At 43.4% G+C, this 108,013-nt stretch overlaps 3 protein-coding genes and 2 pseudogenes across 13 annotated transcripts; 3 read left to right on the forward strand and 2 right to left on the reverse strand.

Annotated features, from left to right (window-relative positions):
* The first annotated feature begins 19,306 nt into the window (after positions 1–19,306).
* Positions 19,307–30,438, forward strand: CNBP (CCHC-type zinc finger nucleic acid binding protein). 4 transcript variants are annotated; one of them, XM_081149529.1, is made up of 5 exons: positions 19,307–19,949; positions 28,289–28,426; positions 28,527–28,619; positions 28,790–28,988; positions 29,352–30,438. In XM_081149529.1, the coding sequence occupies exons 2-5, from the start codon at positions 28,303–28,305 to the stop codon at positions 29,467–29,469; spliced, it is 534 nt and encodes a 177-aa protein (XP_081005655.1). In that variant the 5' UTR covers positions 19,307–19,949; positions 28,289–28,302; the 3' UTR covers positions 29,470–30,438. The 4 variants fall into 4 exon arrangements, with proteins under 4 accessions (XP_081005655.1, XP_081005658.1, XP_081005657.1 ...); XM_081149532.1 differs by having other exon boundaries at positions 19,764–19,949; positions 28,527–28,617; positions 28,785–28,988; XM_081149531.1 differs by having other exon boundaries at positions 19,785–19,949; positions 28,289–28,405.
* Positions 30,439–34,132: 3,694 nt separating this feature from the next.
* On the reverse strand, positions 34,133–34,990 carry LOC308563129 (proteasome activator complex subunit 2 pseudogene; annotated as a pseudogene). Its single transcript has one exon. The product of its transcript is annotated as a proteasome activator complex subunit 2 pseudogene (transcript).
* A 2,415-nt stretch (positions 34,991–37,405) lies between these two features.
* ISY1 (ISY1 splicing factor homolog) lies at positions 37,406–56,045 on the forward strand. The gene is made up of 11 exons (XM_081148939.1): positions 37,406–37,700; positions 39,998–40,020; positions 40,606–40,657; positions 42,752–42,817; positions 43,242–43,284; positions 45,691–45,803; positions 47,681–47,798; positions 51,976–52,098; positions 52,903–53,021; positions 54,610–54,696; positions 55,094–56,045. The coding sequence occupies exons 1-11, from the start codon at positions 37,698–37,700 to the stop codon at positions 55,199–55,201; spliced, it is 855 nt and encodes a 284-aa protein (XP_081005065.1). The 5' UTR covers positions 37,406–37,697; the 3' UTR covers positions 55,202–56,045.
* A 7,166-nt stretch (positions 56,046–63,211) lies between these two features.
* Positions 63,212–94,484, forward strand: RAB43 (RAB43, member RAS oncogene family). 6 transcript variants are annotated; one of them, XM_081148945.1, is made up of 3 exons: positions 63,212–63,664; positions 88,453–88,636; positions 90,789–94,484. In XM_081148945.1, the coding sequence occupies exons 1-3, from the start codon at positions 63,467–63,469 to the stop codon at positions 91,037–91,039; spliced, it is 633 nt and encodes a 210-aa protein (XP_081005071.1). In that variant the 5' UTR covers positions 63,212–63,466; the 3' UTR covers positions 91,040–94,484. The 6 variants fall into 6 exon arrangements, with proteins under 6 accessions (XP_081005071.1, XP_081005066.1, XP_081005070.1 ...); XM_081148940.1 differs by having other exon boundaries at positions 63,308–63,664; positions 88,459–88,636; positions 90,789–91,872; XM_081148944.1 differs by having other exon boundaries at positions 63,339–63,650; positions 90,789–91,872.
* Positions 76,572–76,969, reverse strand: LOC308562915 (ribosomal RNA small subunit methyltransferase NEP1 pseudogene; annotated as a pseudogene). Its single transcript has one exon. The product of its transcript is annotated as a ribosomal RNA small subunit methyltransferase NEP1 pseudogene (transcript).
* Positions 94,485–108,013: the final 13,529 nt, after the last annotated feature.

Here is a 108,013-nt window from a genome sequence, read left to right on the forward strand (position 1 = left end):
TAGGTGCCACAGGTATTTTAACACAATGGATTCTTTCCTTTCCTAAAAATGAAGAGGATGGCACAGCCGGGCGTGGCTCAGCGATTGACCATTGACCTAGGATCCAGGAGGTCACCGTCCGATTCCCCGTCAGGGCACCTGCCCGGGTTGCGGGCTCTATCTCCAGTAGGGGGCCTGTAGGAGGCAGCCGATCAATGACTCTCATCATTGATGTTTCTCTCTCTCTCTCCCTCTCCCTTCCTTTCTCTGAAATCAGTAAAGATATATATATAAAAAAACAAAACGAAGAGAATGAAATCCTCCCTCTGACTACTTCCCCTTCCATTTCTCTCTCTCCTAGAAAGTAATATAGACAGCCATACAAATTATATAGACAACTCCTTTAAAAAGCTGCCCTTATTCTTTGCTGCCAGGCTTGCCCCTTCCCCCCCAGCCCCACCCATCTCCGCGGAATCTTCTCTGCCCAAAGTCTCCAGCCTTTGTTCTGTACAACTCTCACTCCGGGGGAATTTTGTTTCAGTTCTCCTCTTGCTTTCAGCTGCATTTGAAACCAATAACCACTCCCTTCACGAAACTCTCAAATAAAATGGTGTATTACTTATCTATTGCTATCTAAAAATCACCCCAAAACTTAGCTGCCTAAAACAATACATGTTTAATGAGATATCACCTCATGTGCTTTGGGACGACCACTATAAAACAACAACAACAAAAACCCCACAGAAAACAAATGTTAGCAAGGATGCAAAGAAATGAAAACTCTTGTGCATTGGTGGGAATATAAAATGGTACAGTCACTGTGGAAAACAGTATGGAGGGTCTTCAAAAAATTAAACATAGAATTACCATTTAATCCATTAATTCCACTGCTGGATTATCAAAAAAAAAAAAAAAAAAAAAGGAAAGCAAGGTCTCAAAGAGGTATTATTTGTATACTCATATTTATAGCAGCATTAGTCACAATAACCAAAAGATGGACACAACCCAAGTGTCGACCAATGGATGAATACATAAACAAAATGTAGTCTATACATACAATGGGCTATTATTCAGCCTTAAAAAGTAAGGAAATTCTGACACATACTACAATGTGGATGAACCTTGAGCACATTATGCTCAGTGAAATAAGCCAGTCACAAAAAGACAAATACTGTCTTTGATTCCACTTCTATAAGGTATCTAAAGTAGTTAAATTCATAGAGTAAGAAATTAGAATGGTTGTTACCAACGTCTGGAGTGAGAGGAAAATGGGAAGTTGCTGTTCAGTGGGTACAGAATTTCGGTTTGCATAATGAAGACATCCTAGAGATCTATTGCATGACAATGAAACAGCTAACACTGCTGAACTGTACACTTAAAAACTGGTTAAGAAGGTTAAGTTAATGGTATGTACTTTTGCAACAATAAAAAACAAAAAACATACATTTATTATCTCACAGTTTTTGTGGGTAGGGATCTGGGCACAACTTAGCTGAGTCCTCTGCTTCGGGGTCCCTCACAAAGCTGCTCAAGGGCTAGGGTCTCATCTGAAGTCTCAACTGGGGAAAGACCCTCTTCTGAAATTGCATGATTGTTATCAGGATTCAGTTCCTCGTGTGCTATTGGCTTGAGGGCCTCTGTCACTCACCGGCTGTTGGCCTGAGGCTGCCCTCAGTGCCTTGCCATGTGGGCCTCTTCAGCGTATCAGCTTACTTCTTCAAAGTGTGCAAGCCACAAAGGCAACAGAGAGTCTGCTAGCAAAATGGAAGTCAGAATTTTTTGTAATCTAATTACTGAAGTGTCATTCTATCACCTTTATCATATCTTACTGGGTAAAATTAAGTAACTGGATCCAGCCCACAATCAAAGAGAGGGGTTTATACAAGGCCATGAACACCAGGATGCAGGGATCATTGGGCCATCTTAGAACTCTCTTAGACAGAGAAAGTATGTCCATTAAGAAATATGCTCCCTCAGCCTGGCCAGTGTGGCTCAGTTGGTTAAGTGTCATCCCGGGCACCAAAAGGTTTCCACTTTGATTCCCAGTCAGGGCACACGCCCAGGTTGCAGGCTGAGCCCCTGGTCGGGTGCATACAGCAGGCAACCAATCGATGTTTCTCTCCCTCTCTTTCTCTCTCTAAAATCAATAAAAACATTTAAAGAAAGAAAGAAAATATGCTCCCTCTCATTTTTTAAGAAATGCTTGACTGTCTTAGTTTATCTTTTATTTTCCCATTTTCAATGGAAACATAAACTTAAGAAATTCTCTCCTTTCTTTTAACTCTACTGAAAGAAAAGCAATTATACAATTGAAATGATGTCATGGGCTGAATATTTGTGTCCCCTGCCAAGATTCATATGTTAAAGCCCTAACCCCCAATGTAATGGTGTAAGGAGGTAATTAGGTTTATATTAGCTTATGAGGGTCAGACCCTCATGATGGGATTTAGAAGAGGCAGAGAGAGGGGTCTCTCTCTCTCTCTCCATGCACATGCATTGAGGAAACACCATGTGAGTCCCCAGCAAGATAGTGGTTGTCTACAAGGCAGGATGCAGACCTCCACCAGGAACTTTGAATCTGCCAACATTTTCATCTTGGACTTCCCAGCCTCCAAAATTGTGAAAAATAAATGTTTTCTGTTTAAGCCAACCAGTCTTTGTACTTTGTTATAGCAGCCCGAGCTGACTAAGACAGATAGTGAATGGCATTTCACAGGCCTCCAACATCAGGGATGAAACAAAGTAGAGGTGGGGACTGAAGCAAATAGGAGATTATACACCTCAGCTAATGAGGCAGTCTTGACTCGCTGTACCTGGCTGTTGGCATGCAGGAGTATGGGCCCAGAGTGGCCAGTCTTCATATTTCCCCACAGAAATAGGAAATAAAGATTTCTAAAGAAATAATCTAATTTTTAAATATGGCAACTAATCAAAGTGTTTAAAAATATTGTGCAGGCCAAGAAAATGAGGACTGAAAAGAGCATACTCCAGCCCAAAAATGCCTGTAGGTATCACATTGTACCCCCTTCTCTTTTCTTCTGGCTTCTGGGCTGTGGTGGGGATGGGGGCAGCATCACAATTGCCCTGGTTTCACATTTACCTTTTCGGCTAATGTTTACATTGTTTGGCTAGATCCTTTCTTCTTAAAACATTAGATGTTGACATTGCTTAAGACTCTGCCATAGGCCTTCTCTTCTCACTCAACGTACTTCCCTGGGTGATCTCAATTACCCTAACTCAATTTACTATGTGCTGACCACTCCTAAATCCAGATTTACTGCCCCAAATGGAGCTTAATACAACACAATAACTGACTTCTCAGTTCCACATTTCCCTAACCCAACTCATCACCCTGTCTCCAGTTTATCTATTGGCTCCCTCTGCAGAGCTCCTCTGCACTATTGATGGCACATAACCCACTTGCATAATCCGGAACTCTGGAGTCATCCTTGACATCTCTCCCTTCATTGTCCACATCCAATCCACCCGCATTCTTCTTTGTGCCTCTAGCAAAGACATAGAGTTCCTCCTTTGGACCAAGAGATATGATTGGCTTCTAGGAATCAGCAACAAACAGGAGAGGCAAGATCTCTGCCCTCCTGATGCCCACAGTCTAGCTGAGGCAACTTTTAAACCAGTTTCTATAGCTGTAAAATTAATTTAAAATAGAACTTACCCAGGAGAATTGGGTAGTGAGGGTTAAATGTGTTAGTATAATATAATGTCCTCAGAACAGTGTCTGGCATATAGTTAATGCTCCACAAATGCTAGTTGTTATTATCAGAGAAAGTAAAAGATTATAAACAAAGAACAAAAAAAAAAAAGGTGCTGTAGAAGAGAGCAAGAGTGGACCTTGTCTCACCGGGACAGGCAGGGAAGGCTTCTCTGAGGAGGCCATGTTTTGGGTGAAAAAGGACCAGCCAGGCAAGCATGAGGGGAGAGAACAACCAGTGCAAAGGCAAAAGGTGATGCTGGTCTGGAACAAGGTAGAGGAGGCAGAGAGAGAGAGAAAAGAGGATCTGTTGTGGTCAGTGGGAACGACACTGGGTGTTAGACTGGCTGGGTCAGACTGGACCTGGGTTCGGCAACCTCCGTACTTGAGTTCTGGCTAGGAAAGAATTCAGAGCCAAGATTCAAACTATAAGAGAATATTTATTTGGGAAATCACAGAGATAGAAGTAATTTGTAGAAGAAATGGGCTAGGAAACAAGTTATAGAGGCAAAGGAAGGACCCTTGGAGTTTGGGAGTGAGGAAGGTAATGGTAACCTGGGGGGTGGGGAGGGGGAGGGAGAAGGGAAAGGGAGCAAGTGTGCTCCTGAGAGGAAAAGCAAGCTGGGTCCTCTGACCCAAGAGTTTTTTAAAGATGTCTGTCATGTGATCATTGGTTCTTCACTGGAACAAGCTTTTTCAAAAATATATTTTTATTGATCTCAGAGAGAGGAAGGGAGAGGGAGAGAGAAACATCAATGAGAGAGAGAGTCATTGATCAGCTGCCTCCTCCTGGGGATCGAGCCCGCAACCTGGGCATGACAGGGAAATTGAACTGCGATTCCCTGGACCATAGGTCAGTGCTCAACCGTTAAGCCATGTAGGCTGGGCACAATATTCTTTTTAAAAAAATTTATTGATTTTAGAGAAAGAGGAAGGAAAGAGAGTCAGGGACAGAGAGGAAGAAAGACATCGATTTGTTGTTCCACTTATTTATGCATTCATTGGTTGATTCTTGTCTGTGCCCTAACTGGGATTGAACCCGCAACCTTAGCATATCAGGACAATGCTCTCACCAAATGAGCAGCTACTGGGCCAGGGCTTATTACAACTTTTTTTTTTTAATGTTTATCCGAGGATATTTTTTCCACTGCTTTTCAGAGACAGTGGAAGGGGGAGGGAGAGAGACAGAGAGAGGAACATCGATGTGAGAGAGACACACTGATTGGTTGCCTCCTGCATGCACCCCAACCTCAGGAATCAAACCTGCAACCGAGGTATGTGCCCTTGGCCGAAATCAAACCTGGAACCCTTCAGTCTGCGGAGCGACATTCTAACCACTGAGCCAAACTGGCTAGGGCTTACTCTTGACTATATCCCCTATGCTGTACTTTACATCCCTGTGAATTTTTTAAAATATGTTTTTTAGATTGATTTTTAGAGACAGAGGAAGGGAGAGGGGATAGAGAGATAGAAACATTGATGAGAGAAAAACATCATCCATCAGCTGCCTCCTGCAGGCCCTCTACTGGGGATGGAGCCTGCAACCCGGGCATGTGCCCTAACCAGGAATCAAACAGGTGTCCTCTTGGTTCCTGGGTCGACGCTCAACCGCTGAGCCACACCGGCTGGGCCCCATGACTTTTTATAACTGACAAATGGCACATATTAATCCCTTTCCTTCTTTTACCCATCCTCCAACACCTCTTCCATATGGCAACCTTCAGAATGTTTTCTGTATCTGTGAGTGTGTCTCTGTTTTGTTGGTTTATTTTGTTTTTTAGATTCCACATGTAAGTAAAACCATATGGTATTTGTCTTTCTCAGTCTGACTTATCTCACTCAGCATAATACCCTCTAGGTCCATCCATGTTGTTCCAGATGGCAAGATTTCATTATTTTTATGGCCAAGTAATATTCCATTATATATATGGAATGTTTACCCCTTTTTTATCCATTTGCCTATTGATGAACACTTAGGTTGCTTTCTTACATAAATTGGCTGTTGTAAATAATGCTGCAATGAACATAGGGATACATATATTTTTTTGAATTAGTGTTTTGTGTTTCTTTGGATAAATACCCAGAAGTACAATTGCTGGTTCTTCTGTGACTCTTGTTATAGCCTTTGTTTTAAAGTCTATTTTGTCTAAGTATTGCTACCCCAGCTTTTTTCCCCATTTCCATTTGCATGAATCTTTTTCCATCCCTTTACTTTCATTCTCTGTATGTCTTTACATCTGAAGTGGGTCTCTTGTAGGCACCATATGTATGAGCTTGTTTTCTTTTTAATTTTTAAAATTTTAGAGGGGAGGAAGGGAGAGGGTGGAGAGAGAAACATGAGTGTGAGAAAGATACACCAATCAGTTGCCTCCTGCATGTGCCCCAACTGGGGATCAAACCCATAACCTCGGTATGTGCCCTGATGGGGAATCAAACCTGCAACCTCTTGGTGCACAGGACAACACTCCAACCAACTGAGTCACACTGGCCAGGGCTGAGTCTTGTTTTCTTATCTATTCAGAGCACCCTATGTCTTTTGATTGGAGCATTTAATGCATTTAAATTTGAAGTAATACTGGTTTGGTAGTGATGAAGTCTTTTCGATTTTAATTGTCTGGGAAGATTTTTATCTGTCCTTTGATTCTAAATGACAGCCTTGCTGGGTAGAGTAGTCTTGGTTGTAGGTCCTTGTTTTTCATCACTTTGACTACTTCATGCCAATCTCTGCTGGCCTGCCAAGTTTCTGTTGAGAAATAAGCTGACAGTCTTATGGGAGCTACCTTTTAGGTAACTGTCTTTCTCTTGCTGCTTTAAGATCTTCGTCTTTAACCTTTGGCATTTTAATAATAAATTGTCTTGGTATGGGCCTCTTTGGGTTTATTTTGTTTGGAACTCTCTGTGTTCCCTGGACTTGTATGTCTATTTCCTTCACCAGGTTAGGGAAGTTTTCAGTTATTATTTCTTCAAATAGGTTTTCAATCCCTTGCTCTCTTTCTTCTCCTTCTAGTACCCCTATGACGCAAATATTGGTATGTTTGATGTCCCACAGGCACCTTAATCTATACTCTTTTTTTTTTTTTAAAAATATATCTTTATTGATGTCAGAGAGAGGAAAGGACAGGGAGAGAAAGAGAGATAGAAACATCAATGATGAGAGAGTCATTGATCGAGCCCACAACCTGGGCATGTGCCCTGACCAGGAATCGAACCCTGATCGCCCAGATCCTAGGTCGACGCTCAACCGCTGAGCCACGCCCGGCTGGGCTATACTCATTTTTTTGAACTCATTTTTCTTTTTGCTGTTATGATTACTACCTGTCTTCCAAATTGCTGATTTGATCCTCTGCTTCATGTAATCCACTGTTAATCCCCTCTAATGTATTCTTCATTTCTGACTGGTTCTTATTTATGTTTTCTATCTCTATTTTTATGTTTCCTGTCTCCTTGCTGAAGTTCTCACTGTGTTCATTTACTCTTCCCCTAAGTTCATTGAGAATCCTTTTAACCAGTATTTTGAACTCTGTATCTGGCAGGTTACTTGTCTCCATTTTGTTTAGTTCTTTTCCTGGACTTCTGTCCTGTTCTTTCATTTGGGGCATGTTTCTTTGTCTCTTCATTTTTGCTGCCTCTCTGTGTTTGTTTCTATGTATTAGGTAGAGCTGCTATGTATCTTGGTCTTGGTAGTGTGACCTTATGTACTAGGTGTTCTGTGGACCCAGTGGCACAGTCCCCTGTTCACCTCAGCCTAGTGCTCCAGGTTTGTCTTTGTGTGGGTTGTGTGTGCACTCCTGTTGTAGCTGAGCCTTGATTGGTGTTGGCACATCAATGGGAGGAACTGATTCTCAGGCTGATTAGCTGTGAGGACTGGTTGTGACTGTAACAGAGGAGGTGTTGTGCAGGGGCTGACCCCACAGAGCAGGATTAGCTTTAGCAGGGCTCTGTTGACTGCTGAGTCCACCCTTAGAATGCGTCATATGTGGAGATATTTGGGTGGTGGCCTGGTGTGGTCTGAAGGTAGCCACTGGGTGTGTTGGTTCTTCTTCTTTATTGTTTTTAATCCTCACCTGAGGACAGTTTTTTTCCATTGCTTTTCAGAGAGAGTGGAAAGGGAAGAGAGAGAGAGAGAAACATCAATGTGAGAGAGACACATTGATTGGCTGCTTCCTGCATGCACCCCGACTGGGATGGAGCCTCCAACTGAGGTATGTGCCTTTGGCCTGAATCAAACCCTGGACCCTGCAGTCCTCGGGCCGGCTGATGCTCTAACCACTGAGCCAAAACAGCCAGGGCTTCTATACTTCTTTTATTCTTTTTTCTCTTTCCCAGCAGAAGGTTATTGAAAGCTAGAAATTAAAACTAGCTCTGTTTTTCCCATTCATTCTGGTAAAACTCTTGGATTGGATACTAAGAGTGAGTGAGATAGCAAGTCTTGAGGTATTTTGCCAAAATGATTGACTGACCAAAAATATTGGAGAACACTGCTTTGTCACGTAGAGTAAAATTGACCTGGAATAATTACTTTTTGTAAGCGCCTATGGGTTGTTTTATGACATTCTAATAACTAACATATGGATGGCAATTTACAGTGTAAAAAATGCTTCTTACATACATTACTGTAAACTTAAAACTATCTGGTGAGATAAGTATCAACCTTCCCTTTGTGTGGTAGTTCCATTTGCATTAACATTGATTCTGGGGATTCCAAATTCTGTTTACTGTATCATTGCAAAGGCCAGCATAAAACACATGCCAACTGATGTTGTCACCAGCAAATCAAGGTTGCAAGGTACTTAAAAAACAAAACAGGAAAAGCCTGTAGAAAATGCCTTGTCTTAGCAACTTTAAAGTGAGATGTAATAAATGCTGGCTCTGAAGACAATGAACAATTTGGGCAATCTCAGGAATGACGCTGAAAGGGAAAATGAAATCTGCATTTAAGCAATAAAAATTCATGTAAGGCTTATATTCCAGTACCTTACTCTATTAGGTACTGGAACTATAAAAATTAGTCAGACCTTGCCAACACTGGGCCTTGGAGGGGCTACAGGTTAGAATCATATGATTAAACTAGCACATGTGTTTTCAAAGACTTCCTATGATTTGACTCTCCAGAGTTATCTGTTTTCTCTATTGTGAATCTTAGACTACAGTTGCATCATTTATGTCCCTAAATAATGACCCAATATTATTGGGTTACAAATTCCCTTATATAGGAATATGTAAAGGTCGTAAAGGTGGGTAGGGGAAAAAAGGTAAGGGTCTGTGGCTATGACGTGAGGAACCTTGAGGAGCCTCTCTGTGAAATCTACCACAAAGGATGTAATGAGGTCTTCAAGAAGGACCCAAGGAAGAAACCAAGAAAAGCTAAGACCCTTGGCTGACGTCCCCTAACCTCATAATGGGAAGCTATTTATTGGCTCTTACTCAGCTGGGACCATTACTTAAGAGGAGTGGAAAGATAATAGTAAGGGGAAAGGGAGTTGTAAATGGAAGAGGAACGGAAACCAAAGACGGTTTTCACCCTCCAGCTGGGTCTTAGGTCCCCTTGTGGCTCAGTCAACACCCTTGGGATTATTTATCTCTAGGAGGCTGTACCCTCCTGTGCTATTCTTCCAGTCTTCCAAGAATCAGGGGCAAGTGAAGCGCTGCATGCAGGTGTGTATACACACACACACACACAGACAGGATGCTGCTTTGAACTTGGGATGATGCCTGTGGCTAAAGAGACCTACTACCTACCACCTACACTGAATTTTGAAGACATTCACACCATTCAGAAGCTGAAACTCTCACATGTCCCTTCTATTAGCCCTTTACTCCCCTCCTCACCCCCAACAAATAACCCCATAGACAGTTTCCTCAGAGTAGCAAACCAACACAAAAAGCTGTTTGAACAGGAGGTCTGCAAAACCCTGTGCTCTAGATTCTTCTGCTCTGAAGACTGCACGGGAGGAATTAGAAATAGGAACTAGGTTCAGTTCTCCTCAAATTTAAAAACATTGTTACTCTTCAAGGATAGCTGGCCAAAGTGTTATGATGACTCAACAGCATTCTTGCCATTCAAGGAAGAAAACAACCTTGTGTTTTACTTTTAATGGTAATAGTATATTTCTTGAAGGTCTTTTCTTCTACCTTAATTATCACACAGATCACACAGGTGACCCTCAAGGCCCCTCAGAGACTGAAGGCAGATACCCAAATTGTAGTAGGTTGAGAGGCTGTGAAAATGCAGCTCACATACTTCCCTTCCACCATTGAATATTCCTTTAGATTTCACAGGGTTTCCCACACTTGTTCCACTTGCATACCATCCACTCCATTTTTGCCAAACTCACCTATCACTTTGCTCTATCTTTGTGATTATTTCCATTTTGTTGTACTTCTGCTCTTATTTACTTCACATTATTTTAAAATTAACCCACATTTTATTCTTATTTTAAGAGGAGACTTTTGGAAACAACCTGTGTCCATTGACAGATGAATGGATAGAAAAGAAGTGTGCATATATACAATGCAATAGTATTCAGCCATAAAAAAGAATGAAATATTGCTATTTAAAACAATATGGGCAGACTCTGAGGGCGTTATGCTAAGTGAAATAAATCACACAGAAAGACAAATACCCTATGATCTCTTTTATATGTGGAATCTAAAAAACAAAAACAGCAAACTCATAGCCCGGCTGGCGTGGATCAGTGGTTGACCATTAACCTATGATCCAGGAGATAGAAGTTCGATTCCCAGGAGGGGGCATGCAGGAGGCAGCCAATCAATGACTCTCACAGCCTTGATGTTTCTGTCTCTCTCTCCCCCTCTCCCTTCCTCTCTCTGAAATCGATAAAGACACATTTAGAAAAACAACAACTCATAGATACAGAGAACAGATTGGTGCTTTCCAGCAGCAGGAGATAGAGGGTGTGTGAAATGAATGAAGGTGGTCAAAAAGTACAAACTCCCAGTTAAAAAGTCAGTCAGTCCCAGGGATGTTATGTACAGCATGGTAACTATAGCTAATAATGTTGTATTGTTTAGATTTTAAAAGTTCTCATCAGAAGAAAAAAACATCCTTGTAACTATGTGTGCTGACAGATATTAACTTGACTTACTGTGATCATTTCACAATATATACAAATGCAAAATCATTATGGTGTATACCTGAAACTAACATGTTATATGTCAATTATATCTTGATTTTAAAATGTACAAAGTCTTCAAATTACTCTCATATTGTTCAGCAATAAAATATGTATGTAAAGAGGAAACTTTGCAAGTGAGGAAACAGTATCACTTGAATATAATGTTATCATAATAAAATGATGTTTTGGATAGCTACTTAACCTAGGCTCTGCTCAATAATAAAGGTTAAATACAGTGTTATAAAGGAGCTAAAGGCTGGTAGGGAGCAAACTAAGACTTTTCTTTTTGAGATGGACCAGAAGAGTGAAACAGACTTGAAATGAGACTTCATTGCCATATGATGCAACTTTAGTTGATGCTTGGCCAGATACCACTGAAAAGCATTCCACGCATCCCACCCTGTGAAAAACACTAGGTTGGGATTCTAATGGTTCCTATTTAAACATATAGTTCTTACCTAGAAAGGTTGTGCTTGAAAAGATCAAATTAATGACCCCCTTCACTTTGGTCCAGAGCTGTCTTTGAATTCTGTACCACCCAAAAAAAAGCTTCCTTTTGGATAAATCATTCACTTTTAGGGTCAGTTTTAGTCCCGAGAACTCTTATTGCATCAAATGGTAGACCCAACATCTAAATAAAGGGAAAAAATTACTTCCAATCATTCTTCAAATGCAATAAAAATACTATGATTGCCTATACACATGTCCAAAATATTTCCTTTATATATAATAAAACAGTGTAGAAAAGGAATTTTGTGACTTAGATGTATCAGGCGAACAGAAACTGACCTTTACCTTGGTTAAACACTTCAGAATTTGCGAAGCATTTTCATATATTATACTTTATTTAATCCTTACCACACCCCTTTAAAAATGTCCAAAACCTCTTTTCCTCAATATTTATTTGGATAGTATAGGTATAAACTTCACACTCTTAGAAATCCTAGTATTTGCTTTAAGTTTTCGCTTTGATTTGAGGGGAAATTATAAGAAACTTTATATATATCAGTTTTCTCCATCAGTAATTTGGGGGATTGCAATGTTCATGTAAATAACCTAGTCAAGGTAATTTTGAGCAGTGGATGTTCTTATAACGTAATTTATTGAAATGAGAGATAAATTTGGAACTGTTAACTTAGGTATGCAGGCCATTTTACTGTAAGTGTGCTCTCAATGCAAATGGGAAAGACAGCTCACTGAGCTCAGGACACCACTGACCATGCCAGTGTGTACAATCCACAGCTTTGTGGCCAGGATTGCAGAAGCGTGACTTCTGCTTCTATCAAGGGAGAAAGAATAAGCAGCTGAACAGATTAGAAAGAAAAGAAAAAGCCTCACTATTACCTGAAATTGTACTGACTTTGGCTTGTCCAAAAACTATTTCCCCTTTCAAAGTCACTTTGTGAGCATTGGCCATACCAGAATAATGAGCATTGCATTCTCTGCGGCTGGCTGAAGGGTGAGTCAGGATTCTAAATTCTGGCCGCAGTGCCGGGGAAAGTGGAAACACCAGTGAAGGAGTACATCATGATGTCAGCAGTTTCTGAGGACCGGTCAAAATGCTAAAAATCATGGTTCTGTGATGCAGTAAATACATCTAAATGTCCCCCCCAAATGAGGCAAAGGGTTTGCTAAAAGCAAATCTAAGGGTTCATGGCATCTGTCCTCAAGCAGAAAGAAGCTTTGCTATGTTTTGTCGAGCACTGAACATGCCACCATTAAAGCATATTGTTGGCACTTAACAGATGCAAAGGAGATGGTATGAAGTGTGGGAGCGCAGCAGTCTCTCCAGACTCAATGTGGGTAGCTCTGACTGGCATTCCCTGAATAAAACTCCTCTGTCCCTTCATTAATGATCCAAATACAAGTTTCAGAAATTCTTTATTAGTTCCTAAACGTCACATCACTTTTAGAAACAATGATCACCAAAATGTCAACACATACAGTCTCCTATAACTGACAAAGGATTGGTATCCAGAATATATAAAGAACTCTTTCAATTCAGTAAGAAAAAGGCAACAACCCAATAGAAAAAAATGAGCAAAACTGGCCCATCTCAAAAGAAAAAGCTTGAGTAGCCTACAAATATATTACCTCACTGGTAATCTGGGAAATGCTAATTGAAGAAATGAGATAATAAATGAAAATTTATGTTCATACCAAAAAAACTGTACATGAATAGTCAGAGTTGTATTTGTAATAGCCCAAAACTGGAAACGGTATGAATCTTTCCATGGATTATGGTTAAACAAACTGGTCCATCTATACCATGGAACACTATTCAATAATAAAAGGGATGAACTATTGATATGCACAACTTGATGACTCTCCAGGAGATGATGCTGAGTGACAAAAGTCAATCCTAAAAGGTTACATACTGCATGATTCCATTTACACAACATTTTTAAAATTAAATGTTTTTATTGATTTCAGAGAGAGAAAGGGAGAGGGAGAGAGAGAGAGAAACATCATTGAAGAGAGAGAATCATCGATTGGTTGCCTCTTGCATGCCCCACACTGGGGGTTAGCCTGTAACCCAGACATATGCCTTGACTGGGAATTGAACTGTGACCTCCTGGTTCATAAGTGGATGCTCAACCACTGAGCCACACGGGCAGGGCTATATAACATTTTTAATATGATTTTTTTTTTAATTGATTTGAGAGAGAGAGAGGGAGAAGTAGAGAGAAACATTAATCAGCTGCTTCCTGCACACCCCCTACTGGGGACTGAGCCCACAACCCAGGCATGTGCCCTGACCAGGAATTGAACCAGCAACCTCTTGGTGCATGGGACAATGCTCAGCCAACTAAGCCACACTGGCCAAGGCTATATAACATTTTTGAAATGACAACATTTTGGAAATGGAGAGCAGGGATTAGGAAGGAAGGAGAGGGTGAGAGGAAAGTAGGTGTGGCTGTAAAAGAAATGAATCATGTGGTGGTGTAACTGTTCTGTATCTTCAATGTAGAGGTAGATAAACAGACCTACATACACATGAGATACGGTTGTATAGAACTAAATAAAACACAGAGAATACAAGTAAAATTGGGGAAATCTGAACAAAATTGGTTGTCTGTATCAATTTTAATGTCCTGGTTGTGTCAATGTACCATACTTTTGCAAAATGTTACCACTGGGGGAACTGGGTAAAGGATATGTGGATCTCTCGATATTACGATATTACGTCTTTCAACTACATGTGAATCTACTATTTACCTCCATAAAAACAAACAAAAAAGAGACACCATCTTTCATCCATCAGATTGGCAAAAAATTAAATAATCTCACAATACAAAGTGCTGGCAAAAATTTCAGAAACATGGTGCCCTTCTCCACTGCTGCTGAGAATATACTTTGGTATGGCTACTTTTGAGAGTAATACGGGCAGGAAACCAGTGAAACTTAAAATACACACTTTTCATTGCCCCAGCCTTTTCCTTCTGGGTTGGTATACTCTAGAGACTCTTCCACATGTCCTGAGAAGACCTGTATACAAGGGTGCTTATTATAATATTGTCTATGATAGCAAAACACGAATGTCCTCTAGCAGGTGAATGGATAAATTTATAATACACAGCAGAAAAAATACTGAACTAGATAATATTATTATGTATATATCAGAAAAACAATATCAGCCCTGGCTGGTGCGGCTCAGTTGGTTGGAGCATCATCCCATACACGGAAAGATTGAGGGTTTGATTCTGGGTCAGGACACATACCTAGGTTTCTGGCTTGATCCTGTGTTGGGGCATGTACAGGAGGCAGCCAGCCCATTGACGTTTCTCTCTCACATCCATGTTTCTCCCTCTCTCTCTCTCCTCTCTCCCTCCCTCCCTAGAATCAGTAAGCATATTCTGGAGTGAGGATTGAAAAAAGAAAAGAAACACAATATCAAATTTGTAAAGCAAGGTACAGATTGGTACTTATTTATTCAGAAAATATTTAAATGCCTACCCTGTATATGGAGCTATTCTAGAACCTGGAAATACAGCAGAAAATAGACAAAGCCAGACAACGTCCTTCCTTTGTGGATATTATGTTCTTGTAAGGGAACAAATTAGTAAACAGATATGATACTATTTATGTAAAAATTTTAATTGTTCATGTATGCTTTGAGATATATATATATATTAGACCAGAAGGATATATACCGTTTTTATATCAGGAGTAAAGGAAAGAAGTGGGATTTGGGGTAAAGAGGGTTAATGGGAACATTAGCTATATTTGTAATATTTGAATTGCCTAAAAGCCATTCTGTTGCCAGGTATAAATTCAAATGTTCTCTTTTGTAGTTACAATGCATAATTGAAAGACATTTTCTAGCATAAAAATTTACAGTCTAAAGTTAATATTTCTTAAATTGAAGTCTGAGTACAATTCTCAAGATTGAGAAATTGATTATTGAGTCATCCTTTCCAAACACATGACTAATTTATAAACAAAATGTCCACTTGTGTAAATTTCCAAAAAAAGGGCTGGAGACACAGGAATCAGAAGTATAGATTAGATTTTGGCTCTCCTTTTTTATCATCACTGATGTTAATTGGATTAATCAGGTTACAAGCATAGCTACAGTCCCTTATGATATGTGGGTTGCACCTGGTTAAAAACATCAATTCTCTTTGGGACTTGTAGGAACTCTGTGCAACTCTATAGGTCTCCTATTCTCATTTAAAGTGAGGAGATTAGACTAAATACTCTCCTAGATCTTAGATTCTAATTCACTCAATTATATGAGTTGTCAATTTAATCTTTGAAAATCAATTACATTATTCTGTAAATTTTGAGAGCTACACAATCAAATTTTACAATTTAAAATATTGTCTCAAAGAATAATTTAAGACATCTTGTAAAAATAGTATTTGGAAACAATTTAAACATAATATTTTTCTATTCTTACCTATTTCAAAGTTTAAATAATGTAGGTTCTTGATAAGAAATGACTTTTTAAAAATGCATTGCCCTAGCCAGAGTGGCTCAGGGGTTAGAGTGTCGGCCCCCGAACCAAAGGGTCTCGGGTTCGATTCCAGTCAAGGGCACGTACCTGGATTGCAGGTTCCATCCTTGGTTGCAGTGGGGGTGTGTGGGATAAAAAACATGAAAAAAATCTCCTTGGGTGAGGACAAAAAAGTAAAAATGAATGCATGTACTTTTCTTTTAAGGAAAAAAAAAGAATGAGTAGTTTTACTTTAAAACTTTTAAAACTATTTGCAAATAATGTTTTTCTCTCACAGTTAGTTTGCAGAAGTAGAGACAGTTTCAATTTTTTTTTTTTAAATATATCTTTATTGATTTCAGAGAGAGGAAGGGAGAGGAAGAGAGAGAGACAGAAACATCAACGATGAGAGAGTCACTGATCGGCTGCAGCCCACAACCAGGGCATGTGCCCTGACCGGGAATTGAACCCTGATCTCCTGGATCCTAGGTCAATGTCCTACCAACTGAGCCACTCCAGCCAGGATGGAATGCTAAGTTATCAATTAGTGCTTCATATTTTCCTTATCATCAGTTAGCATTCCCTACACTGTCATTTTAAGGAGTCAATGAGAAATTGTAGGATTAGATCTCAATAACTATTGGGAGGCTGGAAGCACTCTGCCTCTGTTGGAAGCCTGTCCTTTCATTTATTTACTCTATGACCTTTAACAGATTACTCAAACCCTCTGGACCTTTTTCCTCACGGGGATGATAAAAGTACTGATAGAGGTTTTGTGAAAACTTATAAGGAAGTTATAAACAATGCCTAGCTCCCTAGCTGGCTTGGCTCAGTGGTTAAGAGTATCGGCCAGTGGACTGAAAGGTCCTGGGTTTGATTCTGGCCAAGGGCATGTACCTTGACTGCAGGCTTGATGCCCCATCCCGGTTGGGGGTGCGTGCAGAAGGCAATTAATCAACATCGATGTTTCTCTCTTCTACTCTCTCTGAAAAGAAATGGAAAAATTATCCTCAGGTGAGGATTAAAAATAAACAAACAAACAATGCCTGGCACATAGTAAGCACTTGATAAATAACAACAATCATAAAGGATAACACTTCAGTAGAAATTACTCTATGCCAGGCACTGTTCTAAAAACTTTATATATATTAACTATTAGCTATTTATTAGTATAACTGATGCCTATTTCAGGATTTAGTTTAGTAAACTATGATTCTGCTTCAGAAGCAGACAGGAGAGGTGGAAGCAATTTATTTCCCTTAACCTTAGTTGCACACTTTCCAAGCCACAAAGACTTATTTTCCTGCTGGCAGAGAAAAGAAGACACGAAGGGTTTAAAAGGATATATACCATATCATTTCCTTTTAACAGCAGAAGCTAAGGAGTATACTATGCAGTTGGGCTCTTTAGCAGAAATTAAGAGTTGGCAGGTATTGCTACTCAACTGGTACGCATTTTAAGAAATCCTGAATCATGCTGAACCACAGCATTTTAGCTGGTACTCTCTCAGGACACTTAATACTTTCTTATGGCCTTGTGATCCTACAAGATCAAGGGCAAGGTCTATGCTTTAACTGGTCATCTTTGTAATCACTGCAGTGTTGAACACAATACCTGGGTAAGACTGAACACTGGAGGGGAGGATGGGAATGAAATACATTTACGGGGCTGGAGGGATATAATAGGAACCTATTTCTTTAAATACAGTTGGCAGTTTATCTTTTCAGTGGGTTGGCTTTTTTGTTTCTTCAAACATCACTAGTGAATAGGTGTACCCAAGGGCCAGGCAACATGAGTAAATGGAGTTAAATTCCATCATACACCTTCTCTGGAGACAGAATGCCTCATGATCGGTTTGGCTCTATTAATAACAGTCATTATGCAAAGCTGGACACCAGGTAGAGAAGAGTCATTAGCTATTACCACTCCCAAAGCCAAGCAGCAGAGATCACATTATGTTTCCATTCCTTCTACTTAAGTCTTTAAAAACCTATAGGAGAACACTATGTCCAGTATCTCTATTTCACACCCATCCTCATTTTAAAAAATAAATATTAGGAACATTCGTCTTTGAATAGCAAACATTTTATGTAGCTCTGCGGTTGGCATTGTAAACAAAAGTCAAGCCAGGAAATATGTTTCCTATGACAATTTTAACTTGTCTTCCCAGTGTGGCATGGTGTACCCAAGGTGCATCCATGGCCTCTTGCACTTGTTAAAATCAAAAGCCTACCTAGGCTCTTGTGCTTGTTGAAATCCAAAGCAGAGACCAAGTTGGAAGGTTCCCTGAGCAGACAAAAACAGTTTAGTCATTAATTTAGCTTAACTACCAACTAACTGCTTTCTCACTGGACAAGCTGCTTTGCAGCGGTAAACCCCTGAGCCTCATCCCACGCTTTGGTTTGAATGCACCTAGTTTATAAACTGTCTTTTTGGCATGTGCACAGTAAATTTTTACCAATTACTACTTTGGTAACTCTTTGGTTTTGCTTTGGCTATTTCTGAACCTTTGATATATTATACTGACTCACTTAGGGAAGTATTACTAAAATGTCTGCAATTATACTACTCCTTACCTCAAGATATTATAAACATTAATCAGTCAGAGAGGGGAAATTTATAAAGCTGTGTAAGCCTCTTGCTAACAAAACTATATAAATACAAAATACTGTTATTGGTAATTCCTGTGTTACAACTCAATACTTGAGTTGTTAGGTAATTCAGTCTTATTAGAAATGGGACCCTTTTATTCCGAATTTAAAAATGTTTACTCTACATTGTCTTAGTTAACAAAAGTAAGCCCTAGTGATTTGAACCCAGGTTTAATACCTGACACTCAACACCTGTGCTCTTAACCACTTTACTGTCTCTTCACAAACATTTCAAAACTTACAGTGCCTTGAGACTAGAAGGATTCAATGAGATGAAACTAGGGCAAAGAATAAGGTGTCATTAAAAGAATAAAAAGTACATTGCTGGGACATACCAGCCAATACCATGGGTTGCATACTAATCTCAAGCTGCATATTACGTCTATATGAGACTATAGTAATTTCAGGGCCTTTTAAAGCTCGAGAGACTGGGGATGGCACTTCGTTTTTTCCCCCAATTACACAAAATTCTGTAATTCCTTAGTTCACATTGAAAAATTTAGATTTATTTCATCTTAACAGTATCTATTAATACACACACACACACACACACACACACACACACACACCTGTTTTGGAGAGAACACCAAATCTAAAGGCCAATCAATCCTTAATGTGATAGCCCAGGCCAGATGGCTCTCCTGGCAGTCGCTATTACACCTTAGGTCGCAGGGAATGTTCCTAAATGTGCTGAACCGGTCACAGGTTTGTTGGGAGGCGGTTAAGTCTCAGGGCCACCCTTTCACTATCTTCACACCCTCCCCCGGGCTGGCGCCCTTCTCTCATGGGCCACTTTTACTTTGAGGCCCGTATATGGGACCTAGAGGTGAAAGCAGGTAGGTCTCCTGGGTTCTGCCCTGGATCACACAAAAACCAAAATAATTTTCAGGGCCTGCGGCCTACAGTCCCGGCTTCTCCTGTGACTTGACCACTTTCCCCCAAATGGGAAAGCGCGGCCAAACCAAGGGTCTAAGAACAGACACTCTTTTCCGAGCCCAAGAAAGGGAAGGAATTTCCCCCGGCCCCACGCTTATCACGGACACTTCCCTGAGACCCGTCCCCTGGCATCCCACATCGCGAGCTGCCGGGAGAGATCACCAAGGCCGGGACTCACAGGTCTACCCGCCTCCCCTCGTCGGGCGGGGCGTGGAACAAACGAGAAAAGCGCGAGAGGGGCCGGTGCTTGGGGACCCGGCAAAGAAGGGCCGCCCGCGAGGAGAACAGCTGGAAAGACCAAAGAGCGCGGAAGAAAACAGCCCAGTGCGGCCCCGCCCCACGCTTCCCCACGCCGCGCTCGGCAGGGCTGTCTTCCCGGTGAGAAGCTCTGATTGGACGTCGGGCGCTGCGCACTGATTGGCCGCGTGGGCGAGGCGGAGGAGAGCCGTGCGCAGCGGCGTGTGTGGGGCCGTGTGCAGACCAGCGTGTGGCGCAGGCAAGGACCCTCCTGAAAATAAACAGCCGCTACCTTTCGAGACGCTTACTTCGGCCTGCGTCTCTTTTTCCGTCGCTGCGGGCCCGCTCAGACGCCGAAGGTGAGGACGGGGAGTGGGGGCTTGGGGGAACGGCGCTGCAGGCCCTCGTCCGAGGCGGACGAAAGGGGTAGGGAGCGGTGAGGCGGCGATGGCGGCCGCACTTTAGCCCTTTCCGCTGCTGCGTCAGGCGGGAAACTCGGCTGCCGCCGCCGCCTCCGGGCCGCGTTTCCGGCCTCCCGCGGCCGGGCGACCCTCCCGCCCTTTCTTTCGTCCTGGGAAGCTGGATCCCCGCGCGTCGTGGCCTCTCCCAGGGCTAAGGCCGCACCCCAGGCCATAGCCTTCCAGCAAATGAGGCCCTGGCTCGTGCGCTCTTGGGGACTGAGGCTCTGAGACTTCGAGGGTCTCGGAATGCGGGACTGAGGGTCGTTTTGGCGGGAACTTATTAAAAGGAGGCCGTGTGGTGGGAAAAGGCCCTTGGTGCAGATGGAGCGGGGATGGGGTTGGGTACTTAATGCAGGCCATGTGCTGCTGTAGTGGGCCTGGAGGGCCATGTGCCAGTGGGCCTAGAGAAGGGTACTTGAAGTTCTTGCGTTTTGGGTGGTGGTATACCCCGCTAGAAGGCCTGAAATTTTGGAATTCATGCTCTCCATACTTGATAGCTTCCCGATTCTTTAATTTTTATAGGCATTCAGGTGCTAAGTTACTTGTCTTACATTGCAATTTGAGAAGGGGCAGTTAGGGCCCGCTTCCTATTTAAACACTATTTAATTAGGGGCTTTTTAAAAAATCTCGTTATCAGAAGGAAAAAAAATTGCCAACCCTCCCAAAATCATAGCATCATTCATTGGATTGCTTAAATGAATACTGTTTAACTTAAAGACAAGACATTGATAATTAGCCAGCCTCCATTTAGATTTTCGAAATGTGAAAACCTATTTTAGAAAGGCATCATTGTCGACATTTGGGTTTGCCTGTTAATTTTATCATGGGTAAGGATTTTGCTTGTTGCCACATGTTAACCACGTGGCCTCACGCACAGGGCACTTCCAAGGAAGTGACATCTGGTCTTGGGGGAGTCTTAGATAAAGAAAACACTGCTCTTGTGACTTCAGATAGTGTGTAAAAGTCTGGCTTCATTTTTTGTTTCTTTTAAGGTGAAGGAGGATTAATTTACATCACCTTGCCCCCAAATTTCAAGTTTTTAAAAACAGGTTTTCATTTTTTTCCTGTTGTGTGACCCAGTTTTAGAAACATAACCAGTTAATTTCTGTATCACTGACAGTCTTTTAATTAAATTAACAACTTTGTTCCTCTTTTGGTTAAGCACTATAAATTGCAAGTTAGAGTTTGAGGGTTTTAAAAAGATGTATGAAATGAAGTTTCTACCTCCTGGCCTCCCCCCCACAAAGCAATTATTTTCAAATACTTTAAAAAATCTCCCTGATCATGGCTTAATCAAACACACAGTGTGCCACATACATAGTTGCTTGCTCTGTTTAGCTTGTTGGACCTGATACTTGTCTACAAGGGGCACTCTGTGCTGGAATATAAAAGGAATAATTTATTAGATTCCCAAGAGCTGGATAAAGAAATTTTTTTTTTTTCCAAATTGCAACTCTGGCAACAGAGAATTGAAAAAACTAGAAGTGTATGTTTGTGTACTTATGTCATATTAGAGAACTTGGGTAAGTTTTTCTTAAAACCAAAGGTCCACATTTCTTTTCATATTGATAAGAGGAGTGATATATTTGTGTGTGTTTTTTGTTTTTTGAGGGGTGGTGATAGTTTCAAACAAATATGCAGTCTCTCAAATATTTTGAGCCAAATTGGTGGAAAACCAAGGGTCAGTTATTACGCCAGCATTTGAATATCTGGAACAGGCAGAGTGGTATCTTTCTTAAAGTATTACAAATGGGTTTTGTAATATGGTTTTATGACTGGATTCATTTTGATCTTTATTTTAAGTCTAATAAAAATACGTGATATGTACATGGGAAGGTACCAAATTGGCGCTTAACAAGCAATAGAGCCACAATTCGACTTCAGGCATACCTCATTTTATTTTTGTCACTTTATCACAGCAGATGTTGGGTTTTTACAGATTGAAGGCAAGACCCTCCAACAGCAAAAAGATGAAAAACACTTTACTGCTGTGCCCTGGAACCAAACCCACAATATATCTGAGGTGTTCCTGTAATTGGAAAGATTGGTCTGTTGGCCAAACACTTGACAAGAGATTTTGCCACCCCCCCACCCCCCGCAGGAGTGAGGGGTGTGTGTGTGTGTGTGTTTGTGTGTTTTTAATGTTGGCTTCTTTCCTCTTTCTGGCCTCCTGACAGTAAGTGGAGAGCCAGGAGACTGATGCCAAGGCATCCTGGCCTGCTATGTAGAGAACGCTCTTTTCTGTACCATCTCACTTAATGGAACTCCTATTCTGGCAGTGTCAGATGCTGTTGCAGTAAGGCCATGCTCCAGTAAACTGCACCATTTTTGTGTTGTAAGTAAAAAGCTGCTGGAATAATGAGAGCTTGTGGCCACCAAAATTCAAGTTGTAAGTCGGTGGATTCTGTTAAGAGTATGAGAGTATATAGTATAGGGATTACCTGGAGTTGCTCCTTAATTACAAACGAAGGTATTAACTAGTGAAACCAGGTTGCCAGGAGCCTTGACTCTGGGTAGCTTGGTTGGTGAGCATCATCCCAATACACCAAGCTTTGCGGGGTCACACTCTGGTCAGGGCACATAGAAGGTAGCAACCAATGAATGCATAAATAAGTGGGACAAAATCAATTTTTCTCTCTAAAAATCAATAAATTAAAAGAAATCTGGTTGTCAGTCTTTGGGTCCGTGGTGGCACTCTTAATTTACGCCTTGAAGAAGATTAAAAAGAAAATGTCTTGGCTTAAAATTCAGGAAAGCTGGTGTTATGGCACGCTGTGAATAAATTCATTTTTGGCTGTGGATTTTTAAATATAGAATTAAAAATACATTTTAAATTTAGAAATATAGAACAACTTTTGGTGTTAAAATGCAAATTAACTTGCTTTATACAATTATTTGCTATATAGTAGTAACACACTGTATAATATTTTTGAAGTAGGGAGTGAATTCATGTATTCTTCTGATGATAGTATTTTTGTGTACTTTATTATCACTTAACCCTAACAAAAGACTCTTCAGAGGACTGTTGAAATTCTGACTTTAGAACTTCCTAGTTATAAGGCTTTGGGTGAGTCACTTGGTCTCAGATCTCCAGTTTCTTCATCAGTAAAATGGGAGCAAGAAAACATAACTTGCAGGGTTGTGAGAATCGTAGATAATATGTTTATTACCAGGACAGGCAGCAATGTATGTAAATACTAACCAAGGTCATGCAGGAACCAGGTTAAGAAGAATTGCTCCCAGTATTGTACTCTGTTCTCCATTATTCAGGCCAGGCTGCAGGTAATACATAATGTTACTTCCTTCTAGTCTACCTGTAGTTTGTTTTTGTTAATAGTCTGAAGTGTTTTAGTACTGTGTTAGAACACTAAACTGATTAATTAGAGCACAAATATGAGGGCCAAAAGTTCTGCTATGATCTGAAGGCAGTTAGGTCAACAGTGTAGATGAGTCAGAGATAACCCTAAGCTTGGTGAAAATAACTATAGAGATAGAGCAAATGTGAATGTACATAGCTGTGTTAGGAAAATCATATGGAAAATAAGGCTAGGCAGATCTCCCATCTTCATGTTGTGCATGCGCGTCCCCGTCCCCCCCTTTCCTTTTGCTATTTTAAGTGTATTTGTGGAGTGTGTTATGGTCTTTTGTTCATTGGGACTCATTGTTAGTCTTGGGCATGTACTGTTGAGATTTAAGTAGTTTACTGGCTTTGTTCTTAATATCAAAATATGGTTCAATTACTGACATTAATGAAGACAAATCAGTGCAACCATTTGTGTTTTGGTACCAATTCCAGGATTTAAACCTTAAAGCCTGTTTGAGTGCAAAATTTGTAAAATATACCTCTAAGTTTACAATACATGGCCCCTAACAGTGAACCTTCAATCTTTTCAGGCAATACCTTTATTGCCTTAGTACTGCTGCCTGGTTGTTCTGTGTTCTTATCCATATCATTAGGTGTGGCTTGTGTTGTAAAAATTTAACACACAAAAGTCGAAATGGAAACAGGTAGTCAGACTTCTGTTGAAAATGCAAAGTCATTTAGAATTCTCTTCATTCTATCCTAGAAGTAAACTTTATGAGATGGAAAAGTTGGCTCTAAGTAGAGTTAGCCTGCTCTAAGCCTGCTATGTAGACATTAGACCGAGTTCTGTCTACTTTTAAGCAGTTTAACTTAATTGGGGGAAGAGTGGAAAAGAAACTATGTAAGCAGAAGACATAAACCCTTGCAGTTTTAAAAATTGAGAGGGGTCAAGTGCCTGAAGTAACACAGCAGATCATTTTAAGCTGTGTCAAATGGTTAACCCCGACTTTCCTATGGTCCCAAAATCTTGCTGTGTGAGGATACATTGGTGTAGATACTGCTATGATTTTTAGCAGCAAAAGGAAGAAAATATATGCTCTCTTCTTGCCTGACAACAGTGAAAATACAGTATTTTGTCTTTTAAGTTAGTATATATGTGTGTTTTGTAGCATTACATAAAATATTACTGATGCCTAGTTGATTGTGAATTCTCGGAGTAATAGGAAGAGCCTGGATTGCAAGTTAAGGGTCCTGGCTTGGCTGCTGACTTTTTTAGTAACCTGGAGTGAAAAGTTTCTGCTGTGTAGGGGGATTTTATTAGATTAATCTGAAATATTCTTGAGTTTAGAGTGGTTTTAGTTGATCCTTAATGAATAATTGAAAATACATTGTTGCTTTAAACGAGCAATTTTTTAACTGGTGTGCAAGAATTTTTAAAACATGCGATACCTGACTATCTAGGGGCACTGACCTCTTTTCCCTTAGATTGTCAAATTAAAAAATGACAACAGCCGACACAGCAATAGCTGTCCAGTGTGAATGAATGAAAATTATACCTATTTTTTGTCAGATTGGCAAAATATATTTTTGGGTATGCCGCAGAATTTTAGTAATTAGTTTACATGTTCCATGAGATGAAAAAGGTTGAATATTGTTGCTTTAAACTAATGGTGTAGTGACTCTTTTGATAGCAAAAATTTAGATATTGTCAGTACTCAATTAGGTTGAATTGGGTCTATACAAGAAACACAATTTGTTTCATTTCAGCAAATGACTATTAGGCCTCCCCTCCCCCCAAAAGCAGTTAAAATATTGAGTTATATAGCTACTAAAAGGGTAATTATGGGGTGTTGTAATGATTCAAAGATGAATTACTTGGTTTCTGCCCTCAAGGAATGTGATAAAAGGCAAATGTAGTTCCATCAGACAGATACTAACAAAGTGTCCTGGGTCTTAATAGGAAGGAGAGTTCCAGGCTGGGAGATGTCAGATTTTTTTTATAGAGATGGCATTTAAGTTGGCCCTTGAAGGTTGGAAAAGGTTGTGACAGGTGGAGGGGGCAGAGGCAGGACAGTGCAGCAAAATTCTAGCCAAGAGCATTCGTAGGCCTTGAGAATCATGGAGCCTGACATCTCAGTTCTGTCTTACCTTACTGCCTCTAGTTTTCCTGAGGAGCATGAAATTCTTTAAAGACCTTTTGGCTAAATGCATCTGTATATGACTTTTAGGATGGGGACCTCCCTCCTAAGATAAGTAGTGCCTCTAAAACATGTTGGGAATCAGTTATTTTAATGTTACTAAGGAGACAAATCTATCAAAAGGGACTGGATGAAAATATAGACTAGCTGATTGGCTGTGATTGGGCCAAAGGGGAGAAGACAGATTACATACACATTATGTGAGCCCACTGGGATGTGTCCTACTGATGATGGGTGTTTGGAACATTAATGAAATTTATGTTCCCTTTTCCTTTAAGATTTAGTGGGCTTTTTAAAAACCTTAATTTACTCCATTAAACAAATTTATGTGAGATTAAAATTTGTTGGTGTCAATACAAACATCTAAAACTAGTTTCAGTGTATAAAGTCCTGCCTTTGCCACTGAATGGTGCATGTCTGTTTTGCAGAATAGTTTAATTGCAACCTAAGTGGAGAAATACTGCTTTCCCTAAAATTGCAGTTCATACAGAAATCACATTTTAACCAACTTTCAATTAGGAATTAGGGTAGGAAGAAGTAGAGTTTTATGTTCATCTGAAAGTGTTATTTTAGCTAATCGCTCTCCAAAATACTACTTTCCTGTCATTTCTTTTTTCTCTATTCATTTTGGATCTGGGTCCTATGAATGGAGAGGAAAAAAAACAGTTCATGAAAAATTTACACATAGGTTAATCAGTTCTTAAGTAGCTGAATTCTAGTATTTCTGTGCTGAAAGTAAACCTAAAATTGTAACTGACGTTATTCCACTGATAAAAATCTGATGATTCATTATGACACATTTTCTTTGTTCTTTATTATGAAATAATCAAGAGATTCTTTTAAAGCAGCAGTCTAAAGTGGAGATTGCTCAAACTATCATTTCTTTAGTTTTAGAAATGCATGTTGAATATTCAATTGTCATGTTTCCTAAAAGGTAGTATCTTGTTTAAATATTAAATTTTAAAATAATCAGACTTTTCAAGTTACCTGGATTACCTTGTATAAGAAAGTGATGGTTTCTGTTCAAGGAACTCATTGAGAACAATAGTTAAATGTGCTCAAATTGGTCTTACTGTAAATTGGAGAAGATGCAAGAGAAAAGGGGAATGAGGGAAGAATGAGGTACCATAGTCAGCTTTTTTTCCTGTGATTATTTTATGTGCCATTCATTTTTTCATCCTGACTGTTCTTTCAGGTAGAAACCAGCACTTCACATGATTTAGACTAATACCAGTATAAGAACGCAAATGTAATCTCAAATTTTGCAAAAATACATTTTTAACCTTCACTGGCTTGTTTCTTCTGACTAGAAATGTGTGCGTTATGTATCTGAAACCACTAACTACAAGTATCCCATACAGGCGTTTTCCCACTTTTTTTATATGACAAGTGGCAAGAGTTGGTAGATAGATTCCTCTGAAAATTTATTCTGAATCTGATTGTAGAGACTTGGGATAAGTAGATACTGAATTTTTAAAAATACTTGACAATGGAAGCTTTTGAAACTCAACTTTAGCTTAATTTTTGGTCAATTACTAGATTTCTCTATAACTTCATAAACCATTTATGCACCGTGTACTGACTTTTGGTGCTGTGGTTGGTTTGGATGATTACATTATCCAGTCAGTTTTAATTGAAACCGTGTATTTTGCTAGATCATGGTAGTTATTAATCTTGGCTTTGAGACGATATTTAAAAATCTTTGTGTACCACTGCGTGACAATGGAATTAAGGATAAAAATGTTTAGATATGGAAGTATGGCAATGTAAAGGTTACGTTATTTTTAGCTAGTTCCTTTTTTAAAAGCCACTATACTAGGAGTTTGTCCTGCAACATTCCATTTCCATTTCGTTCCATGAATAGCCTGTTTATTTTTAGATTGTTATATAAAAAGTATAAAATCCATTTGCTTTGGTAGGAGTTTTGCTTTCATTTGGAAATAATACCCAATAAAGGAGTCTATTATGAAATTCCAAGTACCCTTGTTTTAAATATAAAATTACAGGAAATTTTGAAAATTTTCTACTTTAGATGGTATTAGCACGTTGGTTTACCTTTGTGGTTTTTCTAACATTTTTAATAGACTGTACCCTCTAGAGATAAAATTTGTATCCTGCCTTTCTATAAACATATCTGCTCTGAAGACTCAATTAACAAGCAAGAGCTTCAGTATAACTAGACACTGTTAGGTGCTAAGGTTAGAGAGAAATTATTTTTCTTCACCTATCCCTCACAGAATCCATACTACAGCTCCATTGGTTTGGGTTAGTCCAACTTTTGGGGGTTATTCATATTCTAGTAAATTGACTTCTAGTGGCCCAAAATAGAGCTTACTGGCTTAATATCATGAAATGTGTCCATTAAGTTGGACCTGGAATGAGGTATTACTAGTTCTTTAATAATGGGTGTTTGTTGATACTGACACTGAGAATTGCATCACTCCATCAGTAACTGAATTAACATTTGTATATTGATCTACATATGCGTAATCTTAATTTAACAATCAAAAGTGGTATGACAAAATGTTTTACAGATTTTTTTTCACTTTTAATATATTTTATATTAGGTGTGTATAATGCCTAAACAAATAGTTATATGATTATTTTTCTAAGTAATATATTTGTTTTACCCCCAGAATAGTAATACAAAAAAACAAAACAAAACACTAAAAGGGAAATAAAAGCTAAAAGTAATTTCAAGTGGTTAACTGTTGTCATTTTTTAATATTTCAAAGATCTAACTGCAGCCATGAGCAGCAATGAGTGCTTCAAGTGTGGACGATCTGGCCACTGGGCCCGGGAATGCCCTACTGGTGGAGGCCGTGGTCGTGGGATGAGAAGCCGTGGCAGAGGTGGTTTTACCTCGGATAGAGGTATTTTTGTCGAATAAAAAATTTTGAAGTACTAGCATATTCATTAGTATCAAGACTGATCTAATTAGCTAATTTTTGTTGTTGTTTCTACCCAAAATAGGTTTCCAGTTTGTTTCCTCGTCTCTTCCAGACATCTGTTATCGCTGTGGTGAGTCTGGTCATCTTGCCAAGGATTGTGATCTTCAGGAGGATGGTAAGTATTTAACACTTCTCATATCCTTCTAGAACTTGGAGAGGTGAGCATGCCCATAGCATTGGAAAAGATTTTCCGCCCTTGAGGTTACGTATTGTATGGTTTAAAACATAGCAAAATTTTGTAAAGATTTTATAGTCTTGGTCTGCTTCTTTTTCTTATTGTTGAAGCCTGCTATAACTGCGGTAGAGGTGGCCACATTGCAAAGGACTGCAAGGAGCCCAAGAGAGAGCGAGAGCAATGCTGCTACAACTGTGGCAAACCAGGCCATCTGGCTCGTGACTGTGACCATGCAGATGAGCAGAAATGCTATTCTTGTGGAGAATTTGGACATATTCAAAAAGACTGCACCAAAGTGAAGTGCTATAGGTAAGTTCTTAGAATGTTGCTGCAGAAGTAAGAATGTTGAAAGTTTTGATATATACCTGTGAAATCTTATAAATTACTTTGCATAAAGATAGAACATCTTGGCTGTAATTTGGTTTTGGTGTTGGTTTATACCTTTTGGTCAAAATTTTAACTGTGGCTTTGCTACACAATTGAGTAGCTTTGTTACCTAATTCCTTCTTGCTTTTAGGTTAGGGGCTAATGATAAGACTTACTGTCTTGAAAACAAAAATATGTTGATTCACTTGTCATTGCTTTTTGTTCTGCAATGACTATTGCTTTAGTACAGTTCTACATTTTCTAAGCACCATTGTGAAAACTTAAATTTTTTTTTTTTTTTTTTAGGTGTGGCGAAACTGGTCATGTAGCCATCAACTGCAGCAAGACAAGTGAAGTCAACTGTTACCGCTGTGGTGAATCAGGGCACCTTGCACGGGAATGCACGATTGAGGCCACAGCTTAATTATTTTCCTTTGTCGCCCCTCCTTTTTCTGATTGATGGTTTTATTATTTTCTCTGAATCCTCTTCACTGGCCAAAGGTTGGCAGATAGAGGCTACTCCCAGGCCAGTGAGCTTTACTTGCCATGTAAAAGGAGGAAAGGGGTGGAAAAAAAAAATCGACTTTCTGCATTTAACTACAAAAAAAAGTTTATGTTTAGTTTGGTAGAGGTGTTATGTATAATGCTTTGTTAAAGAACCCCCTTTCCATGCCACTGGTGAATAGGGATTGATGAATGGGAAGAATTGAATCAGACCAGTAAGCCCGTTCTGGGTTTGTTAAATATGTTCCCGTGTCGGAGGTAAAAACCAATTCTGGAAGTGTCTGTGAGCTTCCATAAATAACTTTAATTTTAACATAATGATGGCCTTGGATTGTCTGACCTCAGTAGCTATTAAATAACATCAAGTAACATCTATATCAGGCCCTACATAGAACATCCAGTTGAGTGGGAGTAAACAAAAAGACAAAAATGCCTGTTAATGTCTATGGGAGGAAAATGGGGATAAAAGCCTAAATAGGAACAACTTAACAGCATTGCCGATAGTGAAGGATATGCAGATAGTGAAGGTTTAGAACACTTTTTTTGCAAAGACTAAATCTAAAACCCGAAGTAAACATCTATGTTTAGAGGAAGCATAATTTGGAGCTATTCAGGAATTGCAGAGAAATGCATTTTCACAGAAATCAAGATGTTATTTTTGTATACTATATCACTTAGACAACTGTGTTTCATTTGATGTAATCAGTTTTTAAAAGTCAGATGGAAAAAGCAACTGAAGTCCTAGAAAATAGAAATGTAATTTTAAACTATCCAATAAAGCTGGAGGAGGAAGGGGAGTTTGACTGAAGTTCTTTTTGTTGTTTCAAATTTTCATTGATGTATATAGTGCAAAATGCCATATTAAAGAAGGGAATGTGGAGTACTGAAAGCTGACAGTTTGGACTTTTCTTTTTGTATTAACTCAGTCATGTCTTCAGTAAAGAAAAATATTATAGGGAAGCCTAGGCTTAACTACTTTGATGTCAGTTTTGCAGGGATATAGAAGATTTAATTTTCTTTCTGTTCCATTGTAAGTACCCTTTCGCTCTATATTCATGCTGAACAGTTTTAATACCATTGCTGTGTTTCATCATTTCATATTTTTCCTGGGCTTTACAAGGATCTGGAATGTTGGATTCCTTGTTTTTTTTCTAGGATATGATTTAGAGTTAAGATGGACCTTAGAAATCATTTAGTTTAATGAATTCACTTTATAGGTAAGTTAACTAGAAGTTTAATTTGTTTGAAGGAAGTATAGCTACCTAGAACCTCAAGAGCCCTTCCCACCCTATGCCCTCTGTTCTTTTTTTGTTCCTCCACTAAACTAAATAGTGGCACATTTTCCCAATTTGTTTTTTTCTCTTCACAATGCCATGTGGTTTCTTGTATGTATTGTGAATTTTTCATCCTTCATGGAGAGTCCAGTCAATTTGTGGTGGTATATCACTGCAGTGTACCATGTTGGTGTGTCAGCTGTGGTGTGCCAAATCCAGTCTTTGTCAAATTAATAGTCTGAAGCAGGCAAGAAAGAATTCATGGCAGGTTTATTTTCTTAAGAATATAGGCTTACATTTTCATTTTATATTTTTACTAAGCACCTTGTCTCAGATGTTGACTAAGCACATTAAATATGTTGATAATCTTGGTTTCTACCACAGTATGAAACAGCATAACAGAAGACCTATTTTCATATGTAATATTCAGGGTTGGAGTACTGGTACATGCACATGGGGTTATTTCCCTCCAAGGTTTCTGGCCTCAAGTAGAAAAACAAAATAGCAAATGAGATATTTAGAACTGCTTTGCTTCACACCATTCTTTGAGCTGCATTTGTAGTGTCTATTAGCTTTTGTTTTGAGACCCTTTGATACACATAATTAAGGGTCTATTCACAGCTAACTACAAAGTGTTCTTTGATAAGAGCATTTATTTGTATTCACCTTAGTTGCTGAGCAAGTGCAGCATGAAAATGTGTTTTTCAGGGAAATCAAGCTAATTACTAGGTACCAATGGGTAAGAAACCCAATTCTGAACTTGAAATGAATTCTTCCAGGAGCTTTTTCCTAGGAAGAAAACACTTCCCTTGTTTCTCTATAATCTGCTGATACTGCCATCCCAGTAAACTAGATAAAAGATCAGGAGTTTCTCTCTTGTAACATGAGTTGAGGGGGATTGATGAAGGAAAGTAAGTAGAAGTAATACAGTGAATTTTGCATTGTCTAAAGCAGGGGTGGGAAACTTTGGTCTGGCCCTGCCAAGTCAATCACAGGTGGGACTTGAAATTCAATAAATCTGGGAGCTTTTTTCATCACCAATTTTTAATTTGATAATTTTGTATGGCCCCAGAATAGTGTTATAAATACCTAAATGGCCCTTGGCAGAAAAAAATATGCCCACCCCTGATCTGCAGGATAAGGCCTCGTCTTGCTACATCCCTGTTAAGTTTTATTGACTTTTTGCCTACTTCTAGAACAGCTATTTCTCCTTAGCCTTTTGAAACTTTATCACTGACTTAAATGAGTGGATCAAAAAGTCTTACATAGCCAGTTTTTCCAAACCAGATTCAGTGAAGGTTTATAAATTGCATTTGGTTAAGTTTCTTTAGTCTCTTATTAATCTCTCAACAGTTGTAACATTGATTTTTTGAATGTCCTATATTTATTTTTTTTTTTTTCTTCATGGTGTCATTTAGTTTTATATCTCCTATGTTTCCTGGTCTAGAGGCTTTATTATTGGATTCAGCTTGAATTTGCTCTGACAAGAGTGTTTTAAAAGTGTAATGTTGCATTATATCGGTTTTACTGTTGCTACAGAACTTGATCATTTAAGGTAATCTCATTTTTCCATTGTAGTGATATGCATTTCTCCTGAAAATTTAGTAATCTTTTGGTATTCTTTCACTTAATGCTTTTAGTATTTATCCGTTTCTTTGTGTTCATAAACTTACTACCTGAAAGGAAAGTAGAATGTAATTCTGGTTCAGCAAAACAACGTTACACTGAGAGTGATAGAGTGCACTTCCATGGTTTTGAACTTCTTTATAAATATTGAATATCACTAAAAAAAACACACATAAGGAAAAGTTGGTTTACTCGATAGAAAGTTGCATTTCTATTGAAGTTGGTGGGGGAGGCTTCCAAAGTGAAGTTTATATGTAGTGCCTTGAAAGATTTTGCTTGGGAAGATTGCGGTTGCACTTGAGTTATTTTGTTTTTTAAAATATGTTAAATTATTCATGGCATGTGCTGTCCTTAGCATGTAGCAATTCTAGGGTCAGGAAGCTCACTGTAAAAGGAAGCAGTTACCAACTTCTTGAAGTGACTATCAAACCTTGGCAATAGTGTAAGATGTTCCCTTTCAGTAATGTCTGCTCATAAGTTTCTTTATCTGAGCCTAGATTTAAGTGCACTGTGATGCATGAAGGAATGCAAAAAAGAAAACAAAAAAATGGGGAACCAGGGAGCAGGGAAGAACCAAGGAGCCATCTTGGGTGTCCCATAGCCCTGTTTAATTTACCACCATTGTTTGCCCATACAGTATACCCTAGAGGTTTCGACATTTATTTTACAGTGCTTCCCATGCAATTTCAAATATTTTCCGGTGTTCCAGGGACCCTTCTGAAACACCTCAGTTAATTTCTATGTTACGTATTTTGAGGTTTTAACCTCAAAACCTTATTGTCTAGTGAAAACTGAGAATCAATTAGCATTCTTTATCTAGGATTTTTTTTTTTTTTTTGGTTAGTCCTCACCAGAGGATATTTTTACCATTGACTTTTTTCTTAGAATAGGAGGGAGGGAGGGAAACATTGATATGAGAGCGACAAATCATTTGGTTGCCTCACGTGCCCCGACGGGCCAGGATTGAACCTGCAACTCAAGTACATGCCCTTGATTGGGAATCAAACCTGAGACCCTTCGGTGCTGGGTCTGTGCTCTAACCACTGAGCCATACCAACCAGGACATATCTAGGACATTTTATAGAAACACCATAGACCTAAAAAGCCAATTACTAATTACAGACCTGTTTTTGTAAAACCCAGGCAAAATAAAGATACACCTGTTTTACTTAAACCAAAAACAAACTAGCTTTTATTTACTAAGGATTAATCTTTGATGACATGAACTTGAAAAACATTTGCGTTTCAATATTTCTGAGAATTTTAGAATAGCCAGTTCTTACAAGTGTTTGCTTTAAAATTTTTTTTAAAAATGTATTTTTATTGATTTCAGAGAGAGGAAAGGAGAGAGACAGACAGAAATGTCAATGATGAGAGTGTCATTGGGGATTGAGCCCGCAACCCGGGCATGTGCCCTGACCAGGAATCGAACCCTGATCGCCTGGATCCTAGGTTGACGCTCAACCGCTGAGCCACACCCGGCCGGGCTGCTTTTAAATTTTAACAATACCTTTTGGAGGTAGAAAAATGTCTCACATTTGTAATACACGTACATGCAGACACAGACCTTTTAGCCATGAGAAAAACACTATAAAAGAACAATTGGATTCAAATTTTGCTCTGGAGGCTTTTACACTTCATATCTGTCCTTGACAAGTCAGGTCCCAAATCATCTTCCCTCTTAAAATAAGCCTTTGTTTGTTTGTTTTCCACACAAAGCATTAGTAATTTATTTCCCTTCTAGCCCCAGGCTCAGTACATAGATGGCTTCTCTTCACCCTTTGGGTTGACAATTTTCTCCAGGTTGCTGCTGATGATACGATAAAACTTAGCATAGAAGGCCCTCAGGTCCAGCACCATGGCCCTGAACTCCCTATAGGCTGCCTCATCTCGCTCGTGCACTAGAGCCCTGTAATCCATTACGTGGGTCTCCTTAGAGGCCTTGGCCACAGCATCCCTGCGCTCTGAGAAGTACTTGGAAATGGTTGTCTGGAAGGCTTCTACTTTGGTCTTGACCTCATTCACCCTCTCCAGTACCTTCTGGATTGCCACCCCAAAGTCATTTCCATCCTCAATCTTGGGGATCAGATGCTGGATCCATGAGGTCACCAGGATACATTTTTCTTTGAGAGTCCAGACTTCTGGCCTAACCAGGGCAAGCAGGGCCAGGAGCTTCTCATTCCCGGGGAGAAAGCCGCATTTAGGGACTTCTTTCTTCTCCTGTTTGTTTCCATCTCATCATCATTGGGTGGAGGGTCTGGAACAGGGATGTCCAGTGGGGCTCGGAGAGAAGTCAGGTCAGCAACGTTGAGGGAGTCCTCTTGCAAAAGCTGATTGGGGTGTATGCTTTTCTGTGGCAAGAATCTGTAGAGGAATTCCTCAGCCTCCTGGAAAAGATTTTGCCTGAAGCCATCCACCTGTTTGCTGGCTTCCCCGCTCAGGCGCACCCCACAAGGTTTGGCCATGCTGCTCCAGTTGCAGTATCTCGGGTCCCCCGGCTCGCCTCTCAACCAGCCGTTTTTAATACTTAAAAGAATTGGGCTGGCACCTAAACGACATGATAGGTTCATCTATTTACCTAAATCATCTTCAAAGGTTTGAGAGACCAATTAAAAATGTTTTCCATTCATTATGCCTATTTTATAGTTTTTCTAATTGTGTGCACAAAAAATGTAGAAGTATCAAAGATTCTCATTTCAGCCATCTTGGCATTAATGAAAGGCTAACAGTCATGGGGCTTGTTGGCTTCAGAGGCATAATTTCCCGTGTTAATTTTGAGATCTGTAGAGTCTGAACAAACTTCCAGGAAAAACCAGCCATCTCAGGTGAGCCAAATGCAATGGATATTCCTATATGACTGCTTATGTGCTAGAGGAAATGTGCTTAGGCAGTCCCACAAAGATTCTTAGTCACCTAAGGATACCCAAGCAAGGGACAGTTAAGAGCTTACCAGGTGCTGGAACGGTCATGCTTTCTAAGGCATGGGCCTCTCAGGGTGCACCCGTTCCAAAGTGCCCTGACCTCCCCAAAGCGCGCTTGGCTTTGGGACTGAGATCAGCTGTTCCACCACACTGGACAACTGGGCGCCCACCTCTGCTGCTCTGGGTTTAGGGATCTGAAAAACTCATCACTCCATTGGCTACTCAAGAACAGCTCAGAAAAAAGTCATGGCCCTGCTACTTAAAGCAAGGAGGCCCAGAATTCCAAAGGAAACACACCCAGTTCACTAGATGCGAAGTAGGAAGCGGGTAGGGCACAATGGGCCCCTGCTGGTACCTAGCATTGTGTCTGGGTCCACAGGGTGGTTGTGGGTGGGCTTCATAATCCTACCATGCTATGCCAAGTAAATTGGCATAACGTTCAAACTTGTAGAGAATTAAAGTTTATTGTAAAGAATTATTCTAATTATTTACTGATTTTAGAGGAAGGGAGAGAAACATCGGTTGGTTGGTCCACTTATTTACACATTCATTGGCTGATCCTTATCTGCCCTGCCCGAGGATTGAACCCATACCTTGGAGTTTATTATTTGAGCCAAACTGATGACATATGCTGGGTAGCAAGATCTCAAATGCACCTGAATTCCATCGATTTTTGTTATGCGTAGCAAAGCTACACTGTTTATATCTTTAAGCTATTTGCATACTTTTGCTTATCTAGTAAAACAGTTTTAAAAAATGTTAATTTGGCCTGTGCATTCTTGCTTTGATACTGAAAACAACTGAGTTCAGATGACGTGGCTCAGCGGTTGAGCATCGACCTATGATGGAGGAGATCTGGTTCAATTCGTGGTCAAGACACGTGCCCGGGGTTGTGGGTTCAATCCCCAGCAGGGGGCGTGCTGGAGGCAGCTGATCAATGACTCATCGATGTTTCTATCCCTCGCCTCTCTGAAATCAATAAAGATATATTTAAAAATAAATATGTAGACTATAGTTGTAGATACGTAATATTTGTCGGTGAAATTACTATTGTTTTTCCCCCCCAACATATGGTTATTTGCTAACAGCTGTTAAAATAACGAAGTAATAACAAAAATAACCTGTTTTAATTATAAGCAAATCTTAGTTAAAAGCGTTTTAAAGTTTATAGGGGGTTAATTTTCACATGACATACGGACCGGAAATTTTGTCCACTAAATCCGAAGTCTGTTAAATTGAGATCCGCAAAACCGAGGGTTTATTGTATACTTCAGTCATGGAGAACAATTAGTGAAAGGAGCCTACATCCTTTAAAAGGCAAGCCAAGGGTAGAAGACCCCGGGAATTAAAGTATGTAACTTCTAAACTTGGCCAAGTAATGTCACTTTCTTCAAGGTCTATTGGTACTGTTGTAAGTGGGCCTCCAAAATCCTTCTGGTTTTAGCATCAGAGCCTTGCTCATTTTTGAGGCTGTATAGCATCATGCAAACAATGTGGGGCTGTGGTGTCAGGCCTCATTGGACTCTCAGCTCAGAGTCAGTTCTTGGCATAGGTTTGGAACTGAGCAAGTAGCTTTAAGCTCTAGTTTCCTCATCTGTTAAGTTAAAAAAAAAAAAAGGCCCATTTTGCAGGATGATTATGGAGTGCATGAGACGTTGGTAAAGGGCCTAGCACTTAGTAGAATATTAAATGGTAGCTATTATTTTTATTCAGACTTCCACCAGACTCTGTGTGTGCCCCCTGAGAGGAATACCTCTCATGTTTGACAAATCTGAAACCGGCCCCAGTCGGTTGTGACAATTCAGACCATTTACTGGGATGAGAACGAGAACATGTCTGTTCTCCAGGGGGCGCGTGGAATTTGTATCTAGAGTAGTAGCAACTACAACCCCACGCATGCTTAATTTAAACACATTGGCCGTAGCGCCGCCCGCCGCCGCTGTACCAACAGCTACCACGTGAAACTTCGCAGTTATCGCGAGAGTAAACCCAGCCGCCCGAGGGCTGAGTCCGAGAAGTGCTTGTCAGTCCCGGTACGCAAGCGCAGTTTTGCCAAAGCCCCTATTCTTGCTACGCACGCGTTGGTGTGACGTCCAGACGCCAAGGAAGGCCGCCTACCGGATCGAGCCTGCATTTCTTTCCTTTTGCCTAGCGGATTCTCAGCTTCGCTTCCGGTCCTGTATTTCCGGTTCTTCCGGGTGTGTTTTTTTTTTTCCTTCCGACAGAAAAGTTGGTGGTGCGGTCAGTTAGAAACTTCAGTTCCCGTCGGGGTTGGCCTCGGAGAGTTCTCTGGCCACGCGGTCCGAGGGCAGCCCCTCACTTGCACGATGGTGAGTAGCGGGGGGAGTGGGGGGGGGAGTGGGGAGGGGGCGAGCCCGCGGGCCGTGAGGGCTCCCAGCCCCATCTGGGGCCCCGGTCGTAGGCGCTCAGCCGGGATCGCTGCGGGCCTCGGGCTCCTAGGCTGTAACTTGCGAGTCCTCTTCTTGCCTCTCTTCAGCTGTCAGAAGTTGGAGGAAACTGGAGCCTCGAGAGCCACCGTCTTCCAGTGGTGTTTTAATCTCGAGGAAGCGCTTTACGTTATCGAGAGGGAAAACTAAGGAACAGAGAGGCACACGTTCGTCCCCAAGTCTCACAGCATTTGTGACCATATGTTCCTAGATTATTTGATTTGTTCCCCCCCCCCCCCGAAAGATATAAACTTCCCGAGGGTAGGGTCTTTTCATCATTGCTGCTTTGATGTCCAGCACTGTGTCTGACACGTTGAGGGTGCTCAGTAACGTATGACTGAATGTCATAGTGTCATTGCATGAGGATGTGATCTCTAGTCCGGCGTGGTTAGTTGGCTTCTGCATTCAAGAAGCGCTCACGACTAGTAAATATGAGAGTGCTTATAGTGCTGGTACAAAAATGATGCTCATATGTGTTGGTTACAATAATATTTTCATTAAGTGAGGTCCCCATAGGAGCACTCCATGCCATAGTAAGGTTATAGTATAGAATAATTACAACAGGAGGTCATATTGGAAGCCCTTGTAGACTGATGAGCACAAGAACCTAGGGAGAGAAACCAGCTGGCTAGAAGCAGCCCTTTCTGTAGGAGCATATACCCCAAATTTACTGTTTCATGCTGCCCTGCGGCTCTTCAATTCTGAACTCTAGCAGGCATTGGGAATCTCCTCTGGCCTAGATATTTCTGGCTACAGGAATTGTTGGGTATTTTATATAACTGTCACCATCACACGTTCATATTTTTGGATTCATCACCCTGGGTACATGCCCTTATCACTGATCACTTACCATTGATTCATTGTTTTGGAGGAAGTTCCTATGAGTTCCATGGGAAGAACCATGGCTGAATTCCTAGCACCTAGCATGGAGTTTTAAGCATGGAGTAAGCACTGAGAAACACTAAATTAAATATTTAGGAACTGTAGGCTTTAATGAAATAGCTAAAACACAGCCTCAGCCTTCAGGATGATGACTTCCCTTCGGAGAGCCTCGATTTTATTCCTTAGTAGGTACAGTGTTCATTTATCCACCAAGCCATCTGCCAAGTTTGTTTCATTGTGTCCAATGAAAAGGAGGGTCAGAAAGGAGATTTAAATGAGCTCACTTTTGCTGAATATCTATAAACTGCATAACTGATCTCTTCATGTACTTATCTCAACAAGTCGTCACAACATCTTTATGAGATAAGATGTATGATCCCTGTTGTAAAGTAGTCTTAGACCACTTCTCAAGGATGGTAAGTGGAAGAGCCAGGAATAAAATTCAGTTACGTGATTCAGCAAGAACTCTCTACTTATACCCAGAAAACATCCCTGCCTGACACTGTGTTTCAGGGATAAATAAATTGACACTAGCGTGACATTATTTACATAAAACTCACTTTGTAAAAGTCAGTCTTTTCTTCCTCAAATTCAATTGCCAGGAAACAGACAGTTGTGATGCTGGATAGAAAGTGCCATGGTAGGTATACCCAGACAAAGGGTAGCAGTTTAGCTGGGAAGAAGGGGGTCATGGAAGAACTTTCTGGGATGGTGATGATAAAGGTAACTTTTGAAGGATGAATAGGAGTTAGCTAGATCCAAGGGGTTGGGGAGCAGAGGAATAAAGACTTTAGGTAAAGGGAGCAGCATAAGTAAAGTTACAGGATTTGAACGTCTTAATATATTTTTTGATTTTGAGAGTGTTTATTAAAGCTGGGGACAGTGAAACAAGGAAGGGCTTAAGATAGAAGAAGCAACAGGGGAGAGCCTAGGGGGCTACTTTGGCTCTCTAGAAATGTTATAGGAAATAAATGAGCCTAGGCTGCTTTGGCTCTCTGGGAAGTCACAGAAAAGAGGCATTGGAGACAGGTTCAGGGGGTTATCCTGGGATGAGATGCTGCTGCTACCCATTGCTCCCCTGGTTCCGATTTGTGGGGAACCTTAGAGTTTAGGAGATGCACGCCTGAGAGGGAAGAAAGGTGTGGGCCTGCTCCTGAGAGTGCTCTTTTAGTATTTTGTTTTTGTTACTGTATTTATGTTAGTCCAAGCATTCTGCTTGTGATTGTGCCTTAAAAGTAAATGGGGAAAAAAGTGTATTTTAAAAATGGGTATTTTTCTTCCCTTCTCTCTCCTTTTAGGCCCGAAATGCAGAAAAGGCCATGTAAGTATCAACTCAATTTTGTCTATAAATTTTATGTAACTCAGTTACTACCACGGAGCTCTTTTTGTGTTTGGTCTTTTTGGTGTATGAGCCTTTGATATATGTTTCCTTCTCTACATGTTTTAAAATAGTATTCCCGTATTTTCCCATTTGTTTTCCTCATTAGTGTTTTCTGACAGTTCCCAGAACTTTTACTGGATGAACATTCATTCACCTGGGGGTGGCACAGGGGCTGTGAGAGTGACAGCTGGGGCATCCCAAGATATTAGTCTTTAACATCTGGATGTGTTGCTCACCACAGTGGTCTGATAAGTAGAGTTTCCCACAGTTCTTGCATGGACTGAAAATAAAATAGTTGCTTGAGTGTTCAGGAACACACATGGCCTTACAAATTCTGCTCTTCGGAACATGGAAACTCATAACTTCTCTCTGGTTTCTTAATCACAACATACACACACTTGCACACGCACACAAGAATGATGTTAAATATGGTCATGAGCAGATTTAAACTATCCAGGAACTTGGGGGATAAGAAGTCTGTGAGCTGTGAACAGCATCTAATGGAGTCTTCTCTCTTTCTGGTAGGACGGCCTTAGCAAGATTTCGCCAAGCTCAACTGGAAGAGGGAAAAGTGAAGGTTGGTGTAAATCTTCCTCATGAATTGTAAAGTATGAACACATGTGGTAAAATTCCCTCCTGAGCAGACTTCAAACTCCAGATCTTCCTATTTCTTGTCTGTACTTGCTGACACAATTATGAGTCTATACACTTGAATTCCAGGTACATCTTTCTGTAGCTAGGGCAGTGTGATGACCCGGCTGCTTGTTCTTCTGTCTCTTGTATGATGATAATTGGGTTCTGATTTTATCCCAGCTCTGTCTAATATTGAATAATAGGAAGGGAGAGTGCTGTGGGGAATAGCTCTAACCTGAAACAAGTAAATGATCTCAAACTCACAGAAACTTATCCAGGTTAGGGATAAAACATACCATTCTTTGAATTTTATTTTTTTTTGGTATTAGTTTCAGGTATACAGCTTAGTGGTTAGACAGTCATACACTTTACAAAGTGTTTCCCCTAATCTTTCTAGTTTCACCTCGCACCATGCACAGTTATTACAATAGTATTGACTATATTCCCTATGCTGTACTTGACATCCCCATGACTGTTTTGTAACTACCAATTTGTACTTCTTAATCCCTTTATCTTTTTCACCCAGTCCTCCAACCCACCCTCTCCCTTCTGGCAATCATCAGTCTATTCTCTGTCTACAAATCTCTTTCTGTTTTGTTTGTTTGTTTTTATTGTTCTTTAGATTCTATATGGAATTATATGGTATTTGTCTTTCTCTGACTGACTTTTTTTTTTAAATTCTCACTCAAGGATATTTTTTCCATTGCTTTTTAGAGAGAGAGAGAGAGAGAGAAAGAGAAACATTGATGTGAGAGAGACACATTGATTGATTGCCTCCTGCAGGCGCCGCAACTAGGGCTGGGGATTGAGCCTGTAACCAAGGTACGTGCCCTTGGCCAGATCGAACCCGGGACCGTTCAGTCCATGGGCTGACACTCTAACCGCTGAACCAAACCAGCTAGGGCTCTGACTGACTTATTTTACTTCTCATAATACCCTCTAGTTCCATCCATGCTATCACAAAGGGTAAGATTTCATCCAGTTTTTAAAAATACATTTTTTTAATTGATTTTAGAAAGAGAGGAAGTGAGAGGAGAGAAAGAGAGAGAAACATCATTTGTCAGCCTCCCGCATGCGTCCCAACTGGGGATTGAACCTGCAACCTGGGCATGTGCACTGACCAGAAATCAAACTGGCAACCTTTCTGTGCACCAGAGGATGCTCGACCAATTGAGCCAGACCGGCCAGGGCCATTCTTTTTTATGTTTGAGTAATATTCTATTTTATATATGGACCACAACTTTTTTATTTACTTGTCTATTGATGGGCACTTGGGTTGATCCCGTATCTTGGCTATTGTAAGTAATGCTGCAGTGAACATAGGGGTGCATATAGTCTTTTGAATTAGTGTTTTGGATTCTTCAAATATATACCCAGAATTAGAATTGCTGGGTCATAAGGCAGTTCCATTTTTAATTTTCTGAGGACCCTTCTTCATACTGTTTTTCATAGTGGCTGCACCAGTCTAATCTGCATTCCCATCAGTAGTGCCCGGGGGATCCCTTTTCTCCACATTCTCTGCAACACTTGTTTGTTGATTTATTGATGATAAATCAGTAAGTCCACTGACAGGTGTGGGGTGATATCTTGTTGTGGTTTTAATTTTCATTTCTCTGATGATTAGTGACATTGAGCATCTTTTCATGTTTTTTGGCCATTTGTATATATATGTGTGTTCTCACGTGTATTCACAAACACCTATGTTCTAAATGCTGATGGCCATCATTTCTTAAGGTAATATAAATATGTCAAGAAATGGATATAACCTATTTTACTTAGCCACTTCTCTATTCTTAGACTTCTAAGTTGTTTCCATTGTATTAAATACAATGCAATGAATGTTTTTGCTTATATAGTTGTTTCCTAAGTAGAGACTGTAGAGTGAGGTTTAAGGCCTGATGAAGATCTGGAATTTAAACTTCAGATGTGTTTAAACCATTAGACATTTTAGATTTCAGGCCTGAATCAGTTGAATGATGCATGAAGCTTGTAACTTCACATAATATAGTGGCAACATGTATAATTTGCTTCTTTTTAGGAACGAAGGCCCTTCCTTGCCTCGGAATGCACTGAGTTGCCCAAAGCTGAGAAGTGGAGACGACAGGTACATTCTGGGTGAATGTAATCTTAGTAGAAATAAGAAGTCTCTATTTGCTTCTTATTATCTAAATGACTCTTAAACCAGAATTCTAAGTTTTTAATTACTAATTTTTACTTATATTTTCCTGTGCTTTCTATTTTTTTTAAAAGGATGTTTTATTTTTATTTATTTTTTTATTTCTTCATTGATTTCAGAGAGGAAGGGAGAGAGAGAGAGAAACATCAGTGATGAGAGAGTCCTCATTGATTGGCTGCCTCCTGCATGCCCCAGACAGGGAGTGAGCCCGCAGACCTGCATGTGCCCTGAACGGGAATCGAATCGCTATCCTGGATTCTAGGTCGATACTCAACTGCCTCGCTGGGCTTTCTTGTGCTTTTAGACATATTCAAAAGTCATAAGAATTTACTGGCTTTTTTTCCCCCCACAGATCATTGGAGAGATCTCTAAAAAAGTGGCTCAAATTCAGAATGGTAAGCTAGTCTGTCTACTTAAAGTACTTGATTTTAAAATCCACAGTTAGACTTGGGGACTTCAACACTCTTCTTTTTATTGATTGTTGTTTTGTTTTTTTAAATATATCTTTATTGATTTCAGAGAGAGGGAGGGAGAGGGAGAGAGAGAGAGAAATATCAGTGATGAGAGAGAGTCATTGATCGGCTGCCTCCTGCATGCCCCAGACTGGGGATCGAGCCTGCAACCCTGCATGTGCCCTTACTCGGAATCGAACCATGATCTCCTGGATCCTAGTTGATGCTCAGCCACTGAGCCATGCTGGCCGAGCTTATTGATTGATTGCAAAGAGAGGATGAGAAATACCAATTTGTTGTTCCACTTATTTATGCATTCATTGGTTGATTCTTATATGTGCCCTAACTGGGGATAGAACCCATGACCTTGGTGTTTTGGGATGGCACTCTAACCAACTGAGCTATTCAGCCAGGGCAACATTCTTCTCTCAATAATCAATAGAACAAGTAGAAACTCAGTAAGGACATAGAAGAACTGAACAATATTATCAATAATTTGACCTAGTTGACATTTATAGAACACTCCACCTAATAATACTTCACCTAGCATAAAAGAATATACTTTTTTAAAAGAATAGATGGAACATTCACCAAAATAAAGTATATTCTTGGCTATAAATCAAATGTTAACAAATTTAAAATAATTGAAATCATGCAAGTATGTTCTCTTATTATAATAGAACTAATGTAGAAATCAACAGAAAGATATTGGGAAAATTCCTAAATATTTGGATATTAAACAACATACTTCTAAATAACCCATGTGTCAAAGAGGAAACCGCAAGGAGATTAGAAATTTGGGGGGAAGTACATGGGTATTTATTTTTTAAATAATTAAAAATTTGTTTCAATTATAGTTGACATACAATATTAGTTGGAATATTATTGAGTATATTCTCTATAGTCAACTTTACATCCTCATAACTTTTTATAACTGCCAATTTGTACTTCTTAACCCCTTCCCCCACTTTGCCTAGGCCCCCAAACCCCTTTCCCTCTGGCAACCACCAGTCTGTTCTGTGTATCTGTGAGTTTGTTTGTTTGTTTTTTATTTTGTTTCTTTTATCCCACATATAAATGAAGTTATATGGTATTTGTTTTTCTCTGTATGACTTATTTGACTTAGCATAATACCCTTTAGGTCCATCCCTATTTTGGCAAATGACAAGATTTTATTCTTGTTATGGTTAAGTAGTATTCCATTGTGTATATGTACTACATCTCTATCCATTTGTATACCAGTGGATACTTAGGTTGCTTTCGTATTTCAGCTATAATAAATAACACTGCAGTGAACACAAGGATGCAAATATCTTTTCAGATTAGTGTTTTGGATTTCTTTGGCTATATTCCCAGAAGTGGAATTGCTGGGTCATATGGTAGTTCTGTTTTTAATTTTGGGGGGGACCTCCATAATATTTTCCATGGTGCCTGTACCAACTTACAGTCCCAACAATAGTGCGCCAGAGTTCCCTTTTCTCCACCTGTTCGCCGACACTTGTTTGATTTATGATAACCATTGTGACAGGTGTGAGGTAATATCTCATTGTGTTTTTTTTGTTTTTTTAAACAAGACCCATACATATGCTGTCTACAGGGCACCCACTTTATTTATTTAAAAAACTTTTTTTTAATCCTCACCTGAGGATATTTTTTTCATTGATATTTTAGAGAGAGTGGAAGAGAGGGAGGGGGAGGAGAGAGAGAGAAACATGGATGTGAGAGAGACACATTGTTTGGTTGCCTCCCGCGCGCATCCCAAACGAGGTCCGGGGATCGAGCCTGCAACTGTGCCCTTGACCGGAATCGAACCCGAAACCCTTCGGTATGTGGGCCGGCACTTACCACTGATCCCAGCTGGCCAGGGCCAGGAAGTTTTTTATTTCTTTGATCTCATTGGTAACCTATTCATTGTTTAATAACATGCTGTTTAGCTTCCATATGTTTGAATATTTTTGAGTGTTTTTATTGTAGTTGATACCTTGTTTCATAGCATTGTGATCTGAGAAAATGCTTGATATGATTTTAGTCTTCTTAAACTTGTAAAGACTTATTTTGTGTTCTAACATGTGATGTCTTTGAGAATGTTCCATGTGTACTTGAGAAGAATGTATATTCTGCAGCTTTGGGATGAAATGTTCTGTAAATATCAGTTAAATCCATCTGATCTACTGTTTCCTTTAAGGTTGCTGTTTTCTTGTTGATTTTTTTCTCTGGAAGATCTATCCAGTGATGTCAGTAGGGTGTTAAGTCCCCTACTATGACTGTATTGCTGTGGCATTTATTTTTATGGGTATGACATTGAGTGGTGTTTTGAAGAAATGATAGGAATGTTGTTGTTTTTTCTAGCTGGTTTAGGTGAATTCCGAATTCGTGACCTGAATGATGAAATTAACAAACTACTAAGAGAGAAAGGACACTGGGAGGTCCGGATAAAGGAGCTGGGTGGTCCTGATTATGGAGTAAGTAAGCAGCAGCCCCAGTGGCTGTTGGGGGTGAGCTCGTGAGCTTTGGGGAAGACTGGGTATGTCCTATCTAGGAGCCTGCAGCTCCCAGCTCATGCCTGCCAGAGGGCAGGCACTTAAGACATGAAAGAAGGTTTGAAAAAGTGCCTATTCCGCGAGGACAGGAAACCTTTGAAAAGGATAGGTCGGACAATGTTTAAAGACTCCACAGCACAGGTCTCAGATCAGATAAGGCACCTGCATTTACCAGTCACATGTTGCTTGATCTCTCTGGGTCTCGTTTAAAATGACCATGGCCCTCACACATCCTTCTCTGAACTCCTTGGGAATTGGGGCAACCATTATTGGATTTTTCCCTGAGTGGGCCTTGGAACATTCCATTCTTTCCTTTCTTTGGACTCTTATAAATGCAATACTCTGGAACAGTGGCTATCAAGCTTTTAGGACCATGACCCATTGTAAACACACACACATTTTATATTACAACCCAGTAAACAGAAAAATGTGCTAAAAAATACTTAGTATGTGTTGATGCACTTCAGTATTTTCTATTCTGTTTTATTTTGATTTTTAAAAAATTGATGACTGTGACCCACTTAATTGATTTCATGACCTGCTGCTGGGTCTCAACTTTGAGAAATACTGCCACAGAGCTTGCATCATTTATCTATTTGTGACAAACTTCTGCCTCAGGTCATTTGAACTAGTAGTATCTAATCAGTGGGCTGTAATGTTGTTATGTAAGAAATAAATGGCAGTTTTTCTATATGATGGTCTTTTTATCTTTGTGAAGGTCTAACACAACCATAATTCTCACTTTAGTACCTGGCATAAAAATGAAGCATTTATTCTTCACATTGCAAAAGGAAAGGCACTCACATTTCTTGAGCATCTGTTGTGTTCTAGGCAATGCACTAAGAACTTTCTCATTCAGCCTCTTTAGCAGTTCTGTGATGGTGATTTTGTTCCCTGTAAGACTGCATTAAAGTAATGCAGAAATTTATTAACCCTCTCAGAAAAGCAACTTCAGAAGCATTAGAAAATTAATATATAAGATATTCTAAATATTCACCACCAAAAATCAGTATTAATATTTTTATGGATTTCCTTTCAGACCTTTTTAATGCTTAAGAGCTTTATTTTTATTTTCTGTGTATAAAAGTAATACAGAGTTTCAGTTTTATAAGATAAAGAGTTATGATGATGGTGGTGATGGTTACATGACATTATGAATGTATTTAATACCATTTTTATGTATACATAAGAATGGTTAGGGTGGTAAACTTTTTTTTTTATCCCCACCCAAGGATATGTTTTCCTGATTTTAGAGAGAGGGCAAGGGAGAGAGAGAGAAGGAGAGAAGGTGGGATAAGCACTGGAGGGGGGGGGGAGAGAGAGAGAGAGAGAAACATTGGTATATGAGAGAAACGTCAATTGGTTGCTTCCCATATGTGCCCCTACCAGGAATCGAACTGGCAGCCTTTCGGTGCACAGGACAATGCTCCAACCATCTGAGCCACACTGGCTAGGGCAGTGGTAAATTTTATAATATGTTTATTTTTCCACCCTCTCCCTCCCTCCCACTCTCTCTAAAAAAACCAATGGAAAAAATATCCTTGGGTAAGGATTAACAACAACAAAAAAGAACCATCATTAAGGTATAGAATATATTCCATCCATGAATTTGCTATAATTTACTTAACTTTTTAAGTATTTAGGTTGATTTTTTAGGGATAAAAAAAGTACCTAAATATTTTTCTGTGTGCACAAATACTTTCCATGTTAGATATTATTATCTTGAAATATATTTGCAAGATGGAAATAGTGGGTTAAGGATCAGATCCATTTTCTCTTTTTCCTTCCTTCCCATTAAGAAAGTTGGCCCTAAAATGCTGGATCATGAAGGAAAAGAAGTCCCGGGAAATCGAGGTTACAAATACTTCGGAGCAGCAAAAGATTTGCCTGGTGTTAGAGAGCTATTTGAAAAAGAACGTAAGTAATTTAACGTTTGGGTAGGTTTTGGCCTAAAATTATTTTTTTTAAACATTACAAATAGACTTTTATTTGTCACCATTAAAGGTCTGAATTTTAAACAGATTCTTGGACTGGGAGCTCATATCCACCAGCTCATTTAACTTTTAGTACCTGTGTTATCCCCAGTAGCTTTTCCAGAACTGCTTCCTTCACTGTGAAGCTACATGAGCTCTCCCAATTCAAACTTGGGCTTCTTCAGCATTTTTACTTCTCTAACAAAGATATTGTGGAGTAGATAAATAGATTGGCAAGACTTTTCTATGTCTTTTCCAATGCGATCTGGAGTCAATTTATTGACCACTTCTCTCAAGTCATTTGTCTGTACCTCTTGATTTCCATCATTTTCCAGGTTTAGCAGACTGTTGATGCTGAGCCTAAGAAGTCTTCCAAACCTGATTGCTGTGTTTATTTCTTACATTGAACATAACTGGTGCTTTCACATCATACCAGTCTTTCTTAGAAAACGGATCAACCACTTTCTTCTTGGCTCCCTTTTTGCCACTTTTTGTAAGGTGCTTGTTCTTGCTGACTATTATGGTGCTGCTCAGAGAACCAAAAAACTAGCCTTGAATTTATTGCTAATCATCATAACAGTAGACATGCTATATGCTGGGTGCTTCTCCTATATTATTTCTTTGCTGTACAACAACCCTGCCGTGTCAGAATTATCGTTCCCAGATTTTAAACAAGAAAGCTGAAGGACGAGGAGTTGAAGTCACAGGCCTAGAATACACAATCGGGGCTGAAAAGTACCTAGAAATTACTGATGCCAAATTCCACATTCTTTGTACATACCAGTTAGTCTGAATGAGGAGTTCCTCTATTTGAAATTTCCTAAAATTATTGGGGCAGGCTTTTAATTGAATTGGGTTCATATTTCACTTACCTATTACTTAAAAAAACTAACTGGCCAACAAGTAAAACCTTGGGCCTGACCACAGTAGGTAAAGATAGAAAAAAGTTGAGCTGCTGTTTGTCAATCCAAGCCAGGCACCCTTACTTCTCCTGTCCTTTCCTCTACGGCCCTGGAAAACTTCAGCCAAACCTTGGCTTTCCAAAATGGAAACCACTGGTCTGGAGTTTTCCTGTACAGGCATACTTTGGAGATATTGCATGTTCAGTACCAGGCCACAGCAATAAAGCGAATACCTCAATAAAGTGAGTCATGAATATTTGGGTTTCCCAGTGCATATGAAAGTTGTTTACACTATACTGTAGTCTGTTAAGTGTGTAATAATACCATTATGCTAAAAAGCAATGTATATACCTTAATTTAAAAATATTTTATTGCTAAAAAAATGTTAACTGTCATCTGCCCCTTCAGGGAGCCATCATCTTTTTGCTGATAGAGGGTCTTGCCTTGATGTTAATGGCTGATGACTCATCAGGTTGGTAGTTGCTAAAGACTGAGATGGCTGTGGCAATTTCTTTTTTTTTTTTAACTATATCTTTATTGATTTCAGAGAGAGGAAAGGAGAGGGAGAGAGAGAGATAGAAACATCAATGATGAGAGAGTCATTGATCGAGCCCACAACCCGGGTATGTGCCCCGACCGGGAATCCAACCCCGATCGCCTGGATCCTAGGTCGATGCTCAACCGCTGAGCCACACCCAGCCAGGTGTTGTGGCAATTTCTTAAAATAAGACAACAGTGAACTTTGCCCCATTGATTCACTCTTCTTTTTATGAATGATTTCTTTGTAGCACACACTGCTGTTTGATGGCATTTTACCCTCAGGAGAACTTCTTTCAAAATTGGAGTCAGTCCTCTCAAACCCTGCTTCAGCTTTATCAACTAAGTTTATGTTATTCTAAATCTTTTGTTGTCATTTCAACACTCTTCACAGCATCTTTACCAGGAGTATGTTCCATCTCAAGAAACCACTTTCCTTGCTGATCCGTAAGAAGCAACTCCTCATCCACTCAAGTTTTATCACGAGATTGCAGAATTCAGTCACATCTTCAGACTCCACTTGTAATTCTAGTTGTCTCGCTGTTTCTACTACATTTACAGTTACTTACTCGACTGGAGTTTTGGACCCCTCACAGTCATACATGATTGGAATCAACTTCTTCTAACCTCCCATTAATGTTGATATTTTGACCTCTTCTTATGAATCATGAATTTTCTTAGTGAAATCTAGAATTATGAATCCTTTTCAGAAGATTTTTAATTTATTTGCCCCAATCCGTTAGAGGAATACACTATCTGTGGCAGCTATAGCCTTATAAAATATATTTCGTAATAAGACTTGAAAGATGAAATTACTCCTTGATCCATGTGCTGCAGAGTGGATGTTGTGTTAGCAGGCATGAAACAACATTAATCTTAAACCTCTCCATCAGAGCTCTTGGGTGACCAGGTGCATTGTCAATTAGCAGTAATATTTTGAAAAAAATCTCTTCTGAGCAGTAGGTCTCAACAGTGGGCTTAAAATATTCAGCAAATCATGTTGTAAAGAGATGTGCTATCATCCAGTCTTTGTTCCATTTACAGAGGAGAGGTAGAATAGAGTTAGCATAAATCTTAAGGGCTCTAGGATTTTCAGAATAATAAATGAGCACTGGCTTCAACTTAAATTTATCAGCTGTATTAGCCCTTAACATGAGAGTCAGCCTGTCCTTTGACATTTTGAAGCCAGGCATTGACTTCTCTCTAGCTATGAAAGTCCTAGATGTCATCTTCCAATATAAGGCTGTTTCATCTACACTGAAAATCTGTTGTTAGTGTAGCCACCTTCATGAATTATTTTAGCGAGATCTTCTGGGCAACTTGTTGCAGCTTCTACATCAGTACTTACTTGCTGCATCACCTTGCACTTTTATGTTATGGAAATGGCTTCTTTCCTTAAACTTCATGAACCAACCTCTACTGGCTTCAAACTTTTCTTCTGCAGCTTGCTCACCTCTCTCAGCCTTCATAAAATTGAAGAGAGTTAGGACCTTGCTCTGGATTAGGCTTTATCTTAAGGGAGTGTTGCAGCTGATCTGATCTTCTGTCCAGACCACTCAAACTTTCTCCACATCAGCAATAAGGCTGTTTTGCTTGCTTGTCATTCATGCGTTCACTTTTAACTTCCTTCATGAACTTTGCCTTTGCAGTCACAACTTGGCTGACTGGCGCAAGAGGCTGAGCTTTTGACCTACCTTGGCTTTTGATGTGCCTTCCTCATTAAGCTTAATAATTTCTAGCTTTTGATTTCAAGTGAGAGACAGGAAACTTCCTTTCACTTGAAACACTTAGAGGCCATTGTAGGGTTATTAATTGGCCTAATTTCAATATTGTGTCTCAGGGAACAGGGAGGCCCAAAGAGAAGGAGAGAGTCAGGGAATGGCAGTCGGTCACAACACTCATTTACCTATTAATTCCACCCTCTTTTTGTTTTGTTTTTTTAATGTTTTTATTGATTTTAGAGAGAGGAAGGGTGAGAGAGAGAAACATTGAATGTGCATCAACTTATGTTTCACTTACTGATGCATTCATTGGTTGAGTCTTGTATGTGCCCTGACTGGGAATTGAACCCACAACCTTGGTGTATCGGGATGACAGTCTAACCAACTGAGTTACCCAGCCAGGGTGTCATTTCCCTTTTGATTTTCAAGAATTACTTAAATATTCTGAATAGTGGTCCTTAGTCTGAAAGTATTTTCTTCAGGACTTTCTCATTTATCTGTTTTGTTTGTTTATAATTTCTTTTGTGTTATCTATATATTTATGTTTTCTCCTCATGTTTTCCCTCCCCCATTAAACATTATGGCATTTCCTTGTGAACAGTATTTTCAGAGCTGGAGGCTACCCCATCCAAACACATTCTGCAATTAATAATTCTAGGATATTCTACGTTTTCATTGTTATATAAATAATGCTGCGATTGCACATCTCTGTCCATAAATTTTTGCCAGCTCTTGTTTTGTTTTTAAATTAGGATAGATTCTTTTTAAAAGGACTAATTGGGTCAAAGGTTTCAACACTGATGGATAGTCCACTTATATAATCTTATAACTTGTGTAGAGAAGTGTCTGTTTTATATTTCCATGAACACACATACTGTATACCTGTATAACAGTGTGCAGGGAGAAGGCTTGAGTGTGATAATGGTGGAAAGTTCAGCTAAATTGGTGCTCTTTCTTTTAGCTCTTCCTCCTCCAAGAAAGACACGTGCTGAGCTCATGAAGGCAATTGATTTTGAATACTACGGTTACCTAGATGAAGATGATGGTGTTATTGTGCCTTTGGAACAGGAATATGAAAAGAAATGTAGGTCTACAGACATTTCGTTTCATTACATATGGCCTCTGATTTCTGTTCTCTTTTTGAAACGGGGTTTTTAGATAGTGCTTTATGCCAGAAAGTTTTCTTTGCTGCTAATGGTCTTCAGAGGAAGTGGTCTGCTAAAGACCTAACCCCCAGTAACTATGAGGCAGTTAGCATGGTGTTGGGCCAGAAGGAGAATGTTGGGGAAGCTACAGACTGGCATCGGACCTGGTCCCTGTCCACCAGGATTATTTTCCAGACTAGTCTTTCTTGAAATCATGAAGTAGTGCCCACTTAAGGAGATTTAGATCTGCTTTAAACACGGCTAATGGGTTATCAGTGTAGAGCAAGATGGGTCTCCCTTTCTGAGAGCTTCCTCCATGCCAAGCACTGTGCTGAGCCTTTTGCTGACATCCTTTTGAAGCCTCGTGACAAATCTGTGAAGAATTAGTTGATGCTCCTCCCCATGAGATGCATTGATCTAGGGCTTTAGAAGTTAGAGGCAGGTGGTCAGGAGTTGGAGCTCTTCGCCAGCATGCTGTATGACAGCATCTCTGTTTTCACGTGGGCATGTCAGGAAGCCACCGAGGTCGGTGAACTGGGGAGGATCTGAGGGTGTTCCCTAAAAAGCTGCCTCGTAGTCACCTAAGTCAGAGCTGTTGTGAGACCAGACTGTCCCTCCTGTCTGATTCCCTCCAGGGCAGAACGAGGGGTGTCCCTTTTCTGAGGGAACATCTTGCCTCGCCCTGCTTAGTGTTTAGAGCTTGTTTAGAGACAAAAGTAACACCTGCTGTCTCTTGTCTTCAGTCAGAGCTGAATTAGTGGAAAAGTGGAAAACAGAGAGAGAGGCTCGGCTGGCAAGAGGAGAGAAGGAAGAGGAGGAAGAGGAGGAGGAGATCAACATCTATGCTGTCGCTGAGGAGGAGGTACTGGTGGGCGTGAGGGTCCCCGCGCTCGCTGCCTTCGCCTCTGAGTCGCGAGGGCTGGACCTCTTAGGAAGGGCTTCGGTGCAGGTCAAGCTCAGCCGCTGCTTTTTGCCTCGCCTGGGGCCCCCTGGTAGGCGCTACAACGTGATCTGCGGTTGTTGCTGCTTGAAGGTGTTTGGGAGAGGCTGTGCTGTGGACCGAGGCCAACAGCCCCTGGTGTTGGGCTTTGGACCCTCTGGTGGACCCTGTGATGTGAGCTGAGGCCAGCCATCCGTTGTGCCAGGCTTATGGCTACTTCTTTGAAGCTACATTTAGAGCTAAGACTGGCCACTGCTTATGCCAGGCTTGGGGCCACCTGATGGAAGTTACAGTGCAAGTTGTCGGGGCCGGTTACTGCCTATACTCAGCCTGGGGCTGCTTACCAAGAGGTACAGGGCCTGCTGAGGCCAGCCACTGCTTGTTTGGGGTTTGTACACCTTTCAGAGATTTTAAGAAAGTCTGCTTATGTGGAGCAGCTGCGAGAAGAGGCTCAGGCCTGGTGATTGAGTTGAGTGGGGTGGGGGTCTCAGGGAATCATCAAGGTAGAGAGAACCATGTTAGCCAGGTTAATGGAGATCTCAGATTTGGTGCCCACCGGCTTCTACCGGCTGGATGGGAGGAGGGCTCAAAAAGGAACAATTCCACCTGCCAGCACTTCCGTCCTGGAGAGAACTACCCCGACTCCTGCCCCTCCAATGCTTGTCCTGAAGCTCATCAATTTAGTTCCTCCCCATTCGTGTCTTGCACTTCTCCAGCTGCTGCCCCAGTGCTGGAGCCCAGAGTGAATGAGTTTGTGAGTGAGTCCGTTTCTGGGCACCTCAAGAGGAGTGTCTCCAGCAGCCCTCCATCTCACTTGCATTCTCTGCTTGTTTCCATAGCCAGATGTTATGGGGACTCCTCTTCCTGGCACTGGGCTGGGGAGGGGGCCCCTTGTTCCTCAGGAGAGACCTCTGCAGCGGAGATATCCCTCCTGACTCTTAATTGCCACATTGTGGGTATGAGACCCTCCTGTTCAGTGTCTCTTCCCCTCTTACCAGTCTTGACATGGCTTCTGTATAGCTTAGTTATAGGACTTCTGTTCAGCTGCTTTCCAGGTGACTCTCATGACAGTTATTCTGTAATTTAGTTGTAATTTTGATGTGGTTGTGAGGGGAGGAGTCCAGCACAGCATTTACGTCATCATTTTGACCAGACTTTAAATTTAATTTTTTAAAAATAGGTAATATACTCACAACGATCGAGAGCGAAACAGTCTGTAGTCAATCAAGATTGTCTTTTACAGCTCTGCTCTCCATCTACCTAGTCCTTGCTGCTGTCACTAGTTTCTATTCTTATTTTCTTTTTTAATGCAAAAGTTAGCATAATATACACAATGTTCTATAGATTTTCGCACTTAATGATGTCTTGGCTGTGTTTCTGTATGAGTATAGAACTTCCTAATTCCTTTTTCCCCCTTTTACACAGCTGCAGAGTAGTGCATTTTATAGCACTACCAACATTTATTTCGTGGTCTCCTACTCACGGACTTTCGGTTGTTCTCTGTTTGTAGTCTGATGAGGAAGGCAGCCAGGAGAAAGGAGGGGAAGACGAGCAGCAGAAGTTCATCGCTCATGTTCCTGTGCCATCACAGCAAGAGGTAGGTGGAGGCTGTGAGCTGCCCTTGCAAGTGTAGCTTCCCAAGTGCCAGGAGCCTTGCCTCTAAAGGAGACTCCATTGAGTGCTTCACTGGCTTTCCCCCCCTGTCTATCCATTTGGGCAGCTCTGACTCCTGACCATATGGCACTGGTCACTGTGCTCCTAATAGAGTGTGAAATCTAGAGAAGGCAGGATTTTAACTGCTTTAGAGGAAACTGACAAACATTTTATTGTTCACATGCTTCCAGTGGGTCAGGAAGGGACCTTCATGACCACTCTGGGTGTTGAGCTCCTCAGTGGCCTCCTTCACAGGGACTCCCTCCTGGCTGGGTTTTGGCAGGGCATAGAGGGCCTTACTGAGGAGTGTTGCATGAGTCTTTTACTCTTGTTTTCCACAGATCGAGGAGGCACTTGTGCGAAGGAAGAAGATGGAACTCCTTCAGAAGTATGCAAGTGAGACCCTACAGGCCCAGAGCGAAGAGGCCAAAAGACTCATGGGATATTAGGGCTCAGCGAGGGCTGGCTCTCCTTAGGGTCTGGAAATCTGTCGGGAGTTCTTCAGCCCCAGCTGGCCCTTGCATTAACCCACAGGGCTCTGCTGTCCTGGGGCTGCAGACTGGCAGGCCAGTGCTGCAACACTTCCTGCTACTTCTTACCATTCATTCTTTTACCTTTTTTTACCTCATCTGTTGGTCTCAGGGAGGAGTCTGTCCCATTCCTCCCTGGCAGGCTGTCTCCATGCTAACAGATCAACTGTCACCTTTGTACTTTGTACAGATGTTTTGCTACTGTATGAACCCACTTATTTTTATCTTGAGTGTACAAAACAGGCTGTTAACTGGCTGCCTGTGTTTTATTTAGCATTTTACTATCATTTGGTGGGGAGGGTGATCAATTAGTGATCACCATTACAAAAATGTAGTTTTTTTAAAACAACATTATTTGTAACTCCACTTGAAAAATGAAATGTGTCAACCCTGAGCCCACATCCCATGTGTCAGTAGCCAGCCAGAGCTGTACCTTTTGGGCCTAGCACAGTTTTCTGTGGCCCACTCAGCTTGTCTCATTCCCTCCTGCCCGGTGGCAGGAAATTGAGTTTGCTACTTCTGTTTTATGGCCGGTTCTGTGGAGAGCTATTTTCTTTCTTTTTTTTTAAATTAATTAATTTTTTAAATTTATTGGGGTGACATTGGTTAATAGGATCATATAGGTTTCAGGTGTAGATTTCTATGATATAAGACCTGTATATTGCACTGTGTGCCCACCACTCAAAGTAAAATCTGTCACCATATATTAGGCCTCCGTGAGAGCTATTTTTATTAAAGATTTTTATATGATGGGGAAACCTCCATGTCTGCAGCTTGTTGTTCCCTGGGCTCCCTGTACTGAGCTGACGGTGGTATTAAGCTGAGGTCAGTGGGCAGAGCCAGCCTTACTGTGCCCCCACGTGGCCTGTGTGAAAGTATACCATGGATGCCCAGGAAGCACCAGGTAGATCCAAACCTGCCATCTGAGCTGGGTCTTTTCTTTCCAGGGGGGAGAACTGACAGCAGAGGCTGCAGCCTCTAGGGCAGTGGCAGGGGCCTCCCCATCCTCAGAGGATCCTGGGAGTCTGAGAGTCAGTGTCAGGACCAGAAGGTTGTCCTAGGGGTCGGGGCCCCAGATCATGCTGTATGTGAACAGGAAGTCCTGCTGGAAAAGCCCTTTACACAGCAGGGGGTTTGGTTCTTCAGGTGAGCGGGGGATGGACTGCTTGCCTGGAAGCAGCACATTGTGGAAATGGCAGGGTCATGTGTGGCTTGGGTGGCAAGTGCTGGGGAGAGTGCAGCTGGGCCATGGATGGTCCTGGGAGCCCTCTTAAAAAAGACTTGAGAGCAGCAGGGAACCATCTGAGCAAGGGGGTGACCTGGTCAGTGTGTGGCCTACAGTCAGGTGTGGAGACTGGAGGCAGGAGCCAGGTCAGGCAGAGGCTGGGCAGAGACTAGGCAGAGGCTGGGTGGAGTGGGAAGTGACCATGTGGAGAAGGTAACGAGGGACTTCAGAGCTGTGAGGATGAGGAGAGGGGACATAACAGTCAGGGGCACCCTGTTCCTGGCTTCTCTGAAGGAAGTGCTGGTGGCCCCCCACGCCCAGCCAAGCCTCTGAGCAAATGTGTGCAGGGTACAGGGAGGGGTTGAGGTTGGACCTCTGGGAGTGGAGCAGAGTCAGATTCAGCTCTGGGACCCAGCACCTAGCCCTGGCCTGGCCCAAGCTAGGGGGTTGGGAGGGCTCAGGAGCTAATAAGTGGGGGCTTTGAGCAAGTCCTTCTGGGTCCCTGGCCTCAGTTTTCTTGCTTTGAAGTCCAGGACTGCACCTGTGAGTTTGCCCTGGGTTCTGGGCAGTCCTTGGTGTAGGCAGAGAAAAGGAAGAACCCTTGGGACAGCCTGACCCACATCAGAGCCTCTGGGACAGGCAGGTGTGGGGTGTTTAGCTCAGATGAACCCAGTATGGGTTTTTCTTTCAAGGGTCACACATGGGCTTGGGGCTGCCTTGCATTCACTGAGAGTAGGACGTTCAGACAATAGTGTTTCTTCTCCCTGGAAAAGGTAGTTGGCAAGTGCCTGTAGTGTGGCCCATCTGGAATTTCCAGGGCTCCGGGCCTTCCTCATTCAGTCAAGGGAACTCAGCAGCCTTCTAAACCACCTGGGACAGAGACAGAGACAGAAGCCGGAGCCCCTGCTCCAGCCCTTCATGAAGTTTACAAAGCCCCTCCCCACCAGGATCTCATCATGGCTTCCCTGGATCCAGACAGGACAGGAATTAAGTGTCTTAAGTCTGAGAAAACTGAGGCCCTGAGTTCAGAGTCACCTTGCCTGACATCCTGCTGTTGTCCCTGACAGAGATGGGACCCATCCCAGGCTTCTTCCTGCCCCACAGTTCCTGGCTACTTGTCTGCTGGAGACCCCAAAAATGAGATCTCTGCAGAGCTCCCACCCTAGGCCAGGAACATCAGGGAAATCTGAGTTGCCTTGGTGGGTGTGACCACTGGTGGGGATGTGGTCACCTTGGCCCAGTTCATTGCTCAGTGTCAGGAGACTTTGTTTGACCACACCTGTTTCATGGTTTGCATTAGCTTTGGCTCTGCCCACAGTTTCCAAAATGGCAACTTTCCACATACACATTTCCATGGACTTCCTTCCCCTCCCTCCCCCCACCGGTCCTCCTCTGAGCCTAAAACATCAATCTTCCTTTTGCTTTGCTTTAAGATTTGTCGTATCAGCCGCACCTAGACCTCATACTGCCCTCCCTCCCCTGCACCCTGACCCCCTGCACTCTGCCCCCTGACTTTACTTCACATGCTCCTGCTTTGGGTAATTTATAAACAAGGAAGAGATTAAAACTTTTTTTTTTTTTAAGATTTTTTTTTTTTAATTGATTTTTAGAGAGAGAGGAAGGGAGAGAGCGAAACATTGATGTAAGAGTGGAACATCAGTTGGCTGCCTCCTGCATGCCCCCTACCAGGGATTCAGCCTGCAGCGCTGGCATGTGCGCTGACTGGAAATCGAATCAGCAAACTTTCGGTGTATGGAACGATGCCCAGCCAACTTTCTTCCACAGCCTGGGCTGCTGTGAGAGGGACAGGCCTGCCGTGGAGAAGCAAAGGGCTGGTTTTGTTGCCTCATCAAATGCCTTACTCAAACTCCCATCCTCTACAACTGTGCTGGAGAAGAGGACAGTGGCATCTTATTGCTTTCTCCCAAAGCCCCAAGAGGACAGGGGTGGGATTCTTGCCCCTGTTCATATTAATGCAGCAGGATCCCGCCTGGTGTCATCAGGCATTCTCTTAACTTCCAGCAGGTACTGCTTGACTCATGAGACAGATCCACTGGGAGACGAGAAGTGGCACCCTAGGCCTTCAGGCATTTTCACATCTGCCTCCCTCCTGCTTTAGCCCCCCACCCCCCAAAACAAAAAACCACCACCATAGAGGTAATGTGTTCTGTAGAACCGACCTTGTGCTGCAGAGTTCCTGCACAGGGTACTTTTCTGCAAGTCACCGAGCCTGGGTTTCCACCTCACTAAGATGAGTGTGGAGGGCAGATCTGCTCCCAGGTCTCTGGCTGGGCCATATAGGATTCTGTGAAAATGTGTGGGGGAAGAACAAACCTCTCTACTCTCAAGGTTCTTTTGGCTGGTCTAATAATCAAACAGACATGAGACAGTTTAGCAAAAGAAAACAACCAAATTTAATACATATGTATGGGAACCTTGCATACATGACAGACTCCATGTGCAGGTGAGGTTCAGAGACAGAAAAGGAACCTGGGTATATAAGACTGAGCTAGGGATGAGGTCAACAGTTTTGGAGGCTTCAATGGGTCATTGCAGAATGATAACAAAAACACATTTAGTAAACAGAAGTTTACCCTGACCTATAGACTAGTCAAAAGAAGTTAGATCTGATCATTTATTTTGGGCAAGGTCCCTGATTCAAGTTCTAGGTAGTTAAAAGGAGGGGTAGAAGTTTCTTCTGAGCCTGATGGTAGAATTGTTTTTAGCTCAAAGTAATTGCATACCACTGAGTTACACCTTGGGGTGGCTCATTCTAAACCCCCACAATGGCAAATTTGAGGGCCTGGGAAATAGGGGGAGGGGCTTCATGGCAGGGGACCAGATGATTTGGGGACCAGATGAGGTAAGGTGGGCCTTGAATGTATAGGGGCTTTGGAAGGTCTGGAGGGTCTGGGCTTGTCATTGAAGTCTGAGCAGGGGGGTAGACAGGTAAGAGCACTTCTAGTAGGCCCATTTGGTGGGAGGATAGGGGGGCTGCAGGGCCTAGAAGCTGAGAAGGGAGGAAGCTAGGGCAGTCCTCGGGGATAGAGGGGTCTGACAGTAGCAGGGGGGTTGGGGGAGGTTCAAGTAGGGGTGCTGAGAGCCAGATAATCCCATATTTTCAGTCAGAGCCTCAAGTATGAGATGGGTACCATCAACAGAAACGTGCACTCTCCTTCTGGGACACACCCCCGAGCCATTCCCTTCCTCCTCTACTTCCCCCACAGGCACACATCTCCTAAACTGTAAGGGACTCCACTAGATTTGCAACCGGGGGAGCAATGGGCAGTGGCATCTTGTACCCAGCTAACCCCCTGAACCTGTCTTCAAGGCCCCTTTTTTCTGAGCTCCCAGTGAGCCAAAGCAGCCCAGCCTAGGTTCTCCTGTTGTTGCTTCTACCCTAAGCCCTTCCTTGTTCCACTGTCCTGAGTGTGCTTTTGTTGTGGCCAATAAAGTTTTGCTTGCTTTGCTGCAAAACAACAAAACCCCCCCAAAACAGAAATGGAGGCCTGGGGTTCATTGGATTCGTGTTTATGACATTTTGGGTGTCTGGGAAGGGAGAGTGGGATGGCTTCAGTTTTGTTGGCCACCAGGTGCACTGAGAACTGCCTGGGAGGGAGACTTCCCAGACCTCAGCCAATATCAGCCCAGGACAATTAAGTCTGCAACTGCGGCAGCAGTTTGCTTTCTTGATGCTTTTAGTTGTCTAATATTTTGCATCAAGCACTCCTATATTAAGAATGCAGTGGTATCATGTTTGGTGCCTGGTCTTTTTCATGATGTTTTCACCTTTATTTCTAATTGGGGGCACATTATCAGAACTAGTCTGGTCACTGTCAAATAAAAAGACAAAGTGGATGATATTGTTAGAGGCTATAATTATGGTGACTGTAGAAAGAAAAAGGTGGGGGGAAAAAGGGAAGGAAAGGAGGGAGGGAGAAAGGAAGGAAGGAGGAGAAAGATGACACTTGTCTCTCTAACCATTTGGAGTTCTGATTCACAGAACATTGTTACAGCACGTGCTACAGATGTTACAGCTAGGATAGTGCCATGGCAATAGCTCAAACATAGTTAAAATTCACTTTCACTCAGCCTACCGGCCATTAGCTTTAAGGATGTTAAATTCTTGATACATTAAAAAAAAAATTGAGATGTGTGTTATTTCAAATTAAGTGAAACTTCAAAAATGTTTTCAAGTTCCTCTATTTTAAACAAGCATAATTCAATTTTAGATAAAATGCCACTGTGCTATCCAGGAATTTACCACTAAAAGAGAGGAAATGCAGGTGTGTGTGTTTTTTTAATAGCTAATTGATGTATAATATGCATACCATAAAACTCACCTATTATAAATGTACATTTTAAGGATTTTGATAAATTTCCTGAGTCACATAACACTCAGGACAGTCCAGTTTTAGAACATTTCCATCACCCTACAAATGCAAGTGGTGGTTGCGCTCTCTGGCAAAATCCATGCCAAAACCAATATGCACCACCCCATCCCAAACTAATTCCAGGCAAGGCTAATGTAAAGGCCAGTTGGGCTCTCTAGCCACTTGTCCACCCCATCTAGCAATATTCAACATTCCTCCTTCCTCTCCTCATGCCTCCAATTGGTGACAGCATTGTCTCATTCTGGCTCCTGGACTCATCTTTCTCTTCCCTCTATCCACCTTGTGCTTTGGGTAGCCACTCTGAGCTGGATGCAGATGTTGTTTTCTGGGATTCTGGGTTTTTTTTTCTCATCTTTTAAAAAAATCTTTACTGATTTCAGAGAGAGGAAGGGAGAGGGAGAGAGAGAAACATCAATGATGAGAGAGTCTTCATTGATCGGCTGCCTCCTGCATGCCTGCTACTGGGGATCGAGCCTGCAACCTGGGCATGTGCCCTAACCAGGAATTGAACCGTGATCTCTTGGATCCTAGGTTGATGCTCAACCGCTGAGCCATTCCCAGCCGGGCTGGGATTCTAGACTTTGACATATCCCACCTTCCCAGAGCCAACCCCATTCCATCTCATCAGCTACTCCCTGTTTTTTTAAATTTTTAAAAATTGATTTTCAAAGAGAGCAAGAGAGAGAAACATCGATGTGAGGGTGGAACTTCAATTGGCTTCCTCCTGCATGCATACTGGGGATGGAGCCTGAAACCTGGGCATGTTCCCTGACTGGGAATAGAACCAGCAACCTTTCTGCGCACGAAAGACATCCAACCAACTGAGACACTCCCGCCAGAACTGCTACACATTTTGAATGGAGGCTGTTTCCTGCTGCTCCAGCTGTCTGTGCCTGTCTGACATACCAAAGCTGTGCTCCCAGAATTGCTTTTCCATGGCACTTTGGGGTTGCCTGTCTAGTACTGTTGGATATTTCCCATGGCAGTGGAATTCAAACTCTTCCAGAACAAATAACTCTTGCACCTTTACCATAGGTCTACCTTTGCCTCCGTATCCAGCCTCTTCCTCACTTGGCCAGTAAGCTGGTGAGGGGTCCTGGTGGACTTGTTCTCTGTGGTCTCCTTAAGTTACAAGGAGGCCCTCTTCCCTTTTCTACTGGGGAGGGTATGGATTTTTGTCTGCTTTGTTCACTGATATATTCCAAAACCCTAGAACAATACCTGACCCAAGCAGGCATTAATCAAGCTTATTGAATTATTATCAGGCAGGAGTGTTCTCAATTCCCTTTCACCTTGATAGTTTGGAAAGCCCTTTGGGAAATAGTTCTATTTGACCTATTTTAAGCTTCTTATAGATGTTTGAATATCATTTCTCTGAGGATCCCTGGTTCACTGGGCTATCTTGGGAGCTGGTCTACCCTGCAAAACTGACAATGGACCTCCTTTATTCCTCTGCTCAGGCCAATCTTTGGTGCTTCTCAGCTGCGTTAGTTCCCCCAACTGGACCCCTAACACCAACTGAGCCAGCCTATTCTGAGACATTCGAGCAGCTGCTTCAACTGCTAGGTTGCCTTTTGGGGTTGTGATCTCCCAACTACTCTTTTTGACTTAGCCTTCCACCAAATGAGACTCCCTAATTCTCTTCTCCCCAGAGTCCTGGGAGGTCATCTTGAGCCACAGCTTTCAGGTGCCTCTCCAACAAGGACTCTGGCCTCCTTGCCTGTTTTGTAGCCAGCTTAGTATCTTGGCCGCCTTTTTCCCTTGCAATGTGCTGCCAGGCCTTTTCCTTCTTCAGTGTGGGAAAATGCTACCTACTCCATTCTCCGTTAGAGGGATTCTGCATCGTTGGCCTGTTAGTGTGAGCACTAAGGTGACACTGGTGTGGTTGCCCACTTCCCCAGTGATCACTCTAGAGGACATTCTGGGTCCAAGTGCTGGGTTAACAGGCCCAGAGACTCCACCATTCCCAAGAGCCTGCTTCTGACTGTGGAAGAGCAGCAGGTGGGTGACCCCAGGCAGGCTGGCCAGGCCTGGGGAAGGGAGAGGAGGGACGGGAGGCACTAGACAGCATCTGGGGTCTGGGCTGTACAAGAGCTTAGCTGGGAAGGGGTCTGAGGTGGGCAGGGGCTTTGGGGCGGGGCGGAGGGCGGGATAAACATGCGGAGGGGGCGTGGCGAGTTCTGGGGGCGGTGCCGAGGGCGGAGTCTGGAAGTGGGCGGTGCTGAGGGCGGGGGCGGAGCTGGGGGCGGTGCGTAGGGCCGACCTGAGGGCCTGACTGGCCTGGCGCGGAACCCAGGGCCAGCAGCGAGCTTCGCGGATTCCGGGCTCCGGGAGTCGGGGCGGAGCCGGGGCCGGCGGGCTTCGGGCTGGCCGGGGCGGGGCGGGGCGGAGGGCCGGCCGGGGCGGGGCGGGGCGGAGGGCCGGCCGGGGCGGACCGGGGCCGGCGATCGGCAGCGCCCCAGCTTCAGGTGTTGGGGCGGCTCCACGTCGCCTGGCGCCTGTGGCTTCCGTGAACCCAGGCCGCCCCCAGCGTCCGGAGCGCTGGTCCTTGGCTCCCGCGAGGCCATGGCGGGGCCGGGCCCGGGAGACCCAGACGAGCAGTACGATTTCCTGTTCAAACTGGTGCTGGTGGGCGACGCGAGCGTGGGCAAGACGTGCGTGGTGCAGCGCTTCAAGACCGGCGCCTTCTCGGAGCGCCAGAGCAGCACCATCGGCGTCGACTTCACCATGAAGACGCTGGAGATCCAGGGCAAGCGGGTCAAGGTGGGAGGCCCGGCCTGGGGTCCCCGCGCGGGGTGGCCTGGCCCTCTTCGGCCACTGCGCAGCCCGGGCTCCGACGTGCGCTCGGGTTGGCCAGGACCCCTGGAAGGGTCTCCCTCAGCGGGGGCGGGGGTTGTTCTGCTCCCTCAGTACCTAGCGTCCAAGATAGTTCTGAGGTGTCTGGCAAATCCCTTTTGCTTTTCCTTTCCCCTCCTCCTGTCGGAGGAGGCCTGGGCCTTGGGGTCTGAGCCAGGTACGGTCCGCAAAGCTCCGGCCTTGGGGGGTGTGAGTGTGAGTGTGAGTGTGTGTGTGTGTGTGTGTGTGTGTGTGTGTGTGTGTGTGTGTGTGTGTGTGCGCGCGCGCGCGCGCGCGCGCTCGTAGGGGCTAGTGCGAGGAGGAGGCTCCGCCCTCGCGAGCTCACACCCTTTACTTTGCTCCAACATAATTGGAAGGCAGCTGAGCGCCTCAGAGTGCCGGGGCCTGATGGACACCTGGCCGGCCCGACTCGTCCCCAGCGCGTCCGAAGCCCCGCGCTCGGCCCCCGGGTGGATGACCGGGCCAGAAAACTACACCCGCCCCACGACCAGGAAGGATCAGGAAGTAGTTGCTTCTAGGACCGGAGGGCCCAAACTTTTTGTCAGAATTTCCGGCCTGGCCACGCCTCTCTGCAGTCTCTTTGTGGACTTGGTGGTGGAACTTTACTCGTCTAAGGCCAGCGCTGGGTCCCCTCCCCCAGCTGGAGTTTGATAGAAACTGAAAATTTCACAGATACAGGAAGGTAGGGAAGAGGACCTTTGGCACTGGCTTGGAATAGAAACAGCAGGATGTAGTTGCCACAGAGTTCAGGCAGTGGTTTGATAAATAATATTTGTGATTATGAATCAGAATTTCTTAACCTGGGTGTCAGCCCTCTCTAACAGAGACTAAGACCAAGACCAGGGCAGAGCATTGTTCTTTCTTGCACAGTAACTTTACTTAACTGCGCTGTACAGAAATCCTTTTCCTTCTTTCATGGTTTTGAGTTCACTTATCTCCAGGACAACTCTTAAGAGCACTGGGCAGGGGCAAGTACAGGGCAAAGGTTATCTCTCTGTTTTCTAGAAGTTGAGCGAGGGCGATTGGAGTTGTTGAGTCCTGATGCTGTGGGTCTCTGCCTCCTTGGTCTGCTGTAGCCTGCTCATGGTTGCCTCTGGCCCAGATACTTGGCTCTTTGTTCCTGCAAAAGTTGGATAATTTCTCAGTGTTGCCTCCCTCCTGCCCCTTCAAGGACAAAAAGTAAGCCAACAGTCTTTACATGACCACAGTGCATCTAGAATAATCTAGAGTAGATGAGACAGAGGAAGCAGAAACTACCTGCCTGGAGGTTTTGTTTTTTTGATTCTCACATGAGGACATATTCATTGATTTTTAGAGAGAGGGGAAGGGAGAGTGAGAAACATCGATTTGCTTCCAATAAGTGCCCAGACTGGGGATCGAACTCGCAACCTAGGTATGTGCCCTGACCGGGAATCGAAACCTGAGACCCTTTGGTGTGCGGATGATGCTTCAACCAGCTGAGCCACACTGGCCAGGGCTGAAGGGGTTTTTTGTTGTTTTTTTTTAAAAATAGTCTTGGGTTTCTGTGTGCTTTTGGTCTCCTTGGGATAGGAAAAAAAAAAAAAAGAGCAATGTGTGGCCGGCAGCATTGAGTCATTATTTGGGACCACTCCTTTTAGAGCAGGTGGCCAGGGAAGGGCTGTGGGATGGGTGGAATATATCCGTGGGCAAGTTTGTGCCCCGTAATGATGCCAGAAGCCACAGGGAAAGTGGAGTATTAAAATATAGGCATAATCAGCAGTGGTGTCCTTGCAAGCTGTCAGCCTGCTTCCACTCCAGTGTTTGTGGTGACCCATGATGATGGTGGTCAAGGAGGGGGCAGGGTGTTCCTGTTTACCCTGCCAGATAACAACCTGTGCCCCTTTGGAGCCCAGGGTGTACTGTGAACCGGAGCACAGGTTATGCAATGCAGAGCAGGCAGTTCGTTATTTCTTTTCCTTATGGTCACCTCCAGATTGTTTTTAGGAAGCGGCCAGATGGGACTAGGAAAAGGAGAACAGTGTAGGTATGGTAAAACCCTTAATAGTTATAACCATTGCCCTTCTTGAAAGTCTGTTTGCCAGCTATTTCATAGATGTGTTCTTATTATTAACCCCTTCTCCCACAGGACAGGCTTGCACCAGAGCACACAGCTAGTGAGTGACAGAAGTAGGAATTTTTCTTCTAGTTTTTCTGACTCCAAAGCATTGAGGTCTTTCTCCTCCTCCTTAGATCCGATTGTTTGGAGTGGGAAAGCCTTTGGCAGTTACTTACCTACTCATTTTGCAGTCAGAGAAACCTGAAGCCCAGTGCACTGAAGAGGCTCTGAATTAGTAGTGGGTGAGGGACAATCTCTGAAGTCAGGATTTCTGGGTTCTACTGACTCATCAAGAGCAAGTCATTTTTCCTCTCTAAGAGATTGTTTTCTTATTTTATGAGTTATTTCTGTAAAATAACTCTGAGGTGTCTTCCCGCAATGTAATTTAAAAAACATAGGGTTATTGAAGTTTAATTTACATACAGTAAACCAGCCATTTTTAGGTGTACAATTCTGTGAACTTTGACAAACGTATATAGTCCTGTAACCACAGCCACAATCAAGGTATAGAATACTTTCATCAACCCAGAAAATTCCCATGTATCCTTTTGTGTTATTGTCTCCCTTCACCCCAGCCCCTGGCAGCTACTGATCTGTTTTCTGTCCCTATGGTTTCATCAACGTGATTTTCCTGGAACCTTTGATCAGCCAGATTTTATTGTTACTACAGAAGCATGTCCACATCAGGGATTTAGTTTAAAACCTTTCCAGGGTCTGTTCGGGGTCCAACAAGCATCTGGTGTGATCTCCTAAACTTCCTTTTCCTGTAATGATGGCTCTTGTTAGAGAGAGTTTAAGGAACTTTAGAGATAGATCATCTTGTGGTTTTCCAGCTCCTCTGAGCTCCAGTGCTTAGGGATATGGTGGAGTGAAGGGGGAAAGGTCAAGAGACCACAGGTTCAGAAGAGCTTCTCACACAGGCCCAACAATACTACTTTTATTTAGTTTTATATTAAGGTCCCACCTGTTTTTATTTGACTTAAGAGTTCTACTGCTAAAAAATAAAAGTTTGACACAGATTTAATTAAACCCCTTTATTTCTATATATAGTCACTTCCTATTGCAACCAGAGTAACATCCAAACTCCTTACCTGAAGAAATGGGCCTCTGCCTGCCTTGCAGACTTCATCTATCTCCTTGTGCCCCTCTCTCAGTACTCTCCAGCCTCACTAGCCCTTTCTGTCCTTCAGCCATGCTTGCCTCAGGCCTTTTGTATTTTTGCCCCTGCCTGTCACACTCTGTCCCAAGGGGCTCTGCTTGAGACCACTGCTTCATCATTTGGCTTCCACTGAGAGTGCCACCTATTCAGAGAGGCCTTCTTTGGCCTCCCAGACCCTCTTTTCCATTATGGGGTGAGTTCATAGCACTTACCAAGACTTGAAATTATTTTGTTTGTTGGTCTCGTCCAGTTTCAGCTCCTTAAAAGTTCAGAGATCCAGTCTGTCTTGTGTAATCAATGAATCCCTGTACCTACAACAGTATCAAACAGGTGGTGTTCAATACATGTCTGTTAATTGATTTTTATAAAGAGGAAGCTGAGGCCAAAATACATAAGTGAAGTGACCAACATGCCTAAGGCCACATGCACGTCAGTGGCAAAACCAGGATTTGAACCCAGTCAGCCTGGCTTCTAAACCCAATGCTTTTTTTACACTTGACCACCCTTCTGAGTCCCTTTGTGTTTATAATGATGACTCTGAGATCTTGCAAGTTAATGAATCTAGTAAAAGCGCAGTTGTGGCCACCGTACTTTGAGAGAAGAACATGGACTTGGGTATTTTATAGGTTTTCAGTTACAAAGATTGAAACCCCAAAGAATTTCAGGCTAAACAGATGTTCAGGTAACAGAAATCTAGCCAGTCCCAAACAGCTCACATAGCCTGCTGTGCTGGTTAGTAAGGCTCTGTATGTGGTGGTTGGTTCCTGTCCCCTACCTCACGTGGATTGAACTTCGAGAATGAATCTGGGTGCTGCCAGTGTTTCAAATTGTGGAGTCTCTAAAAGAAAACCCTGGATTAGGAGTCTGAAGGTCTGGGTTTTATGTCCAACCCCACCACAGCTGTGGCCAGCTCCTTTTCCATTCTTGGCATTTATAAAATGGGATTAATAGTCTTCATTCTGCCTACTTCTTAGGGTTATTGCAAAACTATGGACATGCATAAAATAGTTTAAAATCCTCTTTATATATTTTTGAATAGATAGTTCATTCACATGGTTCAGAATTGCAAAACTTCAAAGATATGAAAGAACATACAGTATAAAATCTCTTTCCACATTTGTTCTTCCAAGCCACCTAGTGCCCTCTAATAAGAGGCAATCAGTGTTAACCCATTTCTGAAAGTGCTGTTGTAAATAAAAACAAGGAATCACAATTATAAGGAAGTATTTTATTACTGTTATTATTTTTCTTCCTAGATTAGACAAATTAGTTCTTTTTTTAATTAAAAATTTTTTTCAATTATAGTTTACATTCACTATTGTTTTGTATTAGTTTTAGGCGTATAGCATAGTGGTTAGACAGGCATATATTTTACAAAGTGTTCCCCCTAATATTTCCAGCTTGGCCCTGTACATAATTACAATATTATTGACTATATTCCCTATACTGTACTTTACATCCCAGTGACTATTTTTGTAACTACCAATTTGTACTTCTTAATCCCTTCACCTTTTTCACCCAGTCCCCCAATCCCCCTCCTCCCTGGCAACCATTAGTCTGTTCTCTGTATCTATATGAGTCTATTTCTATTTTGTTTGTTTGTTTATTTTGTTCTTTAGATTCCACATGTAAATGAAGTCATATGGTATTTGTCTTTCCCTGTCTGACTTATTTCACTGAGCATAATATCCCCTAGGTCCACTCATGCTTAGACAGATTATTTCTTAATCTGCCTCTCTCCCACAGCTCACTCCCCAGCCTCACTGTTCCCCAGGAAATTTCAGTCGGTTCTAAATCCTTAAAACATTCTCACTGCTCCTCTACTCACTCTTATCTGGGACAACACGAAGGCATTATGTAAACTCTTTTGCCGATTACTGGGAATGCAGACCTCAAGTTTACACACAGAGGTGGTTAGCCTTGTAGAATTGTACCCCATTTAGTCCATCAGGTTCACTCTCCCCTTTTGGGGGATGCTGCTGGATCTCTCATTCACAGAGGTAAAGTCTACACCCTTGGGCCTGGGCCTCCAGATTTCAGGATAAAGCTTCCCTTGGCCCTACAATCGTCGTTTTTGTGGTGCTTCCAAAAGGGGGGGTAGGGGTGGGGTAAAAAGAACCAGCCTCTATTTAAAGTTTGCATCCATAGTCCTTCCAATCAAGGTTCTGGTTTTGCTAATGTGCTCTTCCTATTTAGATAAAATTGGTTTGACTTTTCAGTTTTGATCAGAGATAGCAAAGGGACTGTTAGGTAAGAGAGAAGTTCTAGGTCATGTTGGTTGTCTGAAGAAATATATTTTTTTAAAATTTATCTTTATTGTTGAAAGTATTACAGATGTTCCACCTTCCCCCCCATTGACCCCCTCTATGCCGCTGCTGCCCCCAAGAAATCTGTTCTTGATATCAGTGACAACCATCCTCATTGCAAAATAAGCCTTGCCTCTCAAGTTTTCCCAAAGTCCTGAGGCACCATGTGAAGGGGAAAGGCAGTGGAAAGGGGGCCAGTGTTAGAGCCCAATGGCATCAGGTTAAAATTTTTGCTTTGCCACATAGGCCCTTGGGCACCTGACGTCACTGCTTTTAATCTGCTTCACCTGCAAACCCCCTAACTTTAAGGACCTAATGTATAGCGGGTCATCAGTAGCTGGGAACCGATGTTGGTGTGGAAATCACCTGAGAGATATAGTGGCTGGGAAGACAGGAAGTGTGGGGCTGCCCAACCAGCCTTGTGCAAGTTACTTCACTGATCTCTTACTCTATCAGTGAAATGAAGAAAAGAATCCTTGTCTTGCCCGGCCAGGCATGGCTCAGCCGTTGAGCGTCAACATAGGATCCAGGAAATCGTGGTTCGATTCCCGGTCAGGGCACGTTCTCAGGTTGCGGGCTCGATCCCCAGTTCGAGGTGTGCAGGAGGCAGCCGATCAATGACAACTCTCTCATCATTTTTCTATCTCTCCCTCTCCCTTCCTCTCTCTGAAATCAATAAAGATATATTTAAAAAAAAAAATAATAAAGAATCCTTGTCTTACTTACCCATGTAGGGTTTTCTGTGTAAGAAAAGGCAAGGGCCTGGCCCCTGAGATGTATGTGGGCAGAGATTCCACAAGTCACAGAAGGCCTTTAGCACCTTGCCAGGTCCACATCACAGCTCAAGATGTTGACATGTCAGTCTCTTCCTCACTTTCATCTCTTTGGTCTTTAAACACTTTCAGGTTTTCTTTATATTCCATTGGTCTTTGTGTAGTACTAGGCCTGTGGTAGGCCCTTGTTGAGGCCTGGTGCTAAATGGTTTTCTTTCAATGCTTTAGGAATAAGGAAATCATACAGTTGAGTAGTAATAGGGCAGCTTTCCCTCCCACATGTACTGAATCTTCTGTTTACACCATTGTTCTCATACATTGTTCCCCTTGATCCTCACAGTGGCCGTCTGAGAGAGACCCCCCATTTTACTGAGGGGGAAATGAAGGTCTGTGTGTGACAAGTCTGAAATAGAACCTAGGCTTCCAGCTCCTAGTCTGGTGCTTTTCCCTCGTTGCTGTATTATGCTCTCTACCACTACCAACACACACACACACATACACACATGTATGTATGAAAAAGTTTGGAACCAGTTTAATATATAGGCCATCATATATCACTTGCATTTTACATTTTTTTGTTAATCCTCACCCTGGGATATTTTTCTACTGATTTTTAGAGAGAGTGGAAGGGAGGAAGGATAGGGGAGAAGGACAGAGAGAGAGATCAGTGTGAGAGAGACATCAATAGGTTGCCTCCTGCATGGCATGGGGATCAAACCTGCAACCTAGGTACGTGCCCTTGACCAGGAATTGAACCTTCGACCCTTCGGTGTGCAGGCTGATGCTCTAACCACTGAGCCACACTGACAAGGGCTTGTTTTACATTTTGATTAGGAGTATCTATTAAATTTGTCTGATCCTAGTATGTCATTTAAGGCCACCATCTTCTCACTGATTTTCTATCTGGATGATCTATTTATTGATGTCAATGGGGCATTAAAATCCCCTACTACGACTGTATTATTGTCAATCTCTCCTTTATGTTCATGAAGGCTTGCTTTACATATTCAGGTGCTCTTTTGTTGGGTGCATAAGTGTTTATACAGGTTATATCATATTGTTGGATTCCCCCCTTTAACATAATGTAGAGTCTTTTTTTGTTTCCTGTTATAGCCTTTGTTTTAAAGTTTATTTTGTCAGACATAAGTATTGCTACCCAAGGTTTTTTTTCCTTTCTATTAGCATGAAATGTCTTTTTCATCCTTTTACTTTTAGCCTTTGTGTATCTTTCATGCTGAGGTGGGTCTCTTGTGGGCAGCATATATATGGGGTTTGTTTTCTTCTCCATTCAGCTACCCTATGTCTTTTGATTGGAGCATATAAACCATTTACATTTGAAGTGATTATTGATAGGTATGTATTTATTGCCATTTTAAGTTTAGCTTTTTAGCTGTGTTCCTCTGTTCTGTTTTGTTTTTTTCTTCTTCATATTAAAGCAGTCCCTTTAACATTTCTGGTTTGGTTGTCTGGGAAGCTCTTTATTTCATCTTCTATTTATTTATTTATTTATTTATTTAATATATCTTCATTGATTTCAGAGAGAGGAAAGGAGAGGGAGAGAGAGAGATAGAAACATCAATGATGAGAGAGTCATTGATCGGCTGCCTCCTGCACGCCCCCTACTGGGGATCGAGCCTGAAACCCAGGCATGTGCCCTGACCAGGAATTGAACCCCGATCGCCTGGATCCTAGGTGGACACTCCACCGCTGGGCCACACCCGGCTGGGCCATCTTCAATTTTAAATGATAGCCTTGCTGGGTAAAGTAGTCTTGGTTGTAGGTCCTTGCTCTTCATCACTTTGAATATTTCCTGCCAATCTCTTCTGGCTTGAAATATTTCTGTTGCAAAATCAGCTGATAGTCTTAGGGGAGCTCCCTTATAGGTAACTGTCTTTCTCTTGTGGCTTTTAGGATTTTCTTTTTGTTTTTAACCTTTGCAATTTTAAGAATGATGTGTCTTGGTATGGGCCTCTTTGGCTTCACCTTGTTTGGGACCCACTATGCTTCCTGGACTTGTATGCCTCTTTCCTTTGCCAGGTTAGGGCAATTTTCAGTCATTACTTCTTCAAATAGTTTCTCAATCTCTTGCTCTCTCTCTTCTCCTTCTGGTACCCCTATGGGGTAGATGTTGTTACCCTTCATGTCCCAAAGGTCCCTTAAAAGTATCCTTATTTTTAAAATTTTTTTTTTTCTTTTTGCTGCTCTGAGTGTTTTTTCTACCTTGTCTTCCAAATCACTGATTTGATCTTCTGCTTCATCTAACCTACAGTTTTTTCCTTCCAGTGTATTCTTCATTTAAGTTATTGTATTCTTCATTTCCGACCGGTCTTTTTTTATGGTTTCTATGTCCTTTTTCATGCTGTTGAGCATCCTTATAACCATTACTTTGAACTCTATATCTGATGAATTACTTGTCTCCATTTCATTTAGCTCTTTTTCTGGTAATTTCTCCTATTCTTTTATTTGGGGCCTGTTTCTTTGTCGTCCCATTTGGGCTGCCTCTCTGTGTTTGTTGTATTAGAGAAATCCATGACTCCCAGTCTTCGTGGGGTGGCCTTATGTAGTAGGTGTCCTGTGGGGTCCTGTGGTGCAGTCTCATTCATCATTTGAGCTGGGAGCTCCAGGAATGTTTCTTGTGTGGGTTATGTGGGCCCTTCTGATGTAATTGAGTCTTGATTGCTACTGGCCTATTTGCGCTTGGGATTGACCCTCAGAATGGCTGACTGTGAGACTCAACCTCGACTATGGCATGCGAGCTGCTGTGCAGGTGCTGACCACATGAAACAGAATTCGCCTCAGCAGGGTTTGGTGCCTGCTGAGATCTCTATTTGGATATCCTGCCTGTGAAGCTTATTGGATCCTGCTCTGATATTGTCTGAAGATGCCACTGGGTGTGTTGGTTCTGGGTCTCTTGGGGAGGGACTCTAGTGCTGGCCAGTGTCAGATGCTGCCTGTGACTGGTCCTGGGCAACCTGTTTGGGGCAGTCTCAATGTGGCTTCTTATGTAAATTCTTGGTTATAAGACTTCTCTTCAGTTAATCTTCAGTTGGTTATTCAGGATGATTGTCCTATAATTTATTTGTAATTCCAGTTTGGTCCTGGAAGGAGTTGAGTGTAGGTTGCACCTACTCTGCCACCATGTTGGATTCTCCCCTGAAATGAGAATTAGAAGGGAAAAATGCCTGAAACTTAGAAGGTGCTCTGTTGAGTTTAATTATAGTTGTTAGCTAGAAGGTACCATCTGACACCCTGATACATAAACTACATGTTAGGTAGATCTTTATATGGCAGAGTTCATGGTTTATTCATCCATTCTGTAAGTATCTGTTCTTTCCCAGGTATTATTATAAGCACTGATGAGAAAAAAGGTAACTAAGAGACAGTCCCTCTTCTTTAGGAACTAATATCATGTTGGGGGAACAGATGTGTAAACCAATAGCTAGCATGGGATGATATTAATGCTGTTGCTGTAGTGACTAATCTCTTCCTTTTTTTTTTAAAAAAAATGTCTTTATTGGTTTCACAGAGAGGAAGGGAGAAGGGGAGAGAGAGATAGAAACATCAATGATGAGAGTCGTTGATCGGCTGCCTCCTTAATGCCCCCCACTGGGGATCGAGCTCCCAACCTGGACACTTGCTCTGACTGGGAATCGAACCATGGTCTCCTAGATCATAGGTTGATGCTCAACCATTGAGCCACGCTGGCTGGGCATCTTTTTTTTCTTTTTCTAAAATATGTTTTTATTGATTTCAGAGAGAAGAAGGAAGAGGGAGAGAGATATATAAACATCAATGATGAGACAGTCATTGATCGGCTGCCTCCTGCATGCCCCCTACTGGGGATCGAGCCCGCAACCTGGGCATGTGCCCTGATGGGGAATTGAACCATGACCTTCTGGTTTATAGGCCAACGCTCAACCACTGAGCCAAGCCACCGGGCAGTAACTGCAATTTCTGACCCAAGAATTGGAACACATGGCCTAAAAAGTACATATGTGTTTATTGTGGTGACAGCAGGACTGAATTTTTAAAATTAGTACTGTTCCCTCAAAGCAGGATCCTGTGGTTGTCATAGGGATGTGTGTTGAGTGCTGCAGGGGCACAGAGGAGGCAGCAGTATGCTTTTCCCAAGGTTATAGAGGTAATGAGGTTTGAGCTGGGCCCTGCAAGGTAAGTGAGAGTTTCCCAATGGGGACCAACAGAAGGAACTTTGCTACCAAGGTCATGTATGTACAAACCATGGAGGTGTGAAAGAGGAAGTATGTGTGTTTGTCCACTTCAAGTGTAGTTGGAATGTGGGGTTAGTGAGACTATGGATGGGGTCAGGACCAGCCTTCTGATCATGCTTGAAGGTGTGTCAACTGTCCTAAGGGAGCACACTGGTAGGATTTGCCTGGGAGACCCACTGTTTTTTCCTGAGGGTTGACATGAACTGGAGTCATAGTCAGCAGTGACTATGGGGCAGCCAAGAGATCAAGTCTGAATGAACCTCCATCTTGGCCCACTCTCCATTAATTCAAGTAGCAGGGCATCAGAGGGACAGTTTGAGGGAAGGCAGAGTTCACTTTGGGACATCTGGCATCCAAGCCCCCTGTAGGCCAGGTCCTTGCTTATGAGGAGTGTTAGAAAAAAGAAGCAAGTTGGGTTTCAGGGAATTACTGCAGAGGCTCTGAGGGCTCCACAAGACCATTTACCAAAGAAATCAGAATTTGTAGTTGTGTCTGTAGGAATGTTCTCGTTACTTGCTCTTAGCATACATTGTTGCCATGAGGAGTTTGCTGTCTACCCTGTTTGTTGCTGACTCCTCCGTGCCTGACTGGACTGAATTAAATGGAAAGGCTTTTGGTATCCTGCCTTGGTTTAGTCACTCCATGTTTTCCTGTAGTGTTCAAAGGGGCCTGTGAGTATGGTTTGGATGGTGGCAAGGAAGAGGAAGGGCTTGGGTGGTTGGTGATGTTCTCAGCTTCCCTGTGAGAGCAAAGAAGGGGTCCCTGGTTAGCTGGTGGCCCTTTGTGAGTGACCAAGGCAAGACTCGTTGGCCAGAGGTGAGGGTTCTTTCCCACCTTGTGTCTTTTCCCCACCAAGACTATTCAGGAAAGGTTTTGACCAATTCCTGCAGGAGGTATAAGTCATCAGTTAAATTTCTGGGAACAAAAACAATAGACATGATTTGTTGGGGTGCTGTTCACACAGTATCGGGTATGGGGTCACACAGAACTCTTCTTGTTTTAAATTAAATTTATTGGGGAGACGGAACTCTTCTGATACTACTTTCTTATAACCCTGTGACCTCTCATCTAAGAAGTAATTAGACTTATCTTTTAGGGCTATTTCAAGAATGAAATGGACCAATAGATGTGAAGCACTAATAGTGTTAGAGCCTGAAGATTCTCAAAGCATGTTAGAACCCCACCTTTACCCTGTGATCCTACTGGCCCTGCAAAATGGAGCTGGTCACTGCTGTTCCCAAGTTACTGGTAAGGAAACAGACTCCAGCTACTGTGACCATCCTTGATCACTTGGCTGGTGGAGTAGTAGGTCAGGATTCCCGATCTCTCATTCAAACCGCAGATGGACCAACCAAGGAGAGCTGCATTGTGACATAGGACAAAGAAAATAATCTCTCATGTTTAGGGGGCTTGAGGAATTTATGCTCAAAGGAGTTCATCGCAGCCTTGCTGCCCACTGCAGAGAAGCAGCTTGCCCCTCTAATACCGGCTGTGTTAGGTTCACATTGTTTGCCCCTCCCTGTATTTCTAGCTCAGCGTTCTCACCTTTCTCTTCCTCACTTGGTCTGTGTCCAGCTACCTGAGTGTCTTTATCCCACTAACACACCGTAGGAAGTTTTGCAGTGTCTACTGTCCTCGTAACGGTGCACCCATGGCTCAGGCTGTGGCTTGTTTGTGAGCCTGGGCCAAGCTCTGCTCTTCCCTTCCCTTGGAGAACAGAGGCAGGTTAGTGACAGCAGTGTTGGCTGGAGGAATGGCCCGCAAACTCCACCTCCTGATTTGACTCACTACATCCCAAGATACCATGAAAAATAGCTCAGGAACTTGTATTTGGGTCAATCTGACCAGTTTTTTGAGTTTTGTTCTGAGAACTAATTTTTCCAAGGTCTTTTTCTGCTATAAAGAAGCAAGGAACTGCCCTCTGCCTGCTTTGTCAGGCGGGAGAAAGACTATTAAGATAAAATCCTCTTCTGGTTCCATTCCGTGGGACAGTGCTGGACACAGTTTTTGGGAACTTAATCACGTGTGCTCCCCTCCGCCCCCAGAACAGTGTTTATAAGAGAAACAAATAGCAAATGTATAGCCTCGGCTTCCACTAATCCCACAGTCTTGGTGCAGGAAGGTCATCTTCCAGCAGTGGGTTGGAAGAGTCAAGGGATGCAGTGTGAACAGTCTCTGTGTTTCAGAGCAAGGTCCTACTGTCAAATGACCCTTCATACTTCTTCAAAGGCTGTGGTAAGTTTGGTGCAGGTGAGGGCAGCAGAAAGGGGCTAGATGCTGATGGACAATATTTTCTCTGTATACTCCACATTGAGCTTGCCATGGGCAAAGGCCCCCACCATAGAAACAGTAGGGTCACTGCTGGGCACCAACTCTTGCACGTCACTAGCAACTGGGATGGAAAAAGAAGTACCAGTTTTCATGCATCCAACTGGGAAGTGATCTGACACTGGATTCTTAATTACCTTCAAGAGCTTCTGGGGGCCATCAGCTGCTGGAACACTGCATTTGTGTAAAAGCTGAACCGTGAGACCACAAAAGTGGTCAAAGTTTCTGGGAATTCGAGTCCAGGGGTTCACTTCAATCAGCACATTCTTCTGTGTATGGATATAAACCTGCAGCAAGCCAGCTCGGTTCAGGGGACTGTCCATCAGCATCAGTAAACTCTAGTGAGCTATGTCTTACCTCACTTCCCCAGGGTTCTGTCCATTCTACAACATGACTTGTGGTTGTCGTAGTTTAGCAGCTCATTAGTCTTCCCTACCTTGACTGTCTCCAGACTGGCCCCTTCCAGCACCACAATGAGTCTACAGCCTCCCATCTTGCTTCCCGCCCCAAGTCGGGGCCCCTTGGGCACCACAACATCCCAGTCCTGTTACCGGTCTCCACCACGATGCTCATGAGGTTGGAATCCACCACTGGGCCAATCACGTGTGCTTTTGACCTAATAAGCAGCATTGATTTCCCACCTGGGCACATACACACTTATTCCATTAGGAACAGCAACCAAGAGTCCCTGGAAAGTAGTTTGAGCCTTGCTGCTCCTCTGATCTCCCTCTCACTGGTCTGACTACCAGGACCTGCCTTCAGAAGGATTCCTTCCTTGTTTAGTACCTGCAGTGTGCCAGGTTACTGGTGGCACAGAGGGTTAAGATGGGGTCTCTCCCCTTAAGAGCATGTTCTCAATGGTGAGAGACAGACTTACAGACCGGGAGACCCTGTACAGACAACACTAGGACAATTTCCACTATGTAAACTGTTTTGTTTGGCCTACACAATGGCAATTTGCTGGTTTGTCTTTTATTACATTTGCTTTAGGAAGGATATCCTTTTCTGTCATCTTGCTGCATTTTATGTTCCCTGTCTGGCCCCCAAAGACACCTTAGTTTGGAACATTTGACTTAAATGGATAACATATTCTATGGTGTGGGCTGCTATAGAGGCAAGAATTAAGGGCTATGGGAGCATAAAGGAAAGAATGAATTCTGCTAGGGTTGGGTCCCAGGCCTGTGTGTCAGGGAGAGCTCTACTGACCAGGTGACTTTTGAACGGGGGTCCTGAAGGTTTGGTAGGAGTTCACCAAAAGGTCAAGATGAATAGAGTCTATCCTAGAAAAAGGAGGTATTGACAAGAATGATAATACCCCATCATGGGTATGGGGACTAGAGGGACAGTGTACACTGGGAGTTGTTAGGTGTGGAAGTTAGAAGAGAAAATAAACCTTATGGAGACTGTGCTTCCTTGACTGAGGCAGCAGTTGGTGGACTGGAGCCCGCTTGTCACCAAGGCAAAAGAAGGGAGGAAACAAGGACTCTTGCTGTCTTGAAACCCCCCCACCCCACCCCACCCTACCCACTTGAAACTCCCCTGCTGAGTGGGAGGCAGGTAGCTCCTGTCTTCTGAACTGACACCCTCTGGGAGCCATTTCCATCCTAACTGGGCTTCACTCTTACCCTTTGTGCCCAGCAGATTCTTCTGGACTTCACTCTAGATATCAGCAGCCAAGGGAATTTCCCCTGAAGAGAAAGCCTGGCACAGGAAAGGTGAGAGAAGCAGGAGGTGTGCCAGGTGGGAGGTGAGACAGTTAAGTGAGGGCTCAGGTACAATGCACGGTACAAAGTCCCTGTTTGTCAAGTGCGAGTACAGGAGAGAACTTCCAGGGGATGGGGTGGCTGGTGAAGTAGGCAGAGTAGGGTGGTGGTTTCAACTTGGCAGATGTTCTTAGTATTTTAAGGCTGTTTATGTGGTCGGGGTAGTGAAATACTCTCAGAGTCTCATCAGGATGCAAATTACCCAACGGTTAGCTTTCCTAAACTAGGGCCCAGAGTCCAGCTATTAGATGAAGAGCAGGCAGGGCAGGTAACAGTCTCATAAAGGCAGAAATAGTGCTCATCGCCTGGCCGGGCGTGGCTCAGCGGTTGAGCGTCGACCTAGGATCCAGGCAATCGGGGTTCAATTCCCGGTCAGGGCACATGCCCGGGTTGCGGGCTTGATCCCCGGCAAGGGGGTCGTGCAGGAGGCAGCAGATCAATGATGTTTCTCTCATCATTGATGTTTCTATCTCTCTCCCTCTCCCTCTCTGAAATCAATAAAGATATATTTAAAAAAAACAAACCTGATAAAAACATCCTTTAAAAAAAAGAAATAGTACTCATCTATTCAGTGTATATTTATGGAGCACCTTCTACATGCCAGGCACTATGCTGGGTGTTGGACACATGGAGAAAGCCAAACAGACACAGGTCTTCAGGAAGATTCTCTTCACTTTCATTTATCTGAAAATATCTTATTTTACCCTCATTTTTGAGAGATTTTTTTTTTTTTTTTTCCTGGATAGACTGGTATTGAGAGTTTTTTCTTTAGGTTCCTTTTTTTTCTTTTCAACACTTTTCAGCATTGTCTTCTGGTGTTCATTATTTCCAATAGGAAGTCACTTGTCATTTTTGTTGTTCCTTTATATCTTTTTATTCCTCCCAACTGGTTTAAAAATTTCTTTTGTACCTTTGGTTTTCATCAGTTTGGCTATAGTCTCTGATGATATATTTTGTATTTCTTCTGCTGGGGTTTGCTGAGCCTTTTTGGATAATTAATTTAGTATTTTCATCAAACTTGAAAATTTCAGTCATTAGTTCTACATTCTCAATATTGTCTACTTCTGGGACTGCAATTATGTGAGTATGAGACTGTTTGATATTGTCCCACAGATCCCTGTTTATTTTTTCCCCAATTTTTATTTTTCCTCTTTATTTTCCAGATTGAATATTTCTATTGATTTTTCTTCAAATTCATAATTCTTTCTTCCTCCTTTTTTTTTTTTTGGCATTTTCATGCTTCTTTTAACATCATTGAATAAATATTCCACTTCACTTATTGTACTTTTAAGTACAATAGAACCTCAAGTCTCTTTTAAATGTCTTTAAAAATAATTTCCATTTTTCTGCTGAAATTCCCTATTTACTCATTGTGATCATATTTGCTCTAATTCTTTGACCATATCTTCCTTCGATTTTCTGATCATATTTAAAATAACTATTTTAAAGTATTTGTCTATTAAATCTATATATGGGCCATTTTGGCATCATATTTTTAAATTGTCTTTTCATTTTTAAAAATTTCTTTATTGTTGAAGATATTACAGATTTCCCCCTTTTTTCCCCATTGACCCCTTCCCCCCAGCATCTCCTCCCCCCAGGCCTTCATCACACTATCATCTCTGTCCATGGGTTATGCATATATGCATATAAGTTCTTTGGTTAATCTCCCTCGCAACCTGCGCCTTCCCCCTGAGGTTCCTTAGTCTGTTCCATGCTTCTATGTCTCTGGCATCGTTTTAAAATTTTATATTTTAATCCTCCCCTGAGGACATGCTTAGAGAGAGGTAAGGAAGAAGGGAGAGAGAGAAGGAGTGAGAGAGGAACATCGATGTAAGAGAAATATTGATTGGTTGCCTTCCATGTGTGCCCCGACGAGGGACTGAACCCGCAACCCAGGTATGTGCTCCTACTGAGAATCAAACCGCCAACCTTTCAGTGCACAGGATGACACTCATACCAACTGAGTCACTCTGGTGGGGCATATTTTTAAATTGGTATTTAAATTTTGTTTTCAATTAGGGTTGACAAGCGGTATTATTTTATATTAGTTTCATGTGTGCCGTGTAGTGGTTAGACAATCATATATTTCAGTGTTCCCATCGATAATTCAAGTTACTCACCTGGCACCATACATAGTTATTAAAATATTATTGACTATATTCCCTATGCTGAACTTCACATTCCCTATGACTACTTTGTAACTACCAGTTTGTACTTTTTAATCCCTTTACCTTTCTCATTGAGCCACCCAACCCCTCTCCCATTTGGCAACCATCACTCTGTTCTCTGTATCTATGAGTCTGTTTCTGTTTTATTTTGTTCTTTAGAGTCCACATATAAGTGAAATCATACATATTTGTTTTTCTCTGACTTATTTCACTTAGCGTCATACCCTCTAGGTCTGTCATGCTGTCACAAATGGTAAAATTTCCTTCCTTTTCTATGGTGGAGTAATATTCCATTGTATCTGTGTATCACATCTTTATCCACTCGTCTATTGATGGACACTTGGGTTGCTTCCATATATTGGCTATTGTAAGTAACGCTGCAGTGAACATGGGTGCATATATTCTTTTAGAATTAGTGTTTTGCGTTTCTTCAGGTATATACCCAGAAGTGGAATCACTGGGTCATAAGGTAGTTCCATTTTTAATTTTTTGAGGTAACTCCATATTGCTTTCCACAGTGGCTGCACCTATCTGCATTCCCACCAAGAGTGTATCTTTTCTACACATCCTTACTAGCACTTGTTTGTTGACTTATTGCTGATAGCCTTTCTGACAAGTGTGAGGTGATATCTCATTGTGGTTTTAATTTTCATTTCTCTGATGATTAGTGAGGTTGAGCATCTTTTCATATGTCTATTGGCCATCTGTACATTCTCTTTGGAGAAGTGTCTATTCAGGTTCTCTGCTTTCTTTCTTTTTTTCATCCCTTGGGCCATATCATTTTATTGACAGGTCAGAGGAAGAGCCAGAGGTAAGGCTCCCTCCCTTCCTATGTGCCTACCCAGGAGCATCCCTCTGCTGGAAGCAGGAAGCCCAGGAGGCTGCTGGATTCAGGCATTCTTAGTGATGGGTAGGTTGTTGTAATAGGAATCCTGGCCCTTAAACAGGCTGTGGAGGTGGTGATCTCCTACTCCAGCCATGTCTTAATGTCATGAGCTGATGTTATTCCAGGTTCTGATACTTAGTGTCAGCACAAATGTCACTCAGCTGCACTTCGATATTGCTTGCTAATCAGGGCCTGGATTTGTGCCAGCTGGGCTCCAAAGCAAGCCTGTGTTTCAGCCAGCATGCCTTCTAGGGTGCCTTTCATGCTGAGCTGAGACTGCAGCTTTATCTCCAGGCCCTGGAGGGTGCGCAGCAGGTTGGTGACCTGTGTCTTGCTAATTGGTTGTGTGTTTTTTTTGAGGGAGAGAGAGAAAGAGAGAGAGAAACATTGACTTGTTGTTCCACTTATTTATGCATTCTTGGGTTGCTTCTTGTGTGTGCCCTGACCAGAGATCAAACTGCAACCTTGGTGTATCCAGACAACACTCTAACCAACTGAGCTACCTGGCCAGGGCCATCTTACTAATTAGCTAATTGGCAGCTGCTCCATGTGGCCAGTGACCTCCGGGTTCAGCTCCTCAGTCTGGCTGATGAACCAGGCTTCAGCATCCTTCCAGTTCTTAGGTTCTTCTCAACCATAACCGGGCTTCTCAGGTCACTGAGGATCTTGGCTATGTCAATGCCAGAGTGGAATCCATCTCCACATTGACCTGGCCACCCACTTGGCCCCTCAGGGCACTGATTTCCTCCTCATGGTTTTTCAGGTGGGCCAGCTCTTCCTTCAAACCTTCAGTCTGCATCTTCAGATCAGCTCTGGCCAGGGTCAACTCCTCTAGCTCCTTGCGCAGGCCATTGATGTCAGCCTCCATGTTCATGCGTAGGGCCTGCTCTGTCTTGAACTTGGTTGGAAGTCATCTGTAGCATTGTCAATCTTGGAGTTCTCAGTGGTGACACCAAGAATCTTGTCTCACAGCTCATCAGTGGTCTGGTAGTAGTGGCTATAGTCACCAGCACCTTGGGCCCCTGCTTTTGGTACCAGACATAGATCTTCACCTCCAGGTCACTCGTTGGCCTCCTCCAGAGCATGCACCTTCTCCAGGTAGGAGGCCCCGTAGTCTCAAAGTTCTGCGTGGCTACCATCTCATTGCCCAACAGAAGCCGGTGGGACCCTGCTAGGGTGCCCACATAACCGTTATCGTAGCCCCCAGGGGAGGATGAGGACACCAGGTAGACAGAGGACACCAACACACCACAGTCCTTGGAGCCCCCATGGATGCTGGGTGTATAGCAGGCGCTCTGGCTCTGAGGCACAAGGTGCCTGCCCACGGCCCGGGAGGAGGAAGATGCCCAGGACTGTTGATGCAGCTGAAGGAAGTCACAGTAAAAGAGGGCTCCGTGTAACATCGGAGGAACCGTGGTCAGAGGAGCTGTGGTTGGCCGGAGGAGTGGCGAGGCTCTCACCTCTCTCTGCTTATTTTTAATTTGGATTGGTTGCTCTTTCTTTTTTGGTGTTGAGTTGTATGAATATTTGATAAATTTTAGATATTAATCCCTTGTCGGATGTATCATTGGTGAATATGGTCTCCCCCTGAGTAGATTATCTTTTTGTTTTGTTGATGTTTTCCTTTGCTGTGCAGATACTTTTTAGTGTTTGATATAGTCCCATTTGGTTATTTTTTCTTTTGTTTCCTTGCCCAAGGAGACATATCAGAAAAAATGTTGCTGAGAGAAGTGTTTTCATCTAGGATTTTTATGGTTTCGAGTCTTACATTTAATCCATTTTGAGTTTATTCTTGTATATGGTGTTGGAAAGTGATCTAGTTTCATTTTTTTGCATGTATCTGTCCAATTTTCCTAACACCATTTATTGAATAGACTTTCTTTATTTCATGTATAATCTTGCTTTTTTTGTCATGTAGTAACTGACCATATAGGTGTGGGATTATTTCTGGGCTCTCTGTTCTGTTCCATTGATCTATGTGCTTGTTTTTATGCCAGTACCAATGCTGTTTTGATTACTGTAGCCTTGTAGTATAATTTGATATCAGGTAGCATGATAACTTCAACTTTATTCTTCTTTCTCAAGATTGCCATGGCTACTAGGGGCCTTTTGCAGTTTCATATAAATTTTTGGATTATTTGTTCTAGTTCTGTAGAAAACACCATTGGTATTTTGATAGGGATTGTGTTGAAGATTCAACACATTGCTTTAGGTAGTGTGGACATTTCAATGATGTTAATTCTTCCTATGCATGAGCATGGTATATGCTTCTATTTATTTGTATCTTTTTTAGTTTTTTTTCTTCAGAGTATTCTAATTTTCCCAACATAGGTCTTTTACCTCCTTGGCTAAATTTATTCCTAGGTATTTTATTTATTTTTTGATGCAATTATAAATGGAATTGTTTTCTTAGTTTCCCTTTCTAATAGTTCATTATTGGTATATAAAAATGCAGTCAATTTCTGAATATTAATTTTGTATTCTGCTACTTTACTGAATTCATTTATCAGTTGTAGTAGTTTTTTGGTGGAGTCTTTACGGCTCTCTATATAGTGTATCATGTCATCTGTAAATAATGACAGTTTTACTTCTTCCTTTCCAATTTGAATGCTTTTTATTTTTTCTTCTTGTCTGATTGCTGTGGTATGCCTTCTCATGCTATTTTGAATAAAAGTGGTGAAAGTGGATATCCCTATTTTGTTCCTGATCTTAATGAAAAAGTTTTCAGCTTTCACTGTTGAGTATGATGTTAGCTATGGGTTTGCCATATATGGCCTTTATTATGCTGAAGTATGTTCCCTCTATTTCCACTTTGCTGAGTCTTTATCATAAATGGTGCTAGATTTTGTCAAATGCTTTTCTGCATCTATTGATATGACCACATGATTTTTACCCTCCATTTTGTATATGTGGTGTATCGTGTTAATTGATCTGTGAATATTGAACCAACCTTGAATAAATCTCACTTGATCATGGTGTATGGTCTTTTTAAATACATTGCTGAATTCAGTTTGCTAATATTTTGTTGAGGATTATTGCATCCATGTTCATCATGGATACCAACCTACAATTTTCTTTCTTAGTAATATCTTTATCTGGTTTTAGAATCAGGATAATACTGACCTCATAAAGTTAGTTTGGGAGACTTCCCTCTTCTTGAATTTTTGGTAATAGTTTAAAAAGGGTGGATGTTAATTCTTCTTTGAATGTTTGGTAAAATTCACCCTTAAAGCCATCTGGTCCAGGACTTTTGTTTGTTGGGAGTTTTTTTTGTTACTGATTAGATTTAATTAGTAGTAATCTGTCTGTTCAGCGGCCTTCTGTTTCCCTGGGTGGACAGAATCCCCACTGATTGTCACAGCCAGATGTTATGTGGCCTTCCTCTTCTAAGGACACTGGCTGGGGAGCCCTGCATGGGGCTGAGACCCCTCGGTTGTCATGGGGGACCCCTGCCACTGAGACGTCCCTCAGGATTCTCAACCACAGCATGTGAGTACAGGTCCAGCCCATTTCCCACCTCCACCCCTCCTACCAATCTCAACATACCTTCTTATTTATATCCTTAGTTATTGGACTTCTGTTCAGCTACTCTTCAGATGATTAGCCAGGTTAATTGTTCTATAATTTAGTTGTGATTTTGATGTGGTCATGGGAGTAGGTGACTGCAGTTTCACCCACTCAGCCATCTTGGACCTTGGACTTTCCACTTTGGCATATTTTTTTATTGATTGCTTTTTTTCTTTATCTGTGGGTTAAATTTTCCTGTTTAGCAATTTTTGATTGCATATTAGAAATAGTGGTTGATACCTTATAGAGACCCTATATTCTGTTATCTTCTTTTGAAGAGTGCTGATTCATGTCTTAGTAGTCAGTTCAATTACTGGTTGATTACTTTGGACCTGTGTATGTTCGTTTTTATGTTTCATTAGTGTTTGAGGACATTTCTTTTGCCTCTCTAACCAGACAGAACTCAGCCTCCACACCTGAGACTTATGTTGGTTCTTGGTTTTAGGCTTTGTTGGGGCAGGTTTATGGAGGCCTTCCTCTAGCCATGGTCCTCACTCATAGTATACCGCCTCAGCTTAATACCTGGGTCATTAACAAGGTGCTAAGGAGGCACCTTGATGTGGCTGGGTGGGAACTTCAGCATCCCCTAGCACTGTTCAACCTCGATTTCTATGTCTGGTCTATTCTCAACCCTGTTGGAGCCACTCTCTGGTAAGATCCTGGTAGTCTGATCGTGTGCATGGCATCCTCAGGTGAGGATTCACTGGGGATTCCCCCACATAGGCTTTTGGGGTTTCACATCCCCTGCACTGCTCCATCTATCACACCTGGAGATGCTTTCCTTTGCCTCCCTGGGACCACCATGCTCTGCTTGGATTCTATCCCTCTGTCCTGTGGTTAGGAAAGAGCCCCAGGTAGAGAGTTTTGGTAATCATGAAATGCATTTCATAAGTTTTGCTTCTTTCAGGGTTACAGTTTTGTGCCACTTACTGTTTACATCCTAAAAATGGCAGCCTCCCCTTTTTTCCCAGTTTAATGGTTGTTATGGAGGGAAGGCTTGTCTATTGATTACCGTGCCAAAGCTGGAAGTTGCCCTGGAGCTCTGGGGCCTGCTCTGGATGGGCTAACATCCAGGCTTCCTGCTTGGCTGTTGTCTTGGGATCTCCCTTTACTACCATCTTGGGGATTCCCTTTGCTTCTTATTTTATCAAATTCTCTGTTTTCTGAAGCCTACATTTTCTTAATTTTGGTTGGTTTCTTTAGGTAGAGGAACCTTCAGTAGTTTCCTGAAAAAGGGTGGCAGGAAGGTAAATTTTTTGACTGTTACATACCTGAAAATGCCTTTATTAAACCATCATACTTGACTGATAGTTGATTGAGTAGAGAATTCTAGATTGGAAATAATTTTCCCTCATAATTTTAGGCATTGTTTGATTGAATATCTAATACCATGTGGCTCTTTTGTGTGAAACCTTGAAACTTGGTTTTTCTTTTTCTTTTTTTTCTCTCTGGAAGTTTTAGGATCTGCTTCCCCATTGTTCTGGAATTCGCTCAGTCATGTGTTTTGTGTGGGTCTGTTTTCTTCGTTGTGTGTGTGCTTAGTGGACCCTTTCAGTCAGTTCTGGAGGATTTTCTTGAAGTATTTCTTTGATTTTACTCCCCCCGCCCCGGAACCTCTTAATATTTCATATTGTACCTCCTAGGCTGGTTCTACAATTTTCTTTTTTCTCTTCCATTTCTTTGTATTTTTTCTTTACTATGGAGGGATTTCTTCATTGTTTATCTCCCATCCCTTATGTTGTATTTTTCATTTGTTACATAGTTAACTTTCAAAAGCTCTTTTTTATTTCTGAATGCTTCCTCTACTTAAAAAAGGTGTTCTATTATTGTTTCATAGATCTTTCCTATCTCCGAAACTATTGATGATTGTTTTTGAGGTTTTTGCCTTTGTATAGTTTCCTTTTCCTCCAAGTTGCTTTTTTCCATGTTTGTTTGGCCTCTGGCCTTAGTGTTATATGCTCTCCTCTGGGGTGTGGAGATGAGTTCTTGGTCATTTGGATGCCAGGTTTGTGTAGTGCCAGAGTTCACACCTTTTGCTTCACCCCGTGCGTGAGCTCGCAGACAGCATAAGCTATGGAGTATGGAGCCTGGTTTCCTTGGAGCCGCTTACAGCTGAGGAGTAAATAAGTCTCAGGACTGGAGGATTTTATTTGGCATGTGACCCAGAGGTTGCTAACTTTCAGAGTTTTCGTGGTGGGGCCAAAATATGAGGGTCCTTACCCTTGCTCTCAGGACCTGTCTGAGGCCTCTGAGGTCTGTCCCCACCGTGGACAGACTAGGGGCCTCCAATACCTTGAGAACTAGGTAGAGACACTGACGGTACTTGCACCGGCAAAGGAAGATGGATAGACCTGCAGCTCTGTGTGGACCAAAGACTCGTGCTAATCCTTAGAGAGCCCTGAGAACCTGTGACTTCTGGAGTAGAGAAGGCAATCCCTGAGCTCCTGAGAGCCCTGGTACCTGCCTGTTCTGATGCCTGTCCATGGTCTGTCTCTCCCAGTCCTAGAGCTGGTGCTCTCTGCCCAGAGTGGAGACCTTCTAGCCTGGGCACAGTGTAAGTCCAGGTCTGCCTTGGCCCAGTCTTTCCCTTGCTCTATCTTGTGTCTGTCCTACCAGATGGCTGCTTCTACAGAAAGCCAGGGAAGGTCCTGCCACACATGGGCACCTCTCATCCATGGCAATGTGCAGGAGGGCTGGGTATCGGGTTCTAATGGGTGTTTGTTAAGTGAAGACATGGGCTGAAAAAGACCCCAAGCTTTTAGCCTTTGGCCAAGCTGGGTCAGTTGATGGTAAAGGCCCCAAGGGAGGGCTCTGCCCACTGCTTCCTCTGCCCCCTCATTGTCACAGCCCAGGCCCCCTTACCACCAGGTTGTAAGCATCTTCCTGGGTGTTTCTGAGGTAGAAACAGAGAACCCTAGTTCTGGGGGAGCCTTACACATGGCACGTACAGTGGTACATTTATAATCCCAGAGAGAGGCAGGCACTGGACATCCATATAGCCAGTGTCATGGCATGCCTGGAGCCAGCTCACCAGACTGCGCTGCTAGAGCTCTTCTGGTTCTTCAGCCCAGTGTTTAGGGGAGAGAGGGCATGCAGAGGACCCTGGGTCAAGTACACTTCCTGTTATAGTACAGAATACATTCCTTGTTCTATCACCACCTCTCCCTGGGGACTCTAGAGGGCAGAGATGGGGCTGCCCACCTTCGCTTTGCATCCTCCTGTCCTCAAAGTTGGGCCACTGAGTTGCTTTCTAAGGGCTCAGAAGGCCTCTCTCTCTGTCTACCTTCTAGACCTTCTGTGTGATTTCAGTCAAGGTGTGGGCTAGTGGCTTGCCAGTTGGAACCAGTGCTTTTTGCATGGGTGTGTGGGATTGCCCTCTTGGTCCCCTATGCTCGGCCATGTCACTAGGCTCATGGGAGACTCCCTATTTCTTTAGCTGCAGATCTGGGACACAGCTGGCCAGGAGCGATTCCGCACCATCACTCAGAGCTACTACCGCAGTGCCAACGGGGCCATTCTCGCTTACGACATCACCAAGAGGAGCACCTTTCTGTCAGTGCCTCATTGGATCGAGGATGTGAGGAAGTATGCTGGCTCCAATATTGTGCAGCTGCTGATCGGTGAGCTGGAGGGGATGAGGTGGGGCTGGCAGGATTCCTTGGGGCCACAGATCCAGTCTGTCTGTCTCAGTTTCTCTTTCCTTTTTAAACAAAGTGCAAGCCAGAGTGCAGAGAGGGGCTGAGCTTATCCAGGCAGGAACAGAGCCAGAACTTGAATGATGATTTTGCAAATTCTGATTCTGCTAATCACTTGTAAAGTTATATTCAAAATTGGAATTAGGGGAAGGAAGAAGGAAGCTACAATTTGCTTTGCAGCGTGCATGTGTGCGCCCAGTGGTTAACACTGGTTAAATCTTCACACCTGTCTTTGGATTTAGTTCCTATAACCTGGCTACTCCTTATTTGTCAGGGTATGGAGCAGAGGCTCAGAGAAGTGAAATAATTTCTCCCAGCTCACACAACCTGTAAGCATACTCACACAAAATTTCAGTTCCGTTCTACTAATCGTAATTCAGCAGAGCAGGGCTCCTCAAATGTTTGTGTTTTAAGGCTTTGGGTACAGATGCTGGGCACCACCTTCAGAGCATTCAATTCAGGAGGTCTGGGTGAGGCCCAGGAATGTGCATTTCTGACGAGTTCCCAGGTGACACCTGTGACATCCCTGTTGCCAGCTCAGGCACCCAACTTTGAGAACTGCTGTTGCAGAGGGATTCTTATACCTCTATTTCCCATTTTTCTTTTACATAAACTTCCCAGATGGGCTCAAGAAGTTTTGGACCACTTGTGTGATCCTTGGGGTCCTCACCTCAACAGTCAGGCTGATTTTTTTAAGATGAGAATATATAGTTGGGTCCTAGATGTGACTCCAGCTGGGAAAAGGGTGGCACTTGGCTCCACACAGCCTGCCTGGACGGGGTGAGGCAGTGCTCAACAGACCTTGTCTACCTGGGCAGCAAAGGAGCTCTCCTTACCCAGCCTTACACTTCCCTTTTATCCAGGACATTTAAAATAAAGCATTTTATTATTGAGTATTTTACACAAACACAAAAATAAAATAGTGTAACAAACCTATCACCCAGCTTCAGCAACTCATGTCCCATTCACCCAGCTTCAGCAACTCATGTCCCATTCCATCTCCATCCTCTCCCTCCTTGTATTATTTTTCAGGCAATTCCAACTACAGCTGTTGCGATTGTAAATATTCCAGCATGAATCAAAAGATGAAAACACTTAAAAATATATGACAACAATACCATTTTCACATCTAAAAATATTGACATTTCCTGAATAAAATCAAATAGCTGATCTGTGTTCAGATTTATAATTACTTGTAATTACTTATAATGAACATGTGCTTTTTTTTTTTTAGTTTTTTGAAATTAGGATAAGTTTCACACATTGAAATTGGTTGCTACATCATTTAAGATTACCAAAGAAGTTTTAGATATTTATACACATCTATTTTTTTGTCCTCCCTGTAATCACATTACAAAAGCCAACCACTTAGAAACTTAAAAAAGTTCTGTTAGAAATTGGGTCAAGGAGCAGTTGACTGGATGCTTTAGAATGTAATGAAACATCTCACACCTGTAGGAGAAGCCAAAGGTGTACTCTCAGGTAAAGTGATAGTCTGTGTTCTTAATAGGAGGAAAATAGGAGAGAATAAATAATAAGCATGGTAACAGAATTTTAGCACACAAAAAAGAGAGCAGTGCCAGATTTCTTTAACTTACACATTTATGGAGTACCTGCCAAGTGCCAGGTGTTTTCATATTTATTGTATCATTTAATCCCTGCTCTGCTGAAGGTGGCATCATTGATGGGAAATTGAGACTCAGAGATGAAGTGACTTACCTAAGTGATAGGAAGCTGGACTTTCTACCCAGGTTTTCTTCTAGCTCTAAAGTACGGTATTCTTTTACCTAAATTTTACTGCTTCTGTTTCCTAGAAAGAAGCAATAAAATATACAAGCCTCTGGCAAAGGTTTTTTTTTTTTTTTTTTTTAAAAAAAAGAGGGACTAAAGGATAGAATAACAGCTTTAAAATAAAGGTGTTTTTTGTGTTGTTTTTTTTAAAGATCACCATGCACAACTAGTAGTTGACAGAGGGCATTGGATGGCATTGGGTTTCTCTGTTTGGCCCTGCCAAGTAGGACAGGGCTTCCCTGGCACCAGTTGACCTCACCAAGCTGCTCCTGGCCTTTCGCTACAGGGAACAAGTCGGACCTCAGTGAGTTCCGGGAGGTCCCTCTGGCTGAAGCGCAGAGCCTGGTAAAGCACTACGACATCCTGTGTGCCATTGAGACGTCTGCCAAGGACTCGAGCAATGTGGAGGAGGCCTTCATGAGGGTGGCTGCGGAGCTGGTCATGAGGCATGGGGGTCCTCTGCTCAGTGAGAAGAGCACCGACCACATCCAGCTGGACAGCAAGGACATTGGAGAAAGCTGGGGCTGTGGGTGCTGACTGGGGTGCAGGGCAGGCAGGCAGGCAGGGGCCTCCCCATCTCCTCTCTCTGGTCTGCCAAGCCCAGCCCTCCAGAGCCGGCTCTCTAAGGGCACCAGCAATTCTAGAGCAGCTGGATAAAGTCCTGGAATTATTCATCCCATGGCCTGGATGCTTGCTGGGAAAGCTACCCTGAGGAAGGAAGAATCAGGATTCCTCCGGCAGGAGGCCTGTTGGCACAGGGTAGGGTGTGGGGCCCATCCTGCCAGTCAGCGGCTGTTCCCTTCATGCTCTTTACATTTCAGGACTGGCCCAAGCTCACCGGTGTGGACTGCAGCTGGAGAGGGGCCCGAATGTGCCTCCCCTGCTCTATACATACTAGTTCTGACCATTTCACACCTGTGTCTGCTGCAACTGTGGCAGCAGGTTGCTGGTTTCCAGGGATGTAACTGGTGCCCAGGTCATTCCAGGGCCTCCATATGTAGCTGCAGAGAGCAAGAGCAACCAGCCCAATAGGCTGGCTTCTGAGCATAAGTCCTTCCAGGCAAGGAACCTTCTTTCTTCACTGCCAGCTCTAAGCTCACAGACACCATGGGGCCAGCTTGCTGCCTTAGCAAGACCTCTCATGTTTTCTGGTTTTCCATGTAGCTTCTTGTTTTCATTCATAAAAGGGTAGGGTCATGGCCCACAGCCAAGCAGGGATTGTCTCCTGGCTTGGGGCCCAAAGTTTTGTCACTCAGGTTGCAAAACCAGCTAATTCTTCAGTACCGGGGTCTCAAGCTTGGGGGTTGGGGGAATGAGATAGAAACATGGACATTTAAGGGAAAAGTAAAATCTTGCATCCTTGAGGCTCAGGTCTGAGAAATCTTTCCTGTCATGTTTAGAGCATCAGCTCCCCCCTTCCCCCACTCCCCACTCCCAGTCTAGCTTATAGAGTTTCCCAAACAAAAAAGGTGAGGCCTTGGTGGTTCTGGGCCTGGCCATTTCACGCCCCTGGGTCCACCTGCTCTTAACAGCCTCAGTGTGCACAGGGTGCTGAGGTTAGAAGGCAGGTCGGGGCTGTGATCACTGGGGATCTTCGGATCAGCACCAGACATTGATGTAGCTTAGAGGATCACAGGGACTGGACTTAGGTGATCTTCCTAAGCCAATCCCAGTTCCTCCATGTCTAGCCCCTCTGGCCCCTCAGTGTGGAGCCTGAGGAAATAAACTGCTGTCAGAGCCATGGGCTAGGCCATACCATGGAGAGGCAGCCCAGAGCCTATGAGAGCCCAGGCTCCACCCCAGGCTCAATCCCAGTCCTCAGGCAGGCTGTGGCGCTCCAGCTCAGACTTCCCTTGCCTTCTACGCCAAGCACATTGGTCTGTGTTGCCCTGTTTCCCAGGCAGGCCTGACTGCAGAGCAAGAAGCCAGACCTTTTGCCACAGCTGTACAGCAGTCTGGTGAGAGAGGGTTGGGCATGGATGGCTGAGAGTGAGACACGCAGGGCTGGTGGCTCCCTTTCAAGCAGTGAGGCAGCCATGGAACTGCTGAGCCTAGCTCTGGAGGGGAAGGATGTTAGCTTGGTTGGGCCAGGAGCTGCTGAGCAGGGGTCTGCACTGAGGGGAATCAACCCATTGTCGGCTGGGGTGGGGGGGGAGCTGGGAGCAAGAGGCTGCCTGACTTCTGTCCTCAGTGGCCTTGCTGATGAATGGGGCCCAGTTGCTGGCAGGGAGAGTTGGTGCCTGCCTGGCCCCTCCATTCCAGTGCCTGGGCTCCACCCGCAGAATAGAAAGTGCCTGTCACTGAGGAGTCCCTAAAGAGGGTTCCATTGAGGCCAAGGGCAAAGGTCCTCCAGCCCCATGACCTCTCTGCTAAGGGCTAATATTTGGGCAGAGTTGGGCATTGAACTTAGGCCTCAACTGGAAGATGTCTCATGAAGCCCTACCTGTTGGGGGTGGGGGGACACATAAGGGGTCTTGGAGCAGAGGCAGGGCCTACATCCCTATGATTGACTTGCAGGCCCAGTTCAGGCTCAGAGCACAGGTACCCACTGGACCTCCCTACCCCCCAGCTTCACAGGGCTTAGGGAAAGAGGGAGGTCCCTCTACCCCCTTCATATGGAATACGGTCCACACTTGACCCAGACTTCCAGGCCCTTCACAGCTCCGCCCTGGCTTCTTCCTAGCATCTGCTTGTCCCCCAGGAGCACTCTCTGTCCAGGCCATCCCCTTCCTGCCCTCCCCCTATTTACTGCCCCTGCCCTTTATTCATGTCATTTATAATCCCACAGATGATGACCCAGCTGGAACTGGACCCACCACAAGCTAATCTCTTGCTCATAGTACCCTCTAACAAGAATGAGTTCTTTCCCTACCCCTTGGCCTGTGAGGTTCCTCCACCCACTTCCTGGGGTGAGGCCATTTCCTACAGCCTCCATGAGAGATGCTTCCTGGCCCTCAACCTCAGACACAAATGCTCGTGCTCAGGGCCCGGTGCAGGGTGTGGTGTCGACGGCATACCACGTGGGGCCTGCTCTGTAGCGCCCTGTTGGGCCGGCGCCTCTCTACCTCTCTGGGCCTTAATCCTGTGTCATGGGGTAAGAGAAAATGAGGGAAGTATGTGAGACAGGAAACAAGACTCACTTCTGTTTCCTCTCCCAGCAGCCTCTGGGGCAAGAGAACAGTTTAATCCCTGTTTATTTATTTTATTTATTTTTAGAGAGGGAGGAAGAGAGAGAGACATCGATACATCAATGTGAGAGAGAAACATCATTGGTTGCCTCCCATATGCGCCCTGAACCCAAAACCTAGATATGTGCCCTCACCGGGAACTGAACCCACAACCATCCAGTGCACAGGACAACGCCCCAACCAACTGAGCCACACCAGCCAGGGCTCTTTGTTTATAAGTTACCTAAGAACAGGAGTAGGTGGGATAAAGGGCCAGGGTGTGGGAGGAGGGCAGGGAAAGGAGCCAGGAGGTGTTCTGGCGGCTCGGGCTGCAGGAGAGAGCGGTCTGTGGTCCAGGCGAGGCTGCTGTGACGGGCTGAGGAGACCAAGAGGGAAGTTGGTGTTTTATAGTCATGGGGGGAGGACTAGGGTGGGCAGGAGGCACAGATCCTCACTCCTAAGCCAGAGAGGGAGTTCCCTGTCCTCCCGGGGAGGGGATGACAGGTCCCAGCAGACGCGGAGCTGGAGGAAGCTCCTAATTCATACCGATCTTAGTTACTCTTCTCTCGGCGGGCTGCCGGGATGGGGCCTTAGGGGCCCTCTGAGCCCCACTGTTCTGGACTGTTTGGGGCGGGAGGGCCTTAGCCCGCCCAAGGATGCCATTTACATTGGGGACTTTTTATGTTATCTATTTATGAATATATGAATTTTTATATCAAATCTATTTTTTAAAATATGGAAAAGTTACCTTCATGGAAACTTAGCAGAGCCAGAGTGTACACATTCCTAAGCCATTAAACAGTTTTCTCTAATGAGCCAGTGGCACCCAAGACTGGTTCTCTTACCTTTGAGCCCAGAGCCAGCCTGGGTGGCCAGATCCCCACAGATGGTCCCACCTGCCTAGCTTCCCCTCACTCACCTCCAGGCCTGGGCTTGGTGGATGAGCCTATACACTGCCCACTGCCTGTCTGTTACCTGGAGCCCTGTTAAGATCTCTCTGCCCCAGACTAGTGTGGGATCCCCTACGCAGCGAAACAGTCAACTGCCTAAGGAGCAAGAAGGATGGGTCAGGTCCCATCTCTGCCCGGGATACTCATGTGACCTTGGGTGAGTCACTGTACCTTTTTGGTCCCAGGTTCCTTCAGCTGTGTTTGTGTGGGGAGGTAGGTTGGGGAGTATTATTTGGTGATTGCCCGGGCACCAGGCATCCTTCACACTTCTACCACCCTGTGAAGGAGGTGTTACTGTGCTTCCAACCTCCCCTTTTTCAGATGAGCCAACAGACTTGGGCTGGGAGTTCCTTGCTTGCCCAAGTCGTGCAGCCACAAGAAAGATTAGCTCTTATTCCAAGTCAGAATCTAAAACCCCCACGAGGGCCAGACTGTTCTGGTTACTGCTACATTCCCAGCGCAGAGAATGGGTCCAGGCACACGGGTGCTGAAAGAACTGCCGAGTGCCTGAACGGGCTCCAGGCACTAGGAATTCTATGAATCCGTAGCCCACCAAGATCATCGGGTTTGCTCCTGGTCACTCACAAAAGGAGGTCTCTACTGAAGTGGTGAGATGAAGAGAGCGCGGCCTGACCACTCCAGCAGGTGGTACTGCATTCCGCCCCCCCCCCACCAAGCCTGGTGCTGAGACAGACTGACATCAGGGGGCTCAGACCAACCTCCATTCCAATTCCAGGCCTGCCTTGACTGGTCAAACGACCTTGGGCGAGTCATTTCTCCATTGGGGCCTCAGTTTCCTCAAACACAGTACACTTAATTCCTGTCCTGTCTGGATCCAGGGAAGCCATGATGAGATCCTGGTGGGGAGGGGCTTTGTAAACTTCATGAAGGGCTGGAGCAGGGGCTCCGGCTTCTGTCTCTGTCTCCGTCCCAGGTGGTTTAGAAGGCTGCTGAGTTCCTTTGACTGAATGAGGAAGGCCCGGAGCCCTGGAAATTCCAGATGGGCCACACTACAGGCACTTGCCAACCACCTTTTCCAGGGAGAAGAGATGCTGTTGTCCGAATGTCCTGCTCTCAGTGAATGCAAGGCAGCCCCAAGCCCATGTGTGACCCTTGAAAGAAAAACCCATACTGGGTTCATCTGAGCTGAGCACCCCACACCTGCCCATCCCAGAGGCTCTGATGTGGGTCAGGCTGTCCCAAGGGTCCTTCCTTTTCTCTGCCTACACCAAGGACTGCCCAGAACCCGGGGCAAACTCACAGGTGCAGTCCTGGACTTCAGAGCAAGAAAACTGAGGCCAGGGACCCAGAAGGACTTGCTCAAAGCCCCCACTTATTAGCTCCTGAGCCCTCCCAACCCCCTAGCTTGGGCCAGGCCAGGGCTAGGTGCTGGGTCCCAGAGCTGAATCTGACTCTGCTCCACTCCCAGAGGTCCAACCTCAACCCCTCCCTGTACCCTGCACACATTTGCCCAGAGGCTTGGCTGGGCGTGGGGGGCCACCAGCACTTCCTTCAGAGAAGCCAGGAACAGGGTGCCCCTGACTGTTATGTCCCCTCTCATCGTCACAGCTCTGAAGTCCCTCCTGTTACCTTTCCCACATGGCCACTTCCCACTTCACCCGGCCTCTGCCTGACCTGGCTCCTGCCTCCAGTCTCCACACCTGACTGCAGGTAACACACTGACCAGGTCACCCCCTTGCTCAGATGGCTCCCTGCTGCCTTCAGTCTCCTTCAAGAGGGGCCCCGGGCCCAGCTGACGTGGCTCAACGGTTGAGCATTGACCTATGATCCAAGAGATCTTGGTTCAATTCCTGGTCAGGGCACACAGTTGGGTTGCGGGCTCAGTCCCCAGTGAGGGGTGTGCAGGAGGCAGCCAATCAATGACTCTCATCATTGATGTTTCTATCTCCCTTCCTTTCTCTGAAATGAATAAAGATATATTGGGGGGTGGGGGAAGAGGGCCCACAGGACCATCCATGGCCCAGCTGCACTCTCCCCAGCACTTGCCACCCAAGCCACACATGACCCTGCCATTTCCACAATGTGCTGCTTCCAGGCAAGCAGTCCATCCCCCGCTCACCTGAAGAACCAAACCCCCTGCTGTGTAAAGGGCTTTTCCAGCAGGACTTCCTGTTCACATACAGCATGATCTGGGGCCCCGACCCCTAGGACAACCTTCTGGTCCTGACACTGACTCTCAGACTCCCAGGATCCTCTGAGGATGGGGAGGCCCCTGCCACTGCCCTAGAGGCTGCAGCCTCTGCTGTCAGTTCTCCCCCCTGGGAAGAAAAGACCCAGCTCAGATGGCAGGTTTGGATCTACCTGGTGCTTCCTGGGCATCCATGGTATACTTTCACACAGGCCACGTGGGGGCACAGTAAGGCTGGCTCTGCCCACTGACCTCAGCTTAATACCACCGTCAGCTCAGTACAGGGAGCCCAGGGAACCACAAGCTGCAGACATGGAGGTTTCCCCTTCCCATCAAATTCAAAGCTGCCAGTGATAATGTATCTACCAGTGAGCGGGAGGGCCTGGGTGCTGGGCTGAGGGCTTTCAGGAGGTGGATGGCCACCAGGAAGCAGGGACTTGGTAGAGGAAGCCACGAGAGAGGGTTTCCGAGACCCAGGAATTAGCTTTTGGGAGCTGGGTGAGTGGGCCGGCAGGATCCAGCCTTCCGTTTAAAGTGAGGTTCACAGGCCAGCAGCTGGCATCACCCAGGAGCTTGTTAGAAATATTGAATCTCAGCACACACCTCCGAGCTCCCGAGTCAAGAATCTAAATTTTAATAAGCTCTCCAGGGTTTTGTGTGCATGTTACAGTTTGAGGAACCCTGCCCACCCCATCAGGGTGCATGGTCAGGCCCTGACCTCTCAGAAGTTTTTAGGTTCCTCCTAAAAAGTGAAATCCAAAAAGATCTTGCCCGTTTACCTCTGGGTGAAGTGTTTCCTTCCCTTGTCTAAATGCAGACTTGATGTGTAGACATCAAGGACAAAGGGCTGGTGGTTGGCTCCTTGACAAGACCCAGGCTCTGACTCCGACCGAGAGAGACAGAGCCCACGGACTGGGGGTCAACCGAACACCCAGGGTTCCTCCATTCGGACTCTAACCCTACCTGGTAACATGTGACCTGTCATCCCTGAAAGGGGTTCTTGTTTTTTTCTGGGTCCCTGGCCACTTTAAGCTGTATACCCTTTTTTCAGAAAACATATAGATTCATATATAGACCCACCTCATCGGGGATTAGGAGACAGTAGGGTGAAGGCCGCCCCATGTCCACGTCTAGGATCTTCGAACTTCATCAGAATGGTGGTAACAGCCCCCTGAGATGATGGAGCCTGATGTTTACTGAGAAGCTGCTACACTGCTTCCCTCACAGGAGAGTTTAAGCTTCTTGCCTCAAAGGCCAGTGGCGGAAAGAAGACCTGAGCCCTGGACGGCAGGCTCCTTGAAGTCCCGAGAGGGAACCTTGGGTTTAGTGGGTGAGGCTGTGGCTGCAGCAACAACTACCATGTACTCAGGTTTAGATTAGACAAAATGGACGCAGTTCTAAGTGGACCTTTTTAAAAATAGCACTCCTTGTGGGAATCTATCCAAGGAATGAACCTTAAAAACAATAAAACCTCTATACAGAGGAATATGCATGACAGCCTTACGTGAACAAAAAAGGGGCTTCGCTAAACCTGACCAGCTCAGGGGAGGCCTGCGTGGTGGCCTTACAAACTCAGAGACCGAAAGTAACGACATCAGATGGGCTGACCATAAAAATTCCTAAAAACGGGCGGTGGCAGGTGTTCACCCCTAGGCCTACAGCTGCCTTGATAAGGGTAAACATTTTCCTTAAGTGAGTCTCTATTGTTTTTGCATCTCAGATAACATACCTTTGAAAGGTCAGGGTAATCTCTCCTTTTCCAGGCCCCTCAGGGCACAGCCGTAGGGACCAGAGCTGGTGAGCACAGAGCCCCCCTTTGTTATCTTGTCCTCGAGTACCACCTCCGTGTGCGGCAAATGTTAACTATTAACTATCCTGCAAGAGAAGCGTCTCTCCATTTGACTTGTTTTTCAGTCCCTGAGGTTTCCCCACTTTGCTTTCTCCCGCCCCCTTAATTTATCACCAATGTATTTCACGTGACCCTCCTTGTCTCCTCCTTTGATTGTAATGTATAAAAGCTGCAGCAAGGCTGCCTTGCTCCAGAGCATTTTCTCAGTCCACTGAGATTTTGCTTTCCCGCAATTGTCAGGTTGGCTCAAATAAACTCATACAAATTCTCTACAAGTTTAGACATTTTTAATATCGATATTTACTTGGCATAGTGAGCAGAGATCCAATGAAGCCCACCCAGAACCACCTTGTGGGCCTAGTGCTAGGTACCAGCAGGGGTCCACTGTGCCCCACAGGTTCTCTGCTTTGCATCAGGTGAGCTTGGGTGAGCTTTTCTTGGAATTCTGGGCCTCCCTGGTTTAAGGAAGGAGGCCCTGGCTTTATTTGAGCTGTTTTTAAAAAGGAAATCCTCAAGGTGGCACTAAAGGGTAAGGATTGAAATAACCCAGCAAGGCTAAGGGTCAGCTGAGATAATCTAGGGATAGGGGTAAAAAGGGTGGCTGGTTTTCATTTTGGCTTTTCAATTGGAATTGCTTACTGAGAGTCTGAACAAACATTTTGCTAGAGAAATGAGAGCCTGAACTCATTCGGCTTTGAAGATAAGGGGCATTTACTCCCTCCAGCTCACATTTTGGGTATTCTTAGGTGACTAAAAAATCTATGTGGAGGTGTCTGAGAGTACCCCTCAAGACTAACAGGACCCCATAAGGAGTTCCACAACTGTAATTACACCATTGACTCACCTGGGAATGTGCCCGTAAAAGCTGGTGACCTAGCGCTCTGCGTCCTCTCGGTTGTATTGGACAACTGAGGACAGAAACCGAGACGCCTAAGAGGGTTGGAGCAACTTGGGAGGTGCAGCCCCTTGGAGTCAACCTATGAACAGCACACTTAACCTACTGCACCATAAACCTAGAAATTCGTTCAGAATCTGCGCATCTCCAAAGACGCCTCCAAGAGCCACAAGCCCTCAGCCCGTTAATACTCCGGTAGGTGCACAATTAATTCATGGGGAGCCTCTGCTTGAAGTGCTTACAGAAGTGGTCAGATTTAACTAGAAGTGATACCAACTTAAGACGGCTGGAATGGAGGTTTTGGCACTTACATTCCCCCCCCCACATACACAATAGGTTAAAAAAAAGCGAAAAAAAAAAGGCCGGCTCTAAAATCAAACTGGTGAGTGGGAGGTTTACCTCATTCAGCCAATAGAAGCCTCTGAAACGAAGCACAGAGACGTTCTTTTCTCAGGCAGTTAAAATTTTAGAGACTGTCTCTGAACTGAAGGGTTTCAGAAGCTGCTCAGTGCCACCACCCCACCTTTCCCGCTTCTCCGACGCCCCGCTGTCCTCTATTCCACTGCCCAGACTTACTCTCCTCCCCCATTTTCTCTCTCTTCTCTGTGCCTCCTCCACTGCGGCCCGTGACCTAGGGGAGGCTCAGAACAGAAAACCAGCCGCCGGGCCAGTGCCTGCGCAGAGGGGCAGGGGGCCCCGAGCAGGGCTAAGGCCAGGCCCCAGGCCCCAGGCCCCAGCCCCCACCCCTAGCTCCCGCCACCGCAGCGGCTCCAGGAGACAGCTTTCTGCCCGGCCATGACTGCGTGTCCCTGCCTTAGTCTATCCGTCGGGCAGCAGCAGTGGTGGTGACTCGGGAGAGCAGCCATCCTGAAGGTTGCTGGCTGGCATGTCTCGGTGACCACCCAACATGTAACTGATGTGTGAGGCCAGAGAGTTCAGCTGTGTGTCCAAACGTTCCATGGAGATGTATTTGGGACATTCATTAACTACTTACTAGGAGTTTAATAAGTAATGACAGTCTATGCTAAAAAGGGTTTGCCAAAATTCTGCTTTTGACGACCTAATTCTATGAGTGTTCAGACACTTCACTACAGATTTAACACAATTCGCAGTTCATTAAAACTGGACGGCTCTAAACAGGATTTGCTAACAGAGTTTACAAAGGTATTCGTTATACATAATGTCACTGAACTAATGCATTACCTATTGGAAACATGTGTCACTCTTTGAAGGAACACAGAGGCCAACCTATTCTGTGGAATGTTGGAATCCTCTGTGAAATGGTAAAACATAATGCCATATGCTGGGTGAGCATGTTGGAATATTCATACATACTTAGTAAAGTTTAATTTAGCAATTAAAATCTGGGTTTAAAGAGTCTGCCAAAGTGTCGCTTCTTGAGAGAGAGAGAGAGGGAGAGAGAGAGAGAGGGAGAGGGAGAGAGAGAGAGAGAGAATGTGAGAGAGAGAGAGAGAGGGAGAGGGAGAGAGAGAATGTGAGAGAGACATATCGACTGATTGGTTGCCTCCCACGTGCACCTCAACCACACCGGGATAGAATCTGCAAACCCAAGCACATGCCCTTGACTGGGAACTGAACCCGCCCGCAGCCCTTCGATCCTTCGGTGTGTGGGCTGGCGCTCTAACCACTGCACCACACCGACCAGAGCCTTGCCATTTCTTCTTAATGAAGTCGACCATTTGACAATGTGTTTTATTCAAAAGCTTATTAGCTTGATGTAAAACTTTTAAATATCCAGTAGACTTCCTGCACGTGCGCCCACATTTGTATTTCTGCTCCAGAGCCAGCAGATGTCAGTACTGTGCTGTGCTCTCTGCCCACGGGGGCCACGTCCCACATGATCTAGTGGGCTGCTATCCAACAGGCAGCAGATCCTTGGTGGCAGCTCCCTCTTTAGGGGGACTGAAGGGAGCGCCAAGGATGCAGTGCAGGAGAGGGATGGGCACAGTCACTAACGGCTCTCCAGCACTGAGAAGTGGTGTGGGCAGTGTTTAAAAGGCAGGCTCTAGAGCCAGACTGCAGGCTATAAACCTAGCTGTGTGGCCTTAGGCAAGTTCATTGACCTCTCTGGGTCCCGGGACCCCTCTATAAAAAATGGGGTGTAATGATGATGATAGTACCTAACCTTATGGTGTGGTTGTGAAAATTAAAGGGGAAGATGTGTGCAGAGGAAATGCCTGCACGTTAAGAATCCAATAAATGCTTGTTATTACTGTTCCCAGTATTCTGCTGCCAGGTGCCGTCAGGGAAATGAAGACTGCGCAGCGGCTGAAGGGGTGAGAGCAGGTAAAGCGACCAACAGGGAAGCCGCAGGGGAGGAAGTTCTCTTCCTCGTCTCCTTGGGGAGAGCGAGAGGGGCAAGTTGGACCAGAGGAATCCAGGGAATGCGGAGCTTCAACCGAGAGCCCTTTGGGCACCTGCGGCCTTGGGAATCAAGGGCCCAGCACCTTCCAGAACTCTCTCTGAGAGATGTGCCTCAGGCAGGTATGGAGGGGAAGTGGGACTTCAGGCAGCAGCTTCCATTTCATGCTGAGCAAGGCAAATGGAGAGTGGAAGTGCCAGCACCCAAGAAAGCACAGGAAATGACCTAATTCCCTTGAATTTGTGCATTGTTGTGTGATCACCCTACAATTTCCACTTAAATCCCTGCATTCTTTCTCCAAAAATTAATTGTGCACCCATTATGTGTCTGGTACTGTGCTCCAGCTGGTGAGACTGTCATACACAGAACATTTATGGTTCCTGACTTCACGGGCTCACGTTCTAGCTGGGGAGACGAACCTTAAACCCACCACTGCAGATGGTGGTGGGCTCTGAGGAGGCACGAAGAAGGCAGCTAAGGAGTGTTTGGCTTGAACCTGGAAGAGGAGAAGCCAGCCATGGAACAATCTAGGGAGAGAGCATTCCAGGCAGGGGGAACAGCAAGGCAGAAGCCCTGAGGTAGGAGCAAGTGTAAACTGTAAAAAAGTCAGGAACTGGTAAATTTTCAGTTGTTCAGTAAAGTGGAAAAATGAAGGCAGTTTCTGAATTGGTGGGGAAGAGGTGAGACTAGGGCGAGGGGAAAACGGGGGCTTACTGGCCCAGCCTCAGCATCTGCTCGCTTCCTCTCTCTCTGGCAGTTAGTTCCCTCCTCTGCCACTAAGCAGTCACGAAAAGGTCCAAGGTGTGACCCTCCAAAGGCTAGCGTAGGGGAGCTGACAAACTGTTTCTCACGCAGGTGTCTGCAATACCCGAGCAGCTCAACTTAGAAACAGGGGCCTTGGCACATAAGCTCCTCGGAGCCCAGCGCTGTTCTGCCTGATGCCTCCCTACTTGGTTTCCCCACCCCCCTCCCAGATTAGCTGCTGTGCTCTGCAGACAGGGTCTGGGTCCAAGTCCCAGCTCTGCCACTTCTCCTCTGTGACCTAGTTACACAGCCTCAGTGGACCTCTCTGGGCCTGAGTTTCCTTGTCTAAAAACTGGGGGTCTAGCCTTGGCCAGTGTGCCTGTTAGCTGAGTGTCATCCTGAGCACAGAAGGGTTGCTGGTTCAGTTCCGGGCAGGGCACACGCCAGGGCTGCAGGCTCGAACCCCGGTTGGGACAAGTACGGGGGGCAACCGACTGATGTTTCTCACTCACATCGATGTTTTTTCTCTCTCTCTCCCTCTTCCTCTCTCGCTAAAATCAATAAAAATATATTGTAAAAAAATGGGGGTCTAATACTGCTACATACTTCATAGGGTTGTTTTGAGGTGGAAAGGACTTCCTGTATGAAAAGCACTCAGTGCCTGGAGTACAGTAAACCAAAAAGTGATATCAATAGCCTGTTTATCGCTAATGCTGTAATAGGCAGAAAATTAGCACAAACCCTTCGGCACAAATACTTCTTCCTTCCAGCTCCCATGACCTGTCCATTGGCCTCGCCTAGTGGCAGTCGTTGGTTTTTGCCAGCTTCTCCAAAACCTTCAGCACTCTGGAGGTCAGTATGCCATTATGTGAGCTCAAATTCACTTAAGCAAACATGTTTACTAGAATGCATGGGTATTTCTTGTCTTTAAATTTTTCAATTACAGTTGACATTCAGTATTTTTTATATTAGTTACAGGTTACACTGGGTATTTCTTAGATAAAAATCAAGATAAATTCTTTAAGCAAATCTGAATTAGGTTAATGAAGGGGAGACTATAGAAGCTTTAGTTTATGCAAAGATTGGGAGTCTCTGGAGATGAAAACTGATTTATTATATAAAACTATCCTCAAGCCCAGCTGGTGTGGTTCAGTGGTTGAGTGTCGACCTATGAACCTGGAGGTCATGGTTTGATTCCTGGTCGGGGCATATGCCCAGGTTGGGGGCTTGATCCCCAGTAGGGGGAGTGCAGGAGGAAGCCGATCGATGACTCTCTTATCATTGACGTTTCTCTCTCTCTCTCCCTCTCCCTTCCTCTCCGAAATCAATAAAAACATTTAAAAAAAAGTTTAAAATATTTACTAAAAAAAAACTTCCCCAAAGACCCAATCTTCAGTTGAGCACCAGGTAAGGTTAGCTTTTGTCTGGAAATAGACATTTAAAAAAATACTAAAATAATTTTTGCCAGAATTCTTGGGGTGTCCCTACACTTTCTCCTTTCTTTCTGCTGTGGGTATATAGTTGCATCTAATAAGCTGGAAACTCCTAAGAAATGACACAAATAACTAACCAAGGATCATTTAGCAGATTTCTTGAACTGGACTGGGCATGTTTACATAGGTTTGCAAAAATTTCTGGGAATCACTGTGGTCCTTTGAAAATGAAAAATTACTTTTGCCTAAAATGTGTTCCGGTCTGTTGGCAGTGTACAAATGCAGTGTTCAGATACCTTTGAAAGGTAATGCTGAAATTACCTTTCAAAATGCTTAGATAAGTAGTGCTTTAAATCAACTGGAGCAGGCCCTTCCCCAACCAGTGACCTAAGCATGCTCTCCTTCATCAAGTGGGTAAGTAGAAGTGATGTTTTCTTACAGGAAGGCCAAAGAAAGCTGAAGGTATCTGCCACAGATGGACTTGTAGGTCCCACAACACCAAGCTGAAGAACCTTCTTAGACTCAGAGGAAGGGAGTCACTCCAGTTAAGGTCTTTTCAACCTTAGCACTGTTGACATTGGGGCTGGGTAATTCCTTGTGGTGGGGGCTGTTCAGCAGCATCCCTGGCTTCTATTAACCAGATGTCAGTAGCAAATACTGGCCCCCAACCCCAGGTGACAACCAAAAATGCCTCCAGACATTGCCACTGTCCCCTGGGGGCAGAACTGAAGACCATGCCTCTAGAAAAAGCCCAGGCACTATCTGCTCCGAAGAGATGGACTCTTTAGGAGCCTTTTCCAAAAGAAAGGGCTGTCCTTTTGTAAATCTTCACTGGAAGCACCTGAAATGCAGTACCACAGTTTTACTCTAGTGAATTCATAGAGATGACAGTGTATTAGTCAATTTCAGCAGTGGAGTATTTTAAGTGCAATGATTTACAACTTTAGAGTATTTAAGAAAGACTTTGCATTCAGAGGCAGCCAAGCCAAGCCTCGAGTTTACTGTCTTCGTATGTGGGCGCCCTTTGTGAACCTTAGAATTGCCTCCACTTGGGGACCAGCTGGCTACCCTATGAGTCTCCCTCTGTAATCTTGCCCTCAATGCCAGCAAGAGGGGATATCTGTTTTTTCTTGGGAACAAATGCACTGATTAAACTAATTAATAAGTGAAAGTGGATTCAAGAGAGAAATAAGAATCTTCTCATGACTGGATTTTTTGCCCTTTCCTGGGGAGGGAGGAGGGAGAAAAGGAGAACCGTACTTAAAAAAAACTAAAGCCCACAATTAATATTCTTCCATTAATAATTATGTTTGTTAAATTACAAGCTTATAGCTGCCATAAGAACAAACTGACCCCAAACTATGACTTGATATACATATGAATTACTACATGAAAAAGTTTTACTTTTTAAAACTTTATTGATTTACCACCTGATTAAAGCATGGGATATTTTAACAGTATTATACATAATATTTTTACATAGAAAACTTTACATAAGCATTTCATATTATATAATTCTGCTTATTCTTTCAAAAATGTATACATCCATTGGGCAAGGAATGCTTTTCATTAAATTACCAATATTAAATGCACTTAATCATCGTGTACAGATTAAACAAAAGTAGCTATTAATGTTTAGGCATTTTAAGGAGGTAAAACATACATTTTGCACATGAAATATTTGATGCAAATATGCAGATAAATTTTTTTAAAAATTAGAACACTGAGAAAAACTATACCTTTGATGAGTATCTTTTTTTGACAGCAAGGATTTCCAGATATATTCACTCTTTTAAATATTCAGCTTTGGTTTCTTTGTTTCCCAAACTACAAAGCTGCTGACCGCAAAACTCCAGGATTTCATGTGAGTTCAAGCTATGTTTACCTTAACACAAATATAGAAACAGAATTCAAAAAATGCAGTATTGGGAATCCAGCTTTTGTTTAAATCAATATCCATCTGCATCATAACAACAAACACTTGAATGAGATGGTCATACTTGTATGTGTCAACAGGTTCCTTTAATGACTATTAAAGGCTACTAAATGTATAGCCACAATCATAAAAGAACAAAAAAGTTCAGTTTGTTTTTTTGCATTTTGTACAAAAGTCACTTGTCAGAGGAAGATGTGTTTCCAGGTATTATCACACTATTTCCAAAACGTATATTCTTTGGTTGTATGTGAGGAGTATCAGGGAAAAAGTGTGTTTGATCTTAAAGATGCATATTTGAAATAAAATTTCCCATCTGTTTGTTGTTAAGATACCAAAGCTGACGATTTCCAAAAAGGACAATGAAAAAAAGTAAAATTGTTCAAAGCAGCAGTATTGTAACAAATAAAAACTTCTCTAGAGACCCAGCACATATAATCCATACTTAAAGCATTCTGGGAAAGAAATAAGGCCTTGGAAATGCTTCTCTCTCTCCTTCACTTCGTTAGTAATAAGTGGTATCTGGTCCGATGCTGCGGGGTCACACGCCCCCTTTTCACTAGTGTTTGAGTGGCATCAGCCACGTTTACCGTGAGAAAGAATAGATTTACTCCCAAAGTGGAATTTAGGCTGATGGCTATTACTGGAGGTAAGGGATTTCCTCCGTAGGTCAGGGTCCGCCGACAAGAAAAATTACCCTTAATGGTTTTACATCCAGTTTTTAAACGTCCACGCTGGTACAATTCAAATGCCTCATTTAGAACATTGAATGGTTTAAAAGACATAGTTAAAAAGAAATGGAAACCTGAATGCGTCAGCATGTAACAAAATGTACGACAAGTTTCTTACTCTGCAGGAGGAGAAATTAAAGGGAAGGCAGGAACACACTGGAAAAGTCCTGCAGTCACCTTCCATGAAGAAAGGCCACGTGACAACCTCAAAGGAAAGGAAAAATCTCAATCAGGGATGCAGCTGTACCGAAAACGCAATGAACGTGCGTGTTCCCACTGATACCTTTAGTACAAAGGTCAGTGGAGATGACTGACTTGCCGAGGTTGTGCCGAACCACAGTCCCAGGGAGCAGGTCCTAGAATGTAGCTTCCATGTTGCAGGGTCAAGACGTAACAGGTTCAAGACAAGTCAGTCAAATGTGCTAATGTTTTCCATTCACATTAAAACACTCTCCCAAGGTCCGTCCTAAGTTATATAGCTCCTCTTAAATATAGGTAAATAACGTAAGAACATAAACCTGCTTTTTTTCTTTGGTAAAAAAATGAAAACACTTTTGGGGAAAGAAAAAAGTAGACTGAGTACTGCTGGCTACAACCAAACATTTCTCAAGGCTGTTAAAAACAAAAACATTTAACAAATGGGTTTCTTAATAAACAAAAGCACCAGAAATCCTTCTCTATAAAGAAAAAAGTATCTGATTTTATAGATAGGTTCCCAACTTACTAACTTCTAAGGCACCAGAGTTGACATCAATACAACCCAATTTACAGGACTAAAGGGCATAGGTAGAAGTCTGAATGTTTAAATAACTCTGCGTAACACTTTTTCTAATGCCAAGTGCTGCTCTAGGCGAGCAGTGGACGAGAGGGCAGAGAATGAAGTGTGTGTTCTCTCTCTCACGGACTCAGAATAAATTAAGCTTCCAAATATACTGCTCGCAGGCTTCAGGCCGTATTTGTACACTGCCCACTTGTCCATAAGGTGCATCCGAATTCAGTTCTGCAGCTAAGAATATTGCACCGTCATTAACATAGAAAGGGCCTCAGAATCCAACCTTCCCAAGAATTCAGCTCCTGGGCTCAAGCTAACAGAAGCCCTGGGCACATGTCACCTCCTGCCGAGGTCAGAGACCAGCTGTGCTGGCCCCACAACAGCACAGGCCCACTCTGGCTGGACTCGTGACATGTGCCCGAGGAGGTTCACAGAGTAGCCCGTCGCACACATGGCCACCATCCCTCTCTCGAGGGCCCTTTAATGGGCACTGTGCAGAGCAGGG

Source organism: Miniopterus schreibersii, assembly GCF_964146895.1.
Source record: "Miniopterus schreibersii genome assembly, chromosome: 10".
Taxonomy (NCBI): Eukaryota; Metazoa; Chordata; class Mammalia; order Chiroptera; family Miniopteridae; genus Miniopterus; species Miniopterus schreibersii.

Excerpts from the sequence above, each read along its gene's own strand:
- CNBP (XM_081149532.1), top strand. The coding sequence starts at position 28,303 with ATGAGCAGCAATGAGTGCTTCAAGTGTGGACGATCTGGCCACTGGGCC. Across the intron at positions 28,427-28,526 it reads TGGTTTTACCTCGGATAGAG|GTTTCCAGTTTGTTTCCTCG; the intron begins GTATTTTTGTCG and ends TACCCAAAATAG. Across the intron at positions 28,989-29,351 it reads ACCAAAGTGAAGTGCTATAG|GTGTGGCGAAACTGGTCATG; the intron begins GTAAGTTCTTAG and ends TTTTTTTTTTAG.
- ISY1 (XM_081148939.1), top strand. Across the intron at positions 47,799-51,975 it reads AGAGCTATTTGAAAAAGAAC|CTCTTCCTCCTCCAAGAAAG; the intron begins GTAAGTAATTTA and ends TCTTTCTTTTAG. Across the intron at positions 54,697-55,093 it reads CTGTGCCATCACAGCAAGAG|ATCGAGGAGGCACTTGTGCG; the intron begins GTAGGTGGAGGC and ends TGTTTTCCACAG.
- RAB43 (XM_081148945.1), top strand. The coding sequence starts at position 63,467 with ATGGCGGGGCCGGGCCCGGGAGACCCAGACGAGCAGTACGATTTCCTG. Across the intron at positions 63,665-88,452 it reads TCCAGGGCAAGCGGGTCAAG|CTGCAGATCTGGGACACAGC; the intron begins GTGGGAGGCCCG and ends CTATTTCTTTAG. Across the intron at positions 88,637-90,788 it reads TATTGTGCAGCTGCTGATCG|GGAACAAGTCGGACCTCAGT; the intron begins GTGAGCTGGAGG and ends CTTTCGCTACAG.